Source organism: Oncorhynchus keta, chromosome 15 (genome assembly GCF_023373465.1).
Source record: "Oncorhynchus keta strain PuntledgeMale-10-30-2019 chromosome 15, Oket_V2, whole genome shotgun sequence".
NCBI classification, from domain to species: Eukaryota; Metazoa; Chordata; class Actinopteri; order Salmoniformes; family Salmonidae; genus Oncorhynchus; species Oncorhynchus keta.
Window position 1 is genome coordinate 11,100,534 of NC_068435.1, and position 144,179 is coordinate 11,244,712.

Below are 144,179 nucleotides of genomic sequence, written 5' to 3' on the forward strand. Positions count from 1 at the left end.
TGCACCTGACCATGACCGAAGGCTTTGCTGTGTGGACATCACACCTCTGTTCCTTTTGTTCCAAAAGGTTTACATCACCATCTTTAGCACCCATTGCACCTGTGATAATATCTTTTCAAATGTAACCCTGCGAGAGAATGCAAAATCATATTCAGTTTTGCAGTGCTATTTATCTTTATTCAAATGGTCCGAAATTATAACCAAACAATGTAATACATATTTAAGCATGTCTTTGATTTTGCTGTTTGTCGACTATGACTTTATAATCAGTAAAAATACATTTTTCATCTTGAAGGAATATTGCTATATGGAAATTGAATAATTACAGTAAGCCTAAAATATCCTAAGGTGTTTTATTTACGTATTTCAGCCATCAACTGAACCCCTTCCTTTGTTGATATGCATTTCCTTTGCTTTGGATCCTATCCTTATCCTGTTAGAACACTGTCTTACTACAGTCATCTGCTAGGAACAGGAAGTCTTTAGTTGACCTGTCTCTATGTGATCCGTCTTGAATGACACATGATGCATTTATGACAACGTTAGTCAATTAATAGCCTAGCAAAAGAGAACGTTTTGTCAGAAAGATATCAATATTTGATGAATGAGGATCAATAACATTGTCTCAAGTCTATGGTCCACATTACTCAACAGTAACATAGCACTGAAATGCAAAACCTATTAGCGGATAAATGTACCGCACATTTTATCAAAGGACCGTTTAAATGTGTGACCTTTCACCCCCTCTTGACCCCACTTCCCACCCTGAAAGAACATTAGTCTAATGTGTGTGCAGGGATCTCTTCCAGTGCACTGTACCGCAGTGTTTTTAAAAATATTTTCTTTACAATTCATCTTTTTCCTTTTACGTAATCCACATTCTCTGGTCTAATTGGTTGGATCTACCTTTCCGATCTCTGCCCACTACAGGCTCAACAACAAGACCAGCTCGGGATTCATTTAAAAAAAAAACATTTTTTTAAGGACTTCTGAAGTAGCCATACACATCAGCTATCCCTCAAGATCTTTATTTATTCAGTACATGTATTAAAACGAGTCACCACGTGAGGTATTACCTAACCGGCTCATTGATCAAAGTCTGAGAAACCACCTAGTCAGCTCTCTGTTAGGACACTAGGATAACAGATTGTGTTTCCTAATGGAATAAAAATAAGTTTATTTCCAGAATGCTGAAATAGATGGCCAAATCAAACTCAACAGGGCATCAGTCTTTGACTACAGACCCTTCATTTTATGTACACTGAACAAAAATATAAACGCATCATGTAAAGTGTTGGTCCCATGTTTCATGAGCTGAAATTTTAAAAAAATCCCTGAAATATTCCATACACACAAAAAGTTTATTTCTCTCAGATTATTTCTGTCAGTAATAAAACCCTGTTGAGGGGGGAAACTAATTCTGATTGGCTGGGCCTGGCCTCCCCATGGCTGCACCCCTGCCCATAGATTATGGCCTAATGTATTTAGTTCAAATGACTGATTTCCTTATATAAACTGTAAATCAGTAAAATCTTTTACATTGTTGTTCAGTCTGTATAAAATATACATACAAATATATTATTTGCATGAAAGAAATTGGTTTAGTATGTAGATTGGTCCAGAATAATGCAAAAAGAGCCTGATCCAAATCAAGAAAAGTTCAGGAAGATATGGATGAACAATGTCGTATGTTGTGAATAGGTCCAGGTTGGTGCATAGGATTCACATGACACACATAATGAACTACTAACACAGTCTGTTACTGGACATCATCACCCGTTACCATAGTAATGGACAAACGCTTGAAAAGGGTGGGGAGTTAGTGAACTAGTAGATGGAACACAGTTGTTCCGGATCTGCCTCCTGTGGTCATTGTCACGCCAAACAGACTGGCCTCAAGGCAAGGGACACACAGCCTTTATTGAACTTGGGTCTTGGGTGGGAGTTTCTGTCAGTATGGTGGTGGATGGGAGTGTCTGTCAGTCTGGTGGTGGGTGGGAGTGTCTGTCAGTATGGTGGTGGGTGGGAGTATCTGTCAGTATGGTGGTGGGTGGGAGTGTCTGTCAGTATGGTGGTGGGTGGGAGTGACTGTCAGTATGGTGGTGGGCGGTATTCTCCGGATTCCTGCTTACAAGCAAAAACTCAAACAGGAAGTACCGCTCAATACGGAAGTGGTCCGATGAAGCGGATGCTAAGCTACAGGACTGTTTCACTAGCACATACTGGAATATGTTCTGGGATTCCTTCCTGACGGGCTGCCCCGAGGTGGTAAGGGTAGGCAACAACACATCCGCCACACTAACCCTCAACACGGGGGCCCCTCAGGGGTGTGTGCTTAGTCCCCTTGGCCTCCTGGCCAAGCACAACTCCAACATAAGCTAAGGATCCTGGGACTAAACAACTCCCTCTGCAACTGGATCCTGGACTTCCTGACAGGCCTCCCCCAGGTGGTGAGAGTAGGTAGCAACACATCTGCCACACTGATCCTCAACACTGGAGCTCCCCAGGGGTGCGTGCTCAGTCCCCTCCTGTACTTCCTGTTCACCCACGCATGCATGCCAGGCACAACTCCAACATTATCATTAAGTTTGCCGACGACACGACGGTGGTAGGCCTGATCACCGACGATGACGATAAGACAGCCTATAGGGAGGAGGTCAGAGACCTGGCAGTGTGGTGCCAGGACAACAACCTCTCCATCAACGTGATCAAGACATCGCTGATCGTGAAATACAGGAAAAGGAGGGCCGAGCACGCCTCCATTCTCATCGACAGGGCTGTAGTGGAGCAGGTTGAGAGCTTCAAGTTCCTTGGTGTCCAAATCACTAAGGACCTATCATGGTCCAAACACACCAACACAGTCGTGAAGAGGACACGACAAAACCTTTTCCCACTCAGGAAACTAAAAGATCCTCAAAAGGTTCTACAACTGCACCATCGAGAGCATCCTGACTGGTTGCATCACCGCCTGGTATGGCAACTGCTCTGCCATCCGACCTCAAGGCACTACAGAGGGTAGTGTGTACGGTCCAGTACATCACTGGGGCCCAGCTTCCTGCCATCCAGGACCTCTATACCAGGCTGTGTCAGAGGAAGGCCCTAAACATTGTCAAAGACCCCAGCCAACCCAGCCATAGACTGTTCTCTCTACTACCGCATGGCAAGCGGTACCGGAGCTCCAAGTCTAGGACCTAAAGGCTTAGAGCCTGTAAGTAAGCATTTCACTGTAAGGTCTACTACACCTGTTGATTTCAGCATTTCACTGTAAGGTCTACCACACCTGTTGTATTCGGCATTTCACTGTAAGGTCTACCTACAGCTGTTGTATTTACATACTGTATATATACTTTTTTTCTACTGTATTATTGACTGTATGTTTGCTTATTCCATGTGTATCTCTGTGTTGTTGTATGTGTCGAACTGCTTTGCTTCATCTTGGCCAAGTTGTTGCAAATGATAACTTGTTCTCAACTAGCTGACCTGGTTAAATAAAGGTGAAATATATGTAATTTTTAAATAAAAGTACTCGACCATGTGACAAATAAAATTTGATTTGATACCCTCCCTGACCTTCAAACTAGCCACCGTCTGTACCCTTGTGGGGATTATTGGAATGTGAGGGAGAGAAAGAAGCTAGAGACAGAAGTGGTGGCAAGTTATATCCATCCATTCCAGACACACAGGCTGTGTTTATACAGGCAGACTATTTTTGATCTTTAGCCACTAAATTGGCCTTTTGACAAATCAGATATTTTTTCCAATAGTTGGGAAAAATAATAGAATTGGGTTACCTGTTTAAATGCAGCCACAGAGACACACCCAGACAAGACACTTCCTGTCACATGACTGATGCCATTGCCGGCCCTTATGCAGACAGAAGAGGACCCTGGTTGGCGTCTGTTCATGGCAGATCGATAAGAGGACCTGAAAGAAGACACCAGACCACTGCTGGGAAAAATGCACTGTATCGATCAGGGAGGAACCCAGAGTCCTCTACAGACTTTTCCACCACAGGGGGAGAGAGAGTGAAAGAGAGTGTGTGTGTGTCTGTTGTTGCAGTGCTGAAGGGTTGAGCAGACTTGTGCGGTATAGAAATGCAGTGCTTCTCAAACCTCTCCTCGGGGGGATGGTTCACAATTTTGTTGTAGCTCTGGACGAGCTCACCTGATTCACCTATTGAAGGGCTTGATGATTAGTTGCCAAGTTGAATCAGAATAGCTGTAGAATAGCTCAAATACATGGAATGGTCGGGGGTCCCTGAGGAGAGGTTTGAGAACCACTGCACTAATGTAATCATGCATGCTTAATAGAGTTTAACAGCCAACCCTAAACCACCAACAGCTTTTACCTAAGTCTACTTCTGGGGCCTCTCAAATATTTATGCCTCTCCCCTCTGTTCTTTTCTTCTTCTCCTTTCCATCTTGACTTCTCCACTTTCTGTCGTTTCTCCTCCCCTGTACCTTCTCTCCTCTTCCCTCACCATCTCACCTCTTTCCCTCTCCTCTCTTCAGACCTAGACCTGCAGAATATCATCTAACTTGGCAGCGTGTCCTTGGGGTTTACACTCTCTGGCAAAGTTAGACTCTTATCTCTCTCTACCTCTCGCTTTCTGTTTTTCATTTTCCTCTCTCATTGTCTCTGTCCTAAAGTATCTCACTTTCTCTTTTGTATCTGTCCGATTAGTTTCCAAACACAAACAATGTTCCAACATCAACTCCTCTCGTCTTTCTTTCCTGTGTCTTTCCCCCTCTCAATTGCCTCGTATGTTCTTGTTCTCTCCCTATTCTCTTTCCTGTCCACAACAAACTAATACTAAATGGGGCACATTAAAGGTTAGCAGAGTGAAAGGATGCAATGTACAGTTAGTTACAGTAGCAAGCTCTGAGCAAGTCAAGCATGTGATGTGCAAGTTGTGGGGCGGCACAATGGTGTGGGGCAGTTCCTTTTTTCAAAGACTGCAGTGCAGCTATTCTAGAGGTAAATTCCACCTTCTTTCGCCTACCTATTTCTAGGATCTTTGGCAAGCTTTGTGAAAACTTTGTGGAGTCTGTCCAGGTGGCAATAATCAAGCCCAGGGCGGTCGATACTCTTAACCTCGTCTCAGGCGAGACAACACTCCTCTCCTGGTGATCCTATGAATAAAGCCTATACACCCCCCCCCTCTCTTTCTCACATATCTTTGGTCCTCAGCCAGATGTTGCACAGTCGTTAGAACATTTCCCACTAGGGGGCAGTAAAATATTATAAATATTACTAACATGAGGTGGTAAGACAGTCTACTACTCTCAGTTCTGTTTTCCTATGTTTTGGGGGAAATGCACAACATTTCACATTTGCACATATCTGATTTCTACACGCATTAAATGAATTATACTGTAAAGTGTAGCTCTCTGTTCAAGATAGACCAACTTACTCAGCGCTGAATCCGAACGAAGATATTCTAGAATTCTAAGATAACCTACCCTTCTCCGCTACGGTCGAACGTAGGCTACACTGTGTCTGTAATCTCGGTAAGCATAGAATCTTTATCCCAACCCGGCAGTGACCGTTGTGCGACGTTCGGTTGGGGTCATAAACATGGCGTGGAGAGGATATTTTGTCAAATGGACCAAAACAGAATGTATAAATTCTGTCTCCACAGTTTCGAGAGGTAGCAGGTGAGCAATGGAGAGAGCCGGTTGCGCGATATATTCACGTTGGAACATTGTTGCGAACAACAACGAAGTTACGACATTGGTTGTTGCACTGGTTACCTAACCATCTTCTGACTGTAATTTTTAGACAACTTTACTGCATTAATTGCGGTAGTTAAGTGTGTAAATACTATTGCTACAATTTTAGCTTTGTTCAATATCAAAGCTGTATGGTTGTCTCGTCATTTATTTAGAATGACACTGGCCGTTTTCGAGAGCATGAAATCCATGTCGAATAATGGGTAAATGGTCACTGACTGACTGACCTACGGAGTAGTTATTTATAATGCATGGTGATTTGTAGACACTACACTGTCGGCTGTGATGTCGAACAAGCCCAATGACAGTCGCATTCAAATCTATTCAGCATAACGACACTTCACTGTATTTGGCATGGAAGGTTTGGCTATTGCTTTGCAAAATAGACCTAGTCCGTCACAACGCTATTATTATGTATCCACGCTTTTTGAGGAATACATGAATGAATGGTAAAAAGAAATATCTGCAACATAGGCCAGGGAAAGATCTCAATTGCATACACCTCCCTTCCCCTCTCCTTCTCAAAACCCATTGGATGAGAAAGCCAGAGATCCCGCCCCTCCGACTTTCTCCTCCAATGGGTTTTGAGAAGGAGAGAGAAACAAGGGGTTTGCAGTAGTGGTGAGGAGGAGTCTCTAGCTGTGTTGAATGCTTATACTAACCATACTATTTGTGACGTGAATTGTGTATATAGTATGCTTATTTATCATAGTATGGATATAGTTAGTATGCCAGAAGTTCCCAGATGTCGTACTAAGTTTGCCAAAATATGAAGTATACAATCAGAGGACACTATTTCCATACTTTAAAAGGCCCATAATGCAATTATTTAGCATTATGGGCGTGGCTTCACATCGTTTTCAGATTTGAAAAAAATGGCGGAAAATATTCAGCCGAACTACAATGAGAGCGATACAAAATCATTGCTTTAACTAATTAGGACAAATGTTGAGAAAATATTGAGCAATGTAATAAAGTAATGACTCCCGCCATCACAAAATCCTTCTGAGTCTGTGTGACCTGGGGACCTGATTAAGACAGAAAAGTAGGCTGATTTGAATTTTGTTATTGATAGTTTGAATTGATAAATTATATATATCATACAATTTGTCCACCACCTACTGTACAGGTGAGTAGTAATAAAGATCCCAAAAGGGAAAAATGCAGGGTAAAAAAATACAAAATATAATTAGAATAATAGTCAACTTTTTTTTTTAATCAATTCAAACTATCAATTACAAAATTCAAGTCAGGTGCCTACACAGGCTCAGAAGGATTTTGTGATGGCGGGACATTTCCTGGCGACAGTAGTAATTGTAGTGAAAACATGTAATAAAATAAGTCCTTGCAGTGCTTCTGCCTGTGAAGTCTTGGAGGCCCAAAAGCTTATCGGCTGCAGATATGTTGTTTATTCGACTCTAGTGCAGTACAATTAATAACTGTGGCTATAAATGCTACAAAATCTATCTTCTTCACAATAAGTGTCTCAGATCACTTGATTTTTGTTCCATTCTTGGACTTCACTGTTGTCCACTCATCTTTCTCGACAACTGTACTCGACATGCTTTCAGCTTCAAACGATACTTCTGCTTCCACCATTTCCACTTTTCCCTTACCTCACACTCGGACGGAGATGGATTGTAGTTTTTATGGCTTGATATCAGGAGATGGCGACGAAAAGTTTGATTAAACAATTCAGAGACTGAAACAAATAACTCAGAATAATTATTTAAGGTGAGCAAATCGATATACAATCCTGAAATCAGCTGTAACTGTCAATTGTAAAAAAAACAAAGCTTAAAACGATGCTTCAATTAATCTGAAACCAGAATATGAATGGTGAATTCGCTTCCAGACACGGAAGCTGTGTTCGAATACTAACATACTGTATTCTACATACTTAATAAGTATATACTACATACTATTAGTTGATTTTTGTATACCGTAAACAAACAGTATGCCTTCAGTTGAGCGTACTAGCTCTTTGCCTGTCTACTGGAAGTTGATGCTGTTATGCCTCTGGCTAGCTAGTTAGCATAACATAGTTGTTGGGAACACCGTTATACCAAAGAAGACTATCCATCTCCTGAATTAGCCCAGCTGGTGCACATGCGCAGTAGGCCTTAGCTCGTTTTCCCTGGCTAAACTATGCTAGTTTTTGTCCTCATTGCCAAACTTCAGAAATACTGCACCCTCAACTTCAAAACTCTTTTGTTAGTTATACAATCCTCCTCACCACTCCATATGATGTCCTTGTTTTAGCACTATCCACCCAGTTTTTAAACTTAAGAACATTGGTTTTTAATTTTTTTTCAAATTCTTTCAGTTTATTTTAGCAGGTAGGCCAGTTGAGAACAAGTTGTCATTTACAACTGCGACCTGGCCAAGATAAAGCAAAGCAGTGCAACACAAACAACACAGAGTTACACATAAACAAACGTACAGTCAATAACACAAAATAAAGATTTTTCTATTTATGTACAGTGTGTGCAAATGTAGAAGAGTGGGGAGGTAGGCAATAAATAGGCCCTAGAGGCAAAATATTTACAATTTAGCATTAATACTGGAGTGATAGATGTGCAGATGATAATGTGCAAGTAGAGATACTGGGGTGCAAAAGAGCAAGAGTGTAAGTAATAATATGGGGATGCATTAGTCGGGTGTGCTATTTACAGATTGGCTCTGTAAAGGTACAGTGATCAGTAAGCTGCTCAGACAGCTGATGCTTAAAGTTAGAGGGCGATATATAAGACTCCAGCTTCAGAGATTTTTGCAATTCGTTCCAGTCATTGGCAGCAGAGAACTGGAAGGAAAGGCGGCCAATGTAACTTTTGGCTTTGGGGATGACCAGTGCAATGTACCAGCTGGAGCGCGTGCTACGGGTGGGTGTTGCTATGATGACCAGTGAGCTGAGATAAGGTGGGGCTTTACCTAGCAAAGACTTATAGGTGAAATTATTGGTGTCTTGAAGATAAAATTGGCATCATGTATACTCTACTAATTAACATACACCTTTTTATTATTATTTTTTAACCTTTATTTAACTAGGCAAGTCAGTTATGAACAAATTTTTATTTTTAATGACTGCCTAGGAACAGTGGGTTAACTGCCAGTTCAGGGGCAGAACGACAGATTTTTACCTTGTCAGCTCGGGGATTTGAACTTGCAACCTTTCGGTTACTAGTCCAACACTCTAACCACTAGGCTACCCTAACGGAGAGAAATGCACAATACGGCAAACTTGGCAAAACTAGGAATTTGTGGTAAGTGCATGGAGGCCGCCATCTTTTTGCACCTCAGCTATAGAGCTCACAGCTGGTAGTTCCAAAACCCGGAAATGTGTTACCTCTGGTTCGTTCAGCTATCCGTATGGGGGAAAATGTTTTGGGATAAACGCTGAAGATGTTTTGTTGTATGAGATTTTGTTTTTAAAAAAAAAATCAAGTCAGTTAACCTTTTATGAATTATGAGGAATTTGTGCTTTGTGCTTGTTTTGATTACATAAATGCTTCAAAATTCACAAAAAGTAATATTAGCTGATGTCATAGAACAACATGTATAAGATCTCCTAAGCCTGTGTGTACCACAGACTTTACTCGTTTTACCATAAACATTATCCTCAGTGTTTATCCAAAAACCCTCCAAAAACTGCATTCATTTCCCCATAGGCTTTGTCCAACAAACCATGGCAGAGTTAGTGCCTACAAAAAGACGCCATTACTATTTCCCTAGGTCTTAACGTTCATCCGCATTGTGGCTGCCAGGAACTTACCAAACGGGGGCATTAGCAGTAGAGACCTGAGGTACAATGAGATATAGTATTCTTGCAAAACGCATTTCGTCAGCCCTCGATGAGCTGTGACCTATGACCTACTCATCTGGATGAAACCAAGGAAAAGATGAATGAAAACATCCACACATCCGCATAATCTGTAGATCTATGGATCATCTGTTCCCAACCAATGTGTGTTAACAAGTTGTCTTCCTGTGTACCCTTCTAAAGGTTCACCCTCCACCCCCAGCAGAGGTGTGGTTTCCGGAAAGAAGCAAGGAAACCAGAGACATGGAAGAGGGACCGGGTCATCCCAGAAGAAACGGGCCCCCCCCCCTCTGAGGCTGCCGATGCGGTGGTGTCTCGGAAAGCGGTGCCCCCTAAATCAGGACCCCCACCCCCTGGCGCGGCCCCCAGGCGTACTGGGAAGCTGTTCAAGCCCTTTATGTTCACAATAGGGGTAGGTTCTAGCCTTTTTTATTCCCCAAAAACGGTCATATGGGAAGTCACCGTTCTATAGTTTTCATGCATTTGATTCATATGTATTCATTGAGTATTCATATTTAACATACCGAATCATATACAGTTGAAGTCGGGAAGTTTACATTTCACTTAGGTTGGAGTCATTAAAACTAGTTTTTTAAACCACTCCACAAATTTCTTGTTAACAAACTATAGTTTTGGCAAGTCGGTTAGGACACCTACTTTGTGCATGACACAAGTAACTTTTCCAATAATTGTTTACACACTGATTATTTCACTTATAATTCACTGTATCACAAATCCAGTGGGTCAGAAGTTTACAATAACTAAGTTGACTGTGCCTTTAAACAGCTTGGAAAGTTCCCAAAAATGATGTCATGGCTTTAGAAGCTTCTGATAGGCTAATTTACATAATTTGAGTCAATTGGAGGTATACCTGTAGATGTATTTTGATTGACATCATGGGAAAATCCCAAAAAATTGTAGACCTCCAAAAGTCTGGTTCGTCCTTGGGAGCAATTTCCAAATGCCTCAAGGTACCACATTCATCTGTACAAACAATAGTACGCAAGTATAAACACCATGGGACCACGCAGCTGCCATACCGCTCAGGAAGGAGACTCATTCTGTCTCCTAGAGATGAACGTACTTTGGTGTGAAAAGTGCAAATCAATCCCAGAACAACAGCAAAGGACCTTGTGATGATGCTGGAGGAAACAGGTACAAAAGTATCCACAGTAAAACAAGTCCTATATCAACATAACCTGAAAGGCCGCTCAGCAAGGAAGAAGCCGCTGCTCCAAAATCACCATAAAAAAGCCAGATTACGATTTCCAACTGCACATGAGGACAAAGATCATACTTTTTGGAGAAATGTCCTCTGGTCTGATGAAACAAAAATAGAACTGTTTGGCCATAATGACCACCGTTATCTTTGGAGGAAAAAGGGGTAGGCTTGCAAGCCGAAGAACACCATCCCATTCGTGAAGCACGGGGTGGCAGCATCATGTTGTGGGGGTGCTTTGCTGCAGGGGGGACTGGTGCACTTCACAAAATAGATGGCATCACCAGGGGAAAAAATGATGTGGTTATATTGAAGAAACATCTCAAGACATCAGTCAGGAGGTTAAAGCTTGGTCGCAAATGGACAATTACCCCAAGCATACTTCCAAAGTTATGGCAAAATGGCTTAAGGACAACAAAGTCAAGGTATTGGAGTGGCCATCACAAAGCTCTGACCTCAATCCTATAGAAAATATGTGGTCAGAACTGAAGAAGTGTGTGCGAGCAAGGAGGCCTACAAAACTGACTCCGTTACACCAGCTCTGTCTGGAGGAATGGGCCAAAATTCACCCAACTTATTGCGGAAAGCTTGTGGAAGGCTACCCAAAACGTTTGACCCAAGTTAAACAATTTAAAGGCATTGCTACCAAATACTAATTGAGTGTATGTAAACTTCTGACCCACTGGGAATGTGATGAAATAAATAAAAGCTGAAATAAATCATTATCTCTACTGTTATTCTGACATTTCACATTCTTAAAATAAAGTGGTGATCCTAACTGACCTAAAACAGACCTAAAACTAGGATTAAATGTCAGGAATTGTGAAAAATGTATTTGGCTACAGGGTACGTAAACTTCCGACTTCAACTGTATAACATGTTTTAAATGTCTTTAAAACTTCTTACGGCTGAAATCCCGTTAATATATGACATATATATATATATATATGACAACAGCCAGTGAAAGCTTCAGGGCGCCAAATTCAAACAACCAAATACTCATAATTAAAATTCCTCAAACACACAAGTATTATACACCATTTTAAAGATTGTTGTTAATCCCACCACAGTGTCTGATTTCAAAAAGGCTTCACAACGAAAGTTTACCATGTGATTATGTTAGGTCGGCACCTAGTCACAGAAAAACACAGCAATTTTTCCAGCCAAAGAGAGGAGTCACAAAAAGCAGAAATAGAGAAAATTAATCACTAACCTTTGATGATCTTCATCAGATGACACGCATAGGACTTCATGCATGTTTTGTTGATAAAGTTCATATTTATATCCAAAAATCTCAGTTTACATTGGCACGTTATGTTCAGTAATGTTTTGCTTCCAAAACATCCGGTGATTTTTCAGAGAGCCACATCAATTTACAGAAATAGTCATAATAAACATTGATAAAAGATGCCTGGAATTATAGATAAACTTCTCCTTAATGCAACCGCTTTGTCAGATTTTTTTTTTTTTTAAAGCACTCCATGCAATAATCTGAGTACAGCGCTCAGATTGAAGCCATACAGATACCAGCCATGTTGTGGAGTCAACAGAAGTCAGAAATAGCATTATAAATATTCACTTACCTTTGATGATCATCATCGGAATGCACTCCCAGGAATCCCAGTTCCACAATAAATGTTTGTTTTGTTCGTTAAAGTCCATAATTTATGTCCAAATACCTCCTTTTTGTTTGCGCGTTTAGTTCACAAATCCAAATTCACACGGCGCAGGCACTTAGTTCAGTTGACAGTTCCATTACAGTTCGTAGAAACATGTCAAACAATGTATAGAATCCATCTTTATGATGTTTTTATCATAAATCTTCAATAATATTCCAACCGGACAATTCCTTTGTCTTTAGAAAGACAAAAACTCTTATGGGCGAGACTGAGCTCATGGCATTCTGCCAGACACCTGACTCAAACAGCTCTTATTCTCTCCCCCTTCACAGTGAAGCCTGACATCGAGTGGAAGCCTTAGGAAGTGCAATCGAACCAAATTTTACACTGTATATTGGATAGGCAAAGACTTGAAAACCTACAAACCTCAGATTTTTCACTTCCTGGTTGGATTTTGTCTCAGGTTTTTGCCTGCCATGTGAGTTCTGTTATACTCACAGACATCATTCAAACAGTTTTAGAAACTTCGGAGTGTTTTCTATCCAAATATACCAATAACATGCATATCGTAGCTTCTGGGCCTGAGTAGCAGGCAGTTTACTCTGGGAACTTTATTCATCCAAGCTACTCAATACTGCCCCCAGCCATAAGAAGTAACTTACAAGTAAATGTTCATCCAGTGAACAAAGCTGCACGGTGGGCAGTCCAAGAAAAAGGAAGGTAAGCTTGTCTGACTCCATGTTAGTTTACAGGGTGCTCCTTTGGTGCGGCCGCCATCTTGCAATACGAGTCCTTGAAGTCACGAGTGAAGACGGCCAAGGACGAGGCTGAGCAGGAGAAAAACGGAAAGGTAAGGGTGTGATGGAGATGTATTATTTGCGTGACAAAATGCAGGGTTTTGTACAGGATGCTTGAGGTGCTTGAATTTGGAACTTAAATACCTCAAATTTGACATTTTCTCAAGTTGGTACTTGAAAAGTACTTGAATTAAAAGAGGAGAACAGAAAATGGTCAAATGTTAATTTGGAAAATATTAGAACAATTTAGTGGTTTTGCTAATTAATTTCCAGGCAGACTACTGAGTTTTATTTCCTCATGTGTTTCGCACTCTGGTTGGGTTGCCAGGCGTGCTCATTCCCCCCACACTTCCACTCAACCAGGCAGGTACAGAACTGACTGATTAGGTGCCCCCAAAACGTCACATCGATAGCTAGAATGTTGGGCAAATGTAGATTCCAATATTTTTTTCTCGTCTTTAAAAAAAAAAACTTCTCCCCAAGTCCCGTGCAGACTCGGGAGAGGCGAAGGTCGAGAGCTATGCGTCCTCCGAAACACGATCCAGCCAAGCCGAACTGCTACTTGACACACTGTTCGTTTAACCCAGAAGCCAGCCGCACCAATGTGTCGGAGGAAACACCATACACCTGGTGACCGTGTCGGTGTGCATTGCGCCCAGCCCGCCACAAGAGTCGCTAGTGTGCGATGGGACAAGAACATCCCGGCCAAACCCTCCCCGAACCTGGACGATGCTGGGCCAATTGTGCACTGCCCCATGAGTCTCCTGGTCACGACAGAGCCTGGACCTCTAGTGGCACAACTAGCACTGCAATGCAGTGCCTTAGACCACTGTGCCACTCGCCAGGCCCCATAGATTCAAACCTGCCTGGCAGGATATTGATGTTTATGAATGGGTTTTGCCAGAACCAACCAGGGATGTAGTTGGAGGGTGAACGTCATTTACACACCTTTTTATTTGTGAAATAGCTTTTAATCACCTTTTCTTTTCTTTTGTTCATTATCGTTTATCCACTTATTATTATTGCTTTCCCAGTGTTGATCATCGCTCAGAAGGATTCTGGAGCTGAGTTCTAGTTGCATCCCCTACCTCTACGAATGATTCATGTATTCTCGCTATGTTCGCCTGCTCCCTCCGGATTTTCTTTATTTTGAGCAGCACCTTCATTCTCCACTCTGTCCAAAGGGAAACTCTGCCCGCGACATAGGTCAAGAGGTGAAATGAACTACCTCAGCCCAGACCTACAGTGGGCAAGTAGCAGAGAGACACCGCTGACAATGGGAATTATTTTAACATCCCTCGACTCCTGCCGTCTCAACAAACAACCCCTCCCCCTACAACTGGTAAATAGTTGCTGATATTTCAGTCAGACTTCTAGCTTGCTCAAGGGCTCTGTCTTTTAGCCAGCTAACTAGCTATAACTAGCTGGCTAGAAGGATGAAGTTGGAAGCTAACGGTGAACGGAGCCTGACCTCAGCAGGAACAGTTGACTGAAATTAAGATAGCTATAATTCGAAAGATGGGCTGCTAGAAGTTCTCATAACAAAATAGAGTAGTGAGACAAGACAGTGGTGAGTCAGGCTGCAATGAAGGAGGCAAAGGAGATACACAGAGAGGAAGCATTGAAGCCAGCAGGGAGACAGGTTAGTAGTACAGTGGTTCCCAAACTAGGGGGCCGGGACCCATGTGGGGTCCCCTAAAATTTAAATGGGGTCCCCTGAGAGAATCTTTAATCTTATCAAACACATTCACTTGTTTCTCTTCAAATGGGTATAGAACGAAACATTTCAGAGTCAACTAAGATACATTTTATACTGTCAGAATTCACTTTCATGTCATTATGTGTTGGGACAGCCTGTGGGACCTAAAATGTAGTGACATTTTAAGACTATTAAGACAATTTAATATGTACACTGAACAAAAATCTAAATGCAACATGCAACAATTTAAAAGATTTTACTGAGTTACAGTTCATATGAGGAAATCAGTCAACATCATCAGTCCTGACTTACCACTCTGGGGCGGCAGGGTAGCCTAGTGGTTAGAGCGTTGGACTAGTAACCGAAAGGTTCCAAGTTCCAATCCTTGAGCTGACAAGGTACAAATCTGTCGTTGAACAGGCAGTTAACCCACTGTTCCTAGGCCGTCATTGAAAATAAGAATTTGTTCTTAACTGACTTGCCTAGTAAAATAAAGGTAAAATACATTTTTAAAAAATGAAGTGAAACATGTATTATTGAGCAGTGGTGTAAAGTACAAATACTTTAAAGTAGTACATAAATAATTTTTTCAGACTATCTGTACTTTACTATTTATATTTTGGACAACTTTTACTTCACTACATTCCTTAAGAAAATCATGGACTTTTTACTCCATACATTTTCTCTGACACCCAGAAGTACTAGCTACACTTTGAACGCTTAGCAGGACAGGAAAATGGTCCAATTCACGCACTTATCAAGAGAACTTCCCTGCTGCCTCTGATCTGGTTGACTCACTAAACACACGCTTCATTTGTAAATTATGTCTGAGTTTTGGTGTGCCTCTGGCTCTCTGTAAATATAAAGAAAAGAAAAGTGTGCAGTCTGATTTGCATAATAAAGAATTTGAAATGATTTATACTTTTATTTTTCATACTTAAGTATATTTTAGCAAATACATTTTTGATACATAAGTATATCTAAAACCAAATACTTGTAGACTTTTACTCAAGTAGTATTTTACTGGGTGACTCTCACTTTCACTTGAGTCATTTTATGTTAAGGTACTTTTACTCAAGTATGACGCTTGGGGACCTTTTCCTGCTGGCTTTTTCCTGCGCTTGCTGACTTTTTTTACTGGGTGACTCTCACTTTTACTTGAGTCATTTTATGTTATCTTTACTTTTACTCAGGTATGAGGCTTGGGGACTTTTTCCACCACTGTTATTGAGTAGAACTTGTTAGGTAGTGATGAATAGTAAACTTCTTTTTTTTTTGTGGTGATATACTGCCATCTGTGGCCGACTAGAAACAATTGCATAATGGGAACATTTAATAAATTGATGGTCCTTGAAAATGTATTTGAAAGTCCTTGAATTTGACTTGCCACTGTCTGTACGAACCATGAAAATGACAAATGTGTGTCTCCTCTTGTATTTGGATCCTAAGGCATCACAAGACATGACATACTGGCACAACTGGTGGAACCAGCTAACATACTTCCAGAAACAGGTCATCCTGCTCATGTCCTTTGTAGACGATTTCTGGAGCAGCCTGACTGAGGGTCAGCAGATGGCCACTGGTAAGGATCCCTGAAAGGGTGATGGATAACGGGGAGGAATGGGCGACTACGGCCCAGGAGGATCACAGTGTGTGCTTCAGATGTCGTTCCAGCCCAGCTCTAACACTCCTAATTTAAAGTGGACTTATGGTTTAAATTTTAAAGGCCATGATTAGTTGATTTGTAGTGTGTTAGAGCAGGGATGGAGCAAAAGCTTGCACACACTGTGGCGGCTGGTGCTTACCCCTGAATTGAGGGTATTACGGTCAACAAGATAGAGAGGCTGCCTTAGGACCAGCAAAGACATAAATGTTCAAAGCATGAGTTGAAATTTAGTTGCATCATGACATAGAATCAAGGTAGTGTTCATTAGGACACAGCGTAGAACGAAAAATGATACGGAGCGTTTCTTATTGGACATGTTCAGATAGTAAACGTTTGACATCGTTTGCTTACATTTCGTTGCCTACCAAAACATGACCCTGTGCATTATACAGTCTGTGCCTATATCCATAAGTGTTCTCTCTGTCCAGATGTGACCCGTTCTCTGTTAGCTACCTTTTTAATACCCTCTAACCCTTTGTTCCCATCATCTCTCTGTGATAGGGATCATAGCGGTCAATGCTGTGGTGCTCTGCTGTTGGCGAATACCCTCCATGCAACGATTCATGGTCAAGTACTTTACTGCCAACCCAGCCTCCAGTAAGTACTGTTTCTGTGTGTGGTGGTGGCCCGTTGGGGTTGAGTCATTTCAATGCAGCTAAATAATGTTGTTATTTTTGGTCGATTTTTAGAAATCCCTCCCAACTCTACAGTGATTTGTAGTCACACTCTCTCCTCCCTATAGTTCTCCTGGACTTCAGTCTGAAAGCCTGCATTATCAACACACATCAGGGGATACATTATCCTGGAGAGAAAGAGCAGATCTGTGCAAAAAAATACTGTTAATAATAATAATATAATAATATATGCCATTTCGCAGACGCTTTTATCCAAAGCGACTTACAGTCCATGTGTGCATACATTCTACGTATGGGTGGTCCCGGGAATCGAACCCACTACCCTGGCGTTACAAGCGCCATGCTCTACCAACTGAGCTACAGAACCACCTGTTAGCCTCCATTTTAATTTTGCTCAGTGATAAGACTGACTCGCTTCTCCCTTCCTCTTCCTCCCAGAGACGCGGTGCCTTCCCATGCTCCTCTCCACCTTCAGCCATTACTCTATAATCCACATGGCGGCCAACATGTACGTCCTGTGGACCTTCTCCTCCAGCATCGTCTCTCTCCTGGGGAAGGAGCAGTTCCTCGCTGTCTATCTCTCTGCTGGTACCAGCCTACATAGTGTGTGTGTGTGTGTGTGTGTGTGTGTGTGTGTGTGTGTGTGTGTGTGTGTGTGTGTGTGTGTGTGTGTGTGTGTGTGTGTGATGTCTGTTCATTTGCGTGTGTTTGAGTGTATATGTTATTTTCAGAGACTGCTGTTGACTCTCGTCTCTCTACATTGTCAGGCGTGATCTCCACTATGGTGAGCTACTTGTGTAAGACCAGCACGGGACGCCTGCATCCCTCTCTTGGGGCGGTAAGAGTCCTCACATGTCCCCCATTTGTGGTACACTTTACTATACAATACTGTCCACTTGTTCATTACTGTAGGACCAAAGAATATCGTACTGTGATTTCTTTAAACCAGGAAACATACACACATTATTACATTGCTGTTATGATTAAAATGGGAGTTGGTGGTTTAGTGATAATCAACATTACTCACGTCTCCTCTGTTTATTACCGCGGTCGTTCCTGGCTCTGACGTCACTTCCTGTGATTTGACTTCCAGTCAGGGGCCATCATGACGGTCCTGGCCGCGGTCTGCACCAAGATGCCCGAGGCCAAACTGGGAATCATCCTCCTGCCCATGGTCAGCTTCACTGCAGGCAACGTGAGTGATGTCATGTGTTTGTGGCAGGGGTGCCTGTGTATGAACACGTCAAGCAAAAAGCAGTGGTAACGACATTCCACTCATCTTCACTGAGGGAAACAGGAGAGCAATAACAAGTGTCTGTGAATGAAAGACTGGGGGTCTGTGAAAGCAATGTATATAACATAGTTAATCTGCGCTCAACACGTCTATTCATTGTAATTCAAAGTGTGTATAACATATATGGTGTGTCATCTGTAGGGTCGTGGGAGGCAGAGTCTTACCGCGCGCATTGCTCTTTTTTTAGGCCTTGAAAGCGATCGTTGCCATGGATGCAGCGGGGCTCATTATGGGATGGAGGCTGTTTGATCATGCTGCTCACCTTGGAGGAGCCCTCTTCGGAGTGTGAGTAATTTGATCACTGCAGAAATGGGCGACTGGACTCACCAGAGCCCAAATGGCATATCTGTATCTGTAAAACTGATTTCATCATGCATAGCCGCATCCCCAAGCCAATATTAGTGAGGTGATTCATATCCACAAGTGAGAGATGGGGGAAAATGTTTGACTATGAAATTACATAAGTTTTGTATCCTTTTTCAATTATGACAACAATTTACACAAATAGTTGCACATTCAAAGACTGTTAAGACAGTGATTTCTGGACCTTTTAGGATGTAGATCTGGTCAAATTAGATAGAGCCTCATAATACCCCTATGACCCCGGACACCTTATAATACCCCTATGACACCAGACACCTTTATAATACCATAATACCCCTATGACACCAGACACCTTTATAATACCCCTATGACCCCGGACACCTTATAATACCCCTATGACACCAGACACCTTTATAATACCATAATACCCCTATGACACCAGACACCTTTATAATACCATAATTCCCCTATGACACCAGACATCTTATAATACCATAATTCCCCTATGACACCAGACACCTTATAATACCCCTATGACACCAGACACCTTTATAATACCATAATTCCCCTATGACACCAGACACCTTATAATACCATAATTCCCCTATGACACCAGACACCTTTATAATACCATAATTCCCCTATGACACCAGACACCTTATAATACCATAATTCCCCTATGACACCAGACACCTTTATAATACCATAATTCCCCTATGACACCAGACACCTTATAATACCATAATTCCCCTATGACACCAGACACCTTATAATACCATAATTCCCCTATGACACCAGACACCATATAATACCATAATTCCCCTATGACACCAGACACCTTATAATACCATAATTCCCCTATGACACCAGACACCTTATAATACCATAATACCATAATTCCCCTATGACACCAGACACCATATGACACCAGACACCTTATAATACCATAATACCATAATTCCCCTATGACACCAGACACCTTATAATACCATAATTCCCCTATGACACCAGACACCTTATAATAACCATAATACCATAATTCCCCTATGACACCAGACACCTTATAATACCATAATACCATAATTCCCCTATGACACCAGACACCTTATAATACCATAATTCCCCTATGACACCAGACACCATATAATACCATAATACCATAATTCCCCTATGACACCAGACACCATATAATACCATAATACCATAATTCCCCTATGACACCAGACACCATATAATACCATAATACCATAATTCCCCTATGACACCAGACACCTTATAATACCATAATTCCCCTATGACACCAGACACCATATAATACCATAATACCATAATTCCCCTATGACACCAGACACCATATAATACCATAATACCATAATTCCCCTATGACACCAGACACCATATAATACCATAATTCCCCTATGACACCAGACACCTTATAATACCATAATACCATAATTCCCCTATGACACCAGACACCTTATAATACCATAATACCATAATTCCCCTATGACACCAGACACCATATAATACCATAATTCCCCTATGACACCAGACACCATATAATACCATAATACCATAATTCCCCTATGACACCAGACACCATATAATACCATAATACCATAATTCCCCTATGACACCAGACACCATATAATACCATAATACCATAATTCCCCTATGACACCAGACACCTTATAATACCATAATTCCCCTATGACACCAGACACCATATAATACCATAATACCATAATTCCCCTATGACACCAGACACCTTATAATACCATAATTCCCCTATGACACCAGACACCATATAATACCATAATACCCCTATGACACCAGACACCATATAATACCATAATTCCCCTATGACACCAGACACCATATAATACCATAATACCCCTATGACACCAGACACCATATAATTCCCCTATGACACCAGACACCATATAATACCATAATACCATAATTCCCCTATGACACCAGACACCTTATAATACCATAATACCATAATTCCCCTATGACACCAGACACCATATAATACCATAATACCATAATTCCCCTATGACACCAGACACCATATAATACCATAATACCATAATTCCCCTATGACACCAGACACCATATAATACCATAATTCCCCTATGACACCAGACACCTTATAATACCATAATACCATAATTCCCCTATGACACCAGACACCATATAATACCATAATTCCCCTATGACACCAGACACCATATAATACCATAATACCCCTATGACACCAGACACCATATAATTCCCCTATGACACCAGACACCATATAATACCATAATACCATAATTCCCCTATGACACCAGACACCATATAATACCATAATACCATAATTCCCCTATGACACCAGACACCTTTATAATACCATAATTCCCCTATGACACCAGACACCTTATAATACCATAATTCCCCTATGACACCAGACACCTTTATAATACCATAATTCCCCTATGACACCAGACACCTTATAATACCATAATTCCCCTATGACACCAGACACCATATAATACCATAATACCATAATTCCCCTATGACACCAGACACCTTATAATACCATAATACCATAATTCCCCTATGACACCAGACACCATATAATACCATAATACCATAATTCCCCTATGACACCAGACACCATATAATACCATAATACCATAATTCCCCTATGACACCAGACACCTTTATAATACCATAATTCCCCTATGACACCAGACACCTTATAATACCATAATTCCCCTATGACACCAGACACCTTTATAATACCATAATTCCCCTATGACACCAGACACCTTATAATACCATAATTCCCCTATGACACCAGACACCATATAATACCATAATTCCCCTATGACACCAGACACCTTATAATACCATAATTCCCCTATGACACCAGACACCTTATAATACCATAATTCCCCTATGACACCAGACACCATATGACACCAGACACCTTATAATACCATAATACCCCTATGACACCAGACACCTTATAATACCATAATACCATAATTCCCCTATGACACCAAACACCTTATAATACCATAATACCATAATTCCCCTATGACACCAGACACCTTATAATACCATAATTCCCCTATGACACCAGACACCATATAATACCATAATACCATAATTCCCCTATGACACCAGACACCTTATAATACCATAATACCATAATTCCCCTATGACACCAGACACCTTATAATAACCATAATACCATAATTCCCCTATGACACCAAACACCTTATAATACCATAATACCATAATTCCCCTATGACACCAGACACCTTATAATAACCATAATACCATAATTCCCCTATGACACCAAACACCTTATAATACCATAATACCATAATTCCCCTATGACACCAGACACCATATAATACCATAATACCATAATTCCCCTATGACACCAAACACCTTATAATACCATAATACCATAATTCACCTATGACACCAGATACCATATAATACCATAATACCATAATTCCCCTATGACACCAGACACCATATAATACCATAATACCATAATTCCCCTATGACACCAGACACCTTATAATACCATAATACCATAATTCCCCTATGACACCAGACACCATATAATACCATAATACCCCTATGACACCAGACACCATATAATACCATAATTCCCCTATGACACCAGACACCATATAATACCATAATACCCCTATGACACCAGACACCATATAATACCATAATACCATAATTCCCCTATGACACCAGACACCATATAATACCATAATACCATAATTCCCCTATGACACCAGACACCATATAATACCATAATACCATAATTCCCCTATGACACCAGACACCTTATAATACCATAATACCATAATTCCCCTATGACACCAGACACCATATAATACCATAATTCCCCTATGACACCAGACACCATATAATACCATAATACCATAATTCCCCTATGACACCAGACACCTTATAATACCATAATACCATAATTCCCCTATGACACCAGACACCATATAATACCCCTATGACACCAGACACCATATAATACCATAATACCATAATTCCCCTATGACACCAGACACCATATAATAACCCTATGACACCAGACACCATATAATACCATAATACCATAATTCCCCTATGACACCAGACACCATATAATAACCCTATGACACCAGACACCATATAATACCATAATACCCCTATGACACCAGACACCTTATAATACCATAATACCATATAATACCATAATACCATAATTCCCCTATGACACCAGACACCATATAATACCATAATACCATAATTCCCCTATGACACCAGACACCATATAATACCATAATTCCCCTATGACACCAGACACCATATAATACCATAATACCATAATTCCCCTATGACACCAGACACCATATAATACCATAATACCATAATTCCCCTATGACACCAGACACCATATAATACCATAATTCCCCTATGACACCAGACACCATATAATACCATAATACCATAATTCCCCTATGACACCAGACACCATATAATACCATAATACCATAATTCCCCTATGACACCAGACACCATATAATACCATAATACCATAATTCCCCTATGACACCAGACACCATATAATACCATAATTCCCCTATGACACCAGACACCATATAATACCATAATACCATAATACCCCTATGACACCAGACACCATATAATACCATAATTCCCCTACGACACCAGACACCATATAATACCATAATACCATAATTCCCCTATGACACCAGACACCATATAATACCATAATACCATAATTCCCCTATGACACCAGACACCATATAATACCATAATTCCCCTATGACACTGGCCACCTCATTCATGATATTTCCATATTATCCTCATTGATTAGACTAGTTGTTTTGTGTTCATTTAAAGCCATCTTAATTAGACTTAATTTCACTGAATATAATACATTTCTAATAGTAATTAATCCAAATAAAATAGTGGTCGTATTTCAGTTTAGTCGTAAGTAATATAGATGTCCTGTATGGCTCAGTTGGAACTTGCAACGTCAAGATTATGGGTTCGATTCCCAGGGCAACCCATACATAAAACGCGTGACTATAAGTCGCTTTGACTAAAAGCATCCGTTATTATTATATTTTAAATAATATTGATGAATGAATATAATCCATACTGTCTTTCCTGCAGGTGGTATGTAGCATATGGCCACAAGCTGATGTGGAGGAAGAGGGAGCCACTGGTCAAGGCATGGCACAGCATGAGATCTCAGGCCCCTGGTGGACGGGGCAGGCCTGGGGGTTCGGGCGGCGACGGGGGCAGACCTGGACCCCCAACATAGCACTCTGGGAAGTTGGCCCATAACCACTGATCAGGTGTCAGATATTCCTCACCCCAATTGGTTAGGATTGGCTGTAGGGGGTATCAGAACCTAAATCTGTGGTTAGGGGCAATCTTCTACCTCAAGAAGCCTTTTTTTGGTACTTATGCCTGGTGATATCCAGCTGACAGCTGTGGAGGGCGGGACCCAGCACCCCAAACCTTTGTTTTTCTAATTTGGCGCGTTCCTCTGCCCAGGCGTTGCTGACGCATGCCTTATCTGATGTCTGGATAGGTATTTTAAGTATCAGCCAACCACATCATATGTTATAGCAATCTGGAGCCCGACGGCACAGTCAATGACGTGGCACGCAACCATTGGTTGATGCATGCAACATCTGAGCAGGGGAATGCAACCAATCTAATCAGAGAGAGTGGACATATTTGTGACTTAAGATGGCAGTCTTGTTTTAGGAGGATTTCAGACAGTACTCTATTGTAACTAATGGATGAATGATTCATTTGGTTTGATAACAGTGACTGTACTCTAGTACAGATGATGTTGGCTTTATCATTATGGGGTAGTTTCTATGAAGATGTGAGATGTTACCATAGAGATATTGTATTACATAATGTATTCATATTCTATGTCCATGGTTGATACAGAGACTGCTTCCTGTTCTCTAAACCTGACTTCCTGTTTGTAAGGAAGTGGTTAACGGAGAATGACCGTCCTGGACTAAAACAAAAAACTTCCTCATTGACCATAAGAACTTCAACTTCCTTGTAGTATGTAGGTGTGCTGGCGCTGCCAGAGGTTTCTGAAAGGTTGAGGTGCTTATCTTGGTAAAACATTTTGTAAATCCTGAGCCTTACAAAAAAAGGTACATAACACGCCAAAAATGTCCTCAACACTGCGGTACTCTTTTATTAAAAAGGTCACCATCTTCACTGGGGTAGTACATTTGGGTTTAAAGGGATACTTCAGGATTTTCCCAGAGTCAAGATGAACTCATGGATATCATGTTTATATCTGCATGCAGTAGAGGTAGTTTTGCTGCACGCAGCGCTGGCACAAGGCAGTTTTTCTGGACCCCTGTAAGGTCGGAGTTCGTTCCCCTCCTCCCTAAAATAAAAATCCATTCACAAAGTATAGACTACAGATTGCTGTCCGTGGTGCTGAAATTGCGACGTGTCTATGCAGCGGGCCGATCGAATCAACCTGGTCTCGGAGCATTTCGTATTGTTCTGTATGTAAATTCAAGACACACCATTTAGTATGATATGTTACGAATTTGCAGACGTACAATGTAAAAAAATGTGCAAAACGAGTTAAGAAGTCTAGCTAGGTGGCTAACAATTTGAGACTCCCCCGAGCTTCTGAGACATTGTACATTATATGTCCATTACGCTGCACACAATTTAAACTTAGTCTTGAATGATGTATGCCAAGATATACCAGAGATAAGATATTGCTACCACACAACTCAAACACAGGATCACCAGTATGAATAAAATCGCAAACCACCCCCCCCCCCAGAACTGTTGTCCAGTATCCTACACAGCTTCCTGTACAGTTACTCTTTCCGGAACGTTTTGAAGGTGGTAATTAAGGAGAATGAGAGGCTCAATTAAGGATGTTGCAGAACTGCTGTATTTAAATCACCACTCCCTGCTGATGCTATGGCAATCAAACTGTTTTTAACTTTCGCTTTTGCGGGGAGATCGTTTTATAAAAACTAAAACTCACAAAGAACTACTTAAGAATTAAACATTAGGGTCTCGGTCTGATATGCGTTTTTGAACACCTGCCCAGTGGGAACAACCTGGTTGAAAAGACGTCAGTATGACATATTTTTATGACTGCTCATTCTGGTTGGAAAAGGATGTTGTTTTTACGTATTTGTCTGACGACAATACGACCAGTTGGTCAGAATTGTGACCATTATATTATGTAGCCTACTGGTCATAGTTAATACCGTCATAACCTGGTAATGACCACATGACTACAGTTTATTACCTACTGTAAAAAAAAATATTGCAGAGAATAAAGTTGGAAATTGAAAACGGTGTTCATTACATTTCTGTGTTTCCATAGTCAACAATGGAAGTTTAGATCTGCAACATATTCTTACATTTTAAAATAGATCAAGCAATAGCAGAAACAAATCGACGTCACCATTTTTTGTACACCTGTATACATTAATTGTTTCATAATTCACCCACAGACAGGGACAAAGAGTATATAAAGACCCATTGTGTTTTATTATAAGAGTGGTGTGATTGGGTAGGTCCTCATCAAGGACCTCTGAGCACAGAAGTCGACCTGGGTCGTAGTGACCCTCCTGAAGAGTCGTGTGATGGGTCAGATCTGGAGCGTAGTGGCCCTCCTGAAGGGTCGTGTGATGGGTCAGATCTGGAGCGTAGTGGCCCTCCTGAAGAGTCGTGTGATTGGTCAGATCTGGAGCGTAGTGGCCCTCCTGAAGAGTCGTGTGATGGGTCAGATCTGGAGCATAGTGGCCCTCCTGAAGAGTCGTGTGATGGGTCAGATCTGGAGCATAGTGGCCCTCCTGAAGGGTCGTGTGATGGGTCAGATCTGGAGCGTAGTGGCCCTCCTGAAGAGTCGTGTGATGGGTCAGATCTGGAGCATAGTGGCCCTCCTGAAGGGTCGTGTGATGGGTCAGATCTGGAGCATAGTGGCCCTCCTGAAGGGTCATGTGATGGGTCAGATCTGGAGCATAGTGGCCCTCCTGAAGGGTCGTGTGATTGGTCAGATCTGGAGCATAGTGGCCCTCCTGAAGAGTCATGTGATGGGTCAGATCTGGAGCATAGTGGCCCTCCTGAAGGGTCGTGTGATTGGTCAGATCTGGAGTGTAGTGGCCCTCCTGAAGAGTCGTGTGATGGGTCAGATCTGGAGCATAGTGGCCCTCCTGAAGAGTCTGGAGTGAAGAGAATTAGTGCATTACAACCTTTATCAATTTGAGATTTTAAAAGAAAACAACTAGAAAAGGAGATTCCTGAAGAAACTTTGGACTCAGCTGGCTATGAATATTTCCATGTGACTAGTTGAAGACGTTTATGGCAACTTGCTCATGTACATGTAACCGATGTGAAATGATTAGTTAGTTACCGGTGGTGCGCGCTAATAGCGTTTCAAATTGGTGACGTCACTCGCTCTGAGACCTTAAAGTAGTGAAAACTGCACTCTTGCAACAGCTGCATAGTGCGGATCCCAGCCTATGGAAGAGTGCTGAAGAGTGCTGAAAAACAGTCTTTTGCACTCCCTGTCATTATCCTCTTCTCGCTGGCCCATTGTTGTTTCGACCACATGTTCTTTCAGATTACTACTCACTACGCTTTGCCGTTTGTTTGAAGTGGGGATGTCCGTGTGCTTGTATTTCTCCCATAACTCAAACTCGCGTAGCAGTTTTTCCACACAATTGGCCTTGGCCTCTGGAGCAGATTTCTCTCCCTCCCCGCCACTTTGATCTGATGCTGCCGGTGTGCCCTGGCCAATTTCTAATATCCATCATGCTGTCAGCTACTTACCTAACTGTTATCATTAGCAAAATTCTATCCAGCTGCACGTTGAAACTTTTTTTTTATATATTGTTTTTACGTAGTGCGCAACTTTGAAAAGTACACTTAAAAACGGTCAAATTGACCCCGCCCTTCTACTGTGAAGGCCAATCCCTTTTTTCAACTGGTAAAATGTGTATGACGTTCGTATGCTGCATGCAAGGCAGTTGCATGAATGAAGCATACACAACAAATCTGTTGGCATGACGGAGGGGGCAGGTTGTGGGACAGAATAGGGATACACAGAACTGAGGGGGCATTGCCCCCTTTTGCCCCTTCGTGGCGCCGGGCCTGGATGGGTGACCGGTAAGCCAGTGCACGCAGAGACATAAAAGTGATATCCACAAGTTCTTTAGGGAAGTAGCGAATTCTTTAGTGCTAGTAACCAAAAGGACGTTGGTTCGCATACCCAAGCCGACAAGGCGAATAATCTGTCTGTGTCATATTTTAGACTATCTGGTATTAGTACATAAACCTAAATGTAGGATACAAGTGCAAAATAGCCTACACATCCAAATAATGCTTTTGGCAGATAACATTAACATCAATCCACAGAGGTAAAAAGGACATTGTCGAAGTTGAATTCAATAAGATAAAAGCTGCAAAAGGAGAGTTGAAAATAAAGAGGGGGGGGGGGGGCAGAAAAGTAATGTTTGGGAAAGATTTGGTGAAGTGGTAAAAGAGGATGATAGCAGTGCCGGCGATGTCATGTGACGATTGTGAGTCGCTACACAAATTCAACAGTCAAAAGATGGAACTCCAAATGGCATATCAAGGCAGCTGTATGGAAACTGTATTTGCGGGTTAGGGTTGGGTGCCTTAGATTTTCACTTTATCACATGTCGGGTGTTGGCGGATGGGTTATAATCAATTGCTTGCTGGTGAGGGTGAAGGATGAAGAAAGAGCTGACCCAAGGACCACTTGTAGTGGACACCGGTACACAGTCTTCGCTCCCTGCCTGCCGAGCACTGTTTTCCCACAGTTCTGTTAACGTTACCACATATTGGAGTAACCACAGCAGGTAGTAGTAACCACAGCAGGTAGTAGTAGCCACAGCAGGTAGTAGTAACCACAGCATGTAGTAACAACTACAGCAGGTAGTAGTAACCACAGCAGGTAGTAGTAACCACAGCATGTAGTAGTAGCCACAGCATGTAGTAGTAGCCACAGCAGGTAGTAGTAACCACAGCATGTAGTAACAACTACAGCATGTAGTAACCACAGCAGGTAGTAGTAACCACAGCATGTAGTAGTAACCACAGCAGGTAGTAGTAACCACAGCAGGTAGTAGTAACCACAGCAGGTAGTAGTAACCACAGCATGTAGTAGTAACCACAGCATGTAGTAACCACAGCATGTCATAGTAACCACAGCAGGTAGTAACCACAGCATGTGATAGTAACGGCAGCATGTGGGAGTAACCACAGCATGTGATAGTAACCACAGCATGTGATAGTAACGGCAGCATGTGATAGTAACCACAACAGGTAGTAACCACAGCATGTGATAGTAATGGCAGCATGTGATAGTAACCACAGCATGTAGTAACCACAGCATGTAGTAGCCACAGCATGTAGAAGTAAACACAGCAGGTAGTAGTAACCACAGCAAGTAGTAGTAACCACAGCAGGTAGTAGTAACCACAGCAGGTAGTAGTAACCACAGCAGGCAGTAGTCACAGCATGTAGTAACCACAGCATGTAGTAGCCACAGCATGTAGTAGTAACCACAGCAGGTAGTAGTAACCACAGCAGGCAGTAGTCACAGCATGTAGTAGTAACCACAGCAGGTAGTAGTAACCACAGCAGGTAGTAGTAACCACAGCAGGTAGTAGTAACCACAGCAGGTAGTAGTAACCACAGCAGTTAGTAGTAACCACAGCATGTAGTAACCACAGCATGTCATAGTAACCACAGCATGTGATAGTAACCACAGCATGTGATAGTAACGGCAGCATGTGATAGTAACCACAGCATGTGATAGTAACGGCAGCATGTGATAGTAACCACAGCATGTGATAGTAATGGCAGCATGTGATAGTAATGGCAGCATGTGATAGTAACCACAGCATGTAGTAGCCACAGCAGGTAGTAGTAACCACAGCATGTAGTAGCCACAGCAGGTAGTAGTAACCACAGCAGGTAGTAGTAACCACATCAGGTAGTAGTAACCACATCAGGTAGTAGTAACCACAGCAGGTAGTAACCACAGCATGTAGTAGTAGCCACAGCATGTAGTAGTAACCACAGCATGTAGTAGCCACAGCATGTAGTAGTAACCACAGCAGGTAGTAGTAACCACAGCAGGTAGTAGTAACCACAGCATGTAGTAGTAACCACAGCATGTAGTAACCACAGCATGTCATAGTAACCACAGCAGGTAGTAACCACAGCATGTGATAGTAACGGCAGCATGTGATAGTAACCACAGCAGGTAGTAACCACAGCAGGTAGTAGTAACCACAGCAGGTAGTAGTAACCACATCAGGTAGTAGTAACCACCGCAGGTAGTAACCACAGCATGTAGTAGCCACAGCAGGTAGTAGTAACCACCGCAGGTAGTAACCACAGCATGTAGTAACCACAGCAGGTAGTAGTAACCACATCAGGTAGTAGAAACCACATCAGGTAGTAGTAACCACATCAGGTAGTAGTAGCCACAGCATGTAGTAGTAACCACAGCATGTAGTAGCCACATCATGTAGTAGTAACCACTGCAGGTAGTAGTAACCACAGCAGGTAGTAGTAACCACATCAGGTAGTAGAAACCACATCAGGTAGTAGTAACCACATCAGGTAGTAGTAACCACATCAGGTAGTAGTAACCACCGCAGGTAGTAACCACAGCATGTAGTAGCCACAGCAGGTAGTAGTAACCACCGCAGGTAGTAACCACAGCATGTAGTAACCACATCAGGTAGTAGTAACCACATCAGGTAGTAGTAACCACATCAGGTAGTAGTAGCCACAGCATGTAGTAGTAACCACAGCATGTAGTAGCCACATCATGTAGTAGTAACCACAGCAGGTAGTAGTAACCACAGCATGTGATAGTAACGGCACCATGTGATAGTAACCACAGAATGTAGTAACCACAGCAGGTAGTAGTAACCACCGCAGGTAGTAGTAACCACCGCAGGTAGTAGTAACCACATCAGGTAGTAGTAACCACATCAGGTAGTAGTAACCACAGCAGGTAGTAGTAACCACAGCAGGTAGTAGTAACCACAGCATGTAGTAGCCACAGCAGGTAGTAGTAACCACAGCAGGTAGTAGTAACCACAGCAGGTAGTAGTAACCACATCAGGTAGTAGTAACCACAGCAGGTAGTAGTAACCACATCAGGTAGTAGTAACCACATCAGGTAGTAGTAACCACATCAGGTAGTAGTAACCACCGCAGGTAGTAGTAACCACAGCATGTAGTAACCACAGCATGTCATAGTAACCACAGCAGGTAGTAACCACAGCATGTGATAGTAACGGCAGCAGGTAGTAACCACAGCAGGTAGTAGTAACCACAGCAGGTAGTAGTAACCACATCAGGTAGTAGTAACCACATCAGGTAGTAGTAACCACCGCAGGTAGTAACCACAGCATGTAGTAGCCACAGCAGGTAGTAGTAACCACCGCAGGTAGTAACCACAGCATGTAGTAACCACAGCAGGTAGTAGTAACCACATCAGGTAGTAGAAACCACATCAGGTAGTAGTAACCACATCAGGTAGTAGTAGCCACAGCATGTAGTAGTAACCACAGCATGTAGTAGCCACATCATGTAGTAGTAACCACTGCAGGTAGTAGTAACCACAGCAGGTAGTAGTAACCACATCAGGTAGTAGAAACCACATCAGGTAGTAGTAACCACATCAGGTAGTAGTAACCACATCAGGTAGTAGTAACCACCGCAGGTAGTAACCACAGCATGTAGTAGCCACAGCAGGTAGTAGTAACCACAGCAGGTAGTAACCACAGCATGTAGTAACCACATCAGGTAGTAGTAACCACATCAGGTAGTAGTAACCACATCAGGTAGTAACCAGTAGCCACAGCATGTAGTAGTAACCACAGCATGTAGTAGCCACATCATGTAGTAGTAACCACAGCAGGTAGTAGTAACCACAGCATGTGATAGTAACGGCACCATGTGATAGTAACCACAGAATGTAGTAACCACAGCAGGTAGTAGTAACCACCGCAGGTAGTAGTAACCACCGCAGGTAGTAGTAACCACATCAGGTAGTAGTAACCACATCAGGTAACCACAGTAGTAACCACAGCAGGTAGTAGTAACCACAGCAGGTAGTAGTAACCACAGCATGTAGTAGCCACAGCAGGTAGTAGTAACCACAGCAGGTAGTAGTAACCACAGCAGGTAGTAGTAACCACATCAGGTAGTAGTAACCACAGCAGGTAGTAGTAACCACAGCAGGTAGTAGTAACCACATCAGGTAGTAGTAACCACAGCAGGTAGTAGTAACCACAGCAGGTAGTAGTAACCACAGCAGGTAGTAGTAACCACAGCATGTAGTAGTAACCACAGCAGGTAGTAGTAACCACAGCATGTAGTAACCACTGCATGTGATAGTAACCACAGCAGGTAGTAACCACAGCATGTGATAGTAACCACAGCATGTGATAGTAACCACATCAGGTAGTAGTAACCACAGCAGGTAGTAGTAACCACAGCAGGTAGTAGTAACCACAGCATGTAGTAACCACAGCATGTCATAGTAACCACAGCATGTGATAGTAATGGCAGCATGTGATAGTAACGGCAGCATGTGATAGTAACCACAGCATGTAGTAACCACAGCATGTGATAGTAACGGCAGCATGTGATAGTAACCACAGCAGGTAGTAACCACAGCATGTGATAGTAATGGCAGCATGTGATAGTAACCACAGCATGTAGCAACCACAGCAGGTAGTAACCACAGCATGTAGTAGCCACAGCAGGTAGTAGTAACCACAGCAGGTAGTAGTAACCACAGCAGGTAGTAACCACAGCATGTAGTAGTAGCCACAGCATGTAGTAGTAACCACAGCATGTAGTAGTAACCACAGCATGTAGTAGTAACCACAGCATGTAGTAACCACAGCATGTCATAGTAACCACAGCAGGTAGTAACCACAGCATGTGATAGTAACGGCAGCATGTGATAGTAACCACAGCAGGTAGTAACCACAGCAGGTAGTAGTAACCACAGCAGGTAGTAGTAACCACAGCAGGTAGTAGTAACCACAGCAGGTAGTAGTAACCACATCAGGTAGTAGTAACCACATCAGGTAGTAGTAACCACCGCAGGTAGTAACCACAGCATGTAGTAGCCACAGCAGGTAGTAGTAACCACCGCAGGTAGTAACCACAGCATGTAGTAACCACAGCAGGTAGTAGTAACCACATCAGGTAGTAGAAACCACATCAGGTAGTAGTAACCACATCAGGTAGTAGTAACCACATCAGGTAGTAGTAGCCACAGCATGTAGTAGTAACCACAGCATGTAGTAGCCACATCATGTAGTAGTAACCACTGCAGGTAGTAGTAACCACAGCAGGTAGTAGTAACCACATCAGGTAGTAGAAACCACATCAGGTAGTAGTAACCACATCAGGTAGTAGTAACCACCGCAGGTAGTAACCACAGCATGTAGTAGCCACAGCAGGTAGTAGTAACCACCGCAGGTAGTAACCACAGCATGTAGTAACCACTGCATGTGGTATTAACCACAGCAGGTAGTAACCACAGCATGTGATAGTAACCACAGCAGGTAGTAGTAACCACAGCAGGTAGTAGTAACCACAGCAGGTAGTAGTAACCACAGCATGTCATAGTAACCACAGCATGTGATAGTAATGGCAGCATGTGATAGTAACCACAGCATGTGATAGTAACGGCAGCATGTGATAGTAACCACAGCATGTAGTAACCACAGCATGTGATAGTAACGGCAGCATGTGATAGTAACCACAGCATGTGATAGTAATGGCAGCGTGTGATAGTAATGGCAGCATGTGATAGTAACCACAGCATGTAGTAGCCACAGCAGGTAGTAGTAACCACAGCAGGTAGTAGTAACCACAGCAGGTAGTAGTAACCACATCAGGTAGTAGTAACCACAGCAGGTAGTAACCACAGCATGTAGTAGTAGCCACAGCATGTAGTAGCCACAGCATGTAGTAGTAACCACAGCAGGTAGTAGTAACCACAGCATGTAGTAACCACAGCATGTCATAGTAACCACAGCAGGTAGTAACCACAGCATGTGATAGTAACGGCAGCAGGTAGTAACCACAGCAGGTAGTAGTAACCACAGCAGGTAGTAGTAACCACATCAGGTAGTAGTAACCACATCAGGTAGTAGTAACCACCGCAGGTAGTAACCACAGCATGTAGTAGCCACAGCAGGTAGTAGTAACCACCGCAGGTAGTAACCACAGCATGTAGTAACCACAGCAGGTAGTAGTAACCACATCAGGTAGTAGAAACCACATCAGGTAGTAGTAACCACATCAGGTAGTAGTAACCACCGCAGGTAGTAACCACAGCATGTAGTAGCCACAGCAGGTAGTAGTAACCACCGCAGGTAGTAACCACAGCATGTAGTAGCCACAGCATGTAGTAGTAACCACATCAGGTAGTAGTAGCCACAGCATGTAGTAGTAACCACAGCATGTAGTAGCCACATCAGGTAGTAGTAACCACAGCAGGTAGTAGTAACCACATCAGGTAGTAGAAACCACATCAGGTAGTAGTAACCACATCAGGTAGTAGTAACCACCGCAGGTAGCAACCACAGCATGTAGTAGCCACAGCAGGTAGTAGTAACCACCGCAGGTAGTAGAAACCACATCAGGTAGTAGTAACCACATCAGGTAGGACTAACCACATCAGGTAGTAGTAACCACATCAGGTAGTAGTAACCACATCAGGTAGTAGTAGCCACAGCATGTAGTAGTAACCACAGCATGTAGTAGTAACCACAGCAGGTAGTAGTAACGGCAGCATGTGATAGTAACCACAGCATGTAGTAACCACAGCAGGTAGTAGTAACCACATCAGGTAGTAGTAATCACATCAGGTAGTAGTAACCACAGCAGGTAGTAGTAACCACAGCATGTGATGGTAACCACAGCATGTGATGGTAACCACAGCATGTAGTAACCACAGCAGGTAGTAACCACAGCATGTGATAGTAACGGCAGCATGTGATAGTAACCACAGCATGTAGTAACCACATCAGGTAGTAGTAACCACCGCAGGTAGTAGTAACCACATCAGGTAGTAGTAACCACATCAGGTAGTAGTAACCACATCAGGTAGTAGTAACCACATCAGGTAGTAGTAACCACATCAGGTAGTAGTAACCACAGCAGGTAGTAGTAACCACAGCATGTAGTAGTAACCACATCAGGTAGTAGTAACCACATCAGGTAGTAGTAACCACAGCAGGTAGTAGTAACCACAGCAGGTAGTAGTAACCACAGCAGGTAGTAGTAACCACAGCATGTAGTAGTAACCACAGCAGGTAGTAGTAACCACAGCATGTAGTAACCACTGCATGTGATAGTAACCACAGCAGGTAGTAACCACAGCATGTGATAGTAACGGCAGCATGTGATAGTAACCACAGCATGTAGTAACCACAGCATGTAGTAGCCACAGCAGGTAGTAGTAACCACATCAGGTAGTAGTAACCACATCAGGTAGTAGTAACCACAGCAGGTAGTAGTAACCACAGCATGTAGTAGTAACCACAGCATGTAGTAGCCACAGCATGTAGTAGTAACCACAGCATGTAGTAGTAGCCACAGAAGGTAGTAGTAACCACAGCAGGTAGTAGTAACCACAGCAGGTAGTAGTAACCACAGCATGTAGTAACCACAGCAGGTAGTAGTAACCACATCAGGTAGTAGTAACCACAGCAGGTAGTAACCACAGCATGTAGTAGTAGCCACAGCATGTAGTAGTAACCACAGCATGTAGTAGTAACCACATCAGGTAGTAGTAACCACAGCAGGTAGTAACCACAGCATGTAGTAGTAGCCACAGCATGTAGTAGTAACCACAGCATGTAGTAGTAGCCACAGCATGTAGTAGTAACCACAGCATGTAGTAGCCACAGCATGTAGTAGTAACCACAGCAAGTAGTAGTAACCACAGCAGGTAGTAGTAACCACAGCATGTAGTAGTAACCACAGCAGGTAGTAGTAACCACAGCATGTCATAGTAACCACAGCAGGTAGTAACCACAGCATGTGATAGTAACGGCAGCATGTGATAGTAACCACAGCAGGTAGTAACCACAGCAGGTAGTAGTAACCACATCAGGTAGTAGTAACCACCGCAGGTAGTAACCACAGCATGTAGTAGCCACAGCAGGTAGTAGTAACCACCGCAGGTAGTAACCACAGCATGTAGTAACCACAGCAGGTAGTAGTAACCACATCAGGTAGTAGAAACCACATCAGGTAGTAGTAACCACATCAGGTAGTAGTAGCCACAGCATGTAGTAGTAACCACAGCATGTAGTAGCCACATCATGTAGTAGTAACCACTGCAGGTAGTAGTAACCACAGCAGGTAGTAGTAACCACATCAGGTAGTAGAAAGCACATCAGGTAGTAGTAACCACATCAGGTAGTAGTAACCACCGCAGGTAGTAACCACAGCATGTAGTAGCCACAGCAGGTAGTAGTAACCACCGCAGGTAGTAACCACAGCATGTAGTAACCACATCAGGTAGTAGTAACCACATCAGGTAGTAGTAACCACATCAGGTAGTAGTAGCCACAGCATGTAGTAGTAACCACAGCATGTAGTAGCCACATCATGTAGTAGTAACCACAGCAGGTAGTAGTAACCACAGCATGTGATAGTAACGGCACCATGTGATAGTAACCACAGAATGTAGTAACCACAGCAGGTAGTAGTAACCACCGCAGGTAGTAGTAACCACCGCAGGTAGTAGTAACCACATCAGGTAGTAGTAACCACATCAGGTAGTAGTAACCACAGCAGGTAGTAGTAACCACAGCATGTAGTAACCACAGCAGGTAGTAGTAACCACAGCAGGTAGTAGTAACCACAGCAGGTAGTAGTAACCACAGCAGGTAGTAGTAACCACAGCAGGTAGTAGTAACCACAGCAGGTAGTAGTAACCACAGCAGGTAGTAGTAACCACAGCATGTAGTAGTAACCACAGCAGGTAGTAGTAACCACAGCATGTAGTAACCACTGCATGTGATAGTAACCACAGCAGGTAGTAACCACAGCAGGTAGTAACCACAGCATGTGATAGTAACCACAGCATGTGATAGTAACCACATCAGGTAGTAGTAACCACAGCAGGTAGTAGTAACCACAGCAGGTAGTAGTAACCACAGCAGGTAGTAGTAACCACAGCATGTAGTAACCACAGCATGTCATAGTAACCACAGCATGTGATAGTAATGGCAGCATGTGATAGTAACCACAGCATGTGATAGTAACGGCAGCATGTGATAGTAACCACAGCATGTAGTAACCACAGCATGTGATAGTAACGGCAGCATGTGATAGTAACCACAGCAGGTAGTAACCACAGCATGTGATAGTAATGGCAGCATGTGATAGTAATGGCAGCATGTGATAGTAACCACAGCATGTAGCAACCACAGCAGGTAGTAGTAACCACAGCAGGTAGTAGTAACCACATCAGGTAGTAGTAACCACAGCAGGTAGTAACCACAGCATGTAGTAGTAGCCACAGCATGTAGTAGTAACCACAGCATGTAGTAGTAACCACAGCATGTAGTAACCACAGCATGTCATAGTAACCACAGCAGGTAGTAACCACAGCATGTGATAGTAACGGCAGCATGTGATAGTAACCACAGCAGGTAGTAACCACAGCAGGTAGTAGTAACCACAGCAGGTAGTAGTAACCACATCAGGTAGTAGTAACCACCGCAGGTAGTAACCACAGCATGTAGTAGCCACAGCAGGTAGTAGTAACCACCGCAGGTAGTAACCACAGCATGTAGTAACCACAGCAGGTAGTAGTAACCACATCAGGTAGTAGAAACCACATCAGGTAGTAGTAACCACATCAGGTAGTAGTAGCCACAGCATGTAGTAGTAACCACAGCATGTAGTAGCCACATCATGTAGTAGTAACCACAGCAGGTAGTAGTAACCACAGCATGTGATAGTAACCGCAGCATGTAGTAACCACAGCAGGTAGTAGTAACCACATCAGGTAGTAGTAACCACATCAGGTAGTAGTAACCACAGCAGGTAGTAGTAACCACAGCAGGTAGTAGTAACCACAGCATGTAGTAGTAACCACAGCAGGTAGTAGTAACCACAGCATGTAGTAACCACTGCATGTGATAGTAACCACAGCAGGTAGTAACCACAGCAGGTAGTAACCACATCAGGTAGTAGTAACCACATCAGGTAGTAGTAACCACAGCAGGTAGTAGTAACCACAGCAGGTAGTAGTAACCACAGCAGGTAGTAGTAACCACAGCATGTAGTAACCACAGCATGTCATAGTAACCACAGCATGTGATAGTAATGGCAGCATGTGATAGTAACCACAGCATGTGATAGTAACGGCAGCATGTGATAGTAACCACAGCATGTGATAGTAATGGCAGCGTGTGATAGTAATGGCAGCATGTGATAGTAACCACAGCATGTAGCAACCACAGCATGTAGTAGCCACAGCAGGTAGTAGTAACCACAGCAGGTAGTAGTAACCACATCAGGTGGTAGTAACCACAGCATGTAGTAGTAGCCACAGCATGTAGTAGTAACCACAGCAGGTAGTAGTAACCACAGCATGTAGTAGTAACCACAGCAGGTAGTAGTAACCACAGCATGTAGTAACCACAGCATGTCATAGTAACCACAGCAGGTAGTAACCACAGCATGTGATAGTAACGGCAGCAGGTAGTAACCACAGCAGGTAGTAGTAACCACAGCAGGTAGTAGTAACCACATCAGGTAGTAGTAACCACATCAGGTAGTAGTAACCACCGCAGGTAGTAACCACAGCATGTAGTAGCCACAGCAGGTAGTAGTAACCACCGCAGGTAGTAACCACAGCAGGTAGTAGTAACCACATCAGGTAGTAGAAACCACATCAGGTAGTAGTAGCCACAGCATGTAGTAGTAACCACAGCATGTAGTAGCCACATCATGTAGTAGTAACCACAGCAGGTAGTAGTAACCGCAGCATGTGATAGTAACGGCAGCATGTGATAGTAACCACAGCATGTAGTAACCACATCAGGTAGTAGTAACCACAGCAGGTAGTAGTAACCACAGCAGGTAGTAGTAACCACAGCAGGTAGTAGCCACAGCATGTAGTAGCCACAGCAGGTAGTAGTAACCACAGCAGGTAGTAGTAACCACAGCAGGTAGTAGTAACCACAGCATGTAGTAGTAACCACTGCATGTGATAGTAACCACAGCAGGTAGTAACCACAGCAGGTAGTAACCACAGCATGTGATAGTAACGGCAGCATGTGATAGTAACCACAGCATGTAGTAACCACATCAGGTAGTAGTAACCACAGCAGGTAGTAGTAACCACAGCAGGTAGTAGTAACCACAGCAGGTAGTAGTAACCACAGCATGTGATAGTAATGGCAGCATGTGATAGTAACGGCAGCATGTGATAGTAACCACAGCATGTAGTAACCACAGCATGTGATAGTAACGGCAGCATGTGATAGTAACCACAGCAGGTAGTAACCACAGCATGTGATAGTAACCACAGCATGTAGCAACCACAGCAGGTAGTAACCACAGCATGTAGTAACCACAGCATGTCATAGTAACCACAGCAGGTAGTAACCACAGCATGTGATAGTAACGGCAGCATGTGATAGTAACCACAGCAGGTAGTAACCACAGCAGGTAGTAGTAACCACAGCAGGTAGTAGTAACCACCGCAGGTAGTAACCACAGCAGGTAGTAGTAACCACCACAGGTAGTAACCACAGCATGTAGTAGCCACAGCAGGTAGTAGTAGCCACAGCAGGTAGTAGTAACCACCGCAGGTAGTAACCACAGCAGGTAGTAGTAACCACATCAGGTAGTAGTAACCACATCAGGTAGTAGTAGCCACAGCATGTAGTAGTAACCACATCAGGTAGTAGTAGCCACAGCATGTAGTAGTAACCACAGCATATAGTAGCCACATCAGGTAGTAGTAACCACAGCAGGTAGTAGTAACCACATCAGGTAGTAGAAACCACATCAGGTAGTAGTAACCACATCAGGTAGTAGTAACCACCGCAGGTAGCAACCACAGCATGTAGTAGCCACAGCAGGTAGTAGTAACCACCGCAGGTAGTAGAAACCACATCAGGTAGTAGTAACCACATCAGGTAGTAGTAGCCACAGCATGTAGTAGTAACCACAGCATGTAGTAGTAACCACAGCAGGTAGTAGTAACCACATCATGTGATAGTAACGGCAGCATGTGATAGTAACCACAGCATGTAGTAACCACAGCAGGTAGTAGTAACCACCGCAGGTAGTAGTAACCACATCAGGTAGTAGTAACCACAGCAGGTAGTAGTAACCACAGCATGTAGTAGCCACAGCAGGTAGTAGTAACCACATCAGGTAGTAGTAATCACATCAGGTAGTAGTAACCACAGCATGTAGTAACCACAGCATGTGATGGTAACCACAGCATGTAGTAACCACAGCAGGTAGTAACCACAGCATGTGATAGTAACGGCAGCATGTGATAGTAACCACAGCATGTAGTAACCACATCAGGTAGTAGTAACCACCGCAGGTAGTAGTAACCACATCAGGTAGTAGTAACCACATCAGGTAGTAGTAACCACATCAGGTAGTAGTAACCACAGCAGGTAGTAGTAACCACAGCATGTAGTAACCACAGCAGGTAGTAGTAACCACATCAGGTAGTAGTAACCACATCAGGTAGTAGTAACCACAGCAGGTAGTAGTAACCACAGCAGGTAGTAGTAACCACAGCAGGTAGTAGTAACCACAGCATGTAGTAACCACTGCATGTGATAGTAACCACAGCAGGTAGTAGTAACCACAGCAGGTAGTAGTAACCACAGCAGGTAGTAGTAACCACAGCATGTAGTAACCACTGCATGTGATAGTAACCACAGCAGGTAGTAACCACAGCAGGTAGTAACCACAGCATGTAGTAGTAACCACAGCATGTAGTAACCACAGCAGGTAGTAGTAACCACAGCATGTAGTAACCACAGCATGTAGTAGTAACCACAGCATGTGATAGTAATGGCAGCATGTGATAGTAACGGCAGCATGTGATAGTAACGGCAGCATGTGATAGTAACGGCAGCTTGTGATAGTAACGGCAGGATGTGATAGTAACGGCAGCATGTGATAGTAACCACAGCATGTGATAGGTGGACCCTACTCGTCTTGTGAGGTGTTCTATAACACACTGGAATGTATCCTTAAATGATCCCTGCCATAGGAAATCATTATGTGAAATTTCTATTTCCCGCCCTATGTGGAAAATCCCACTCCTCAAACCAGTCCTTTTTACTTTCTGCAGGGAATTCATGGAGTTTACTTGAAAGAACTGGAGCTTGTCTCCAAATTAGACAACGCAACGCATAAACATGGGAAAACCCCAAATGTTCCGTGATACTTTGAATGTGCCAGAACGAAAGTGAAAGCTGCAAATGTAGGGCAGAGGGTGGGGGAATATGGTACAAACACATGTTTTACTAGTAGCCTGTAACCTTAAAATCATAGCCTTTTACATTGAAATAATACTTCTCCCACACTCTCCCTCTGTATATGTGTTGCACAAGGCTGCTACCAAGACATTAAAACCTTGGCATGTAGAAGAGCCCTCTATCTAAACAGTAGCTGTACAGGATAATACATTTCAATGAAATTATAACCTTCCTGGGGCCAATAACACTGCTGTATAGTAGCAAGATAGGACTGGCATGTGGAGTGTGACCCGGCTGTCGTCGTCGATGATGATGATAGATAAAGAGAGAACTTATCCATAGGACCTCAAATGACCAGTCTTCCTGATAGGTGACTCTGTGACCCCCCCGAGCTCATCTTCATCCCTGGATGACTGACATCAGTTCATTAACTAATATAAAGATGATATGTGGTTCCAAAACTAAAGGACGAGCCCCATATGAAAATGGGGTCGTGGGAGAATTTCCAAAATCCTGAACAAACAAAAAACTATTCTACAAAAAATATATATTATAATAGTGTCTTTGTATCTCAAAATCGTTGTAATATGGTTAACTTTAAAAATCTAAATGAAGATGATTCAAATTAAAACGAGAAAATACAACCGGAGTGCCCTTACATTATGGGAAAAGGCCGCTGTCACGCCCTGACCTATCAACCAACCTAAAGCTGTTAATGTAACGTTACCTAGTAAGCTAACGTATCTGAAGTCGGAAGTTTACATTCACCTTAGCCAAATACATTTAAACTCAGTTTTTCACAATTCCTGACATTTTATCCTAGTAAAAATTCACTGTCTTAGGTCAATTAGGATCACCACTTTATTTTAAGAATGTGAAATGTTAGAATAATAGAGAATTATTTATTTGAGCTTTTATTTCTTTAATCAAATTCCCAGTGGGTCAGAAGTTTACATACACTCAATTAGTATTTGGTAGTATTGCCTTTAAATTGTTTAATTAACATGGGTCAAATGTTTCGGGTAGCCTTCCACGAGCTTCCCACAGTAGGTTGGGTGAATTTTGGCCCATTCCTCCTGACAGAGCTAGTGTAACGGAGTCAGGTTTGTAGAACTCCTTGCTCACACACGCTTTTTCAGTTCTGCCCACAAATTTTCTACGGGCTTGAGGTCAGGGCTTTGTGATGGACACTCCCAATACCTTGACTTTGTTGTACTTAAGCCATTTTGCCACAACTTTGGAAGTATGTTTGGGGTCATTGTCCATTTGGAAGACCCATTTGCGACCAAGCTTTAACTCCCTGACTGATGTCTTGTGGTGTTGCTTCAATATATCCACATAATTTTCCTACCTCATGATGCAATCTATTTTGTGAAGTGCACCAGTCCCTCCTGCAGCAAAGCATCCCCCAGAACATGATGCTGCCACTCCCGTGCTTCACGGTTTGGATGGTGTTCTTCGGGTTGCAAGCCTCCCCCTTTTTTCTCCAAACGCAACGATGGTCATTATGGCTAAAGAGTTTTTTTGTTTCATCAGACCAGAGGACATTTCTCAAAAAAGTATGATATTTGACCCCTTGTGCAGTTGCAAACCGTAGTCTGGCTTTTTCTATGGAGGTTGTGGAGCTGTGGCTTCTTTCCTTGCTGAGCGGCCTTTCAGGTTATGTCAATATAGGACTCATTTTACTGTGGATATAGATACTTTTGTACCTGTTTCCTCCAGCATCTTCACAAGGTCCTTTGCTGTTGTTCTGGGTTTGATTTGCACTTTTCGCACAAAAGTATGTTCATCTCTAGGAGACAGAATGAGTCTCCTTCCTGAGGAGTATGACGGCTGCGTAGTCCCATGGTGTTTATACTTGCGTACTATTGTTTGTACAGATGAACGTGATACCTTCAGGCATTTGGAAATTTCTCCAAAGGATGAACCAGACTTGTGGAGGTCTTAACTGATTTATTTTGATTTTCCCATGATGTCAATCAGAGGCACTGAGTTTGAAGGTAGGCCTTGAAATACATCCACAGGTACACCTCCAATTGACTCAAATGATGTCAATTAGCCTATCAGAAGCGTCTAAAGCCATGACATCATTATCTGGAATTTTCCAAGTTGATAAAGGCACAGTCAACTAAGTGTATGTCAAATTCTGACCCACTGGAATTGTGTTAGTGAATTTATAAGTGAAATAATCTGTCTGTAAACAATTGTTGGAAAATTTACTTGTGTCATGCACAAAGTAGATGTCCTAACCCACTTGCCAAAACTATAGTTTGTTAACAAGACATTTGTGGAGTGGTGGAAAAACAAGTTTTAATGACTCCAACCTAAGTGTGTGTAAACTTCCGACTTCAACTGTAGCTAGCACTCCTGTCAGGTAGCTAGCAACAGTTACCCATAGCTGGCTAGCTAGTTTTATAGTTTGGTAAATTGTTCCAATAAATTTCAGTTGCAAAAAATATGTTAATGAATCTAGCAACGTTTTATAGGCTCCTCACCACGAGACGAAGCCAAATTGCCAATGCAAAAATCAATGTGTATGTATATATTTTTTTAAAGCAAGCTAGGTTCATACTTTTCTGACATGCTGAAAATGCAGCCTTTTAAAATTTAAAATGTACACTTCGCAGCCACCAGTTTGACATATAACTACAGTTTGCATTGAATTGTAGGTAATATCAACCCCGCAAGTGACCAAAATTGTTCACTCGCCGAGAGGAGAAAGTTAGTCAATTAGACCACTTAAGATGCCAATCAAACTGCATCCGTTTTCGATGGGGATTTTCGGAGGGAAAGTGGCTAGGGCAGGGGTTCTGGACTGCAGCCCAAGCCTATGAGACAAGGGCGCATGGAATAATGGGCTACAAAACTTCCAAGGGTAGTCTGCAACGGGAACCCCCCCCAATAAAATGACATGTATAAATATCAACATGGGCCAAGGACAGAAGGTTGTCTCTCAAGCTTTCTTCAAGAGAAGAACTCATTTAGCTGTAATTTCTCAAAACAGATCATGGCTGCGTTCGCTCTTTGGATAGTATTGCTGCCTACTGCAGGTAAGAACTGAAAATGTTTCCTAAAATGCTGCAGTTTTAAGTTTTCTATAAGGTCAAATATGTTTAATTTGGACAAATTATTATCTCTTTTAAAGCGTCGAAATTTGTCCTAAACCTCACACCGAAGCATCCCATGGCTCGAGTCGGCGACAGTCTGGTCCTGACGTGCAAAGCCAGTGGTTGCGCCGAAGCCGTCACGTTCACCTGGTCTTCATTGATTGACCGGTCACTCTACGGTAAAACGGAGACCAACGGGACAGTGTCCCTGCAAATATTTAACCCGTTGGAAATTCATCACGTCAACACGGTCGTCTGTAAGGCCACATGCAGAACCAAAGGAGAAGTTCCACAAAACGCGCAAACGTCTACTAAGGTGAACGTCTACGGTAAGTTTTGTGCGTCTTTGTTTATTGTAGGCTTTTATAGTAGAACGTCTTCATGAACAGTAGCTTTTTGTTTATTGTAGGCTTTTATAGTAGAACGTATTCATGAACAGTAGCTTTTTGTTTATTGTAGGCTTTTATAGTAGAACGTCTTCATGAACAGTAGCTTTTTGTTTATTGTAGGCTTTTATAGTAGAACGTCTTCATGAACAGTAGCTTGTTTATTGTAGGCTTTTATAGTAGAACGTCTTCATGAACAGTAGCTTTTTGTTTATTGTAGGCTTTTATAGTAGAACGTCTTCATGAACAGTAGCTTTTTGTTTATTGTAGGCTTTTATAGTAGAACGTCTTCATGAACAGTAGCTTTTTGTTTATTGTAGGCTTTTATAGTAGAACGTCTTCATGAACAGTAGCTTTTTGTTTATTGTAGGCTTTTATAGTAGAACGTCTTCATGAACAGTAGCTTTTTGTTTATTGTAGGCTTTTATAGTAGAACGTCTTCATGAACAGTAGCTTTTTGTTTATTGTAGGCTTTTATAGAACGTCTTCATTAGCAGTAGCTTATAACGTCTTCAGATCATGCGCAATTGCTTTGAAGTTTATAATATTAAATTAATCCACTAATATACACACTCTCTGGTTCCTCCCAAATAAAACAACATGCCAATGAATCTAAAGTGTTTCAAGCAGGGCTACTGTATATCGATAGGCATCCACACTACTGTATGTAGACACATTCCAATGAATCTAAAGTGTTTTAAGCAGGGCTACTGTATATCGATAGGCATCCACACTACTGTATGTAGACACATTCCAATGAATCTCCCTAATCTCTAGTCAGGTCGGCACCAAGCTCAAACAGTCTGTGTTTAAAATAGCATAAAGACATATTGTTTTACCCTAATCCTGACTAGGAATACACATTCATTGATTATGACTTCATACATTCTAATCAATTCCATTCAATTATATGTTTCAGGGCGGAATATTATAATCATTCAATTAACAGACAATTCTCACCTATCAAATTCTAAATCAATAGTTGTTTAGTGGTCCAGAAATGTCAGAAACATTGACTTGCTTCACCAGACAGATGTTGCTATCCGGTTTTGTGATAAAACAAAGGTGTGGTTGAATTTATTCTTCCACTGTGTCTTCTTATTGTCTCTTTACCCATGCAACGCTACTGATACCTATATGAAATAGGCATGACAGATCATGATGGACTTGATCATTTGATTAAAACATGTATGAATGAATTGATAAATAAATAGCTAAATTAATTGCTACAGTAGTGGGTTAAAATGCAACTTAAACACAAGTTAGTTTGTCTGTAGCTGTATAGATCTTCTCATTGGCTACTATCTGTAGGTCTTATTGCAAATTATTGCTACAAAACACATTGGGTCGTAGCATTCCAGAAGACAATGTGTTTTGATTAACCATTAATTGATTTGTCATTGACAGCCTTACCAAAGGATCCCACCATATCAAGAAGTGACCTTTTGACTGAGGGTCAGGAGAGTAACCTCACCTGTACAGTTCCAGATGTGTACCCAGCTGAACGTCTAATCATTGAGTGGCTACTGGGAGATGAAGTTCTCCTCAAACAAGATGAACATCTGGAAGTCCAGACTGTCACCTCAGTGTTGAAATACAGACCGACAGCCCAGAACAATGGACAGAATGTTACCTGCAGAGCCACGCTGGACATTGGGATTGACAAGATAACCAGAGAGACTGTCGCATCAATGACCATCCAATGTAAATATATATCTGTCTAGAGTTGTTCAATCATTCTCATCGGACAATGTTTCACAATACAGTTTGGGGTACAAGTTAAAGAAGCTATACAGAACGTATGCCTCTGGGGTGCTCTTGAGACAAAAGGGGTCCCCTAATATTGTATTTTTATTTAACCAGGCAAGACAGTTAAGAACAAATTCTTATTTACAATGACGGCCTAGGAACAGTGGGTTAACTGCCTTGTTCAGGGGCAGAACGACAGATTTGTACCTTGTCAGCTCGGGGATTTGATCTAGCAACCTTTTGGTTTCTGGCCCAATGCTCTAAACACTAGGCTACCTGCCGTCACCAGAACAGACAGAAATGGACAGAAATATTCTCCAGAAATTACCTCATTAGACAGAAAGGAGCATACCCATGAGCAAAATAATACACTCTTTGCATAAAACTAAGGGTTTGTTTAATATTATGTCATAGTATATCAACCATACAGCCATCATTTGACATGAGCAATTAGCAACTAATCATAATGTGTATCTAACAACCATTATTTTCCCCAATGTAGATTCCCCCAGAAAGATCACTATCTCAGAGAACACTCAGGTGAAAATCGGAGACGGTTTTACACTGACGTGTCGTGCTGAGGGGAACCCTGAACCTACAGTGTTGTGGAGAAAACTGGACCAAGATGGCCGCTCAGTCGTGGCAGGAGAGGGTGCGACCCTATTGGTGGAAGAAGCGTCATGGTCCCACGGTGGAGAGTATGAATGCGTGGCCCACAACGTCGTAGGAAACCTTACAGCTCACATGACTGTTAATGTTCAAGGTGAGTCAAATAAAAGCAAACTATATCAGCTTGTGGTTTGTAGTTATAAAAGGTATATCCCATTACGATCCCATTTCCAGTTGACAAATACTGACTGTAAGAAACAGAATAACCAAGTAAGATTATAATTCATAAGGACAAAAAAGCGTGCTTAATATTGTGTCAACGTTGGAACCATGTAGTTAATTTTACTTTGTTAAATACATTATTAACATAGTTTACCATCATTATTATTCCCCTTTTATGTTGACATTTTTGTATTCATATAACCTAATTGATATATGATTATGTTACTCATTTCCCCTGGCAGGTCCTCCAGAGAAGCCTGTTCTTTATCTGAGCCCATCTGGTGAGCTGAAAGCGGGGGACAGTGTGACCATTACCTGCCAATCAGAGAGTGGGCCGCAGGGGCGTGTGGCGTTACGTCAGTTGACCGGCAGTCAGGGGGCGGAGCTACAGTCCAACCAGGGCCACACCTCCATCACTGTCCAATCGCTGACAGCTAGAGACTCGGGACTGTACGAATGTCAGGCTACCAATCCCTATGGGAAACAGACATCTTCCATTAACATCACAGTCTTCAATGAGCTTTATACAGAGACCCAGAGAACCACAGCGACTGTCGCATCAATGACAGTTCAATGTAAGTACATTTCTGTCAAGAGTTGTTCAATCATTGTCATTAGACAATGTTTCAAATACAATTTGGGTACAAGTTAATGAGGCTATACATTACTTTTGCCTCTGGGGTGCTCGAGGTAAAAGGTGTCCCATAAATGGACAGAAATATTGTCCAGAAATGACCTCATTGGACAAAAAGGAGCACATTGTTTGCCTAAAACTAAAGGTTTGTTTCATATTATGTCATAGGTATATGAACTATACAGCAAACAAGCCAATATTTGATGTAAACAATTTGCAACTTAACTTCCATAATGTGTATCTAACAACCATTATTTTCCCCAATGTAGATTCCCCCAGAAAGATCACTATCTCAGAGAACACTCAGGTGAAAATCGGAGACGGTTTTACACTGACGTGTCGTGCTGAGGGGAACCCTGAACCTACAGTGTTGTGGAGAAAACTGGACCAAGATGGCCGCTCAGTCGTGGCAGGAGAGGGTGCGACCCTATTGGTGGAAGAAGCGTCATGGTCCCACGGTGGAGAGTATGAATGCGTGGCCCACAACGTCGTAGGAAACCTTACAGCTCACATGACTGTTAATGTTCAAGGTGAGTCAAATAAAAGCAAACTATATCAGCTTGTGGTTTGTAGTTATAAAAGGTATATCCCATTACGATCCCATTTCCAGTTGACAAATACTGACTGTAAGAAACAGAATAACCAAGTAAGATTATAATTCATAAGGACAAAAAAGCGTGCTTAATATTGTGCCAACTTTGGCACCAGCGACAGTTGCTTCAATGAGTTTACCATTGCTCATGTAAGTACACAAGGCATTCCTAGTGGGAAAAACTGGTTGCAATGTCACTGAAACACGATACCTTACCGTGAAATGCTTACTTACAAGCCCTCAACCAACAATGCAGTTCAAGAACTAGAGTTAAAGTATTTACTAAATAAACTAAAGCAAAAACAAATATGTAAAAAGTTTTAACTGGTTGTAAAAGGATGTTTTCGTCATTTTAGCTGCAAAGTGAAAAATATGTCTTAAATCAGTTTAATTTAGCAGACACACTTATCCAGAGTGACTTACAGTTAGTTAGTGCATTCTTCTGTCATAGTGAGGTGGGACAACCACATCTCTCAGTCATAGGGAGGTGGGACAACCACATCGCTCAGTCATAGGGAGGTGGGACAACCACATCTCTCAGTCATAGGGAGGTGGGACAACCACATCTCTCAGTCATAGTGAGGTGGGACAACCACATCGCTCAGTCATAGGGAGGTGGGACAACCACATCGCTCAGTCATAGTGAGGTGGGACAACCACATCTCTCAGTCATAGTGAGGTGGGACAACCACATCGCTCAGTCATAGTGAGGTGAGACAACCACATCTCTCAGTCATAGTGAGGTGGGACAACCACATCGCTCAGTCATAGTGAGGTGGGACAACCACATCTCTCAGTCATAGTGAGGTGGGACAACCACATCTCTCAGTCATAGTGAGGTGGGACAACCACATCTCTCAGTCATAGTGAGGTGAGACAACCACATCTCTCAGTCTTAGTGAGGTGAGACAACCACATCTCTCAGTCTTAGTGAGGTGGGACAACCACATCTCTCAGTCTTAGTGAGGTGGGACAACCACATCTCTCAGTCATAGTGAGGTGAGACAACCACATCTCTCAGTCATAGTGAGGTGGGACAACCACATCTCTCAGTCTTAGTGAGGTGGGACAACCACATCTCTCAGTCATAGTGAGGTGAGACAACCACATCTCTCTGTCATAGTGAGGTGGGACAACCACATCTCTCAGTCATAGTGAGGTGAGACAACCACATCTCTCAGTCATAGTGAGGTGGGACAACCACATCTCTCAGTCATAGTGAGGTGGGACAACCACATCGCTCAGTCATAGTGAGGTGGGACAACCACATCTCTCAGTCATAGTGAGGTGGGACAACCACATCTCTGTCATAGTGAGGTGAGACAACCACATCTCTCTGTCATAGTGAGGTGGGACAACCACATCGCTCAGTCATAGTGAGGTGGGACAACCACATCTCTCAGTCATAGTGAGGTGGGACAACCACATCTCTCAGTCATAGTGAGGTGGGACAACCACATCTCTCAGTCATAGTGAGGTGAGACAACCACATCTCTCAGTCTTAGTGAGGTGGGACAACCACATCTCTCAGTCTTAGTGAGGTGAGACAACCACATCTCTCAGTCTTAGTGAGGTGGGACAACCACATCTCTCAGTCATAGTGAGGTGAGACAACCACATCTCTCTGTCATAGTGAGGTGGGACAACCACATCGCTCAGTCATAGTGAGGTGGGACAACCACATCTCTCAGTCATAGTGAGGTGAGACAACCACATCTCTCAGTCATAGTGAGGTGGGACAACCACATCGCTCAGTCATAGTGAGGTGGGACAACCACATCTCTCAGTCATAGTGAGGTGGGACAACCACATCTCTGTCATAGTGAGGTGAGACAACCACATCTCTCTGTCATAGTGAGGTGGGACAACCACATCGCTCAGTCATAGTGAGGTGGGACAACCACATCTCTCTGTCATAGTGAGGTGAGACAACCACATCGCTCAGTCATAGTGAGGTGGGACAACCACATCGCTCAGTCATAGTGAGGTGGGACAACCACATCGCTCAGTCATAGTGAGGTGAGACAACCACATCGCTCAGTCATAGTGAGGTGGGACAACCACATCGCTCAGTCATAGTGAGGTGGGACAACCACATCTCTCAGTCATAGGGAGGTGGGACAACCACATCGCTCAGTCATAGTGAGGTGGGACAACCACATCTCAGTCATAGTGAGGTGAGACAACCACATCGCTCAGTCATAGTGAGGTGGGACAACCACATCTCAGTCATAGTGAGGTGAGACAACCACATCTCTCAGTCATAGTGAGGTGGGACAACCACATCTCTCAGTCATAGTGAGGTGGGACAACCACATCTCTCAGTCATAGTGAGGTGGGACAACCACATCTCTCAGTCATAGTGAGGTGGGACAACCACATCGCTCAGTCATAGTGAGGTGAGACAACCACAAAGAAGTTAGCAGCAAAGTCAGTGCTAGTAGTAAAATAGTTATATTCTGGTTATCACCAGTCTGACCAGATAACAACCAGAATGTTTCCATGACGTCTTGATGTCATGAAGTCTAAGTCTAACTGGTTGTAATGTGATATGACGTCTTGATGTCATGAAGTCTAACTAACTGGTTGTAATGTGATATGACGTCTTGATGTCATGAAGTCTAAGTCTAACTGGTTGTAATGTGATATGACGTCTTTTCAACCATATAATCAGTTTACAAATAGCATACGACGTCACGTGCCAAATATTTTCACGTCAACCTAGAGGCTGTGTGTATAGGAAACAAACAGCAATCCTTCATTTCAATTTGCTACCTTTCTTACCCCCCCCGAAGCGCCGCCCACAAACCTGTCCATGGAGGTGTTCCCGTCTGCTGAGTTTGAGAAGGGGCAGAACGTGACCATCTGGAGCTGGGCTGTGGGCGTTCCCGCCCCCTCCGCCACCCTGGTGAGGCTGCGGGATGGGGTGGAGCTGCACTCCTCTGACGGAACCTTCCACCTAGTCCACCTGGGCCCGGAGCACGCTGGGCTCTACCTGCTCAATGTCACCAATGTAGTGGGACACCAGAGCCTCAGCTTCAGCCTCAGCGTCAGCATCCAGGGTGAGACCACTGAGAGATACTCACACAAAAAAACATGCGGGCACACACACTCTCTCTCCGTCTCTCACACAAACTAATGGTTTAGATACATCATTGACACACACAAAAAAAAAACATGTTGTATTGACACATACACAGTGGAGTGAAATGTGTTGTTTTACAGGGTCAGCCATAGTAGTACAGTGCCCCTGGAGAAAGTTAGCGTTTAAGTGCCTTGCTCAAGGGACAAATCGATAGATTTTTCACATTATTGGCTTGGGTATTCGAACTAGCAACCTTTCCGTTACTGTCCTAACGCGTTAACCACTAGGCTATACACACACAAGGCATCTGAGTGTACACCAAGCCTCTGGCATTGCCACAAATCTCAAGCTCCTACACACGGACCTAAAATAGAAACGCAACATACAACAAAATCTGTCAATTGAAATAAATTCATTATGCCCTAATCTATGGATTTCACAGATATGCATCTGTTGATCATAGATACCGTAAAAAAACAAATGGGCATAACAATGTACCTCAGGATCTCATCGCGGTATCTCTGTGTATTCCAATTGCCATCGATAAAATTGAATTGTGTTCGTTGTCCGTAGCTTATGCCTGCCTGCCCATACCATAACCCCACCACCACAATGGGGCACTCTGTTGACATCAGCAAACCGCTCGCACCACATGATGCCATACATGTGGTCTGCGGTTGTGAGGTCAGTTGGACATACTGCTAAATACTCTAAAATGGCGTTGGAGGAGGCTTATGGTAGAGAAATGAACATTCCATTCTCTGGCTAAAGCACTGGTGGAAATCCCTACTGGAAATCCCATACTGGCAGTGCTCCTCCTTGCACAAAGGCGGAGGTAGCGGTCCTGCTGCTGGGTTGTTGCCTTCCTACGGCCTCCTCCAAGTCTCCTGATGTACTGGCCTGTCTCCTGGTAACGCCTCCATGCTCTGGACACTACGCTGACAGACACAGCAAACCTTCTTGCCACAGCTCGCATTGATGTACCATCCTGGATGAGCTGCACTACCTGAGCCACTTGCGTGGGTTGTAGACTCCGTCTCATGCTACCACTAGAGTGAAAGCACCGCCGGCATTCAAAAGTGACCAAAACATCAGCCAGGAAGCATAGGAACTGAGAAGTGGTCTGGTCTCCACCTGCAGAACCACTCCTTTATTGGGGGTGTCTTGCTAATTGCCTATAATTTCCACCTGCTGTCTATTCCATTTGCACAACAGCATGTGAAATGTATTGTCAATCAGTGTTGCTTCCTGAGAGGACAGTTTGATTTCACAGAAGTGTGATTGACTTGGAGTTACATTGTGTTGTTTAAGTGTTCCCTTTATTTTTTTGAGCAGTGTATGAAAAAAAAACAAATTAAAAAAAGTAAGAAAAAAATGGATATGGAGTCTGCTAACTTTAAATCTCATCCCTCCAGATAAATCCGTCAATCCACAGACCGTCATCATACCAGTGTGCTTCGTTTTCATGACCGCTGCTGCCGCGACTCTGATGCGATTCCTGAAGAGAGCAAAACAGGCAAGTTCATATGAACTTGCAAGGACAGTTTAGACTCCCCCCATGGAGGGAAGAGAGATGGACTCAACATCAGTCTGCAATTGAGCACTTTAAACAGTCCACTTCTAGCATCGAGGGGGTGTTTTCCTCAGAGGTGGACAGAGCTGTGCTTTCGGCATGTAAGAGACTGTGTGTTCTTCGTTGCTATTGGTCTGGTTTGGTTGGTATAATCTCAAAAACGCACTGTAATCATAGTCTCGATTCAATCCGTATCGTGGAAGTTGATTGAAATGTAAATGTTTTCCAGTTGAGCCGAGGGATGCAGCGGTTACCGTGGATGCAGCGGTTACCGTGGATGCAGCGGTTACCGTGGATGCAGCGGTTACCGTGGATTCAGTCTACGGGAACATTGCCTTTTAAAATTAAATTGCGCTACAGCGGTGAACCTTCCGCGATACAGATTGTATTGAGGCCTAATTGTTTGTTTATGCGTGTTCTCTACTGGTGGATGTACAAAGCCATGAATGTAACTGATGATTTGCACAGATATGACTTCTAGCATCTTGTAATACCTTTAGTCAACCACCAGCCCAGGACATTGCGTCACTGCAGCATCAGACCTTTTTTCACTGGAGTTTATATTATTGCTGTAAATAATTTATTTGTATTTTCATGTGAATTATGTTTTGTACAGACTTATTGTAATAAAGATGAAAAGGTGTACCCTGCCTCCTGTTTGAACAGACACACACGGTGATACAGGGTTTAGGTAAGAGTTGGAGGGTGCGGAAGAGACAAGGAAACAACAGGCATACCTCAAACACACAAAGACTAAATAGACTTGACTGAGGATATGGCACTCCGTATCAAGGAAACCATCTCAGAAACAAACACCCATGTTCCACAAACTCTTCTGGGAAGTGTGAGACTAATCTTCCATTTGAGACTGTGTTTGTTGAGAAAAAAAAAACATAAGTACAATACCATATTTGTCCCAAGGGCTCAGTCAATGGGAGGAGTTTGGAGTTCCCAAATGATCTCTGGTTGGCTTCCCCTTTAAAAGCTTTCAGCCAAATCTGTGAAAAGACACACAAAACTGAGGAAATCTTAGGGGGACAAACAGTGAAATCAAAATGATTGCGTTTTCTTTTTGTTCAGTATACATTAGATGCTTCTGTTATATGTTTGAGTTAGTCATTAAATTGACAAATAAATTAGGCCCTAATCTATGGATTTCACATGAATGGGCAGGGGCACACTCATGGATGGGCCTGGTAGGGCATAGGCCCAACCACTGAGGAGCCAGGCCCAGCCAGTCAGAATGAGTTTCTCCACAAAAGGGCTTTATTACAGACAGAAATACTCCTCAGTTTCATCAACTGTCCGGGTGGCTGGACTCAGACAATCCCACAGGTGAAGAAGTCAGATGTGAAGGTCCTGGGCTGGTGTGGTTACATGTGGTCTGCGTTTGAGGCAGGTTGGACGTACTGCCATATTCTCTAAAATGACATGGGAGGCAGCTTATGGTAGAGATTAACATTCAATTATCTGCCAACAGCTCTGGTGGACATCCCTGCAGTCAGCATGCCAATTTCACACTCCCTCAAAACTTGAGACATCTGTGACAAAACGGACCATTTTAGAGTGGCCTTTGTCTCCAACACAAGGTGCACCTGTGTAATAATCATGCTGTTTAATGAGCTTCTTGATATGCCACACCTGTAAAGTGGATGGATTATCTTGGTAAAGGAGAAATGCTCACTAACAGGGAGGTAAACAAATTTGTGCACAACATTTGAGAAGCTTTGTGTGTGTATGGAACATTTCTGGGATCTTTTATTTCAGCTCATAAAACCAACACTATACATGTTGTGTTTATATTGTTGCTCAGTGTAGTAGGGAAAATGTTGTGGGTAAATGATGATGTAGCGGGGACACCATGCATCCCACTATCAGTAACACTTCTCGTCCGGGTCTAGAGATTAATAGTCAGGTTGACCTCATCGCCATCCTCGGGTCATAGGTCACATATACAGATCAAAGTAGAGACATATTTCCACCTACATACAGCCTTAGACCAGATGCCTAATGTCCAAATACTTTTACACACGTTGAGTCATGGGATGTTCTTACGCACGTCTTCTCAGGGCACAAACAGGTTAAAAGGTGACAATGACAGTTTTTTTTTTTTTAAGGAAACAGCTAAGTAATGCTCTTTTTGTATTTTCTGAGTTCTCATCTAAGAAGCACTGTGCAGTCTGTGAAGGGGGTTGTTTGTTTACCATCTCCAGTGATGAACAAGTGTTGGTTAGCCCCTCTTCACAGTTAATAAGGTATGTCCTCCCGTCAGAAATAATCAGATGTCTTTGACCTGTAGATCTGTGTGTCAGGATGTTTGTGTGTCAGGATGTTTGTGTGTTAGGGTGATTGTGTGTCAGGATGTTTGTGTGTTAGGGTGATTGTGTGTTAGGGTGATTGTGTGTTAGGGTGATTGTGTGTTAGGGTGATTGTGTGTCAGGATGTTTGTGTGTCAGGATGTTTGTGTGTTAGGATGTTTGTGTGTTAGGGTGATTGTGTGTTAGGGTGATTGTGTGTTAGGATGATTGTGTGTTAGGGTGATTGTGTGTCAGGATGTTTGTGTGTCAGGATGTTTGTGTGTTAGGGTGATTGTGTGTTAGGGTGATTGTGTATAATACATGTGAAGAGGCATCAGTTTAGATAAAAAATTAATACTCATTTGCAAAACCTAACCCGTGTCTTTCGTGAGAGGAACATTTATTTTTTGGGGTCAAAACTGCGATGTTCATCACTTAGTCGTTCTGATATTATGATTACATATTTAAATACACAACTAACTTCATACAGTGGTTTAGAACTTCCTTCCTCTACTGGATAGAATTCAAATGGGTCATAAACCAACTGGATAGAGAGGTAGTCTAATCTAGTCTATTACAGGCACATTGTGTCTCTTCCTTTTTGTTCCCGGTAGCAATATGGGCGACAAAGATAACATAAAAAGCTGTTTTTCTAAGCGGCCCCCTACTGTTAGCAACCAAATGGTACATGTTCTCAAACCTAGGTAACATGAGGAAATAAGAGGGACGATACGGGCTGCATTGTGCAACAGTAATGCAAAGATGGATTCTGAAGTTGGTTGGTTGGTTTTCATTACGCACCAATCAATAAAAAACAGACTAGAACAGGAAGGGGCTAGTTGGACTTGTCTAATAAGAAAGGCTTATTTTAGTTTTCCATGACGTGTTTTTCCGTGTGCCCCAATGACCCTGGTCTATTGGAAGTTCCAGGGAGTGGGTTTGTTATGTTTCAATTTCCTCAGATGTGCCTCAACCCAGAGATTAAATGATGATTACAATCTTAAAAAAGGTCTGAACTAAAATTATGAATTTAGGCCTGGGAATTTCCAGAATGTGTTGAAGTATGGGGCAAAGAGAAAACAAAACGGAACCAGCATTTTGTTTGATTATTCAGCCTTGGATCCATTAGACCAGGTGTTCAACTTTTTCATCCTGGGACCCAAATGAGAAATTCTGTGTTTTCCTGGGACCCAAATGAGAAATTCTGTGTTTTCCTGGGACCTAAGCTTAGGAAAATATGCAACTATACATACATATCGGTACATTTCATTGCCCTTATGCCTAAAACAAATGTAATATAGGCCAAAACAAATAATGAAATTGAATATCCATAAAAATATCTATGAATGTTATTTTCCCCCATTAAAACACGTACATATCTGTATGTGTTGGAACTGTTACTGTTAAAATTCAATAAATTATTTTCATTCTGAACTGGAATAAACTGATTGATCACATCACACAGATGAATAACAGAACACACATGCTGTCCTTTTCTGGTCTATATCTGTGTGAAGTGATCAATCTATTTATTCCAGTTCAGAATAAAAAAAATATGCATTGTATTTTAACAGCAACATGTCTATGCTGGTCTCTGTTTTAACAGTGTAACACTGAGGTGATGCTCAGCCTTGAAACTGTTTCTGTACTTGTTTTTGAAGTATGTCAGAGTTGAGAACCCTGACTCACATAGGTATGTGGTGCCAAACTGGACCAGAACATCTACTGCTTTCTCAGTCAGGCAGGAGACCGCTTCCTGTTGTAGATGAACAACAGAGAACTGTGTGAGTGGGTTCTCAGTGAGGCAGGAGACCGCTTCCTGTTGTAGATGAACAACCCAGAACTATGTGAGTGGGTTCTCAGTCAGGCAGGAGACCACTTCCTGTTGTAGATGAACAACCCAGAACTGTGTAAGTGGGTTCTCAGTCAGGCAGGAGACCACTTCCTGTTGTAGATGAACAACCCAGAACTATGTGAGTGGGTTCTCAGTCAGGCAGGAGACCACTTCCTGTTGTAGATGAACAACCCAGAACTGTGTAAGTGGGTTCTCAGTCAGGCAGGAGACCGCTTCCTGTTGTAGATGAACAACCCAGAACTGTGTAAGTGGGTTCTCAGTCAGGCAGGAGACCGCTTCCTGTTGCAGATGAACAACCCAGAACTATGTGAGTGGGTTCTCAGTCAGGCAGGAGACCACTTCCTGTTGTAGATGAACAACCCAGAACTGTGTAAGTGGGTTCTCAGTCAGGCAGGAGACCGCTTCCTGTTGTAGATGAACAACCCAGAACTGTGTGAGTGGGTTCTCAGTCAGGCAGGAGACCGCTTCCTGTTGCAGATGAACAACCCAGAACTGTGTGAGTGGGTTCTCAGTGAGGCAGGAGACCGCTTCCTGTTGCAGATGAACAACCCAGAACTATGTGAGTGGGTTCTCAGTCAGACAGGAGACCGCTTCCTGTTGTAGATGAACAACCCAGAACTGTGTGAGTGGGTTCTCAGTCAGGCAGGAGACCACTTCCTGTTGTAGATGAACAACCCAGAACTATGTGAGTGGGTTCTCAGTCAGGCAGGAGACCACTTCCTGTTGTAGATGAACAACCCAGAACTATGTGAGTGGGTTCTCAGTCAGGCAGGAGACCACTTCCTGTTGTAGATGAACAACCCAGAACTATGTGAGTGGGTTCTCAGTCAGGCAGGAGACCGCTTCCTGTTGTAGATGAACAACCCAGAACTGTGTGAGTGGGTTCTCAGTCAGGCAGGAGACCGCTTCCTGTTGTAGATGAACAACCCAGAACTGTGTGAGTGGGTTCTCAGTCAGGCAGGAGACCGCTTCCTGTTGTAGATGAACAACCCAGAACTGTGTGAGTGGGTTCTCAGTCAGGCAGGTGACCGCTTCTTGTTGCAGATGAACAACCCAGAACTATGTGGGTTTGCCTCAAAAAGCATCTTGCTTCAATCAGTTTATTCCAGTTCAGAATAACAATTATTATTGTATCTTAACAGCAACAGTTCCAATCGAGACTAGTTTTCAACAATCATTTCTACAGTAAAATGTACAGTGGGCCTGATCATTGTTCACCTTCATCTGTACTGTTACTTAGGGTTGCACTATCAGTAGCTTGCTTGCTTTGACTAACGTTAGCTATTGGCTGTGTACAAAACCAGGGGATTGTTTGAAAGAGAAACGCACATCTACTATGAGAGTTTAGTACTCCCTTATTTCTGCTGATCATCACCTGTTATATAATGACAAAAATGTCTTGCTAGCGGATGTATTTTTCCACTGTCGAGGCACTGTTTCCTGACACATTCTGCCCTGTCCTGAAAGAACTTCCTGGGTTTACCATCATGCTGTGGGTTGTTTGGTCAGGACGTGTTGTTTTATTACATTTGTTCGTTTTGCGAGATTCATTACTAAGCACTTCCACACACATTGTGGGCGCTCCTCGTTATGAGTGTGTGTGAAACAGAGAAACTCATCGCTGTATATGTGTTTCATGACAACTGAGCTCAGTCAGATCTTGTCGCTAGCATTAGTCCAATTGATGACGGCGGTGAATGGTGGCGAGTGACAAGTCAGTGGCTGACAGCGCATCATCTACAAAGGGAAGCACAGCCGCGAGTTGCCGCAAGCTGCCCAGTGACATGAGCCTACCAGACGACCTAAATCACTTCTATGTTCGCTTCGAGGCAAGCAACACTGAGGCATGCACGAGAGCATCAGCTGTTCCGGACGACTGTGTGATCACGCTCTCCGTAGCCGACGTGAGTAAGACCTTTAAACAGGTCAACATACACAAGGCTATGGGGCCAGACGGATTACCAGGACGTGTGCTCCGGGCATGTGCTGACCAACTGGCAGGTATCTTCACTGACATTTTCAACATGTCCCTGATAGTATCTGTAATACCCACATGCTTCAAACAAACCACCATAGTCACTGTGCCCAAGAACACAAAGGCAACCTGCCTAAATGACTACAGACCCGTAGCACTCACTTTCGTAGCCATGAAGTGCTTTGAAAGGCTGGTCATGGCTCACATCAACACCATTATGCCAGAAACCCTAGACCCACTCCAATTTGCATACCGCCCAAACAGATCCACAGATGACGCCATCTCTATTGCACTCCACACTGCCCTTTCCCACCTGGACAAAAAGAACACCTATGTGAGAATACTGTTCATTGACGACAGCTCAGTGTTCAACACAATAGTATCTGTTACGTTCCCCAGTTTATGTGTTGTAGTTTGTGTTTGTGCATGTGTTTATTTCAGGAAATGGCTTCCTGAAATCCCTCAAGCAGCTGATTGGTTGACTCCATGGCTAATTGGAGAGCTGACCCCGCCAAAAGCCAGTGTTCTGTTCAGGAGTGAGAGAGATTTTCTGGAAGGTCATTGCAGAGATTTTGCTAGAGATTTTGCTGGGAGTTCATTGCTGAGAGTAGTTATGTTTTGTGAGTTTGCTCAGATAGAGCTTATTTGATGTCCTTTATTTCTTAGTTTGTTCGTGAAATTGTTTAATATTCTGTTTCATTTGTTCCCAGGGGAGAAGGGGAAGGCACCTAGGGAGTGCTTAGGCAAGAGGCCCGCGGGCATACATATACCCGTAGCATATTCGCTGTCTAGGCACACTAGGTAAGACCTGGGCGGACCACCCCTTGTATTTTGGTTAGGGCACCAGGTGGGGCTAAATTAGGTAAGTAGTGGGTAGGCAGGTAAGATAGAGGGGGGGCTTTGAGATTTACTTTATTTGCTTTGGTTCCATCCAGCCCCTTTTCCCCATATTACTGTGTAAAGGAATAAAGTCCTTGTAAACGGTACCACATTCTGCCTGTTGTCACTCTTACTTGCATCTACAGTCCATACCTTTCTCTTCACGGAGAGTTTAGTTGTAGCAGGGTGTTGCGTTCCCTCTTCATAGAGGCGTGCGTAACAGTATCCTCAAAACTCATCACCAAGCTAAGGATCCTGGGACTAAACACCTCCCTCTGCAACTGGATCCTGGACTTCCTGACAGACCACCCCCAGGTGGTGAGGGTAGGTAGCAACACATCTGCCACGCTGATCCTCAACACTGGAGCTCCCCAGGGGTGCATGCTCAGTCTGTACTCCCTGTTCACCCACAACTGCATGACCAGGCACGACTCCAACACCATTAAGTAATATATAATAATATAATAATAATATATGCCATTTAGCAGACGCTTTTATCCAAAGCGACTTACAGTCATGTGTGCATACATTCTACGTATGGGTGGTCCCGGGGATCGAACCCACTACCCTGGCGTTACAAGCGCCATGCTCTACCAACTGAGCTACAGAAGGACCACTAAGTTTGCTGACGACACAACAGTGGTAGGCCTGATCACCGACAACGACGAGACAGCCTATAGGGAGGAGGTCAGAGACATGGCCGGGTGGTGCCAGAATAACAACCTATCCCTCAACATAACCAAGACTATGGAGATGACTGTGGACTACAGGAAAAGGAGCACCGAGCAAGTCCCCATTCTCATCGACAGGGCTGTAGTGGAACAGGTTGAGAGGAGAGCTACAAATTCCTTGGTGTCTACATCAACAGCAAACTAGATTTATTTCACCTTTATTTAACCAGGTAGGCTAGTTGAGAACAAGTTCTCATTTGCAACTGCGACCTGGCCAAGATAAAGTGTAGCAATTCGACACATACAGAGTTACACATGGAATAAACAAAACATACAGTCAATAATACTGTAGAACAAAAGAAAACAAAAAGTCTATATACAGTGAGTGCAAATGAGGTACGTTAAAGAAATAAATAGGCCATGGTGGCGAAGTAATTACAATATAGATATTAAACATTGGAATGGTAGATCGGCAGAAGATGAATGTGCAGGTAGAGATACTGGGGTGCAAAATAAATAAATACTAGTATGGGGATGAGGTAGGTACAGGTGCAGTGATCTGTAAGCTGCTCTGACAGCTGGTGTTGGAGAGATGGAGATTGGAGATGCTTAATGTGAGTCTGGAAGGAGAATTTACAGTCTAACCAGACACCTAGGTATTTGTAGTTGTCCACGTATTCTAAGTCAGAGCCGTCCATAGTAGTGAAGCTGGACGGGCGAGCCGTGATCGATTGAATAGCATGCATTTAGTTTTACTTGCGTTTAAGAGCAGTTGTAGGCCATGGAAGGAGAGTTGTATGGCATTGAAGCTTGTCTGGAGGTTAGCTATAACACAGTGTCCAAGGAGGGGCCAGAAGTATACAGAATGGTGTCGTCTGCGTAGAGGTGGATCAGAGAATCACCAGCAGCATGAGCAACATCATTGATGTATACAGAAAAGGGAGTCGGCCCGAGAATTGAACCCTGTGGCACACCCATAGACTGTCAGAGGTCCGGACAACAGGACCTCCGATTTGACACACTGAACTCTGAACTTCTGTCTGAGAAGTAGTTGGTAAACCAGTCGAGGCAATCATTTGAGAAACCAAGGCTGTCGAGTCTGCCAATAAGAATGTTGTGATTGACAGAGTCGAAAGCCTTGGCCAGGTCGATGAATACGGCTGCACAGTAATGTCTCTTATCGATGGCGGTTATGAGGTCGTTTAGAACCTTGGGCGTGGCTGAGGTGCATCCATGATCAGCTCTGAAACTAGATTGCATAGCGGAGAAGGTACGGTGGGATTTGAAATGGTCAGTAATCTATCTAATCAGAATCATAGCCTGTTCAAAAGGAGTGCAATGTAAGAGAATGTTCAGATAGACAACCGGCCGGTTGTCTAACATAATAGTCCATATGCTGACATAAACACTTATTTTATGACATAAAAAAATAAATACAAAATGCATATTAAAACCTTTAATTGTTTGGGCTTAGTGTGCTGTGCAACAAAGCTCTACCAACAGCATATGCAAACAAAGCCAAAATCACAAACAAAACAACAAAAACAAATCAATGAGAGAATAAATGTTCCAGTGGTCTACATGTCATGTAGAAAAGAAACATTGTTTTTCAGTTTGAGATGCACAATAGATTATTTTGGCAGACAAACCATTTTAAGGGAGATAATATGAAATCTGATCGAAGGACAAACAGTTTGAAGGGAAAAGCCTTTTTTCAATGCATTCAGGCTCTTAATGCAACAGAAATGGTATAAGAGAGAGGATACTTGCTTACAAGTCCTGTAGATATTCACCCTGAAACAGTCATGTCAGGGAGGCGATCGCCAGAAACAGCACCAGTTCTCACCAGAACAAAGGCAGCGTAACGTTCACATAATTCCAGTAAGTACCGTTTAACACTGCAAAGTTTGAGCCGAGCAAGAGCAGAAAGCATCCATTATTCAAGTCATGACATCATAATAATGTTTAAACCAGTAGATTAAAAAAATAAAAAAATGTTCACTTGACCTTCCAATGCTATGCATCTCAGAATCAAAGGAATATTCTCAGTTGTCTTGTGATTGTATGAGGAGCACCTGTGTATGTGTCTCTCATCACATTTAATAATTTATCAAATCCACATCTGAATACCTGACAAGTTAAGTACAGGAGTGCAAGTACTGACGCAAAAGTACAATTGGACTTTTGAACAGTTACAGTACAATGTGCATTTTGCAATGCTGACATCAGCTGGCAGTACAAGCCATTGCATTAACTAAAGTCTATCTATCTACAGCCACGTAATATCCTATGATTTTGGCAACAGCAAAAGTCCTCTGGTTTAATACTGATATCTTGTCTGTCAGATTGTCAAGAACAGGATTAGCGTACAGAGTCCATCTTTAGTTAGGCTTGTTGGACCATCTGCCATGTTGTCAGTGTTTGGTCCTGGAGGTCACCGTTTGGTCCTGGAGGTCACCGTCTCAGAGATCTAGTCCCGATGAGGTCATAATAAGGAATCCCTTCACTCTCCTACAAAAAGACAACGGAATGAGAACCTTACTTTAGGGTATCCACAAAAACCGAACCATTACCCAAGCAAAATCCTACCATTTTACAGTAAGTGTTACTCCTCTTAACGTTTTGTGTTACACAATCCTGGGTACTTCAATTCAGCTTTACAATAGTAACTTCAGTATTAACCCCGCCATTCTATTCCATTAACCTTGGCATGCAATCTACTCTGTTTCCTCACCCAAAACACTGATCAAATCCTCATCCCCTTGCCCTATCACATCCCAACACCTGTACATTGACCTACCTGAATGCCTGCTGTGTTCGACATCTGTCAATGCCAGTCCGTGCCTCCCTGTGCCAGTCAGCCCCTGCCCTTGTGGTTGGCATAGCTTGGGAAGCCAAACTGGCACAGCATCATGTTAGAGTACCTCAGGGGCATTGCGCCGTAGATCTGTGCCAGCCGGTTCAGGCAGTAGGAGCGCTGGAGCAGGTGTTCGGGACGGTGCCACATGCCTAGGTACCCGCTGCTGGCGTCCCTCTCCAGATTGCGCATATCCACGGGCTTCACAAAGATGCCAGAGGGTCTACTTTTTATGGTCCCAGAACCTCGCCGTAGCTCCGCTGCCACGACGAAGTTCACGGCGATGTCGTCACAGTTCTGTGTGTCATCCACCAGGGCGTGCACTTCGGGCGGCTGCTCCTGGAAGAGCTGCAGGTAGCGGTGGTGGAAGAAGGCGGCGCCGATCAGGACCATGGAGTACCTGCAGTAGTTTTGGAAAGCAGGGCCCACATTCAGATTGTTAAAAAAAATGCATCAGGGCGCAAGACACAGATGAACATGATTTAGAGCAACAACGTCTACATCTAGGCCTTCAGTGTCTCGATATGGCAAATTTCTATAGTTATAGTTATGCAGTTATAGTGTCTTCAGAAAGTATTCACACCCCTTGACCCAGATTTAGTGTGTTACAGCCTGAATTCAACATGGATTACATAGATTTTCTCTCTCTCACCCATCTACACTCAATACCCCATAATGACAAAGTGAAAATATGTTTAGACATTTTTGCTAATTTATTGAAAAAAAGTATTCACACCCCTGAATCACCTTTGGCAGTGCTAACAACCGTGCTTATTTTCAGTCTAAGAACTTTGCACACCTGAATTGTACAGTATTTGCCCATTATTCTTTTCAAAATTCTTCAAGCTTTTTGAAATTGATTGTTGATCATTGCTAGACAACCGTTTAAGTCTTGCCATAGACTTTCAAGTAGATTTAAATCAAAACTAACTACAGTAGGCCACTCAGGAACATTCAATGTAGTTTTGGTAAGCAACTCCAGTGTATATTTGGCCTTGTGTTTTAGGTTATTGTCCTTACCAAAAGGTGAATTTGTCTCCCAGTGTCTGGTGGAAAGCAGACTGAACCAGGTTTTCCTCTAGGATTTTACCTGTGCTTAGCTCTATTCTGTTTCTTTTTATCATAAAACAACTCCCTAGTCCTTGCCGATGACAAGCATACCCATAACATGATGCAGCCACCACCATGCTTGCAAATATGGAGTGGTACTCAGTGATGTGTTGTGCTGGATTTGCCCCAACAAAACAATTTGTATTCAGGACAAAAAGTTAATTTCTTTTCCACATTTTTTGCAGTTTTACTTTAGTGCTTTATTGCAAACAGGATGCATGTTTTGGAATATGTGTATTCTGTACAGGTTTCATTCGGTCATTTCGGTTAGTATTGTGGAGTAACCACAATGTTTATCCATCCTCAGTTTTCCCCTACCACAGCTATTAAACTCTAACGGTTTTAAATTCACCACTGGTCTCATGGGGAAATCCCTGAGTGGTTTATTTCCTCTCCGGCAACTGAGTCAGGAAGGACACCTGTATATTTGTACTGACTGGGTGTATTGGTACACCATCCAAAGTGTAATTAAGAACTTCACCATGCTCAAAAGGGATATTCAATGTCTGCTTTTTATATCAATAGGTAGGTGCCATTCTTTGCAAGGAAGGGTCTTTGTGGTTGAATCTGTGTTTGAAATTCACTGCTCGACTGAGGAACCTTACAGATAATTGTATGTGTGGGGTATAGAGATGAGGTAGTCATTAAAAATTATGTTAAACACTATTATTGAACACAGAGTGAGTCACATTTTTACTCCTGAACTTATTTAGACTTGCCATAAAAGGGGTTGAATACTTATTGATGCAAAATATTTCAGCTTTTCGTTAATTAATTAGTAAAAATTTCTAAAAACATAATTCCATTTTGACAATATGGGCTATTGTGTGTAGGCCAGTGATACAACATCTCAATTTAATACATTTTAAATTCAGGCTGCAACACAAGAACATGTGGAAAAAGTCTAGGGGTGTGAATACTTTGAAGACACTGTACCTGTCACCTCCTCCCATCTCTGGGTCCTGGAGTTCAAAGCTGCCGTAGCTGTAGACCCCCGTCACCGTTGTAACGTGTTTACGGGGGACAAATCCAACTATCTGATCTGGGAATTGCTGTTGGAGGATGAGAGTAGGGGACAACATTGAGGAACATTCCAATAGTAATACAGTATAAGCTATTATGTAGAAGAGGGCACGACAAAACCTATTCCCCTCAGGAGTCTGAAAAGATTTGGCATGGGTCCTCAGATCCTCCAAAGGTTCTACAGCTGCACGATCGAGAGCATCCAGACTGGTTGTATCACTACCTGGTATGGCAACTGCTCGGCCTCCGACCACAAGGCACTACAGAGGGTAGTGCGTACAGCCCAGTACATCACAGGGGCCAAGCTTCCTGCCATCCAGGACCTCTTTACCAGGCGGTGTCAGAGGATGGCCTAAAAAATGTCAAAGACTCCAGCCACCCTAATCATAGACTGTTCTCTCTGCTATCGCATGGTAAGCGGTACCAGAGCGCCAAGTCTAGGTCCAAGAGGCTTCTAAAAAGCTTCTACCCCCAAGTCATAAGACTCCTGAACATTTAGTCAAATGGCTACAGACTATTTGCATTACCCCCCCCCCCATTTTACACCGCTGCTACTCTCTATTATCATCGATGCATATTCACTTTAATAACTCTACATTTACATATTACCTCAATTACCTCAACTAATCGGTGCCCCCGCACATTGACTCTGCACCGGTACCCTCCTGTATACAGTTACGCTATTGTTTTTACGGTTTCTCTTTAAATTACTTGTTACTTTTATTTCTATTCATATTTTTTTAAATGCATTGTTGGTTAGGGGCTTGTAAGTAAGCATTTCACTGTAAGGTTGTATTCGGCACGTGACTAATAACATTTGATTTGATTTCAATGTGTATTGTTGGAAGTACATACCTTCCACACAGAGAAGGCAAAACTGATATCTGGAACGCTGACCAACGTGTCATCATCCAGCATCAACACAGCTGAGGAGAGAAGTTGAACACAGAGTATTACCATTAAATTATGAAATACTTCCAATACACAGCGTTGTTGTGCCTGTATACTCGACTGGCCAATTTTGCGACGTAGCTGAGGAAATGAGACAAGGAAAGGAGACAAGGAGAGTGTCTGTCAGTCTGTGTCTCAGTGGAGGCTGCTGAAGGAAAGGACGGCCATAATAATGGCTGGAATGGAGTCAATGGAATGGTATCAACCACATGGAAACCACGTCCTCAATGTGTTTGATGTCATTATTATTAGTGGTCCTCCCCTAAGCAGCCTCCACTGGTCTGTCTGTGTCTCTCTTTCACACTCAACACCTCACAGTCAGTATCTATCTTCGGTTGAACGGCTAAGTGAGGTAGACACTTTGGAAAGCCACCTTAATGGCATCTCTGTCACACACACACACACACACACCTCACCGTCGGTATCGATCTCAGCAAATGGTTGCAGGCGGTTGCGCATGCGGTTGACGCTCTGCTCTTTGAACACCACGGGGATGGGATGGGGCCCCAGGGTGTCCCAGAGCTCTTGGGGGGTCCGCTCCCCAATGTTGTTCCACACGATGATGACCCGCCGCAGGTGTGGCACCGCCTGGTAATGGTTGAGCAGTTTCAGCAGGACGTCGGTGCGGTTATACGTCTGTATGACTATGGTAAATGCGGTGGCGTCCTCCTCTTCCGTGTGGCGCCCGGGAATGGCGTTGGCATTGCTGCCGGCGGTGGCTCTATGGCGAAGGGCTCCCATGGCCCCGACATGGCCCCGGTCCTCGATGGAAGGGAGGAGGGCAGTCAAGGCAGCACCGACCAAGAGAAGGAGTAGTATGGGAGCAACGAGATAGGACCGCCGAAGGCCTTTGCAGCCACGGAGAAGGACTCTGCACTCAGGAGAAAGACAACAATGGACATATATACTGATTCCCAAATCAACCCCAAGCCCAGACTCCCTTTGCACCCGTGGAGATCTGAGATGATTAGATAAGACATAAACAATATGGAAATAGGTCTACCTTGCCCTCTGTAATAGGTCAGGGGGAATTTTCGCCATATTGCTAATCCACACAGATCACAGACCTTCAGTGTTTAGGGTGCAGGAGCTAGGGGTCGATTGTAAAGGAGCCATATTTTACAGACTAGGTTTGGGTACTAAGAAACTATTTCACAGAATAGGCTTTTTAAAAAGATGGACTATTTGTCAAGCGCATACATTGTAAACCACGACATTCCAATCACAACACCCTCCATGATAATAATCGACGAGAACATGTTGCGCGCATGCATATGCACAATTAATTTGATTGGCCCTATTAGGCTATGGCATCATCAAAAAGTAAACTTGATTAAACTGTACTCTAACGGCATTAGTGACTTTTAAAGTAGCCTAATGAAAATGGGTTTACAAACCTCGGCCTACAATCGAGTAGGCCACTTAACAATACAACAGTGAGGAAAAACACTAAGCTACCTACCTCATTGTTGTATCCTTATAACGCACATTCCAAAACAATTAATGAATATACTTTAGTTGTTTTCTCCCTCTTTTCCTATTCTACCCAGAGTTCTGATGATTTACGCAGAACCAACGTAGACTTGCAGGAAAGTATTTGTAGGCAAATTCGGGAAAGTCAGGAAAACTACAATGACGCACAACTGTACTGCTTTATGGCGAGGGTTTTCGCCGCAATACTTTTAGTTTTACGACGTATTTGGAAAATTGGATACTAGCGGCACCCTGGAAACGTCCCATTGAATATAATAAAACGCATTAGTTGAACACACATGAATTCTATTGTAACGAAATGTCCAAAAGTTTCTCTTTCCAATGGCCTGCAAATTCCAATTCTTGGACTGGGTAAGATAAAAAACAAACAAATCGATGATAATGTTCAAAGCTTCCTTTATTTTACATAACGTGCCACCTTTTAACGAGAAATGTAAAAGTATTTGCATAAGGTGACGATTTTGCAACAATGTTTGACTCATCCTGAGCACAGTAGTAAACATTGTTGCAAAATCGTCACGTTATGCAAATACCTTTACATTTCTCTTTATATATATATATATATAAATATATATATATATATACACACACACCTTATGGAATTACTGGGATGAATGTCTGCTGAAACATCGCCACATTGTGTCAAACTAGCCTACATAGAGGACTGACTGTTCTAGCATGAATTCCATCAAGAGCACAACCTCTAACTTTTGAACTGAACATGAAAACACCACAGACCAGTGTGAAATTAGTGGGCTTCTCAATAGTGGCTAACCAAAAGGTTTTGTAGACCAGTCATCAGTGTGAATGAAGAGACACAGTATCAGTAGTCCACAGAGGCATCCTCTCTGATTCCCCTATAATTTTTCTACTCTGTGGATTGGTAGGCCAATCCTCCAAATTGCTTTCATTTTATGTTGTTATAGGAGTGCAGATGAAGGAGAAGATTCTAAGGAGAGTGAAACACCTCAGATTATTGAGATGGCCCCATTGAAAGGAAGAAGTTTGAAATTCATACCAGTAATTCTAAATCAGGGAAAGTTTGAAATTCATACCAGAAATTCTAAATCAGGGAAAGTGATGAATCTTTCTTTTCTTCCCAAGGAACATCGCATGACGGCGGGTATTCACATGACGCCGTGTTGTATGCACTCCTCGAGTGTGGCGTGCGGCACATCGACACAGCGAAGCGTTACGGCTGTGAGGAGCAGCTGAGTATAGCCGTGCAAGAGAGCGGAGTACCACGGCAAGACCTATGGCTTACAACCAAACTGTGGCCCGGAGAATACGGCTATACCGCTGCCAAAAAGGCCTGCCGCGACTCGTGTTCTCGCCTAGGGGTGGAATACCTTGGTAAGGCTCAAGACAATATGGTCTGAGTACTTTTTACTTATCTGATAGATAAAAAGTATTCAGTCCTTTTTGAAATAATAGATAAGGGAAACCTATTCAGACTTTATTGAACCTGGTCAATTGAAAACCGGTTCTCATTTCCAAGAGACAAAGTCCACAACAAGATGATATCCCCCTACTCATACCAAAGCTCTTCCACTATAGGTAATAAAAAAACAAATGCTTTCCTCTCTTTTTACTCTCACCCACCTTGGTGGAATGTCTACCGTCTCCTTGGTGTGGTGGAATGTCTACCGTCTCCTTGGTGTGGTGGAATGTCTACCGTCTCCTTGGTGTGGTGGAATGTCTACCGTCTCCTTGGTGTGGTGGAATGTCTACCGTCTCCTTGGTGTGGTGGAATGTCTACCGTCTCCTTGGTGTGGTGGAATGTCTACCGTCTCCTTGGTGTGGTGGAATGTCTACCGTCTCCTTGGTGTGGTGGAATGTCTACCGTCTCCTTGGTGTGGTGGAATGTCTACCGTCTCCTTGGTGTGGTGGAATGTCTACCGTCTCCTTGGTGTGGTGGAATGTCTACCGTCTCCTTGGTGTGGTGGAATGTCTACCGTCTCCTTGGTGTGGTGGAATGTCTACCGTCTCCTTGGTGTGGTGGAATGTCTACCGTCTCCTTGGTGTGGTGGAATGTCTACCGACTTCTTGGTGTGGTGGAATGTCTACCGTCTCCTTGGTGTGGTGGAATGTCTACCGTCTCCTTGGTGTGGTGGAATGTCTACCGTCTCCTTGGTGTGGTGGAATGTCTACCGTCTCCTTGCTCTCCCTCTAATTGTATCAATCCTCTTTTTTCCCTTTCCCTCCCCGCTCCTCTGTCTCTCTCCCTTTCCCACTCCCCCCCTCTCACAACCTCTCTCAGATTTGTACCTGATGCACTGGCCAGATGCCATGGTCCCAGGAAGGTCCAATAGGGAGGTCAGGGTGGAGACCTGGAGGGCCTTGGAGGAGCTGTATAATGAAGGTGACACAGAAAAGTATTTCTTATAGTCACACACCGTGCTATAAGCCTATAGGATTCTGCATAGGTCTCTTATCTAGAGCCCTCTGTTTCTGTCTCGGTGAACACGGGGCAGGCGTGTGTCGTGCCATCGGCGTGAGTAACTTCCTCGTCTCCCACCTGAAGGAGCTGAAGGAGGACTGTAGTGTGGTGCCTCACGTCAACCAGGTGAGTGATGCATTGGGCTGCGTTTCATTCCAGTCTTTCCTGGCCTAGTTCAGTCCCTGAAGGATCTGAAGGGACTGGATGGGTGATTGCATCATGGATAAAACGAGTTGTAGCTTCCTGTCCAGTGACCACCTAGTCATCTTAGATCCGTGATGGGGACTGAATGAGGGCAGAGGGTAGGCAATTGATATTTGGAATGGAAATGCGGCCATTGTGTCTGTGGGACATGACCTATTACCTACATTGGCTCTCCAGTTATAAGCGACAGGAAAGGACAGACCGAGTGATGTCCCTTTCCCACCTTTCAGGTGGAGTACCACCCGTTCCAGCAGCCAGAGGAGTTGATGGAGTACTGTCGCCAGGAGGGCATAGTGTTCGAGGGCTATTGCCCCCTGGCCAAGGGTCAAGCTCTCAGCCACCCCACCATCCTCCAGCTGGCACACAAGTACGCCCGCACGCCCTCTCAGATCTGCATCCGGTGGAGCGTACAGGTACCCCCATCTCTCCTGGTGCCTACCTACAGTGGGTTACAGCCTGAATTCAACATTTATTACATCAAATCAAATTTATTTATAAAGCCCTTCGTACATCAGCGGATATCTCAAAGTGCTGTACAGAAACCCAGCCTAAAACCCCAAACAGCAAGCAATGTAGGTGTAGAAGCACGGTGGCTAGGAAAAACTCCCTAGAAAGGCCAAAACCTAGGAAGAAACCTAGAGAGGAACAAGGCTATGTGGGGTGGCCAGTCCTCTTCTGGCTGTGCCGGGTGGAGATTATAACAGAACATGGTACATTAAGATTTGGTGTCACTGATCTACACACAATACCAATATGATATCAGGGGAATTCAGTGTCAGTTCGTGGGTAAAATCACTGGGAAAGCCATATTACAACTTGTGTGTTTTGATAATTGCGTCATTTGCTCCATTACCTGTTCGTTCGTATGCCTTGCGACCGTGATATATAGGCCTCAAGGCCGAGACAATAAGACAGTGGCAGAATAAATTCAACCACACCTTTTGTTTTATCCCAAAACCTGATAGCAACCTCTGTCCAGTGAAGTTCACGACGCGCATTGCATGTAACAGACAGTTGCATGATCTAGACGCAGTGTTTCACAAACCCTGGTCCTCCAGTAGCCCCAACAGCCCAACCCTGGTCCTCCAGTAGCCCCAACAGCCCAACCCTGGTCCTCCAGTAGCCCCAACAGCCCAACCCTGGTCCTCCAGTAGCCCCAACAGCCCAACCCTGGTCCTCCAGTAGCCCCAACAGCCCAACCCTGGTCCTCCAGTAGCCCCAACAGCCCAACCTGGTCCTCCAGTAGCCCCAACAGCCCAACCCTGGTCCTCCAGTAGCCCCAACAGCCCAACCCTGGTCCTCCAGTAGCCCCAACAGCCCAACCTTGGTCCTCCAGTAGCCCCAACAGCCCAACCCTGGTCCTCCAGTAGCCCCAACAGCCCAACCTTGGTCCTCCAGTAGCCCCAACAGCCCAACCCTGGTCCTCCAGTAGCCCCAACAGCCCAACCCTGGTCCTCCAGTAGCCCCAACAGCCCAACCCTGGTCCTCCAGTAGCCCCAACAGCCCAACCCTGGTCCTCCAGTAGCCCCAACAGCCCAACCCTGGTCCTCCAGTAGCCCCAACAGCCCATCCCTGGTCCTCCAGTAACCCCAACAGCCCAACCCTGGTCCTCCAGTAGCCCAACCCTAAGTTGAATCAAGTGTGCTCGTCTTTGGCCAACACTGAGAATTAAGTAAAACCACAAGGCCAAATTTCGATCTCCAATGGCTAATTTAGGAAAGGGACCATTTTAGCTAGCTAGACACCGGGGGACAACGATATATAACAAATCCTAATTGCTAAATTGTCCATAAATATTGCCAATAAAATAAAAATAGTAATTTAATATTGATTTATTGAAAGCGTAATATCAACTGGCTACATTATATCGTGGAACAGAATCTCAATAAAGGCAGTATCCTCAGCGGTGGCACTTGTTATGGTATAGTTTTGTTTATTTAACAGACAAGACGCTCTCATCCCTTATCACAGTCAAGACATACCTATTTTATAGTAAAAAATCATGATGTAATATAACAGAATAAAATGGAACAGAATATTTTCCCAATATATAAAAAGTTGCCTGTCTGAAGTGACACGCATCTCAGGTCTAAAACAGTTATTCTCAAAGAGAATACAGGGGGGCTCAATTTGGCGAGTTGAAATAAAACAAAAATGATTCTTCTTTTCAATATACAGATGTTTGATTTAGTTTCCTGCCTGTTCTTTCTAAATGGACAATTCCACATTTGAATACCGCATGGTGATGAATTACAGCCACAAAATCATCTGCTTGGTGAGTAGGCCCAGGCTTAATGATTCTGATGATAAGATGTATGTCTTTAGCAAACTGTTTTAGCATATTTTCAGTTTGGAACCTCTCTATGTTCAATCAACCAGTCCATTTGGAGGCCTCATTTGGCAAGGAATGTAGCTTGTGTATCCCATCAGTTACACTGAACAAAAACATAAACTCAATATGTAAAGTGTTGGTCCCATGTTCCACGAGCTGAAATAAAAGATCCCAGAAATGTTCCATATGCAGAAAAAAATTATTTCTCTTTGCCAAGATAACCCATTTACCTGACAGGTGTGGACATATCAATATGCTGATTAAACAGTATGATCATTACACAGGTACACCTTGTGCTGGGGACAATAAGGCCACTCTAAAATGTGAAGTTGTCATACAACACAATGCCACAGATGTCAAGTTTGAGGGAGTGTGCAAACTGCAGGAATGTCCACCAGCCAGAAGAGGACTGGCCACCCCTCATAGCCTGGTTTCTTCCTAGGTTGTGGCCTTTCTATGGAGTTTTTCCTAGCCACCGTGCTTCTACACCTGCATTGCTTGCTGTTTGGGGTTTTAGGCTGGGTTTCTGTACAGCACTTTGTGACATCAGCTGATGTAAGAAGGGCTTTATAAATACATTTGATTGATTGAGCTGTGTCCAGAGAATTGAGTGTTCATTTATTTACAGTAAGCTGCCTCCAATGTTTTTTTTATTTTTAATTTAGTAGTACATCCAACCGGCCTCACAACCGCAGACCCCGTTTATAGCGTTGTGTGGGCGAGCGGTTTGCTGATGTCAATGTTTTGAACAGAGTGCCCCATGGTTGCCTACCTTCGCCACCTGGGTGGCCCGTCAGGAAGTCTAGGACCCCAGTTGCATAGGGAGGAGTTCAGTCCCAGGGCTGTGAGTTTAGAGGGAACTATGGTATTGAAAGCAGAGCTGTCGCTGTAGTCGATGAACAGCATTCTCACATATGCATTCCTCTTCTACAGGTGGGCAAGGGCAGTGTGCAGTGTCGTCCGTGCACATATACTCATTCTTATGAAAAAGATATTCCTTATTACACTGTCATAGTTATACACTTACATTAAGACACTGAATATGCAAATCTTTATTTAACGGTGTGCTTTGTCCCCTTTCCCTCTCAGAATGGAGTTGTCACCATTCCCAAGTCCACCAAAAACGAGAGGATCCTGGAAAACTGTCAAGTGAGTTGGATTTTTTTTACAAGACAGAAGAAGGGAATTGTGTGCATGTTTCATTGGAGTTCTGTTTGAGCATGTGTTGAAGTAGATCTAGCTCAATCTAATATTAAAAAGACAGTTCACCCAAATCGACCAACTTTTAGTTGAAATAGGCTCTAAGAGAACGCCATTGTTTTGGGGGTAATCAATGCCAACTTGAGTCTGAAGGCTGAAAAGGGACATTTGGGTGTACTGTTACTTTAAGACTCAATAAATGTCAAATTATCATCACAAGCTCAAGAATGGATCCTGTCCAGAGTCCTGCCCCCAGCTAAAAGGACGTATCATCTCTATCAAACCACCATGTTTGCCCTCTCAACTTCCACCCCTCCCCCTCTGCTGGTCCTGGCTCCTCCCACTCCTAGGTCTTTGGGTTCCAACTGGAGGGGAAAGACATGGAGGCATTGGGCAAATTGCATGATGGGAGACACGTGAGCTGGGATTCCACACGTGTGGAGTGACAGGTGCAGCATGTGTTCACCATCACTGCTTCTCACAAGCATGCCTTGCCTCTATGGATAGCAGAGCTTCAGCTCTTTACTATTCTAACTTTATTTAGTAACTAAATCATTCTCAGCCACTCTTTCACACCCCCCCCCTCTCCCTTTCTGGTCTTTTTCCCTGGCTTGCAGTCTTCCACCCGACAAAATTCATCCCCGATCTTTGATTATCATGAATCATATTTGCATACAACGTATTCGCTTTTCTCCTTTTGTTTCACAAACCCTATCATCTGATTTCATGTGTATATTTGGCTGCCCCTATATCTTGGCTTGCTTTAAGTTGGTGTGTATGGACGTGAATGGCTGCTTAGTTAAGAGGTAACTAAGCAGAAAATGAATGGCCGTGCCTCAATTTAAAATACCATTGAGATCTGGGGAGGACTGTTTTCTCCGAGAGTGATGTCACTCATAAAAGTGTCTCCTCCTCAGGTCTTTGGGTTCTCCCTCTCAGTTGAGGACGTGGATCGCGTCAGGAGACTCCACAGTGACATGAAACTCATTCATCTCAGCTGGCCCCTGTGGAAAGGTTTATCATCTTAAATAAAATACAAAACGTTTAGAGATGAGATCTGTGTGTGTTTATGGCTGTGAATATAATATATGCCATTTAGCAGACGCTTTTATCCAAAGCGACTTACAGTCATATGGGTGGTCCCGGGAGTCGAACCCACTACCCTGGCGTTACAAGCGCCATGCTCTACCAACTGAGCTACAGAAGGACCACAATATGAATGGTGGGTGACTCCAGTGCTTCAACCAGAATTGTGAAACCATAGTTGCTGCTAGCCTCACCCAACTGCCTTACTTTGAGACATTAGTGCCTATCCTCCTAGTTGATGTGACTGGTAGGATACTTGTTAACATCATTGATTTATATAAAATCAGCCATTACTGTATGCCTAGACACAACATTGCCTTAATCCACTGGTCCTTAAAAGCATTTTAGGGAGGCTATGCTGCTTAGATCAATGCTATTTTTGTACTCAACTATTGCTAATGCTAAACTGGAGCAAAGTAAACTAAATAGTCTGGAACAGACTTCTTTCTGGGAATATCGAGGTTAAGATTTTTTAATTGTAAAAAAAGGATCCTTCCTCCAGGATATTAATTGTAATTAACAGATCATGTCATTGGTTAAATAAATTTAAAAAAGACAGGAACACTGAGTTCTGCTCAAATGCAGTTTTATTCATCTCAATTTCAGTTTGCTTTTATAATTTTATTCTCAAGGTACCGTAATATGTTCTGCAATGATTACATTTTTATTTGAATCTATACTCTTGAGAAACATTCAGAATTTGAACCAGAAGGGCATTATAAAATCATGAACACGGCATTGATTACATTGGGGTGTAAGTGAACAAAAACATCCTGAACTTAAAGAAAACTATATATTGGATGCTCATATGGGGTAAAAACTTTATAGCTAAACATAGCTGGGTATACCATGGTGCTCTTTGAATAAGAAGGGGGTAAACAACCGCCACCTGTAATAATTGCACCGTTTATTTTCAACATATATTTGCCACTTATAAAAGGATTTTCACAAATGGGCTTCTTAGTGGAAAAAAAATCCTGCATATTTGACTTTAACATGTACGTTCAAAAGGCTACAGTCTGGATTAGAACCTACACCGAGTTACATTTACATTTACATTTAAGTCATTTAGCAGACGCTCTTATCCAGAGCGACTTACAAGTTAGTAATGTGGAAGGTGAAGGCTACAGTCTGGATTAGAACCTACACCTAGTTACGAGTTAGTAATGTGGAGAATCGTGACAAATTTAAAAAAAATATATATATAACACTTAAAAACATGTACATCCTGGAAATCATAAAAAAGGGAGTCAAAGACAACTAAGAACATGAAGCTAACTGATGTTTTCTCAACAAAAGTTTCAGTTGAAAAGTCTTCCCACAAGCCAAACACTTATGAGGCCTCTCCCCTGTGTGAGTTAAAATGTGTACTTTTAGTTGCGACTTAATGCGACAGCGTACTTTACAGAGAGGGCACGCAAATGGACGTTCTCCTGTATGACTCTGTTGATGGGCCTTCAGATTACCCTTCGAAGAACATCTTTTGCCACAATCTGGGCAAGAGAACGGTCGTTCTCCCGTGTGTACACGTGTGTGTACTTTCAATGCATACTTAGTTCTGAAATCCTTACCACATGCATCACATAGATGAGGTCTGTCAATATGCGAACGAACATGGATGTATAATTTATATTGTTTAGCAAACATCTTGCCGCAAAACCTACATGTGAACCCTTCCCCTGTGTGACATAGCATGTGTGTCTCCAGTTTATTTTCACTCGTGAACCATTCCTGACAATGGGGGCAAGAGAAGACCGGTTTAACTTCGGTAGGAGCATTCTCATGTACAACGAGATTACGGTGCATTGACCCACAACCTGTTTTCCTGGCCTGATGTCTTGTCAAATCGAAAGCTCGTCCAAAGCTCCTTGAACATATGGCGCATGTGTGGGGTCCCTGACCCTGTGAGTGACGTCTCCGATGTTGAAGCAAGCTTGCTCTGTTAAAGAATGTCTTATAGCACACCAGACATGTTCTAGAATTTAAAATCACACCAGTGGGAGGAGCTTTGGAAGTTGTTGGGTTCTCGGGTGACGTGCGATGGCTGTGGAGAATCTCTGTCCCATCCTCCCTTGGAACCATACAACTGCTTCTGTGTGCTGGATCAACCTCCTCTGGATGCTGGTTTGGATCAACTGCCTCACTCCAGTCTTGCTGTCCTCTCTGAAAGTTAATCTCACACTCCTTTGGCTTGCATTGCTGCAAGTCATTTGAGTAGTCAACATCTGTGTTGCAGGACTGCGGGATCGCCATCTCGTTTTCTGCTGAAACTAGTGGCCTATCTGTCTGGTGTCTAAGGTTCACACCCTGACTTGTCTTTAACTGCTGCGGTGTGGATTGAGATGTCCTATTCCTACACCCCGGACACTTTCTGGAGTCTGGAATGTTTTGACCTGAACACTTGTGTATCCGCAGATCCGATATGCTTGGGAAACTTTCCCCACAATTGATGCATGGGTAAGGATGTACATCATGTTGACATTTTAGGTGTATTCTCAAGTTCGCTGCAGTATCAAAAGTTTCATTACACAGAAGACATGTTCTGTAATTACTGGAGGACTGTATCAGAGCACTGAAGGGCAGAGCACTGAAGGCTGTTGCATTCTGGGGTATCGCTGTACCATTTTCTACGAAATGCTGTTGGTTCCCCTCCGAACACTCATTTGGCTCAAAGGTCACACCGCACAGAGAGCAAGGGTGGCGTTTCTTCGTCTTCAAGCACTCTTTTACGTGTTTCTTCAAACTAGGATTATTCCCAAAACTTGCCTCACAGTTGTAGCACTTGTAGGGGAGCAGACCATGGACGGATTTCAGGTGCCTTCTCAGCATAAATACATTACAAAGAGTCTTGTGACACACATGGCATATTTGTCTGGCTTTGGAAGGCTGGAATGCTTTTGGAGTGTGATGAACATAGGGACCTCTTTTGTTCTGAAGTAAAGTGTCATGGGGGTGGGATATCTCTGTCCAATCATCCTCCACAGATGTCATAGACATGTTATCCTCCTTAAAAGATGCCGTAGACATGTTGTCCTCTTCAGGTTGAGCTGCCGCCTCACACACATTCTGCTGATGTTTCTGTAAGTCCTCATGGTGTTCAAAGTCTTGTCCACACTGGGTGCACTTGTAAGGGCTCTGCTCATTGTGACATCTCATGTGTGCCGTCAAATCCTTTGCTTCGCTGAAAGTCTTTCCACACAAGGAGCATATTTTGACACGCTTGCTTCTTTTAGGCTGCCCTGTGGTAAGGGATGGGTCAGGGGCCAGAGAATACTGAGGTTGACCATCAGACGGCTCTTCATTGATATTCCTCTCAGTCTTTTGTGATATGACCGGTCCTCTTCTCTGTCCTTGGGATCCCACTTTGTCAATCTGAAGCCTCTCTCTCCTCGGTGTTGAAGAGACCTCCGTCATAGGTAACAGCATATCACTAATGTCAAATCTGTGTAGCAGCACTTTGGGCTGACGGAGCCGACAGGAAGTAGATAAACTAGAAATGTCCTGCACTTCTTCTTGGCTGCTGTGGGCTTTTCCTTGGATTTTCAGCCCACTGTCAGTGTGAAGGTGGTGAAAAGATGTGTTGTTTTTCGCTGTTGTTTTCTTGTGTCTACACGCTACCTCCAAAAATGCAGGCTTCACCTCTTTATTCAAAGGCAACAGTTCACTCTCCATGTGCTCCAACAAAGAGGCCATCTTTGGCTCATTGTCAGATGAGACGGGGCTCATACATTCATGCTCAGGATCTGATTGGACCTCTGGGTCAGCTTGGTCATTGAAGGCTTCATCTATCACTAAGGAAGAGTGAGACATTGAAGCGAGGATCTGATTGTCACCGGAAGACAGAGCTAGAGACAGTTGAAGAAGAAAAGTCAATATTAAAACCAAACATGGAAATGTTATAGGCTTTCTGATAACATTATTTCCTGTCCAAAGTCTATTTCTCCTACCATTGGTGTCTACATGTCCACATGTGTTGTTGTGGTGCTGGAGAAGGGTCTTCAAAGGTTGAGGGTGGGATACACACTGCACACACTCCTCCAGGACAGAGGGGTCAGGTAGGAACCAAGATGCCGTCTAATGGGAAGAGAGAGAATGGCTTTTAAAAAGACCAATGTATCCATTTTGTATTATAACATATGCAATTGTTAAACAACATGTATGACAGTATGCTGATGAAGGTAATAAGATGTTAGCATGGTCCCTGATGAAGGTAATAAGATGTTAGCACGGTCCCCGATGAAGGTAACAAGATGTTACCATGGTCCCCGATGAAGGTAATAAGATGTTAGCATGGTCCCTGATGAAGGTAATAAGATGTTAGCATGGTCCCCGATAAGGTAATAAAATGTTAGCATGGTCCCCGGTAAGGTAATAAGATGTTAGCATGGTCCCTGATGAAGGTAATAAGATGTTAGCATGGTCCCTGATGAAGGTAATAAGATGTTAGCATGGTCCCCGATAAAGGTAATAAGATGTTAGCATGGTCCCTGATGAAGGTAATAAGATGTTAGCATGGTCCCTGATGAAGGTAATAAGATGTTAGCATGATCCCCGATAAAGGTAATAAGATGTTAGCATGGTCCTCGATGAAGGTAATAAGATGTTAGCATGGTCCCCGATAAGGTAATAAAATGTTAGCATGGTCCCCGATAAGGTAATAAGATGTTAGCATGGTCCCTGATGGAGGTAATAAGATGTTAGCATGGTCCCTGATGAAGGTAATAAGATGTTAGCACGGTCCCCGATGAAGGTAACAAGATGTTAGCATGGTCCCCGATGAAGGTAATAAGATGTTAGCATGGTCCCTGATGAAGGTAATAAGATGTTAGCATGGTCCCCGATAAAGGTAATAAGATGTTAGCATGGTCCCTGATGAAGGTAATAAGATGTTAGCATGGTCCCCGATAAAGGTAATAAGATGTTAGCATGGTCCTCGATGAAGGTAATAAGATGTTAGCATGGTCCCCGATAAGGTAATAAAATGTTAGCATGGTCCCCGGTAAGGTAATAAGATGTTAGCATGGTCCCTGATGAAGGTAATAAGATGTTAGCATGGTCCCCGATAAAGGTAATAAGATGTTAGCATGGTCCTCGATGAAGGTAATAAGATGTTAGCATGGTCCCCGATAAGGTAATAAAATGTTAGCATGGTCCCCGATAAGGTAATAAAATGTTAGCATGGTCCCTGATGAAGGTAATAAGATGTTAGCATGGTCCCTGATGAAGGTAATAAGATGTTAGCATGGTCCCTGATGAAGGTAATAAGATGTTAGCATGGTCCCTGATGAAGGTAATAAGATGTTAGCATGGTCCCTGATGAAGGTAATAAGATGTTAGCATGGACCCCGATGAAGGTAATAAGATGTTAGCATCGTCCCTGTTAAAGGTAATAAGATGTCAGTATGGTACCTGTTGAAGGGTTGGTGCTGGAAGCAGCTTCTCCAGCCTGGAGAGGAACTCCCACACCAGAGTCTGCAGTGCTGAGTTATACTTGGGGCCAAATTCCTCTGGAAAAATAGTCTAAGGAACAAGTAGAGGATATTCAGTACTTTCTGATTTACAGAATTATTTACACCTGCCTCATAAAATAAATCGCCCTTTAGTTATAAGCTGCTTTAAGTTACAACACTGACCTGAAAGAAGTGTTCTTTCTCAATTGGGTCTTCCAGCAGAGTTTGAATCAGCTTCCGGAAAGTTAATTCTGACGCTTCCACCTCTGGATCAGAAATCTACAGAAAGTATGGATAGCCCAGTCATAATAAACTCAACTAAGTAGCAGCGTTACAAGTCTTGATCTGTTACTGGGTAGTACTAACCTCCTTGCCCCTATGAGTGATGATACAGGTCTTCATCCTGTTCAGGTGTGGCTGGATGGTCTCGGGGTTGGCTAGGTGATCAGAGCGACACAACTCCAGAACCAGCTGATGAAGTAAAAGTTCAATTTGTTATGAATGCAATTAAAATTGGACTGGTGTGTGGGCCAACAAAAATAGAAACAGTATATTGACATCGGGAGTGTATTCACGAGGAAGCAAATGGGCTGAAACAGGGAGGGACCCATATGAATGTGTCCAATAAGAAAGTTGTTTTTGTTGCAAAAAACATTTTGCCAAAATAAGATAGTACTTTATTCATCCCATAGAAGGGAAATTTCATTGCACAAGCCAACACATCACCAGTAAATACACACTAAAAGCAGCACATCAATGATTATTATAAGGGTGTGTGTATATAGTCCTGTTCCACTGTACAATAGGGTAACCTGTACAAGTGTGACATGGAAATGTATTTTTTGCATATCCCACTGAGACACCCCCTTAGGGTTAATTGCCTTGCTGATTCGGTTACTGGCCCAATGCCCCTAACCCGCCAGGCTACCTGTTGCCCGTAAGGGTTTGTGTTTAAAAAGCCTCAATAGAATATGGTAAGGTACTATGGTGTACACACTAATGAATACACCTCAGGAGATGAGAGTTGAGGAACTCTGGCCACTCCCTCGTCTCCACCAATCAGCACCATCTCTCACCTGTGCTCGCAGCCCCATGATGAGTTGGACTCTCTCCCTGTAACTCATCATATCAGGAACTATCTCCAACACAGTGGTGACAAACTCCTCCACCAACCCGTAGTCCATTACGTCTCTCTGCTGAACAACTTGCCATAGAGCTGCAGACACCAGCCGCAGTGGAGGAACCAACAGACGCAGAGATGATAGTGGGAGAGGGAGACCTACAGCAGACACACATTCAGTTAGTTGGATAACAGAGATGATAGGGAGAGAGGGAGACCTACTGCAGACACAAATTCAGTTAGTTGGATAACAGATGAGAGGGAGACCTACTGCAGACACATTCAGTTAGCTGGATAACAGGGGGAGAGGGAGACCTACTGCAGACACAAATTCAGTTAGTTGGATAACAGATGATAGAGGGAGACCTACTGCAGACACATTCAGTTAGCTGGATAACAGGGGGAGAGGGAGACCTACTGCAGACACAAATTCAGTTAGTTGGATAACAGATGATAGAGGGAGACCTACTGCAGACACATTCAGTTAGCTGGATAACAGGGGGAGAGGGAGACCTACAGCAGACACAAATTCAGTTAGTTGGATAACAGATTATAGGGGGAGAGGGAGACCTACTGCAGACACAAATTCAGTTAGTTGGATAACACAGATGAGAGAGGGATACCTACTGCAGACAAATTCAGTTAGCTGGATAACAGGGGGAGAGGGAGACCTACAGCAGACACACATTCAGTTAGTTGGATAACAGAGATGATAGGGAGAGAGGGAGACCTACTGCAGACACAAATTCAGTTAGGGGGAGAGGGAGACCTACTGCAAACACATTCAGTTAGTTGGATAACAGAGATGATAGGGAGAGAGGGCCTACAGCAGACACACATTCAGTTAGTTGGATAACAGAGATGACAGGGGAAGAGGGAGACCTACAGCAGACACATTCAGTTCGTTGGATAACAGAGATGACAGGGAGAGAGGGAGACCTACAGCAGACACACATTCAGTTAGTTGGATAACAGAGATGACAGGGAGAGAGGGAGACCTACAGCAGACACACATTCAGTTAGTTGGATAACAGAGATGACAGGGAGAGAGGGAGACCTACAGCAGACACACATTCAGTTAGTTGGATAACAGAGATGACAGGGGGAGAGGGAGACCTACAGCAGACACACATTCAGTTAGTTGGATAACAGAGATGACAGAGGAAGAGGGAGACCTACAGCAGACACACATTCAGTTAGTTGGATAACAGAGATGATAGGGGGAGAGGGAGACCTACTGCAGACACATTCAGTTCGTTGGATAACAGAGATGATAGGGAGAGAGGGAGACCTACAGCAGACACACATTCAGTTAGTTGGATAACAGAGATGACAGGGAGAGAGGGCCTACAGCAGACACACATTCAGTTAGTTGGATAACAGAGATGACAGGGAGAGAGGGACCTACAGCAGACACACATTCAGTTAGTTGGATAACAGAGATGATAGGGAGAGAGGGAGACCTACAGCAGACACACATTCAGTTAGTTGGATAACAGAGATGACAGGGAGAGAGGGAGACCTACAGCAGACACACATTCAGTTAGTTGGATAACAGAGATGACAGGGAGAGAGGGAGACCTACAGCAGACACACATTCAGTTAGTTGGATAACAGAGATGACAGGGAGAGAGGGAGACCTACAGCAGACACACATTCAGTTAGTTGGATAACAGAGATGACAGGGAGAGAGGGAGACCTACAGCAGACACACATTCAGTTAGTTGGATGACAAAGGGGACCAACAACAGTCACAATTTCACTTATTTGGATAACATATATGATAGGGGCAGAGAGGGACTTATAGGCACACATTGTTATTTGGATAACAAAAGCCATGTCCTCTTTGATAACACTGACAAGTAATCCTTGTTATTCTATAGCTTCCAACGTTTTTTTTCTTCATATAATGTCATTCCTTGAAAACGAGCTACAATATTACATAGACAATCAAGTGCTATTTCCATGTGAAAATGCAGTTACTTCGTTCAGCTAACAAGCTACGTTTTTGTTTGTGGCACATCTTTTACAACGTGTGGCTAAACTGTCTAATAGCTTGCCTAGCTAGCTAGCTACAGTCCCTCACGTCTTTAATTCAATACACTAGCTAACTAGCCTAGACATTTTGAGAAGGCCACTGCAACCATACCTTCTTCAATCAGGATATGGTGTTTTCGCATTTCGAGCTTTCAGTGCCAGTATACTTGGATTCAAAATAAAATTTTAGTGTCTTAAAACTTAGTACGTATTTATTATTTATGTAATAAGAAAGACTCTGAATACAAGCAATTGAACTGGAGCTTCACATTTACTCAAACGAGTTAGTACCAGAATAACATAGAACAACACTGCGCATGACCAAGGGCGCTCCATCCTTAAAGGGGACATCAGTAATTAACAGAACATAACAAAAATAATGTGAGCTTTGTTCGTGGATGTGTTTCCTTCTGTCTTCCTTTCTAAAAACGTCACTTCCGGTATTCAAATAAGAAACCCTTTTATTTTAAGGTTACATTTGAATAAGGTTTCTAAACGTCTCTGGTTTGGTTTGCACAGTCATAAAACCCCAAAGAGGAACAAGAAAAAAACTGCAATTTCTAGTCACTGCCATTTTTAGAATAAATAAATGTAGTTAAGTATTGAACGTAGTTAATAATTAATTCATGAGGGAAAAATTATAATAAAGACCTCTTCAGACCAATAACCACAAAACATATTGTAAAGATTCTGCAGAGAAGTTACCTATCCCAATCACACACAGACATTCACACATTATCTTGTCTTTCGTAATTCCACGTGTACAAGTGTCAGACATAGAAGACAAAATAACAGTGTAAACAAGGTAACTAAAGAAATGTTATATTTCAGTTGCCTCAGGTCTGTAGTGTGATTTAAAAATACATTTTTAGTAATTTACAGGATAAATTAAGGTTAAGTGCCATGCTCAAGGGCACATTGACAGATTTTTCACCCAGTCGGCTCAGGGACTCAAACCAGCAACCGTTCAATTACTGGCTCAATGCTGTTAACCGCTAGGCTACCTGCCGGCGAAAGTACCTTGACACCACAATGACAATTGATTATGATACTGTGTGTTCATTCATACTCTGGGGCCTGTTCAGGAGGACACGTTTGGACAGTTCAGATATAAACATGTTATATAGAACAAACATGCCTCTCCGACATGGAACAAGAAATCATGTAGGCTCTATTCATGACATTTCTATCTGCAACGTTAGAGAACCTTTGAACGTGGCCCTGATCTGTCTACTGCAGTGTTTCTTGATCCTGGTCTTGGGGACACAAAGGGGAGCACATTTGAGTTTTTTTGCCCTAGCAAAATATGCCCTAGCAAAATATGCACCCCTTTGGGGTCTCGAGGACCAGGATTAAGAAACACTGCAGTAGACAGATCAGGGCCACGTTCAAAGGTTCTCTAACATTGCAGATACAATGAATAGGCCATATTCTCTTCACTGTTCTTTGATTTGAGTCAAAGGTGAAGTAAGATGTTAATCTCCAGCCCAAAAAGCTGTGGGCACGACAATACCGCGTTAAGCAGACCAAATGGGGATTTTTGATTTTGTATGGGAATCTATGAGTGTCGAATTTGGTCTACCAACAAAAATGTAATTGCTCATTTGCTATGTGAGGCTTATTTGATTGAACAGAAGTTTCGTAATGATTACATTTCTAACACCCTAATGATATAAGTGGACACACGTGGCATTCCGGCAACTTTGAGAAAAACGTTTTTATATCGAAGTTGTGTCAGTTGTTCACGCACTTATCTGCTATCTCTCATTGGCTAGAATGTTCCCACCTAATTTAGCCTTGTCCACCTTTGCAGACATGTATTTCCATTATTAGAACCCACTGGGCACACACCTGGTTGAATCAACATTGTTTGTGTAATTTGAACGAAATGACCTTGAACCAACGTGGAATAGACGTTGAATTGACGTCTGTGCACAGTGGGAAAGGTCAGTCAACTATCTTGTCAATATAATAGATCATCTTTGTTTGAGTGTATGGCGTACTCTGCCCTGAACCTTAGACACTGCCACTAGTGGGCTACCACCCGGTACTCTACCTACCCTTCACCATAGAGACTCCTGCCCTATGTACATACAGTCATTGAACAAATGGTCACTTTAATAATGTTTACATTCTGTTTTAGGTTCACTCCAACTCCAGTTGTAACTAACCTGATTCTTATCATCAACTAGCTAATTATTAGAAATCAAATCAAATTTTATTTGTCACATACACATGGTTAGCAGATGTTAATGCGAGCGTAGCGAAATGCTTGTGCTTCTAGTTCCGACAATGCAGTGATAACCAACAAGTAATCTAACTAACAATTCCAAAACTACTGTCTTATACACAGTGTAAGGGGATAAAGAATATGTACATAAGGATATATGAATGAGTGATGGTACAGGGCAGCATACAGTAGATGGTATCGAGTACAGTATATACATATGAGATGAGTATGTAGACAAAGTAAACAAAGTGGCATAGTTAAAGTGGCTAGTGATACATGTATTACATGAGGATGCAGTCGATGATAGAGTACAGTATATACGTATGCATATGAGATGAATAATGTAGGGTAAGTAACATTATATAAGGTAGCATTGTTTAAAGTGGCTAGTGATATATTTACATCATTTCCCATCAATTCCCATTATTAAAGTGGCTGGAGTTGGGTCAGTGTCAATGACAGTGTGTTGGCAGCAGCCACTCAATGTTAGTGGTGGCTGTTTAACAGTCTGATGGCCTTGAGATAGAAGCTGTTTTTCAGTCTCTCGGTCCCAGCTTTGATGCACCTGTACTGACCTCGCCTTCTGGATGATAGCGGGGTGAACAGGCAGTGGCTCGGGTGGTTGATGTCCTTGATGATATTTATGGCCTTCCTGTAACATCGGGTGGTGTAGGTGTCCTGGAGGGCAGGTAGTTTGCCCCCGGTGATGCGTTGTGCAGACCTCACTACCCTCTGGAGAGCCTTACGGTTGAGGGCGGAGCAGTTGCCGTACCAGGCGGTGATACAGCCCGCCAGGATGCTCTCGATTGTGCATCTGTAGAAGTTTGTGAGTGCTTTTGGTGACAAGCCAAATTTCTTCAGCCTCCTGAGGTTGAAGAGGCGCTGCTGCGCCTTCTTCACGACGCTGTCAGTGTGAGTGGACCAATTCAGTTTGTCTGTGATGTGTATGCCGAGGAACTTAAAACTTGCTACCCTCTCCACTACTGTTCCATCGATGTGGATAGGGGGTGTTCCCTCTGCTGTTTCCTGAAGTCCACAATCATCTCCTTAGTTTTGTTGACGTTGAGTGTGAGGTTATTTTCCTGACACCACACTCCGAGGGCCCTCACCTCCTCCCTGTAGGCCGTCTCGTCGTTGTTGGTAATCAAGCCTACCACTGTTGTGTCGTCCGCAAACTTGATGATTGAGTTGGAGGCGTGCGTGGCCACGCAGTCGTGGGTGAACAGGGAGTACAGGAGAGGGCTCAGAACGCACCCTTGTGGGGCCCCCGTGTTGAGGATCAGCGGGGAGGAGATGTTGTTGCCTACCCTCACCACCTGGGGGCGGCCCGTCAGGAAGTCCAGTACCCAGTTGCACAGGGCGGGGTCGAGACCCAGGGTCTCGAGCTTGATGACGAGCTTGGAGGGTACTATGGTGTTGAATGCCGAGCTGTAGTCGATGAACAGCATTCTCACATAGGTATTCCTCTTGTCCAGGTGGGTTAAGGCAGTGTGGTTGAGATTGCGTCGTCTTTGGACCTATTTGGGCGGTAAACAAATTGGAGTGGGTCTAGGGTGTCAGGTAGGGTGGAGGTGATATGGTCCTTGACTAGTCTCTCAAAGCACTTCATGATGACGGAAGTGAGTGCTACGGGGCGGTAGTCGTTTATCTCAGTTACCTTAGCTTTCTTGGGAACAGGAACAATGGTGGCCCTCTTGAAGCATGTGGGAACAGCAGACTGGTATAGGGATTGATTGAATATGTCCGTAAACACACCGGCCAGCTGGTCTGCGCATGCACTGAGGGCGCGGCTGGGGATGCCGTCTGGGCCTGCAGCCTTGCGAGGGTTAACACGTTTAAATGTCTTACTCACCTCGGCTGCAGTGAAGGAGAGACCGCATGTTTTCGTTGCAGGCCGTGTCAGTGGCACTGTATTGTCCTCAAAGCGGGCAAAAAAGTTATTTAGTCTGCCTGGGAGCAAGACATCCTAGTCCGTGACTTGGCTGGGTTTCTTCTTGTAGTCCGTGATTGACTGTAGACCCTGCCACATGCCTCTTGTGTCTGAGCCGTTGAATTGAGATTCTACTTTGTCTCTGTACTGACGCTTAGCTTGTTTAATAGCCTTGCGGAGGGAATAGCTGCATTGTTTATATTCGGTCATGTTACCAGACACCTTGCCCTGATTAAAAGCAGTGGTTCGCGCTTTCAGTTTCATGCGAATGCTGCCATCAATCCACGGTTTCTGGTTAGGGAATGTTTTTATCGTTGCTATGGGAACGACATCTTCAACGCACGTTCTAATGAACTCGCACACCGAATCAGCGTATTCGTCAATATTTTTATCTGACGCAATACGAAACATGTCCCAGTCCACGTGATGGAAGCAGTCTTGGAGTGTGGAGTCAGCTTGGTCGGACCAGCGTTGGACAGACCTCAGCGTGGGAGCCTCTTGTTTAGGTTTCTGTCTGTAGGCAGGGATCAACAAAATGGAGTCGTGGTCAGCTTTTCCGAAAGGGGGGCGGGGCAGGGCCTTATATGCGTCGCGGAAGTTAGAGTAACAATGATCCAAGGTTTTACCACCCCTGGTTGCGCAATCGATATGCTGATAAAATTTAGGTTGTCTTGTTTTCAGATTAGCTTTGTTAAAATCCCCAGCTACAATGAATGCAGCCTCCGGATAAATGGTTTCCAGTTTGCAAAGAGTTAAAAAAAGTTAGTTCAGAGCCATCCATGTGTCTGCTTGGGGGATATATACGGCTGTGATTATAATCGAAGAGAATTCTCTTGGTAGATAATGCGGTCTACATTTGATTGTGAGGAATTCTAAATCAGGTGAACAGAAGGATTTGAGTTCCTGTATGTTTCTTTCATCACACCATGTCTCGTTAGTCATGAGGCATACGCCCCGCCACTCTTCTTACTAGAAAGATGTTTGTTTCTGTCGGCGCGATGCGTGGAGAAACCCGTTGGCTGCACCGCCCCGGATAGCGTCTTCCCAGTGAGCCATGTTTCCGTGAAGCAGAGAACGTTACAGTCTCTGATGTCCCTCTGGAATGCTACCCTTGCTCGGATTTCATCAACCTTGTTGTCAAGAGACTGGACATTGGCAAGAAGAATGCTAGGTAGTGGTGCGCGATGTGCCCGTGTCCTGAGTCTGACCAGAAGACCGCTACGTTTCCCTCTTTTACGAAGTCGTTTTTTTTGGCGGTCGCTGCATGCGATCCATTCCGTTGACCTGTTTGTAAGGCAGAACACAGGATCCGCGTCGCGGAAAACATATTCTTGGTCGTACTGATGGTGAGTTGACGCTGATCTTATTAGTAGTTCTTAGTAGTTCTTCTCGACTGTATGTAATGAAACCTAAGATGACCTGGGGTACTAATGTAAGAAATAACACGTAAAAAAAACAACTGCATAGTTTCCTAGGAACGCGAAGCGAGGCGGCCATCTCTGTCGGAAGTACATTTTTTACTTTAGTTTATTTAGGGCTCGTAATTAAATTATTGTAATTAATCATTTCACTGTAAGGTATTTTCCGGTTGTATTCAGCGCATGTGACAAATATAATTTGATTAGAAAATGTGCCAACACAGCCACTAGGTGGCAGTAGAGCGTTACTTGTTAGGAAACAGATTGGAGTATGAATTAACATGTATTTGCAGAACTATCATGCCAACTATCAAACTGTCATGTACTTTCAGGTACATTCAAACAACACTTAAAACACTACATAGACTGAACTTCTTGTCTTCCTAAAAGGAAAAGAGGATTAGCAACCGTAGGAACTCCCAAGGAAGGATCCACAACCAGTCTTTTTTAAGAGAGGGTGACGGGGGAGTTTGTGAGAAAGAGGGAGGATAAAGTTAGAGAGAGAGAGAGCCACACAGCTTGCAATTCACACTAATGGGCAATTTCTCACAATATAGGCTAACTAATAAAATCTCTAATTAATAAACTAATATCTCTAATAAAAGGTTACACAGCCAGTCTCAGTTCTTGTATAGCAGGGAGACATAACGGCAGAACCCTGACCTGCTGTGCAGTCTACGGTTCCAGTCATTAGAGAGTTCCAGAAATAATAATTAGTTCAACGGCAGTGATGGCCATTAAGATTTGATTAATGAGTCACTGCTGACATATGCTTGTCACCGACACTTTAATGTCGTCCATAATGACGATTTATTTCTCTCTCGGTAGGGCAGCAGAGCGGACAAAGACAGGATGCCACAAAAAAAAAAAATAGACAAGGCTATCTGTTGGCTTGCTGCGGAAATCAGGATGCACTCGACTAAAAGTCGTATTTCGGGAGTGAGGCGAGAGCCTTCTCTTGGTTACGGGTAATTATCACTAATTGTTCTACCCTTTTAGTGTGTGTGTGTGTGTGTCTCATGCATGCAGGCCAGTGTGTCTGTATTATGACATACAGTGGGGAGAACAAGTATTTGATACACTGCTGATTTTGCAGGTTTTCCTACTTACAATGCATGTAGAGGTCTATAATTTGTATCATAGGTGCACTTCAACTATGAGAGACGGAATCTAAAACAAAAATCCAGAAAATCACATTGTATGATTTTTAAGTAGTTAATTTGCATTTTATTGCATTATGCACAGTACATGAACATATTTACAGTATCATGTCTTTTTTTAAAGAGCCTTATTAATCCTAATGGCAAGGAATACATGTTATGTGTATAACTTTCATCAAGAGGAAAAACAATTCATATTATACAAAAGCAATACATCTACTAAATGGTCCATTCCTTCTCTAGGTTTCAAGTCCAAAAGGTTGTCAAGCATTGTAATTGGCTCATGGTAAAAGGATGTGCATAAACTCAGCAAAAAAAGAACTGTCCTGTCACTGTCAACTGCATTTATTTTTCAGCAAACTTAAAATGTGTAAATATATTTGTATGAACATAACATTCAACAGACAAACTGAACAAGTTCCACAGACATGCGACTAACAGAAATGGAATAATGTGTCCCTGAACAAAGGAGGGGGGGTCAAAATCAAAAGTAAGTCTGTATCTGGTGTGGCCACCAGCTGCATTAAGTACTGCAGTGCATCTCCTCCTCAGACAGCACCAGATTTGCCAGTTCTTGCTGTGAGATGCTACCCCACTCTTCCACCAAGGCACCTGCAAGTTTCCGGACATTTCTGGGGGGAATGGCCCTTGCCCTAGCCCTCCGATCCAACAGGTCCCAGACGTGCTCAATGGGATTGAGATCCGGGCTCTTCGCTGGCCATGGTAGAACGCTGACATTCCTGTCCTGCAGGAATTCACGCACAGAACGAGCAGTATGGCTGGTGGCATTGTCATGCTGGAGGGTCATGTCAGGATGAGCCTGCAGGAAGGGTACCACATGAGGGAGGAGGATGTCTTCCCTGTAACGCACAGCATTAAGATTGCCTGCAATGACAACAAGCTCAGTCCGATGATGCTGTGACACACCGCCCCAGACCATGACGGACCCCCCGCTCCAGAGTACAGGCCTCGGTGTAACGCTCATTCCTTCGACGATAAAGGTGAATCCGACCATCACCCCTGGTGAGACAAAACCTCGCCTCGTCAGTGAAAAGCACTTTTTGCCAGATGGAGGGATTGTGCGTTCCTGGTGTAACTCAGGCATTTGTTGTTGCCATCCTGTACCTGTCCCGCAGGTGTGATGTTTGGATGTACCAATCCTGTGCAGGTGTTGTTACACGTGGTCTGCCACTGCGAGGACGATCAGCTGTCCGTCCTGTCTCCCTGTAGCGCTGTCTTAGGTGTCTCACAGTACGGACATTGCAATTTATTGCCCTGGCCACATTTGCAGTCCCCATGCCTCCTTGCAGCATGCCTAACACGAAACCCAACCGGCTGCGTGCGTGCGCCATCGTGCATACATTTATTTTGTCCCCCCACACCAAATGCGATCACTACACGCAGGTTAAAATATCAAAACAAACTCTGAACCAATTACATTCATTTGGGGACAGGTCGAAAAGCATTAAACATTTATGGCAATTTAGCTAGCTAGCTTTCACTTGCTACCTAATTTGTTCTATTTAGCTAGCTTGCTGCTGCTAGCTAATTTGTCCTGGGATATAAACATTGAGTTGTTCTTTTACCTGAAATTCACAAGATCCTCTGCTCCGCCAATTAATCCACAAATAAAACAGTCAACCAAATCTTTTCTCGTCATCTCTCCTCCTTCCAGGCTTTTTCTTCTTGACTTTATATTGCGATTGGCAACTTTCATAAATTAGGCATTACCGCCACCGACCTTGTTCGTCTTTCAGTTCACCCACGTGGGTATAACCAATGTGGAGATGGGCGAGGCAGGACTTGCAGCGCAATCTCCGTCACAAATAGAACTGACTTCTATTTTAGCCCATGGCAACGCAGATGCTCGTTGATGCTCGCGAGCAGTGTGGGTGCAATAATTGAAGATTACATTTACATCTACATTTATTTTGCAACGCTCGCGCACGTGACACGAGCGGTGTAGTCAGCCTGTTAGGCACGTTTACGCAGATGAGCAGGGACTCTGGGCATCTTTCTTTTGGTGTTTTTCCAGAGTCAGTAGAAAAGGCCTCTTTAGTGTCCTAAGTTTTCATAACTGTGACCTTAATTGCCTACCATCTGTAAGCTGTTAGTTAGTGTCTTAATGACCGTTCCACAGGTGCATGTTCATTAATTGTTTTTGGTTCATTGTTTAAACCCTTTACAATGAAGATCTGTGAAGTTATTTGGAATTATCTTTGAAAGACAGGGTCCTGAAAAAGGGACGTTTCTTTTTTTGCTGAGATTCGATTGCTTTTAATTAAGGTGTAAAACACGGCAGAGGTAAGTCGTTGATTAACAACATACAATTTGGCAGGTAGATTGTTAAGTCCCTTAATAATTTCATGAAAAATTATAGTAATTTTCACCCAAACGTTTCTGAAAATGATTTCTTTCTAATGGAGAACAGCTTTTAGGAATTTATACATTTTCTTTTCATTAGACATTTCAGTTTCTTTTACAGCTTTTCCTTTCCATTTCAGTTTCTTTTACAGCTTTTCCTATTCTCATCAGTAACAGTTTCTCCATTCACATTTCTTATGGCTTTAGTCCGTTATATTTTATGACATTCGGGAGACATGTATAATGGCAATCGGATTTGCTCCAAAACCTGAATGTTTAAAGGAGATTCGACATTAAAAGCAACTATTTAATTTTTCAATTCATATAATTAATCTTCTTCTAAATGAAGTTGCACATCTTAAATTTCAGATCAAGATATTGTTTACTTATCTATATATATATATATATTATATTATTATGTGCTTTATTTAACTCTTTGCACTTGAATTTAAATAATGTTATTCTGGGATTACAATTTCCCCACACCTCGACGTCAGATTTCTTTAATATCTTCAGTTGACATATTTCCATACTATGTCTCCACCTCTGTAGCCTGTTTGGTGTCTTCAGGCCCTTCCCGGCTGGCCCCACTAAGTCTGAGCACACTTGATTGGCGCAGTGCTGCTGGGTGTCCTCAGGCCCTTCCTGGCTGGCCCCACTGTGTCTTGAGTACACCTCCCAGGGACAGCGGCACACTTTGAACTGTCTTTCCTGATCGCTGCACTTAAAGTAAAGAGAGTGACAGCTCTTGGAATAGCTGGGGAAATCACCTGAAAAAAGAATGTCTGACACTTTCTCAGTAAGGCTTGTAGAAAACAAGCTAGTCAAACTTTATAGGTTTCTAGATATGTCTGAAAGAATGTCAAAGTTCTTTCCGTAAAGTAAAAGTATCAGTTTGGCTTTCATGATTAACTCTGCTACGGTGGTTAACTCATTAAAACAAATGGATTTAGAACCGGAGCTGGTCTCAAACCAGTTTTAAGTGTCAGGGCCTATCTGATGAAGTAAGATGAGGGGGTAAAACCATAGCTCTGGTGACGATGATGACAAGTGTAATTTCAGACAAAAGAGACGACCGTTAATAACTGTAGTCAGTGGAAGAAATAAATCACTTAGTTCCTACTGAAAGGCAGGCAGAATCATTAGCCTGTATATCATACGTAATTTAACTCATTAAGTTCATGAATAATAAACAAGGCAACATGCAGAGAATTTTTTATACTTCTCATCAAAGGTATGATGCTGTGTATGTTCAAGTAATGTGTGTGTATAGTGTATTTATTGGTGAATGTCTATATTATAAAACCGTAAGCCTCAGACTGGAGGTGTATTTGCATTCAACATTTTTGGGCAGATTTAAAAAATAAAATTTGCCCCCAAAAAAGTGAGCACCTGGGAGAGGCCAAAGATTCACCTGTGTTTTGTATCTTTGTTTATTTAACTGATTTTCTTTTTTGGTGGCCGGTAACCTTGGGGTGGCCGGTAACCTTGGGGTGGCCGGTAACCTTGGGGTGGCCGGTAACCTTGGGCTCTCTAAAGCTTGGGGTGGATGGTAACCTTGGGGTGGACGGTAACCTTGGGCTCTCTAAAGCTTGGGGTAGATGGTAACCTTGGGGTGGACGGTAACCTTGGGGTGGCCGGTAACCTTGGGCTCTCTAAAGCTTGGGGTGGATGGTAACCTTGGGCTCTAAAGCTTGGGGTGGATGGTAACCTTGGGCTCTAGACGGGGTAGACCTGGGCTAAAGCTTGGGGTAGATGGTAACCTTGGGGTAGATGGTAACCTTGGGGTGGCCGGTAACCTTGGGCTCTCTAAAGCTTGGGGTAGATGGTAACCTTGGGGTAGACTGTAACCTTGGGCTCTCTAAAGCTTGGGGTAGATGGTAACCTTGGGCTCTCTAAAGCTTGGGGTAGATGGTAACCTTGGGGTAGACTGTAACCTTGGGCTCTCTAAAGCTTGGGGTAGATGGTAACCTTGGGCTCTCTAAAGCTTGGGGTGGATGGTAACCTTGGGGTAGACTGTAACCTTGGGCTCTCTAAAGCTTGGGGTAGATGGTAACCTTGGGCTCTCTAAAGCTTGGGGTGGATGGTAACCTTGGGGTAGACGGTAACCTTGGGCTCTCTAAAGCTTGGGGTAGACGGTAACCTTGGGGTAGACGGTAACCTTGGGGTAGATGGTAACCTTGGGGTGGATGGTAACCTTGGGCTCTCTAAAGCTTGGGGTAGATGGTAACCTTGGGGTCTCCAAAGCTTGGGGTAGATGGTAACCTTGGGCTCTCTAAAGCTTGGGGTAGATGGTAACCTTGGGGTAGACGGTAACCTTGGGCTCTCCAAAGCTTGGGGTGGCCGGCAGTAGCGGACTGGTCACCGGGAGAAACCCCCCCTTTCCCTCAGGCCCGTTGGTCTATTCCAAAGGAATGTCTATGCCACCCTTTGTCCTGCCCCCTTTGTCTCGCTCACACTCGCAGTCAAAAGTCTTCGCTCAAATTTTTTACCTTTTTATTTAACCAGGCAAGTCAGTTAAGAACATATTCTTATTTTCAATGACGGCCTGGGAACAGTGGGTTAACTGCCTGTTCAGGGGCAGAACGACAGATTTGTACCTTGTCAGCTCGGGGGTTTGAACTCGTAACCTTCCGGTTACTAGTCCAACGCTCTAACCACTACGCTGCCGCCCCTGAAATGCAAGTAAATGTAAAAAAATATATATAAAAAATATTCTGTAGTAGTAGTACCAGGGCCACCGATGCTGACATCGAAGTGCTAGACTGGTAAGAGGAAGATGCCACAACCTGGTTCGCGGGTTAAAGAGTAGACGGAGAGGACAGCGAAGCCAAAGATTGTGCAGCCGAAGCAGTAGTGTGTGTGCCTAAATGTGCCTAAATGTGTTACAAATACATGTTATATCAGAATTTACGAGTGAAATGCAAATACTATTGGTCAAACATTTTAATTAGCACATTTTATTTCATGTCTATACAGCCATTGGTGGCAAATAGTATACATATTGTAAAACCAATCAAGCCCTTTCCCTCAAAATTCCTATTTTGTGCGGGAGAATATGGCTACAGTGATCTGCTAGCTATGATCCTCATCGCCAAGGTTCCTACCACTTTGCCTCTTACTAGACAATGCATTGAAACTCATCACCATGCCAACAGTCCTGTGTGAACGGTGAGTAAAGCCACACACAAAAAAACGTGTTGTGTTGTCATTCATTCACTTGATATGAAATAGTGGGGCTGCTGCTGTGTTTTTGTCGTTTTCCAGAATTGGGCCTTTATTAGTTATTTGATATATATATATATTTTCATATCCAGGTTGATGATCGGTCCAGTCCTGTTTCAGTGGAAGAGAGTCAGGGAAGGCCAGGATGCCAGACCAACTTTTGATTATTTCAAGAGACTCAAGTCAATTTGTATGGCATTTGTGAAGCCTACTGACAGCAGTATGGAATGGCGGATTGGAAACATGTTCACCAAAGGGTAGAAGAGCACGAGAAGAGCAACATGCACAGAAGTAGTGCTGAGACATATTTTTTAAGGTCCTCCCAAGCAGACATTCAAAGTCTGCTCAGTGGCAGTCAAGTGTCTGCCCACAGAGAGCAGGCACGCAGGAGAAGGCAGGGGCCTGCCCACAGAGAGCAGGTAGGTACGCAGGATAAGGCAGGGGCCTGCCCACAGAGAGCAGGTACGCAGGAGAAGGCAGGGGCCTGCCCACAGAGAGCAGGTACGCAGGAGAAGGCAGGGGCCTGCCCACAGAGAGCAGGTACGCAGGAGAAGGCAGGTGCTGGAACGTGTCTGAGACTTAGTGAAAGTCATTGGGCTCACTTACAGGGGGATACAGTCTGCGGCAGCGTATACATTAGAGGACACCAGTATCCATCAGTCATTTCTTGGAGATGATAATACTGCTGGGAAAGTATGACATCTGCTTGCGTATTGAGAAAAGCAAGAACCTACATCAGTCCGGGGCAAGAGGCAGAGGTTCTCTAATCACACTCCTCTCAAAAAATACTGTCAACACAGTCATTCACACAATTCAGAGCGTTATCCAAGAGACCATGTCAAGTGAAATGAAGCTGGAATGTTCCCTGTCCAGATCGACACAACTCAGGACACAACTTCCCAAGACCAGTGCTCTGTCATTGAGATATGTGACATATGTGTTATGTGACATATGAGATATGTGACAGATGTTGTACTAGAGAAGCTTGTGGCTGTTGTGAAGTGTAAGGCATCCACTGGACAGTACTTTGTCCAGTTGTTGACAGATGGAGTGGATAAATTAGACATGAGCAAATGCATTGGCAATGCTACGGATGGAGCATCCAATATGCAGGACAAATATAATGGCTTCTCTACTCTGTTAACCTCAAAGTCCCCCAATCAAATGCATGTATGGTGGTATACATGTGTCCATAATCTGGTTTGTCTGACAACTTAAATTGTCTTAGCAAGTGGGTCACTGTTTGCTCTCCTTAACAACATTGCTGTGTTACTCTGTGAATCCTACCAAAGGATGGATGTGTGGGAGAAGAAGAGCCAGGACTTGCGCCACAGACACCTCTCACTATGGGACGCCGTTTGGGTCTTAAAGCACGTGGTCAAAACACAATATTTTTAATGCTGTGTTTGTAAAGTAAGCAGGTGCAGGTGATAAATTAACACCTATACGAGTTAAATGTGCTAAATAAACGGCTGAAAGCAGTCCTGCACACGTCAAATGAACTCCTACAGCTGCTAAATATACACCTACACACTAACTTAACTCATACTTTAATATTGTTGTGTCTTTACTATCATTAAACTGAAGACTTCGTCTTTAAAGATTCTCTGTAATTAGTTACTCGATTAAACTAAATAATCATGTAACTGTAATTAAACTAGGAAGTTGGGGCACCAAGGAAAGTATTCAGATTAAAGTTAGAATTTCCCGATATTTTCATATCTGATCAATAGTCTTCTGATTAATGATTTATTTATCTTACCTCACATTAGTCTCATTCCAAACGCCGTAAATTGTTGGTTATCTGCACGAACCCAGTCTTCACTATGAGTCATCCATACATCAATTGTCCGGCTGAACCGGGTATGGCGGCTTGTTAGACAAAGGGGAAATAGGGGGGTCGACCAAGAAGTCACTACAGAGTTAATTATAACAATTAGAATGCTAATCCTTTACACATGAACGCTTACTCATTCGGGAACAATTGCAATCAATATATATATTTACGCTCAGTGTAGTGTGTCGTCTTGATCGCTGGTGAAAAGTCTTTCTTTTGTAGAAATGTCCATCTCTCCCCCTCTCTCTCTTGGTCCTTCTGTAGCACAGTTGGTAGAGCATGGCGCTTGTAACGCCAGGGTAGTGGGTTCGATCCCCGGGGACCACCCATACGTAGAATGTATGCACACATGACTGTAAGTTGCTTTGGATAAAAGCGTCTGCTAAATGGCATATATTATTATATATTATTATTATTATTATTATTAGGGGATAGTTCATAGTGACATTCGTTATAGAATGGATGTTTCGGTGGTTGTCGTTCTTCGCGTTCAATGATACCGAATTCCTAGCTGCATACTAATAATTCATATCAAAGACTTGTTCTTATTCTGTCGGTATCGAGAGATTAACCACTTGGTATGGTTAAAAGATTCTACAACCTTTAGCCATCTTGTAATTGAGGTAAGCTTGGTCTACAACCTTTGTCCTCAACCTAATGGAGAAAAACATGGTCTGGTGATAATTTCTCAAAGTTGGGTTTTATTCGAATGGCAGTAAAGGGCTGTCCCAGGATGTCTGACCCTAACTGGGCTCAGGGGCAGTCCTCTGATTTAGTTCAAATCTAAATTGGGAATAGTTTTTTTCTTCAGTCCACAATCATATTACACCATTATACAAACAGTATCATACTCACTCATTCATCTTATACAACAATTAGATGTAAACCTCACATCTGAGGCTATTATATAAACAGCGTTATGGTAATGTGGCCACACCGTCTCTTGAGCTTCCCAAGTTGTGACAAACACACCAGTTCGTAGCTGGATTCTTCACCGATCTTTTTACTCTTTCTCTGGAACATGAAACTTGTTCGTTCCTCAAGTTCTGTGAGGTGGAAGGATTTCCTTTGTCTCCATGAAAAAACTACTCTATAACTGTGTCCATGAGGTCTTCTCAGGAATATACGACCTCCTGACCACAGCAGCCTAGTTGAAGGAGGGAGGCAGAGGGGATAGTTGCTATACTCAAAGAGGCCAAAGTCATGACAATATGCTAATTTTACCAGCCAATTTCCGTACCTCCTTCACTAAATCAGTGTGTAGTCATGTTTGAGGCAACAACACCACAATTGAAGATGGATATGAAGTTTCTTCTTGCCGCTGCAAACAGACCCTAAATCTCTGCACTCGGCTTCTGCTCTCCGATAATCCTGGACTTAATGCCCTTCAGTCCACGTGAACAAGGTTGAATATTTATAAATACTTAAATCATAAAGTTGATCTGCTAGCTAACACAGAGGACGGATGTTGGAGGCTCAGACACTGAGGAGTTAGCAGTGTAAGTAACTTAGGCCTATGTGTGTCGCTAATATTGTCTGATTAGGCCAAGGGAGTATTTACTACTTAGTATTGTAGAATATATATATTTTGTTGTAATGAATGCTGGTATTTAAATGGCTGGACTGCTAAAATGAGTTACTAGTTCACTTGATAACGTTCCTTAGCCGCACACCCCGGCCATAGCCACAGTGAACGGCGCCATCTTGTCATATTTTTAAAGCCCTGCTAGTTACATAAAAGGTGACTTATTATCGAGGAGTACTGACGTCAAACATGTTTTTGTATGTTTTTGGTAAAGCAACAACTGAAGGTCTAAAACTTCAGACAGGCTGGCTGGCTATAATTTCAATGCTACCTAGCCTTTGTCATGCTAGCATGAAAACATTTATAAAGCGCACAAAGCTCATTTGACCTAGGACAACCCTGTAAAAACTTTGCTAATATCTACAACATATCAGCTTTCCAACAGCACAGATATTCATTTTGAAAACCCTATGAATACTTCATCTAAGCCTGTTACGTTCCCCAGTTTGTTGTAGTTTGTGTTTGTGAATGTGTTTATTTCAGGAAATGGCTTCCCTGAAATCCCTCAAGCCGCTGATTGGTCGACTCCAGGGCTAATTGGAGAGCTGACCCGCCCCTCGTCAAGACACAGCTGTCTCCAATTACCCATTCCTTCAGAAGCTATATAAAAGCCAGTGTTCTGTTCAGGAGGTAGAGATTTGCTGGGCGGTCATTGCAAGAGAGATCATTGCAAGAGAGATCATTGCAAGAGAGATCATTGCAAGAGAGATCATTGCAAGAGAGATCATTGCTAGAGAGATCATTGCTAGAGAGATCATTGCAAGAGAGATCATTGCAAGAGAGATCATTGCTAGAGAGATCATTGCTAGAGAGATCATTGCTAGAGAGATCATTGCTAGAGAGATCATTGCTAGGGTTGATTTTGCTAGGGGTTGATTTTGCTAGGGGTTGATTTTGCTAGGGGTTGATTTTGCTAGGGGTTGATTTTGCTAGGGTTGATTTTGCTAGGGTTGATTTTGATGGGAGTTCATTGCTGGAAAGTTGGTATGCTTTGTGAGTTTGTTGCTCAGATCGAGCTTATTTGATGTCCTTTGTTTCTTAGTTTGTTTGTGAAAATTGTTTATTCTGTTTTTGTTCCCAGGGGGAAGGGGAAGGCACCTAGGAGTGCTTAGGCAAGAGGCCCGCGGGCATACATATACCCGTAGCATATTCGCTGTCTAGGCACACTAGGTAAGACCTGGGCGGACCACCCCTGTATTTTGGTTAGGGCACCAGGTGGTGCTAAATTAGGTAAGTAGTGGGTAGGCAGGTAAGATAGAGAGGGGGCTTTGAGATTTACTTTCTTTGCTTTGGTTCCGTCCAGCCCCTTTTCCCCATATTACCGTGTAAAGGAATAAAGTCCTTGTAAACGGTACCACATTCTGCCTGTTGTCATTCTTACTTGCATCTACAGTCCATACCTTTTTTCTCTTCACGGAGAGTTTAATTGTAGCAGGGTGTTGCGTTCCCTGTTCATAGAGGCGTGCGTAACAGCCTATGATGTAGAAATTAACTTCAGACAAACCAGGAATGTTAACGTTAGTACTCTGGCACTGTTTGAACAGGAATCGCAGTCCCATCCATGGTCTCTATTTTCACAAAACTGTCGTCTTGCAGAATGGAAACCATGCTGAGGAACCTTGAGGGCTAGGGGAGGCTGATAAATGTTGGGTGTGGTTGGGTTTACTGTAGGGGGAGGCTGATAAATGTTGGGTGTGGTTGGGTTTACTGTAGGGGGAGGCTGATAAATGTTGGGTGTGGTTGGGTTTACTGTAGGGGGAGGCTGATAAATGTTGGGTGTGGTTGGGTTTACTGCTTGTTTTGTTGTTTTCACTCTTCGTTCTCCTGCTGCCTATTCTATTAGTTCTTGATCAACATTCCTATTTATGTCTTGACTTTAAAATCCAATATTCTAAAACATTACTTGGCCACAATTTGTGACAGTTACTATAATTTAAAAGTGTTTTTGGAATGAGGGGGTGGGCTGTGTCACAGTACATTAAGTAGCCTAAACACAGTGTATTGTTGTTACAGCCAGTTCCCCGGGCTCGTCGGACTTGGAGCCAGAGGTGCACCTTGTTATGCCATCACTCAAGAGCAACTGAGGTTTCTGATGTCCTGTGCTTTCAGTGTGTCTCAGATGGCAGATATTCTACATGTGTCCCGATCAACAGTCAAATGTTGTCTATGGTCAGTTGGCCTTGGGAGTAAATGGTATAAACTACAGACTTTAGATGCATGGTTTTCAGTTTCTTACCAATCAAACAATTTAGAATGACTACCATCAAGACAGGATATTAAAATGATTATGAGGATATGCATTACCTCATCCCTGTCCATTGAAGTGTCTGTAAAAATGTACAATCTGTCACCTGCAACGTTATATTCTGACATGTCAGACTTGGCTCTGGATGAAAACATTAAGGACTTGGTGGCTGGGAACGACAAACGTGGATCGGAGGCTGTTTCGATCACAATTCAGGGCTCTGGGTGCAGAGACTCAGAGCGAGGGACAGCATGCTTCGTGTTAACCCTAGGGCGGCTGCCTCAGAGCCATGTCGCAGAGGCTGCATAGAAGGTCGTACCATGTTGCTGGACTAAACTCGTTATGGTAACTTGATGGGAAACCACAAACTGATAGACACAAGTATCTATATCACTGGTGAGAAGTTGTACATTGTAACATCTCAAAATTGTTCATCAACAACTAACAGTTCAGTAAGCAATGGCCCTTGATATGTCACTCACTCATGTGGGTAAGAATTGGTTTGTGTTTCTGCAACTTCTGTGATTGTTAATTTCACGATGCAGATATTCTATCAAACACTTATATTGAGGACATACGGAGGCAAAACAGTTTGGAGCAAAGTATTTGTGCCGAAGTGTGAAGAACAGGAGAGTCTGTCCTCTTGACTCATCAAGAGAAACGTGGTTATTTGTCCTATTTAAGTAGATAATGTAATCGTGCGGCAGCGTAGCCTAGTGGTTAGAGTGGAGGGGTGGCAGGGTAGCCTAGTGGTTAGAGTGGAGGGGCGGCAGGGTAGCCTAGTGGTTAGAGTGGAGGGGCGGCAGGGTAGCCTAGTGGTTAGAGCATTGGACTTGTAACCGGGAAGGTTTGCAAGTTCAAACCCCGAGCTGTCGTTCTGCCCCTGAACAGGCAGTTAACCCACTGTTCCTAGGCCGTCATTGAAAATAAGAATTTGTTCTTAACTGACTTGCCTAGTTAAATAAAGGTAAACTTAATTTTTTTGTTTTTAAATCCCACATCATCCGCTGCAGGAAACAGTCTAGAACAAACCCTTGTTGTAGCCTTTAGAGGGCTCACGGAAGGACTTATAGTTGTGATCCGCGGTAGACTGTTCATTAACATTGTTCCACATTTTGGATGTTAATTTAATAATTTGGTCTGCTGCTTTGTTATATACCTGATGCAGCAGCTAAGTGGTAAAGGAGGTGATGTTTGTATATTTAATGTGTCTTCAGCTTTTGTATCAACCAGTGCTGTTTTCTGACTTAGGTGGAGGATAGTCATACATGGTGTCATTGATGGGTACAGCCGTCTCGTTGTTTCTCCGTGCTTCCAGCAACAAATCGCAGCAGTACTGTAATGGATTGCTTCATGAATGCTGTCTCCAGAAATGGCGTTCCTCCAGAGTTAGGACGGACCGTGGAGGAGAAAACCACCCAGTCTGCTTGTTGAATGTAATACATATTGAAAATATTATTTAAAAAAAATAGAGCTACATTATAGTGAGTGATACATGCGGCTACATTTTTTCCCCTGTAAATCATTTTCAGAACGCAATCACAGCTTTATTGCTTTCTCCAAGTTTTTGAAATGTATAAGCCTTTAAATAACCTTTACAGACTACTTCTACAAAGGCTACACTTGTGGCAGCACCTATTCCTGTGGCCCCCTCCACCACTTCCTTTGGCCCCACTCCACCACTTCCCGTGGCCTCCCCTCCACCACTTCCCGTGGCCTCCCCTCCACCACTTCCCGTGGCCTCCCCTCCACCACTTCCCGTGGCCTCCCTTCCACCATTCCCTGAGGCTTATCATCCACCTCCACCACACTCACCTGTTGTTGTTGGTGATGACAATAAGGTAGTCATCCCTGTAAATAATTAAATGTCTTGTTATTACAGATGAATTGTGGGAAGTATCTGAGCTTTGTTATTCTGAATGTCTCTTAGTCTTGACCTCCAAAACTGCTGAAGTTAATGAGATGCCAACCAAATTAATGTGATGAGGGACAACGATTATGATTGTGCAATGAGAGGCTTTAAGAGAGCCCACTTTTATTCCGGAGGCAAAAATAGACATGCTTTTAGGGATGCTGAAGGAAAAGGAGCAGCTGATGAGGGCAGTCCCTCAAGAGAATTTCTCCGTCTGCTAATGAGTGCAATATTTGAGGGACGACCTGACTGGCAAAAATGCCTTTCTTGCAACTCTGAAGTTGAGTTACACATTTACACCAACAAAGACACGTTTGTTTATGGGAATATACAGTGCCTTGCAAAAGTATTCGGCCCCCTTGAACTTTGCGACCTTTTGCCACATTTCAGGCTTCAAACAAAGATGTAACTGTATTTTTTGTGAAGAATCAACAACAAGTGGGACACAATGATGAAGTGGAACAACATTTATTGGATATTTCAAACTTTTTAACAAATCAAAAACTGAAAATTGGGCGTGCAAAATTATTCAGCCCCTTTACTTTCAGTGCAGCAAACTCTCTCCAGAAGTTCAGTGAGGATCTCTGAATGATCCAATGTTGACCTAAATGACTAATGATGATAAATACAATCCACCTGTGTGTAATCAAGTCACCGTATAAATGCACCTGCACTGTGATAGTCTCAGAGGTCCGTTAAAAGCGCAGAGAGCATCATGAAGAACAAGGAACACACCAGGCAGGTCCGAGATACTGTTGTGAAGAAGTTTAAAGCCGGATTTGGATACAAAAAGATTTCCCAAGCTTTAAACATCAAGGAGCACTGTGCAAGCGATAATATTAAAATGGAAGGAGTATCAGACCACTGCAAATCTACCAGGACCTGGCCGTCCCTCTAAACTTTCAGCTCATACAAGGAGAAGACTGATCAGAGATGCAGCCAAGAGGCCCATGATCACTCTGGATGAACTGCAGAGATCTACAGCTGAGGTGTGACACTCTGTCCATAGGACAACAATCAGTCGTATATTGCACAAATCTGGCCTTTATGGAAGAGTGGCAAGAAGAAAGCCATTTCTTAAAGATATCCGTAAAAAGTGTTGTTTAAAGTTTGCCACAAGCCACCTGGGAGACACACCAAACATGTGGAAGAAGGTGCTCTGGTCAGATGAAACCAAAATTGAACTTTTTGGCAACAATGCAAAACGTTATGTTTGGCGTAAAAGCAACACAGCTCATCACCTGAACACACCATCCCCACTGTCAAACATGGTGGTGGCAGCATCATGGTTTGGGCCTGCTTTTCTTCAGCAGGGACAGGGAAGATGGTTAAAATTGATGGGAAGATGGATGGAGCCAAATACAGGACCATTCTGGAAGAAAACCTGATGGAGTCTGCAAAAGACCTGAGACTGGGATGGAGATTTGTCTTCAAACAAGATAATGATCCAAAACATAAAGCAAAATCTACAATGGAATGGTTCAAAAATAAACATATCCAGGTTAGAATGGCCAAGTCAAAGTCCAGACCTGAATCCAATCAAGAATCTGTGGAAAGAACTGAAAACTGCTGTTCAAATGCTCTCCATCCAACCTCACTGAGCTCGAGCTGTTTTGCAAGGAGGAATGGGAAAGAATTTCAGTCTCTCGATGTGAAAAACTGATAGAGACATACTCCAAGCGACTTGCAGCAAAAGGTGGCGCTACAAAGTATTAACTTAAGGGGGCTAAATACTTTTGCACGCCCAATTTTTCAGTTTTTGATTTGTTAACCTGTTAGTCCTATAGGGGCAGTATTTCATTTTTGGATAAAAAGACGTGCCCGTTTTAAGCGCAATATTTTGTCACGAAAAGATGCTTGACTATGCTGGGAATTGATAGTTTTGGAAAGAAGACACTCTTACGTTTCCAGAACTGCAAAGATTTTCACTGTGAGTGCCCTAGAACAAATGCTTCAGGCAAAACCAAGATGTTTGACCGACCAGGAAATGAACAGGATTTCTGAGGCTACGTTTTCCATGATTGCCTTATATGGCTGTGAATGCGACAGGAATGAACGGACACTTTCTCTTGTTTCCCCAAGGTGTCTGCAGCATTGTGACGTATTTGTAGGCATATCATTGGAAGATTGACCATAAGAGACTACAATTGCCAAGTGTCCCGCACGGTGTCTGCGTGGAAATTGGTGCGCAAAAGTCAGCTACCAGTATTTTTCCATCCGAATCAGAGAAGAATGCAGGCTTCCAGGGACGGCATTTCAATGAAGAGATATGACAAAACACCTTGAGGATTGATTCAAACAACGTTTTCCATGTTTCAGTCGATATTATGGAGTTAATTCGGAAAAAAGTTTGACGTGTAGGTGACTGAATTTTCGGTTAGTTTCGGTAGCCAAATGCATAGTAACAAAACGGAACGTTGTGTCCTACACAAGAATCTTTCAGGAAAAACTGGACATCTGCTATGTAACTGAGAGTCTCCTCATTGAAACATCTGAAGTTCTTCAAAGGTAAATTATTTTATTTGATCCCTTTGCTGGTTTTTGTGAATATGTTGCGTGCTAAATGCTAACGCTAAATGGTAAGCTAGCTATCACCACTCTTACACAAATTATTGATTTTCTCTGGTTCTAAAGCATATTTTGAAAATCTGAGACGACAGGATTGTTAAGAAAAGGATAAGCTTGAGAGCAGACATTTAATTTCATTTGCGATTTTTAGAAATCGCTAACGTTGCGTTATGGTAATGAGCTTGAGGCTGTAGTAACGCGACCGCATGCGGGATGGGGCGGAACTATGAGGTTAAAAGTTTGAAATATCCAATAAATGTCATTCCATTTCATGATTGTGTCCCACTTGTTGATTCTTCACAAAAAAGTTTTTTATATGTTTGAAGCCTGAAATGTGGCAAAAGGTCGCCGAATACTTTCGCAAGGCACTGTATATGACCTGAGTAAGACATTTGATTTTTGTATGTAATGTGTCCTTTATTTACTGTTTGTCTTCTGTGTGACAGCACTCTGATGGCGTATACAAGCAGGTGGGCCGCATGATTGCTGTCTGTCTGGTATATGGGGGTGTTGAGCCACATTTTTTCAAAGAGGCTATCCAGGCAAGTGTGTGGCCTACAACCTCTTGTTCCAGAACTGAAAGATTGCAGAATATGACTTCAGAGAGAAGTTGGAGAAGGTAAGTACTTTATACTGTGATGGATATGAAGCTACTGTTCATTTGCATTAATTACATTTGAAAAATTTGGGTTGAAGTTCTCATGAACTTTTCCACATGGATTTGGTTTATTTTTGTTGGCAGTCAATCTTCAAGGGTATTGATAATCAGTTTGTTTTGCTAATTTGTCCCAAAACACAGTTCAATATAAGATCCAGTTAGCACAAACTGTTGACGAGGCACAGGAAGTGGTCATGTTAGGTCCAGTGCGATACATTCGTACATTGGAGAGGGATGCCCTGGTGAAGTCAGCCACAAAGTTATATTTAGAAAGCAGGATATGGGAGGCTCTTGAGTGGTGAGTTTCCTTATATCTAAGGAATCTCAAGTTTAGTTCATCTTTCTTGGAAAATGTATAGACTTTTTTACTTTATAGATTCAAAGAGAGTCTGGGTCTCCTGCCTTACATGAATAGGCACTCAAGCCTCTTCAGAGAGGTTTTCATCTACGCTGAGAAACCTCTTTTGGCCAAAGACATAGCTTCTAATATAATAATAATAATAATAATAATAAGCCATTTAGCAGACGCTTTTATCCAAAGCGACTTACAGTCATGTGTGCATACATTCTACGTATGGGTGGTCCCGGGAATCGAACCCACTACCCTGGCGTTACAAGCGCCATGCTCTACCAACTGAGCTACAGGACCAAAGCAGAGTGCTCCCCACCTGGTACCAATAAAAGAGCAATAGAGAGAAGAGTCATATGTTTCTGGAGGGACTGACTTCTAAAACCATGATCATTGAAGTAACACGGCCCACATCAGCAAAACATCACCTAATCACTCACCTGTGGGACAGCATTTTGTAACCTTATTCTTCCATGGGCCCCCTAAGAATGTAAGAATGAAAAGTATTGTGTTCTCCAAAAAGTGTTACTTTAATATCCCCCCTTTCCTTTTTCAGGGGGGCACATACCCTTTAACCATGGAGAAGGTTTTCATTTTCACTTCGGGGGCGTCAGCATTCCTAAACTGGGATTGCCTGTGGAGCCACAGCTACAGTTCTCTCTGCTACCGCACGGCAAGCGGTACCGGAGCGTCAAGTCGAGGTCCCAAGAAGCTTCTAAACAGATTCTACCCCCAAGCCATAAGACTATTGAACATCCAATCAAATGGTTACCCAGACTATTTGCTGCTACTCTTATCTATGCATAGTCACTTTAGTATCTCTTCCTACATGTATATATATACACATGTATATATATATATATATTAACTCGACTAACCAGTGCTCTCGCACATTCTCTGTACCGGTATCACCTGTATATAGCCTCGCTATTGTATTGTTATTTTGGTGATGCTCCATTTAACTTTTTTGTCTTTTTTTTTTACTGCATTGATTTATAAGGGCTTGTAAGGTTGTATTTGGCATATATGACAAATACAATTTGATTTCAATAATTAATTTAAGGGGAATTATCCTAAATGTTTATTGCATGACCACCTAGTAAGTTCGGGAATACTGCAGCCAATGTTAATTGATGTGTCCCAAAAGTATTGATATTATGAAAGTTTCAGACAGGATTGTCCATCAGCAAAACACAGCTGTGTAGTGAAAGTTTTCAAAAACATTACAACCTACCAGAATCGAAAATTGTACACAGTAATACATAATGCAGCTTTAATATTTAAATAAATGTATGATTTCTTAGTGGGTAAACTGAGCACTATGCAAAGTAGTTAAGTCATGTACAGTTGAAGTCGGAAGTTTACATACACTTAGGTTGGAGTCATCAACTCTTTTTCAATCACTCCACAAATTTCTTGTTAACAAACTACTGTTTTGGCAAGTCAGTTAGGACATCTTTGTGCATGACACAAGTCATTTTTCCAACAACTGTTTACAGCCAGATTATTTCATCGTATCACAATTCCAGTGGTTCAGAAGTTCAAACTAAATTGACTGTGCCTTTAAACAGCTTGGAAAATTCCAGAAAATTATGTCATGGATTTAGAAGCTTCTGATAGGATAATTGACATCATTTGTGTCAATTGGCAGTGTACCTGCAGATATATTTCAAGGCCTACCCTCAAACTCAGTGCCTCTTTGCTTGACATCATGGAAAAATCAAAAGAAATCAGCCAATACCTCAGGAAAAAAAATTGTAGACCCCCAAAAGTCTTGTTCATCCTGGGAGCATTTCCAAATGCCTGAAGGTACCTCGTTCATCTGAACAAACAATAGTACGCAAGTATAAACACCATGGGACAGAGCAGCAGTCATACCGCTCAGGAAGGAGACGCGTTCTGTCTCCTAGAGAAGAACGCACTTGTGTGAAAAGCGTAAATCAATCTCAGAACAATAGCAAATGACCTTGTGAAGATGCTGGAGGAAACAGGTACAAAAGCATCTATATCCACAGTAAAACAAGTCCTATATCGACATAACCTGAAAGCAAGGAAGAAGCCACTGCTCCAAAACCACCATAAAAAGCCAGACTACGGTTTGCAACTGCACATGGGGACAAAGATCGTACTTTGAGAAATTTCCTCTGGTCTGATGAAACAAAACTATAACTGTTTGGCCATAATGACCATCGTTATGTTTGGAGGAAAAAGGGGATGCTTGCAAGCCGAAGAACACCATCCCAACCGTGAAGCACGCTTCACAAAATAGATTGCATCATGAGGAAAGAAAATTGTGGATATATTGAAGCAACATCAAGACATCAGTCAGGAACTTAAAGCTTGGTCATAAATGGGTCTTCCAAATGGACAATGACCCCAAGCATACTTCCAAAGTTGTGGCAAAATGGATTAAGGACAACAAAGTCAAGGTATTGGAGTGGCCGTCACGAAGCCCTGACCACAATCATATAGAAAATGTGTACAGAACTGAAAGCGTGTGCGAGCAAGGAGGCCTACAAACCTCACTTAGTTACACCAGCTCTGCCAGGAGGAATGGGCCACAATTCACCCAACTTATTGTGGGAAGCTTGTGGAAGGCTACCCGAAACGTTTGACACAAGTGAAACAATTTAAAGGCAATGCTACCAAATACTAATTGAGTGTATGTAAACATATGACCCACTGGGAATGTGATGAAAGAAATAAAAGCTGAAATAAATCTTTCGCTCTACTATTATTCTGACATTTCATTCTAACTGACCTTAGAGGGAATTTTCGCTAGGATTAAATGTCAGGTATTGTGAAAATGTTTGTTTAAATGTATTTGGCTAAGGTGTACGTAAACTTCCACCATAATTTGCAAATAAATTCATTAAATCCTACAATGTGATTTTCTGGATTTTTCTCTTCTGATTTTGTCTGTCATAGTTGAAGTGATAAAAATGACAGGCCTCTCATCTTTTTAAGTGGGAGAACTTGCACAATCGGTGGCTGACTAAATACTCCACTGTATAATATGGCCGGGTTCAAGGCTACTGACGTTAGCTAAATTAGCTAGCAAAATATCTGACTTAGCTTATGCTAAGCACTGCTGATCCTGGTGCTAGATTGTTAGCTGAATTTTATAGCCATGATGAAACAGATCCTTCCACTGTAAACTAGCTGATAAACTTTACGATTCAGTAACAACAAATTTAAAAGATAAAACCGTTACCTTGTAAAGGTTCAAACTCTTCTTGCAGTAGAAAAGGAAGTTCCTTCAAACTGTGAAATCTGGTTGAAAGGGAGGAGCGAGGGAGATTGGCTAGTAAAATTAGTATATTAAGGAACGCGTTAAGTTAGCGTGTGTAGGCGTATATTTAGTAGCTTTAGGCGTTAACTTGACGTGTGCTTATTTGACACGTGTTTATTTAAAGCGTGCACGTGTTAATTTAGCGTCTGCACCTGTTTACACACGTGGCATTATAAATATTGCATTTTCACCATGTGCTTTAAGATCCAAACTGCGTTCCATATCTCTCCAATCGGTGAAACACGCTGGTGGGCTAAGGATAGTGCTTTGAAGGTCTTTGGATCCTTTGGAAAACCAGACCAGGGTCTCTATGTTGAAGTACTCCTCACACTATCAGCCATACAAGGACAGGCCAACCTGAAGACAACTGTTCGGGTAAAGGCAAGAAGATTTACTGAGGCTCTTCTCCGGTATGAGACGATACTGACAGCTCAAATATTTCTTCAGATATTTGCAAACACGTCACCACTGTCCAAATACCTGCAGACAAGTGGGATGGACATCCGTCTGCCCATCGAATGGTTGTGGCTACACAGGATACCCTGAAAGGCATGTCAAGAGATTGACACCATTAAGGCAGCTACAGACACATTTGTTCAGTTTGCAAATAAGAAGATCAAAGAACAGGATGAGGACACAGAACTGGAGGTGGAAGCCACTCTCCACAGAAAAGGGAAAGAAATAAGAAAATCATGTCTGGAGAGATGGCTGAAGATAAAGCTTTGACAGAGGCAGAGTGTGTGTCTATAAAGTTCAAGTTCACAATCAAATTATGGATACAGTGTCATGTATTGTCATATTATGTCTTGTACCTGTTCTTTCTCTTCACTCAGTCTCCCTCTGCTGGTCGTATTAGGTTACCTGCTCTTCCTTTCCTTCCCCAGCTGTCCCTCATCTTCTCTAACTACCTCGTTCACCCTTTTTCCCTCTGATTAGGTCTCTATTTTTCTCTCTGTTCCTGCTTCTGTCTTTGTCAGATTCTCGTTTGAGTTTCTCATGCCAGAACCAAACTATCGTCTTGTTTGCTTCACCCTTGTCCTGTCGGAATCTACCTGTTCTTCTGATGCTACATGTGATCAGGTACCTCTGTCCTCTACGACCCGCGCCTACCCAGAGAGACCAGCAGTCTGTCGCCGCTCACCCAGCTATTATCCTCGGCTGCTAAGGGGACTCTAACCCAGCTACTGTCCTCTGCTGCAAGAAGGGGACTCTTCTGTAATATTCAGAGGGACTATTATTCTTTTTGTCGCCCTCTCTGCGGGTTGTCTATTTTGCCATTTTTATACATCCGAAGAGGATCTATGTCTTCCTGTGATTTGACATTAAAAGACTATGTATCTGTTAAACCGCTTTTGGGTCCTCACTCACGTGCATAACAGAAGAATCTGACCAAGAATGGACCCAGCGACTTCGGATCCTCTCCACTCGGCCGTCGAGATCCAGGGAGCGATGCTAGGCAGACACGAGCCGGAATTGTCTGTTGCTCGACATGCCGTTGAGTCCCTGGCCGCCCAAGTCTCCGACCTCACTAAACAGATTCACCAGCTCGGCCTCGATCCACCGGCCACTTCCAGGGCTTCCGAATCTCCGGAGCCCAGAATCAATAACCTGCCGTGTTACTCTGGGGAGCCCACTGAATGCCGCTCGTTCCTCACCCAGTGTGATATTGTGTTCTCTCCAGCCCAACACGTACTCCAGGAGCACAGCTCGTATCGCCTACGTCATATCTCTCCTTACAGAACGGGCTCGTGAGTGGGGCACGGCAATCTGGGAGGCGAGGGCTGAGTGTACTAACCAGTATCAGGACTTTAAGGAGGAGATGATACGGGTTTTTGATCGTTCTGTTTTTGGGGAGGAAGCTTCGAGGGTCCTGTCTTCCCTATGTCAAGGTAATCGGTCCATAACAGATTACTCTATTGAGTTTCGCACTCTTGCCGCCTACAGTGATTGGAACGAGCCGGCTTTGCTCGCTCGTTTTCTGGAGGGTCTCCGCGCAGAGGTAAAGGATGAGATTCTCTCCCGGGAGGTTCCTTCCAGCGTGGATTCCTTGATTGAACTCGCTATTCGCATAGAGCGAGCGACGGGTAGAGCCGTCGCCGAGCTCGTGGAAAGGAGCTTGCGTTTTCCGTTGCCCCCCTCTCCGCATCACTACCATCTTCCTCCGCCGGTTCGGGTGCTGAGCCTATGCAGCTGGGGAGCTGCAGCTGGGGGTATCCGCATCTCGGCTAAGGAGAGGGAACGGAGAATCACCAACCGCCTCTGTCTCTATTGCGGTTCCGCTGGTCATTTTGTCACTTCATGTCCAGTAAAAGCCAGAGCTCATCAGTAAGCGGAGGGCTACTGGTGAGCGCTACTACTCTGGTCTCTCCTTCAAGATCCTGCTAGTCGGTCCATCTACACTGGACCGGTTCGTCTGCTTCCTGCAGTGCCTTGATAGACTCTGGGGCGGAGGGCTGTTTTATGGACGAGACCTGGGCTCGGGAACATGACATTCCTCTCAGACAGTTAAGGGAGCCCACGGCCTTGTTCGCTTTGGATGGTAGTTCTCTCCCCAGGATTCAGCGTGAAACGCTACCTTTAACCCTCACTGTCTCTGGTAATCATAGCGAGACCATTTCTTTTCTAATTTTTCGTTCACCTTTTACACCTGTTGTTTTGGGCCATCCCTGGCTAGTCTGTCATAATCCTTCTATTGATTGGTCTAGTAATTCTATCCTCTCCTGGAACGTCTCTTGTCATGTGAAATGTTTAATGTCTGCTATCCCTCCTGTTTCCTCTGTTCCTTCTTCACAGGAGGAGCCTGGTGATTTGACGGGGTGCCGGAGGAATATCACGATCTGCGCACGGTGTTCAGTCGGTCCAGGGCCACCTCTCTTCCTCCGCACCGGTCGTATGATTGTAGTATTGATCTCCTTCCGGGAACCACTCCCCCGGGGTAGACTATACTCTCTGTCGGCTTCCGAACGCAAGGCTCTCGAAGATTATTTGTCTGTAGCTCTCGACGCCGGTACCGTAGTCCCCTCCTCCTCTCCCGCCGGAGCAGGGTTTTTTTTTGTTAAGAAAAAGGACTGGACCCTGCGCGGATTATCGAGGGCTGAATGACATAACAGTTAAGAATCGTTATCCGCTCCCTCTTATGTCTTCAGCCTTAGATCCTGCAGGGAGCCAGGTTTTTCACTAAGTTGGACCTTCGTAACGCTTACCATCTCGTGCGCATCAGGGAGGGGGACGAGTGGAAAACGGCGTTTAACACTCCGTTAGGGTTCTTCCTTTCGGCCTCGCTAACGCTCCAGCTGTCTTTCAGGCATTAGTCAATGACGTCCTGAGAGACATGCTGAACATCTTTGTTTTCGTTTACCTTGACGATATCCTTATTTTTTCACCGTCACTCCAGATTCATGTTCAGCATGTTCGACGTGTCCTCCAGCGCCTTTTAGAGAATTGTCTTTATGTGAAGGCTGAGAAGTGCACTTTTCATGCCTCCGTCACATTTCTTGGTTCCGTTATTTCCGCTGAAGGCATTAAAGATGGATCCCGCTAAGGTTCAAGCTGTCATTGATTGGCCCGTTCCTAAGTCACGTGTCGAGCTGCAGCGCTTTCTCGGCTTCGCGAATTTCTATCGTCGTTTCATCCGTAATTTCGGTCAGGTGGCAGCTCCTCTCACAGCCCTTACTTCTGTCAAGACGTGCTTTAAGTGGTCCGTTTCCGCCCAGGGAGCTTTTGATCTTCTCAAGAATCATTTTACATCCGCACCTATCCTTGTTACACCTGACGTCTCTAGACAGTTCGTTGTCGAGGTTGACGCATCAGAGGTGGGCGCGGGAGCCATTCTCTCTCAGCGCTCCATCTCTGACGACAAGGTCCATCCTTGCGCGTATTTTTCTCATCGCCTTTCGCCGTCGGAACGTAACTATGATGTGGGAAACCGCGAACTGCTCGCCATCCGATTAGCCCTAGGCGAATGGCGACAGTGGTTGGAGGGGCGACCGTTCCTTTGTCGTTTGGACTGACCATAAGAACCTTGAATACATCCGTTCTGCCAAACGACTTAATGCGCGTCAGGCTCGTTGGGCGCTGTTTTTCGCTCGTTTCGAGTTCGTTATTTCTTATCGTCCGGGCTCTAAGAACACCAAGCCTGATGCTTTATCTCGTCTCTTCAGTTCGTCAGTAGTCTCCACCGACCCAGAGGGGATTCTCCCTGAGGGGCGTGTTGTCGGGTTGACCGTCTGGGGAATTGAGAGGCAGGTAAAGCAAGCACTCACAACTCCGTCACCGCGCGTGTCCTGGGAACCTTCTTTTCGTTCCCGTTCCTACTCGTCCGGCCGTTCTTCAGTGGGCTCACTCTGCCAAGTTAGCCGGCCACCCCAGCGTTCGGGGTACGCTTGCTTCCATTCGCCAGCGTTTTTGGTGGCCCACTCGGGATCGTGACACGCGTCGTTTCGTGGCTGCTTGTTCGGTCTGCGCGCAGACTAAGTCCGGTAACTCCCCTCCTGCCGGCCGTCTCAGACCGCTTCCCATTCCCTCTCGACCGTGGTCTCACGTCGCCTTAGATTTTATCACCGGACTGCCTTCATCAGCGGGGAAGACTGTTATTCTTACGGTTGTCGATAGGTTCTCTAAGGCGGCTCATTTTATTCCCTCGCTAAGCTTCCTTCTGCTAAAGAAACGGCACAAATCATCGAATGTTTTCAGAATTCATGGCCTTCTGTCAGACGTCGTTTCGGACAGAGGTCCGCAATTCACGTCTCAATTTTGGAGGGAGTTTTGCCGTTTTGATTGGGGCTTCCGTCAGTCTCTCTTCCGGTTTTCACCCCCAGTCTAACGGTCAAGCAGAACGGGCCAATCAGACTATTGGTCGCATCTTACGCAGTCTTTCTTTTCGTAACCCTGCGTCTTGGGCAGAATTGGGCAGAATACGCCCACAACTCGCTTCCTTCATCTGCGACCGGGCTATCTCCTTTTCAGAGTAGCCTCGGGTACCAGCCTCCGCTGTTCTCGTCTCAGCTCGCAGAGTCCAGCGTCCCCTCCGCTCAGGCTTTTGTCCAACGTTGTGAGCGCACCTGGAAGAGGGTCAGGTCTGCACTTTGCCGTTATAGGGGGCAGACTGTGAGAGCCGCTAATAAGCGTAGAACTAAGAGTCCTAGATATTGTCGCGGTCAGAGAGTATGGCTCTCCACTCAAAACCTTCCCCTTAAGACAGCTTCTCGCAAGTTGACCCCGCGTTTCATTGGTCCGTTCCGTATTTCTCAGATCATTAATCCTGTCGCAGTGCGACTTCTTCTCCCGCGATATCTTTGTCGTGTCCACCCGGTCTTCCATGTCTCCTGTGTTAAGCCCGTTCTTCGCGCCCCCGCTCGTCTTCCCCCCCCCCCCCATCCTTGTCGGGCCGTGGTCATCAGTACTTAGTGGATTGGGAGGGGTACGGTCCTGAGGAAAGGAGTTGGGTTCCCTCTCGGGACGTGCTGGACCGTTCGCTGATCGATGATTTCCTCCGTTGCCGCCAGGTTTCCTCCTCGAGTGCGCCAGGAGGCGCTCGGTGAGTGGGGGGTACTGTCATGTATTGTCATTATGTCTTGTTCCTGTTCTCTCTTCACTCAGTCTCCCTCTGCTGGTCGTATTAGGTTACCTTCTCTTCCTTTCCTTTCCTTCCCCCAGCTGTCCCTCATCTTCTCTAACTACCTCGTTCACCCTTTTCCCACCTGTTCCCTTTTTCCCTCTGATTAGGTCTCTATTTCTCTCTCTGTTCCTGCTTCTGTCTTTGTCAGATTCTCGTTTGAGTTTCTCATGCCAGAACCAAACTATAGTCTTGTTTGCTTCACCCTTGTCCTGTCGGAATCTACCTGTTCTTCTGATGCTACATGTGATCAGGTACCTCTGTCCTCTACGACCCGCGCCTACCCAGAGAGACCAGCAGTCTGTCGCCGCTCACCCAGCTATTATCCTCGGCTGCTAAGAAGGGGACTCTTCTGTAATATTCAGAGGGACTTTATTATTCTTTTGTCGCCCTCTCTGCGGGTTGTCTATTTTGCCATTTTTATACATCTGAAGAGGATCTATGTCTTCCCTGTGATTTGACATTAAAAGACTATCTGTTAAACCGCTTTTGGGTCCTCACTCACGTGCATAACATACAGTCACAGATAGTATATACAGGCGATTTCTGTCTCATGACATTCTATATTCTGACCTAGTTTCTGGACCCAAGAAACTTCTCCCAAATAACATCCAATGGTCTTCCAGAGACAGCCCTTCAAGAGCTCAAACGTTTGTTTCGATTTGATAGCCGAGCAACTGTTGGCAATGTGCAGTGAGCTGAGGAGCCTCGCTGTACAGTGGAAAGGACTGAAAAGTTCAGGATTGGAGGAATACATGACCAGGACAGTAGAGCATGGCCCTGATAGAAATTAAGAATAAATGCTGCTCATTCTGCAAAAATGTCCACTGTGTTGTTACCAGACGCTGAGACGGTACAACCTGCTGACTAATGCATACCATATCCTTGGATACACATTCCTACTCAGCCTCTCAGTTACCCAGCTAGCTTGTGAGCGAAGTTTCTCTACCTTAAAGTACATCAAGAGCACCTAGAGGCCTTCATGCTGATGGCCACCGAGAAGGACATCCTAATGGTCCTGGATACTGACATGGTGATCCATAGTGTTGCAGAGAAAAGTGAATGTTGAGAAAATTGCTCCTCCAATAAGGTAGTTGGGGCATATTTCGTCTAACTTGCTTACTTAATTAACATTATTTTACTCCTACATTTCTAATGTATTTTTTCCCTGTCTGTAATATTGCTGTCCAGTACTTTGACAGAGTGAAGCCAGCCAGCTGGCCCTGAGCAGCAGTTAGACAGTTCTGTTTCAGTGAGTATTGTGGATATTATAGCATCTTTTTTTACTCTAGGCTTCAGGTGATGTACAGTTAAAGTTGGAAGTCGTTATGTTCCCCAGTTTCTGTGTTGTGGTTTTGTTTGTATGTGTGGGTTTCAGGATGGCTTCCTGAAATTCCCCCAAGCAGCTGATTAGTCAGCCCCATTGCCAATTGGAGCTGACCCCGCCCTCTCGTCAGGGGATACAGCTGTATCCCTTTAGACTCCTTCTCCAGCTAATAAAAGCCAGTGTTCCTTTGGTTATGCTCTGTGTTGGTTGTTTTTGCTGAGAGAGAGAGCGAGAGAGAGATGATTAGTATGTCAAGAGGATGCAGTTTTTAAATTCACATTGTATTATTCTGTTTTTGTTCCAAGGGAGGAAGGGGAAGGAACCTAGGGAGTGCTTAGCCTGTTAGTCCTATAGGGGCAGTATTTCATTTTGGATAAAAACACGTGCCCGTTTTAAGCGCAATATTTTGTCACGAAAAGATGCTCGACTATAGCTTTGGAAAGAAGACACTCTGACGTTTCCAGAACTGCAAAGATTTTCACTGTGAGTGCCTTAGAACAAAAGCTTCAGGCAAAACCAAGATGTTTGAGCGACCAGGAAATGAACAGGATTTCTGAAGGTACGTTTTCCATGATCGCCTTATATGGCTGTGAATGCGACAGGAATGAACGGACACTTTCTAGCGTTTCCCCAAGGTGTCTGCAGCATTGTGACGTATTTGTAGGCATATCATTGGAAGATTGACCATAAGAGACTACAATTGCCAAGTGTCCCGCACGGTGTCTGCGTGGAAATTGGTGCGCAAAAGTCAGCTACCAGTATTTTCCATCCGAATCAGAGAACAAAGGCTTCTAGGACTGCCATTTCAATGAAGAGATATATGACAAAACACCTTGAGGATTGATTCAAACAACGTTTTCCATGTTTCAGTCGATATTATGGAGTTAATTCGGAAAAAGTTTGATGTGTAGGTGACTGAATTTTTGGTTAGTTTCGGTAGCCAAATGCATAGTAACAAAACGGAACGATGTGTCCTACACAAGAATCTTTCAGGAAAAACTGGACATCTGCTATGTAACTGAGAGTCTCCTCATTGAAACATCTGAAGTTCTTCAAAGGTAAATTATTTTATTTGATCCCTTTGCTGGTTTTTGTGAATATGTTGCGTGCTAAATGCTAACGCTAAATGCTAAGCTAGCTATCACCACTCTTTACACAAATTATTGATTTTCTCTGGTTCTAAAGCATTTTGAAAATCTGAGACGACAGGATTGTTAAGAAAAGGATAAGCTTGAGAGCAGGCATATTTATTTCATTTCATTTGCGATTTTTAGAAATCGCTAACGTTGCGTTATGGTAATGAGCTTGAGGCTGTAGTCACGATCCCGCATGCGGGATGAGGCGTACTATGAGGTTAGGCAAGAGGCCTGCGGGCCTACATAATCTGTATTATTTACTGTCTATACACTAGGTAAGAAAGACCTGGGTGGACCGGACCACCCCCTGTATTTTGGTTAGCGCACCAGGTGGGGCTAAAAGGTTAGGTAAGTAGTGGGTAGGTAGGAAAGCCATTTACTTTATTTGGTTCCGTTCAGATACTTTTCCCTAAATTTACCGTGTGAAGGAAAATAAATTCCCAGTAAACTGTAAATCCTCTGCTTTAGTCATCCTTACTCGCACATACAATCCCATACCTCTTTCACTCCACGGGGAGTTGAGTTGTAGCAGGGCATTGCGTACCTCTTCCGAGAGACGTACGTAACAAATGGGGGCTCATCCAGGATAATCCATTACACTCACCGGACCCTGTTGCACTGAACGCTGATGTGTGATGGCTGCCTCAGCCATCTCCACGTTTATTGAAGCGCCCTCTGTTGATTGTTGGTGGGGTTGCGGAAAGTAGACCTTTTAACTGACCATTATGGAAAGCCCTAAAGGCTGAGCTTGTGGTGCTAGTCAGGGAGGGTTTAACGAGAAAACAAATTCTCGTTGAAAGATGAGGGAAGCTTCAGGAGAGGAGCTGGGTAGACCTTCCTATGCCAAGTCGGAGGACGGTGAGGAGGAAGGGGTTGCTCGTACCCCCTTTACATTGCCCCTTTATCTTCTGCGTCGGGTCGTTCAGACGGGACCGCGAGGCTGAAGGTGAGGCTGGCCCTTTTAGAAATGGAGCAAAAAGAAAGAGATTAAGTTTGATCTAGAAATGAGGAGAATGGAAATCGACAAGGTGAGGATCTGACAACTGGAGCGAGATGCTGGCTTCAGTGAGACTCCACAACCTGCTCATCATCAAGCCCACTTCGATTTGAGTAAAAATATAGCTTTAGTCCCTCCATTCCGGGAGTCAGACGTTGATTCCTATTTTTTTGTATTTGAGCGTGTGGCCGCTGCGCTGCATTGGCCACTCCTGTTACAATGTAAATTGTCTGGGAAAGCTCAGGAAGTAGTAGCTGCTCTCTCCCTGGAAGACAATTTACACTGATACAGTTAACTACTGTGGGCTTATGAGTTGGTGCCTGAAGCTTATAGGCAGCGCTTCAGGAATCACAAAACGAAAGGTGAGTTTTTAAAAAGTTTATAAGGGACAAAGAGTCTGTTTAATTGATGTTGTTCAGCCATCAAAACTAACACCTTTGCTGATATTTGGGAGTTGATGCTGTTGGAGGATTGTAAAAGCAACCTCCCTGATAGAATTGTAGTTCATTTAAGTGAACAGAAAGTGGCTCAGGCAGCAGTTTTGGCAGATAAGTATGCTTTGACACAAGACTGTCTTTGGTGCGCCTCGTTTTGAAGGCCAACTGATTACTTCATCAGTGCCTCGTTTGGTCGCTTTTCCTCCAACGACCCTAAGCCTTCGCACGAAATCCGTGAATGTTTTTACCGTCACCAAAAGGGTCACGTGATTGGACTGTTCCATTTTGAAAATAAACAACAAAAAAAGTCCCCAAAAATGAAAGTGTGGGTTTAGTCAAGTCTTTGGCACGTCCGTTGGACCCGAGTTATTGATTCAGCATTTGGGAAACCTGATTCTATCTCTGCCGGTTGTGTTTCCTTAACTGGAGAACAAGCTGATCAAAAGCCTATATAAATCTTACGAGAGACACGTGCGGCGCAGTCAGTAACCGTTACTGATGCTTTACCCTGGTCTCCTGAAATGTATTGTGGCTCACATCATTTTACAGGGGATAGAGACAAAAACAATACCTGTACCGTCAGACTTGGTATCAGGACGTTTCCGTGTTAGTGTAGTGTCTACACTACCAGTAAAAGGAGTCACATTGCTACTAGGGAATGATGTCACTGGTGGTAACTCACACTCCTGTGTTAGAGGTAGTGGACAACCCAGAAATCAAAGCTACAGATAAATTGGTTCAAGTTTTTCCTGCTTGATGTTAACGAGGGTTGCAAGCTAGGAGATGGTGGATTTGGCTAGTTCCATTTGAGAATGATGAGGTAGACAATGCACTGAGTATTCCTTCTGCAAGGCTGACAGTTTTTACCTCCGTAAAAACTAAGAAAAGGGAAAGTGAAATCGTGCCCCTATTACATGACTGGAGTGAAGTGTGTCATCGTAACATGCTGAAAGCATATTGTAATGGCTTTGACTTGAGGTTATTATTTATATAGGGGTGCCAGGTATGCCTACTTACTTACCAGAGAAAACAACATTGGTTTCTCCTTTTGGTTTGGGAGGGAATGAGTCCCATCGGGTCCGTCAAGTCTACACCAATACAAAGGACTTGTGTAAAAGTCAGGATGGAAATACACTTTTTTTTTATAAACCTTTAACATTGGAAAGAACTTCAAAAAAACGTTTATTTTGCGTGGGTTTGTGTTACCAACATAAATGATTACACACATAATATAACACAATGAGTTCTGGTTCCTCCAGAAATGTCCTGTACCTCGTGCGTAAAGAGTCCGGTCCGGTAAAGAAGTTCAGGGAACTCAAGTGACCTTAGTTACGCAATGTTTGCCCGTTCATACAAGTGTAGCGTACACCCAGTATCATCAAATCATACAATCAATATAACAATTATTTTACCACACAACTATAAAGAGTATCAACTCTTACTACATACATCACAGTATACATCACATCAAAACAAATGAAATACCGTACACAAAAATGTTGTGGTCAGTCAGACAATCCGATCCCCAACAGATCTCCAGCTGAGAAAAGCCATGAACAGAGAGGTGTAGTCCATGGATGATGCAAAGAGTGGATCCGATCCTGGGTAAACTCTATTAGGCTACAAAACAAACGGAATAGAGAAGCTTCGGAACTGAAGTTTGAACACATCCTCATTCAAGTCTCCATCACAACCCCACTTTGGCGCAGATGATGCTGGCTATTTAATTGGGAATTAAAGAGAAAGCGCCCTATTGGAAGGAGAAGGACTGAGACGGTTCAGAAAAATTCAGGGCCGTCACAATGTGAGTGATTCTCCAAACTGTTCCTCAGGTAAGCCGGTCCAGTCCGCCGTCTCCAGTGTGGCTGCGGTGGTGCTGAACCTTGGCTGGGACCTAGAGGAGGATTAAGGAGGACGGGTTGGAGTTACGCCATATGTTACAGCAGTGTGCACGCTTATGTAATTCAGAGATGCTGAAAAAGTTACCCTCTCAAATAGAACATTTGGATAACGATCAAACTAATGATCTTACCCTATTGATAAGTAGTTCCATGTGTTTCGGGACGTTCCAAGTCACACGTCCATCTTGGAACACGACGTGGATGTGGGGAATGCTGCTCCCATACGTCAGCATTTGTACCGAGGTAGCTTATTTATTACAGAATGAGTTCCGTGTATTCTCGTTCCCAAGGCAGACAGCACGTTCCGCTTATGTACAGACTATCATGTAAATGCTGTTACAAAGTCTGATTATTTTTCTCTACCTCGCTGAGATGACTGCATTGATAGAATTGGCTCTGCTGCTTACGTTAGTAAGTTAGATTTGCTAAAAGGATATTGGCAGGTGCCTCGGACATCCCGACTTTTGTTACGCCTGATAATTTCGTACACTGATGACCTTTGGAATGTGTAATACACCTGCTACTTTTCAGCGTCTAGTAAACATGGTGTTCGGATGTGCCAAATTGTACTGCTTACCTTGACACTTTGAAAAGTGTTTCAGCGGTTGGAGAATGCTTATTTAACCCTCAATTTGGCCAAGTGTGAGTTTGGGAAGGCTACTGTAACTTACCTAGGGAAACCGGTGGGACGAGGTCAAGTGCGCCCAATAACTGGCAAAGTGGAAGCAATTGTTGCTTTTCCTGCTCCCACGACTCGCTGCCAATTGCGCAGATTCCTAGGGATGGTAGAGTACATTCTGTAAGAATTTCCTGACCGTAGTAGCTCCACTTACATCGCTCCTAAGGTACCATTTATTAAGTAGTCCCAGGACTAACTCAGCTTTTGAGTCTGCCAAAGCGCTACTTTGTAGTGCCCCAGTGCTTGCCTCCCCAACTTTGACCAACCGTTTAATTTGGGAGGTTGACTCTAGTATAGTGGGGATGGGTAAAATCTAAAATCTTTGTGTTAGTTACATTGCACATTACATTGTACACTTTGCCTGTTCGTACAGATGAACGTGGTACCTTCAGGCATTTGGAAATTGCTCCCAAGGACGAACCATACTTGAAGATAATTTTTTTGGGCTGATTTCTTCATGATGTCAAGCAAAGAAACACTGAGTTAAGGTAGGCCTTGAAATACATCCACAACTCCAATTATGTCAATTTACATAATTTTCTGGAATTTTCCAAGTTGTTTAAGGGCACAGTCAACTTAGTGTATGCATACTTCTGACCGACTGGAATTAATCTGTCTGAACAATTGTTGGAAAAATGAGTTGTGTCATGCAAAGTAGATGTCCTAACAGACTTGCCAAAACTATGTGGAGTGGTTGCAAAATTATTTTTAATAACTAAGTGTATGTAAAATTCCGACTTTAACTGTAGGTCCTGGATGGCAGGAAGCTTGGCCCCAGTGATATACACTGCTCAAAAAAAGAGAACTAAAATAACACATCCTAGATCTGAATGAATTAAATATTCTTAAATACTTTTTTCTTTACATAGTTGAATGTGCTGACAACAAAATCAAATTATCAGTGGAAATCAAATTTATCAACCCATGGAGGTCTGGATTTGGAGTCACACTCAAAATTAAAGTGGAAAACCACACTACAGGCTGATCCAACTTTGATGTAATGTCCTTAAAACAAGTCAAAGAGGCTCAAGTAGTGTGTGTGGCCTCCACGTGCCTGTATGACCTCCCTACAACGCCTGGGCATGCTCCTGATGAGACGATGGATGGTCTCCTGAGGGATCTCCTCCCATGCATGGACTAAAGCATCCGCCAACTCCTGGACAGTCTGTGGTGCAACATGGCGTTGGTGGATGGAGCGAGACATGATGTGCTCAATTGGATTCAGGTCTGGGGAACGGGCGGGCCAGTACATAGCATCAATGCCTTCCTCTTGCAGGAACTGCTGACACACTCCAGCCACATGAGGTCTAGCATTAGGAGGAATCCAGTGCCAACCGCACCTGTGGACGTCGGGCCCTCATGGAGTCTGTTTCGGACCGTTTGAGCAGACATGCACATTTGTGGCCTGCTGGAGGTCATTTTGCAGGGCTCTGGCAGTGCTCCTCCTGCTCCTCCTTGCACAAAGGCGGAGGTAGCGGTCCTGCTGCTGGGTTGTTGCACTCCTACGGCCTCCTCCATGTCTCCTGATGTACTGGCCTGTCTCCTGGTAGCGCGTTTCCATGCTCTGGACACTACGCTGACAGGCACAGCAAACCTTCTTGCCACAGCTCGCATTGATGTGCCATCCTGGATGAGCTGCACTACCTGAGCCACTTGTGTGGGTTGTAGAGTCAGTCTAATGCTACCACTAGAGTGAAAGCACCGCCAGCATTCAGAAGTGACCAAAACATCAGCCAGGAAGCATAGGAACTGAGAAGTGGTCTGTGGTTACCACCTGCAGAACCACTCCTTTATTGAGGGTGTCTTGCTAATGGCCTATAATTTCCACCTGTTGTCTATTCCCTTTGCACAACAGCATGGTTATTTTTGTGTGGTGTCTGGACTGAGCAGTTGTCTTGGGGGGCACATCCGTGGCTTGGGGGAATCTGCCAGCGGGCTACAGTGCGCAATTACCCCACCGCAAATCCGCACGAAGACTAGGGTTGAGTTACTGTAGGTTTTGGGGAAACTCCATATACATCTCATCTCTTCTGTGGTGCCCAGTGTGATTGTAATTTCTGGGTGTGCTCAGCAGAGGGGAAGAACAAGATTTTTTTTGTGTGACTATGGCGTCTCACGTAGATGAGTTCATTCACTTTCCAGAGGAACTGTTAGAATTATGTACTAAAGAATGGTTGCTGAACACTACAAGGTTGATATTGAAGGCACCACTGGGGCAGCGCAGTCTTCCCTTAAAGTTACATTGACCGCTCCATTGGTTAGTCCTAGTAGTCTTTTTGAACAGCAGAAAGAACTGCTTCTGTTACAGCTAGAGCATGCTCGTGTAAAATATGAAAAGGAATTGGAATTTAAACAGGGTTTGGAGAGTGCTGATCGGTTAAAATATGAAAAAGAATTGGAGCGTGCAACAAGAGCGGCTAGGGAATGAAAGCTCTCAGGGGAGAGTTCTCTGGGAAGGTGACCCAGATTTACCTAGGTGTCATGCCACGGACACATTTGATATTGTTGGAAACTTACGGTTGTTGTTTGAGCGTGTTTGACGCTAGAAGTTGGCCTGATTCTGACCGGTAAAAGCGCAGGAAGCATATTCTGCTCTGTGTAGCCGACAGTTAATGTTAAAATGGCTGTTACAGATTTATGAATTGGTTCCTGATGCTTACCGCCATAGATTTAGAACTTTAAAAAGAGATAAGCAGACTCATGTTGAGTTTGCGTGAGAATTATCTTCAGTTTAATCGCTGGCGTTCTGCCTCTGCAGTTATGACTTTCCAAGGACTGTGTGACTTGATTGTTAGAGCAATTGAACCTCTGGGATATGTGGGACGCTAGCCCACCTGGCCAAACGCCAGTGAAAATGCAGAGCGCAAAAATCAAAAGTAAGATACCAAATTAAAGTTACACTTGTTGTGAATCCAGCAAACATTGCTATTATCTGAGGATAGCACCTCCGTAAACAAAGAGAGAAAAGCATATTTCAACTCTGCAGGCGCGACACAAAACGCAGAAATAAAAATATAATTTTTGACGAGCTTCTTTTGTTGGCACTCCAAGATGTCCCATAAACATCACAAATGGTCCTTTTGTTCGATTAATTCCATCGATATCCAGAAACACCGGTTCCAACTTGCGCAACGTGACTACAAAATATCTCAAGTTACCTGTAAACATTTCAAAATACTTTTGTAATACAACTTTAGGTATTTAACGTAAATAAATCAATAAAATTGAAGACGGGATGATCTGTGTTCAATACAGGAGGAAAACAAACTGTAGCTTTCTGGTCACGTGCCTCTATCTAACAGTACACTTCAAGATGGCCGTACTTCATTACACAAAGGAAAAACCTCAACCAATTTCTAAAGACTGTTGACATCCAGTGGAAGCGATAACTGCAAGAAGGTCCCTTAGAAATCTGGATTCCCAATGAAAACCCATTGAAAAGAGAGTGACCTCAATTTAACCTGAATGGTTTTGCCTGCTAAATAAGTTCTGTTATACTCGGACATAACTCAGTGTTTTCTATGCATATCTTCTGGGGATGAGTAGCAGGCAGTTGAATTTGGGCATGCATTTCATCCGGGCGTGAAAATACTGCCCCGTCACCAAGAAGTTAAGGACACAATCCCTGATCGTATAGCCATGTACATTAATGAACGAAAAGTAAAGACTGTCGCTGCGGTTTTGCGGACGAGTATGTTTTGACTCACAAACGTGTCTTTGCAGAGCCCCGTTTTCAGAGTGAGTGGGGGCGTTCGGAGAGATTTTTGCCTCGCTCCCGGAGATTCTTTGGTTCATGGGCAGAGTTTCATTCAACTAGGGTTGAGCCTGACTCCTGTGGTAAAGCTTACTTTGGTCAAGAGTGTCACTGTCAAGGTTCAGGACATAGGAAAAACGAATGTCCGGTTCTCAGGGCTAGGGTTAAATTCAGTACATGTGCTTACGATAAATCTAAGCCTACGGTGTTAGCTGCGCCTGTTCCACCTCAGTTCACTGCTGACATTGTCTCCATATTGACCCAGACTATTTACCTTTCATTACAGAGGGTTGTGTTTCTATATTAGGAAGTAAGAACCTAGTGCCAGTGAAGAGCCTGAGAGACAGGTGCCTCTGAATCATTTGTGTTGTAATCTGTGTTCCCCTTCTCTGCCCGAGACTGATTTGGGGAATAGGTTTGAACACTGTTGGATTGTGGACTGGTGAAAGGTGAGGTTGTTGTGGGAGTGCGTCCTTCGTTGCCTATTGAGGGTATCAACGTTATCCTTGGGAATAACTTGGCTGGTCAGCGTGTATGACCTGTCGTGGTTACCACTAAGCCATCATTTGTAGGGATTCCTGATGAGTGCGCAGAGATTCCCAGGTGTTCTCAGACTTGAACTGCACAAACAATTGGGAAGTGCTTGGGGAATTTTGTCCGGGTCAGAAATGTTCCAAAAATTATTTAAATTGTCCGCAAAAGTAAAAATGAAATGTGTCACGCCCTGACCATAGATAGTAAGCTGTTTATTCTGTGTTGGTTGGGGCGTGATATGGACTTGGGTGGGTTATCTAGGTGGAGTGTATTTCTATAGTGGCCTGATATGGTTCCCAATCAGAGGCAGCTGTTTATCGTGGTCTCTGAATTGGGGATCTTGTCTACATTTAGTTGCCTGAGTGCACACCAGTAGCTTCACGTTTCGTTTGTGTTTTATTGTTTTGTTGAGTTTCAGTTTATTTAAATATGTGGAACTCTACTCACGCTGCGCTTTGGTCTACTCCTTTCAATGATCGTGACAGAATGAGGTGGAACACACCTAAATTCAATCTGTTAGAAAATCTTTTGAAATTGAAAACAGGCCAAATTCCTTGGTTTGAGGGCAGCACAGATTCAATTGACCTGTTAAAGGTCTATTGGCAGGTGCCACTGAGTAGGGCATGTAAAATCCCTCGTCTTTATTACACCGTCTGGTCTGTACTCTTATTCAGTTAATTATGAGTTTCGGCCTGCATAATGCACCTGCAACTTTTCAGCGACTTATGAACAGGGTTGTCGCCGGTCTGACCGGGTGCGCTGTTTATCTGGACGATGTAGTGATATATGCAGATACTTGGGAGGAACATCTATCCTGTATTCAAGCCTTGTTCGACCGCCTAGCTGCGGGTCGCCTCACGATCTGGCTAAATGTGAGTTTGCTCAGGCGACCGTTACATACCTTGGAAAGGTGGTTGGGGGCAGGGTGAAGTGCGTCCTGTTCAGGCTAAAGTGATAGCTATTGATGATTTTCCAAAAAAACAAATGTTGCTTTTGAATATGCAAAGTGGTTGCTTACTGTTACGGGTACCAGTATCCTGTGTTCTTTTCTCTCCTTCTCCCCTCACAGGTGAAAATCACTCCCCAATCAGTCACCAATCCAATCATCAATCAGAAGACACCTCCTCCTGTTTCCTACCCTATCACAGTTCCTTTCCCTTGGTTTAAAAACCCTGTCAGTTATTTGCTCTAGAGCTCAAATCGCTCTGTAAATGCCATGTCTGTAGGTCTGTTTCACTCTTGTTTGAGCACCTCCATAGCACTTTGTCGTCACCTGTGAATATTGTTTTGGTTATGGTGTTTGTTTGTTTGCTGGTGGGAAAAGGGGAAACCAAGACAAGTCGCCCATGGGCATACACTACCCGTAGGTAGACTTTGTTAAATACACTAGTTAGAACTGGGCAGACCACCCACTGTGGAGTTCCAGGTCTCCGGTAGCCTCTGGAACTGCCGATCTGCGGCCAACAAGGCAGAGTTCATCTCAGCCTATGCCTCCCTCCAGTCCCTCAACTTCTTGGCACTGACGGAAACATGGATCACCACAGATAACACTGCTACTCCTACTGCTCTCTCTTCGTCCGCCCACGTGTTCTCGCACACCCCGAGAGCTTCTGGTCAGCGGGGTGGTGGCACCGGGATCCTCATCTCTCCCAAGTGGTCATTCTCTCTTTCTCCCCTTACCCATCTGTCTATCGCCTCCTTTGAATTCCATGCTGTCACAGTTACCAGCCCTTTCAAGCTTAACATCCTTATCATTTATCGCCCTCCAGGTTCCCTCGGAGAGTTCATCAATGAGCTTGATGCCTTGATAAGCTCCTTTCCTGAGGACGGCTCACCTCTCACAGTTCTGGGCGACTTTAACCTCCCCACGTCTACCTTTGACTCATTCCTCTCTGCCTCCTTCTTTCCACTCCTCTCCTCTTTTGACCTCACCCTCTCACCTTCCCCCCTACTCTCAAGGCAGGCAATACGCTCGACCTCATCTTTACTAGATGCTGTTCTTCCACTAACCTCATTGCAACTCCCCTCCAAGTCTCCGACCACTACCTTGTATCCTTTTCCCTCTCGCTCTCATCCAACACTTCCCACACTGCCCCTACTCGGATGGTATCGCGCCGTCCCAACCTTCGCTCTCTCTCCCCCGCTACTCTCTCCTCTTCCATCCTATCATCTCTTCCCTCTGCTCAAACCTTCTCCAACCTATCTCCTGATTCTGCCTCCTCAACCCTCCTCTCCTCCCTTTCTGCATCCTTTGACTCTCTATGTCCCCTATCCTCCAGGCTGGCTCGGTCCTCCCCTCCCGCTCCGTGGCTCGACGACTCATTGAGAGCTCACAGGAACAGGGCTCCGGGCAGCCGAGCGGAAATGGAGGAAAACTCGCCTCCTGCGGACCTGGCATCCTTTCACTCCCTCCTCTCTACATTTTCCTCCTGTCTCTGCTGCTAAAGCCACTTTCTACCACTCTAAATTCCAAGCATCTGCCTCTAACCCTAGGAAGCTCTTTGCCACCTTCTCCTCCCTCCTGAATCCTCCTCCTCCCTCTCTGCAGATGACTTCGTCAACCATTTTGAAAAGGTCGACGACATAAGTCAAACGACACCGCTGGTTCTGCTCACACTGCCCTACCCTGTGCTCTGACCTCTTTCTCCCCTCTCTCTCCAGATGAAATCTCGCGTCTTGTGACGGCCGGCCGCCCAACAACCTGCACGCTTGACCCTATCCCCTCCTCTCTTCTCCAGACCATTTCCGGAGACCTTCTCCCTTACCTCACCTCGCTCATCAACTCATCCCTGACCGCTGGCTACGTCCCTTCCGTCTTCAAGAGAGCGAGAGTTGCACCCCTTCTGAAAAAACCTACACTCGATCCCTCCGATGTCAACAACTACAGACCAGTATCCCTTCTTTCTTTTTCTCCAAAACTCTTGAACGTGCCGTCCTTGGCCAGCTCTCCCGCTCTCTCTCTCAGAATTACCTTTTTGATCCAAATCAGTCAGGTTTCAAGACTAGTCATTCAACTGAGACTGCTCTTCTCTGTATCACGGAGGCGCTCCGCACTGCTAAAGCTAACTCTCTCTCCTCTGCTCTCATCCTTCTAGACCTATCGGTTGCCTTCGATACTGTGAACCATCAGATCAGATCCTCCTCTCCACCCTCTCCGAGTTGGGCATCTCCGGCGCGGCCCACGCTTGGATTGCGTCCTACCTGACAGGTCGCTCCTACCAGGTGGCGTGGCGAGAATCTGTCTCCTCACCACGCGCTCTCACCACTGGTGTCCCCCAGGGCTCTGTTCTAGGCCCTCTCCTATTCTCGCTATACACCAAGTCACTTGGCTCTGTCATAACCTCACATGGTCTCTCCTATCATTGCTATGCAGACGACACACAATTAATCTTCTCCTTTCCCCCTTCTGATGACCAGGTGGCGAATCGCATCTCTGCATGTCTGGCAGACATATCAGTGTGGATGACGGATCACCACCTCAAGCTGAACCTCGGCAAGACGGAACTGCTCTTCCTCCCGGGGAAGGACTGCCCGTTCCATGATCTCGCCATCACGTTTGACAACTCCATTGTGTCCTCCTCCCAGAGCGCTAAGAACCATGGACAACACCCTGTCGTTCTCAACTAACATCAAGGCGGTGGCCCGTTCCTGTAGGTTCATGCTCTACAACATCCGCAGAGTACGACCAAGCCTCACACAGGAAGCGGTGCAGGTCCTAATCCAGGCACTTGTCATCTCCCGTCTGGATTACTGCAACTCTGTTGGCTGGGCTCCCTGCCTGTGCCATTAAACCCCTACAACTCATCCAGAACGCCGCAGCCCGTCTGGTGTTCAACCTTCCCAAGTTCTCTCACGTCACCCCGCTCCTCCGCTCTCTCCACTGGCTTCCAGTTGAAGCTCGCATCCGCTACAAGACCATGGTGCTTGCCTACGGAGCTGTGAGGGGAACGGCACCTCAGTACCTCCAGGCTCTGATCAGGCCCTACACCCAAACAAGGGCACTGCGTTCATCCACCTCTGGCCTGCTCGCCTCCCTACCACTGAGAAAGTACAGTTCCCGCTCAGCCCAGTCAAAACTGTTCGCTGCTCTGGCTCCCCAATGGTGGAACACACTCCCTCACGACGCCAGGACAGCGGAGTCAATCACCACCTTCCGGAGACACCTGAAACCCCACCTCTTTAAGGAATACCTAGGATAGGATAAAGTAATCCTTCTCACCCCCCTTAAAAGATTTAGATGCACTATTGTAAAGTGGCTGTTCCAATGGATGTCATAAGGTGAATGCACCAATTTGTAAGTCGCTCTGGATAAGAGCGTCTGCTAAATGACTTAAATGTAAATGTAATTGAACATTGAACGTGTAAATAGTTACCCATGTTATTACATTTTTTTTGGAAATGTTCATTTTTTTCTTCAATTTTCCAAAATATATTTTTCTGGGTATGTTTGAATATTTTTTGTGTATAGTTATTTTCAGCAATGTACCAATTCGGCCACTTGGGTACATTTGGGAAACTTGTGAGGGACACCTGGGTGACTTCATACCCAATGGCATGTACCTCACTCATTCCTAGAGGTATCCGTCTGAAACTTTGGGCAAATACTGTTGTCTGCTTATTCCCTCATTTGAAAGTATCCACAGTAGCATAACTGAATATTTTGATGTTCTAGTTGATTTTAAAGATGCTACAACAATAAAAGAACTGAAAAACACCTGTTTATTTCCTTGTATTTTCTTCTACCAGAGCTATTGTGTTATATTCTCCTACATTCAATTCACATTTACACAAACTACAGAGTGTTTATCAAATGGTAACAAGAATATGCATAACCTTGCTTCTGGGCCTGAGCTACAGGCTGTTAGAATAGGGTATGTCTTCAGGCGGAAATTGCACAAAGTGTGGGGGGGGGGGTAGCCTTAACAGGATTTATGTTAAGAGTTTTGTACAGGAGACGAGCATGTGTTGGACTACATTAGTCGCTTTCTTGAGCGCCTACACCAAGCTTGTGCTCTCGCAAAGGAAGCTCTGTCTTCCTCACAGAGGAGCATGAAAAGACACTATGATAAAAAGGCTGTTTCTCATCCACTACAGCCAGGTGACCAAGTACCGGTGTTATTACCTGTTCCAGGATCTTCACTGTCAGCTCGTATCTCTGGTCCTTATTTAATTGAAAATAAAATAAGTGAAACTGACTGTGCTTCAAACTCCTGATAGACAATGCCAATCTCGTGTGTGTCACATTAACATGTTGAAAGCTTACCACACCCGAACCATCACACAGTTAGAACGGACGGTACTGCTGTCTCTGCTACTACTGCTATGATAGTGGACTGTCATATTGATGATGTTGATGAGTTGCGCAATACTCAGCAGCAGTGTGTTAGATTGCTCAACTCAGAAATGCTGCTGTCTATCCAGTCAGGTCTGGTTAATTTAACGGATGGACAGGCCAATGATATTGTGAGGCTACTACAGTTTTCCATGTCTCTTTAATGACGTTCCTACTCGCACAAACGTGTTGGAACATGACATTAATGTTGGAAATGCAACACCCATATCGTATCAATGCTTCCAAGAGGAAGATAACGAGGGATGAGGTGAAATATTTGTTGGAGAATGACCTGGCTACGCCAAGTTCCAGCCCTTGGAGTTCTCCTTGCATTCTGGTTCCTAAACCTGATGGTACATCCAGGTTATGTACGGATTATCGAAAGCTAAATTCTGTCACAATGCCAGATTCGTACCCGTTACCCAGACTGGACTACTGTATCAACACTATTGGTGCTGCTAAGTATGTGACTAAGTTGGACCTCTTAAAAGGTTACTGGCAGGTTCCGTTAACTTCACGTGCTTCTGAGATTTCTGCCTTTGTGACCCCAGACAACTTTCTACAGTACTCAGTCATGGCTTTTGGGATGCGAAATGCACCAGCCACTTTCCAACGACTGGTTAACTCCGTATTAGCTGGCGTTCCTAATTGTAGTGCATACCTTGATGACCTAGTGATTTATTCGTCTGAGTGGTCAGATCATGTTGACTCTAAGGGTAGTATGTGAACGGTTGGCAGCTGCTTCTCTAACCCTGAACTTGGCAAAGTGTGAGTTTGGGAAGGCTACTGTTACCTATCTCGGCTAAGGAGGTTGGCCATGGACAGGTGCGCCCTGTTGATGCCAAGGTCTTGTCTATAACTGCATTCCCTGCACCTACCACCAGACGAGAGCTACATCACTTTTTAGGGATGGTTGGCTAGGTAGTTGCTCCATTGACCGATTTTGCTCAGTCCGGCTAAATAATTTGTGGTCCCCTGATTGTAAGAGAGCTTTTGAATCAGCGAAAGCACTCTTATGTAGTACCCCTGTACTTGCTGCTCCGGATTTTGAACAACCGTTCAAGCTTGAGGTAGATGCTAGTGCCAGAGGGGCTGGTGCTGTTCTACTGCAGCAGGACAAGAGTGGAGTGGATCATCCTGTTTGTTATTTTTCCTGTAAATGTAATAAATGTCAAACTATGCAACAATAGAACAAGAAGCTCTTGCTTTGTTGTTGGCTCTGCAATACTTTGAAGTATATATTGGTTCCAGTGCCCTACCAGTGATTGTATATACTGACCATAACCCCTTAGTTTTTCTCCACCGGATGTACAACCAGACCCAGCGCCTTCTGCGTTGGGCGCTGATTGTACAAAATTATAATTTGGAGATCCGCCACAAAAAGGGTTCTGATAATGTATTGGCAGATGCTTTGTCTCGTGTGTGTAAAAATGCTTTTTGTATGTTTTGTGAGGTTGACTTTGTTGTTGATCTTGTGGGTTATTCATTAATAAGCATATTTCAGTGTTCCCTTTATTTTTTTGAGCAGTGTATTTTGTTATTCCTGGTCTCCCTTTTGTTGTTTCGAACATTGAGCTGGGGCCTGTTGCACAAAAGTAGAATTAAGACATCCGGGATAAATGACTCAGCTGAGCTCAATGAAGCCAAAACATGTGCGTCCAGGCTTAATTGGTTGCACAAAGACCAAGCCAGGATGAGCAGACACGGATTCATTAAGCCAGGTGAAACCAATCCTGGATAGGTGCGCGCTCACGGCTCACTCAAATAGACCCCGCCACAGATCACAGATTAACTGATTTACCATGGCAACTAGAGCCGCGTACTTTTCCCCGTCGGAAGCACAAATCCTCATGGAGGCATACGAGGAGGTAAAATATATAATTAAGAAGAAAGGCAACACCGCCACAGTGATAAAGCAAAGAGAAAAAGCATGGCAAAGTATTGCAGACCGCCTGAATGCGTAAGTAGTGCACAATTACACACTCACCGCTCCGCTGAAACATCACAATTACAATTCAAATATTTAATTCACATCTCCAAAAACGCAGTTGTACTGTAATTATGAAACGGTTAAATTTTTAATTGAAATGCACTGCAGATATGAGTGAAATTGTGTAAAGTAAGTCCATCACACTGTATAAAGCTATGATAAATTATTATTTAAGCCTTACATTATTATTTAACGTTACTACGCTCAGTACGGTTTAATCTTAGCCGTTGTACTCTGCTTCTTATGTTGTCCACCGTTTTTTGTGTTTCTCCTGCTTTCATTAATGTAAAGCTGCTTTGACAGAATGAAACAATTGTGAAAAGTGCTATATAAATAACATTTAATTGAATAAATAGATGAGCTATAATAATAATCACTTTAATTTATATAGCGCCTTTCAAAGGACCCAAGGTCGGTTGCTCACTGCAAAAATGTCTTTCTTAGTATTTTTGTCTTGTTTTCAGTAAAAAAAAAATATCTAAAAAACATCTTGAATATTTTCTTGAGCAAAATTACCTAGGAAAATAAGCAAAAAAATCTGCCAGTGAAACGAGAACTTTTCTAAAATTAAGTGTTTATGGAAAAAGTAAACTTATTTCAAGAGAATTTTTATTATATTGACAGATTTTTTATTTGCTTGTTTTAAGCACACATATACTTAAAGTTTATACTTATTTTGCTAGGTCATTTAGCAAATCAAGAAAATACATCTTTATTTAAGTTTTTTTTTTTTGATATTTTTACTGAAAACAAGACAAAAATACCAAGTAATTTTTTGCAGTGTGACTCCATTAAATGTGTGTGTGTAGATTAAACATGAACGGGCCAAAACGGACATGGCAGCAGGTCAAAATCAAATACAAGAACATTCTGCAGAATGGTATGGTCCCTGACTAATATTTAACAAAGCACAAGCATATATTGTACCCAGAAGGTGCCTGCTCACACATTGTCTGTACTGTTTTAGCAGTGAAAAAGAATACCCACAGACAAGGCACGGGTGGTGGGTCACCAAAGGCTGACCTTACCCCAGCAGAGGACATGGCCTTGGAGCTAAATAAAGGCAGGCCCGTCTTAGAGGGGATCCCAGGGAGGAAAGAGACGAGCATAGGTTCCTCCCAAGATGCCACCCGCTTCATTCAAGGTATGTCCTTCCATCTCTACATGGGATACAACCACATTCATATTGAATCAATTTGGACTGTCTGACTTTGGTTTACCTATTGCCTTGCAGTGTCTGGCAGCACTGTGTTCCTGTTAGAGCCACCAGCACAAGCACCAGACGATGCTGATCCAGTGAGTACTCCATCAAAGGCATACTGTAGGCCTGGCATGTCTTGTCTACTAGCTTCAATATGAATCCGATTAAATGTGATAGGGTGAAGGCCCCAGTGCAGCAGCAACAGCACATGATGGAGACGATGATGATGAGGAGGAGACCATCTCTGGATTCCAGAAGGCATGAGGTATCATGGTAAGACTGTGAAAGTACTATTTACTCTACAATGGTGAGGAGTCCTCATCAAAATCAAAAAATCTAATTTCTTTTACAGGACCCAGATGCTATACAGTGGGAAAACCAGCCTGGCAACATAGTGCGTATTAATAAAAGGACACCACATCCTGCCAAATTCCAGCTGCGGTAATTGTATTGTGTTCAGAGCTCACAAGCTATCAGAAAGTTGTATGGCAACCACCTCCGGCGCCAAATAGAACTGGCAGACATAGACATTCAGTACAAGAAGAAAAATCTTGCACTGGAGTCCGAAATAAAAAAGAGGACAATTAGGAAACTGGACCTTGAAATAAAAAAACTTGAGAGGGAGGTGAGATATGCCTTCAATGTACACTGTATGCTAACTGTAACACAAATGTATTAATCATTATTTGTATTTCCTCCCCCAGCTCCAAGAAGATGACACAGCTCAAAATAAAAATTAGGTATATTCTCGTAAAGTCAAGTGAGCCATGACATATGAGCTCTTATTGTGAGCACACAGGACGGTGGCATCTTTAAGGTTTTTTTTATTTTCCCAGCAATCAGTACAACCAAGTCATCATTATAAGGCATCGCCCTCTTTTGCCCACCCCCCCAGCACCAGGTGTGGCCACTAGCCTATATGAAGGCCCAAAATTGTGTGTTCCTTTCTGCTCTGACAATGGCATGCCCATTCGTGCGAGATGTGGTGGATGAAGAAGCACTTGTGCTGAGGAGAGCCTTCAGGCGAGAAAGGGTCTTCAGGGACCGGTTGGACCCACTGGCCTTCCCTGACGACCATCTATATGAAAGATACAGGTTTTCTGCAGATGGCATCAGGTATCTATGCAGACTACTGGGTCCCAGGATTAAGCACCGCACTGCACGGAGCCATGTACTGAGTGTGGAGCAAATGGTTTGTGTGGCCTTGCGCTTTTTTGCTAGTGGAGCCTTCCTGTACTCAGTGGGGGATGCAGAACAGCTGAACAAGGCCACAATTTGCCGCACAATAAGGAGTGTGTGTCTGGCTATCAAAGCATTAGCAGATGTCTTCATCTCCTTCCCTGGCCACAGAAGACTCTGACATCAAAGAGGAGTTCTATAGGATTGCAGGTAAGAGGATCTACAAACTACAGGACAACTGTTAACACATAGTAGGATACTCATTACTTTGTGTGACAGGTTTCCCCAATGTCATTGGTGCAGTGGACTGCACACACATAAGGATAAAAGCCCCCTCAGGTGCCCATGAGGCCGATTTTGTGAATAGGAAATCCTTTCACAGCATTAATGTTCAGGTGAACATAACTTTTTGATATTGTCCATTGACGAACACTCTGCATTGCCAGTGATGTGCATTGATTGGTGTAATATTCCTCGTCTTATGATTTCAGATGGTCTGCAATGCTGACTGTGTGATCAGCAATGTTGTGGCAAAATGGCCTGGCTCAGTCCATGACTCCAGAATCTTTCGGGCCTCTGAAATCTATCAGTGCCTATCACAAGGTAAGCCACACAACCCCTATTTATAACCATCATGGCTGTGTCAAGAATATCACTGTGTTTATGAGGTAGTAATGATGAGATTGTGTTGACAGGTGAATTCTCTGGTGTGTTGCTGGGAGACAGGGGGTATGGCTGCCAGCCTTTCTCCTGACACCTTTCACAGACCCCCAGGAAGCACAGCAGGCCTACAACCATGCCCATGCCAGGACCAGGGCCAGAGTTGAAATGACCTTTGGCCTCCTGAAGGCACGCTTTCACTGCCTTCACAAATTAAGGGTCAGCCCTGTTAGGGCATGTGATATTACTGTGGCTTGTGCTGTCCTCCACAATGTGGCCTGCCTGAGGAAGGAGAGGGCCCCCAGAGTGCCACCAGCCATGGACTGGGACAATCCGGCAATCTTCCCTGATGACGACAGTGGTCGGCTGCTGAGGGACCAATATGTGTTGAATTATTTTAGTTAGTATGTGTGCTTTCAATTTTGGTTAAGTATGTCCTGCGGTGGCAGAGGAATTTGGGTTTTTTTTGGGTTCGTTTTTTACGAATTTGGCCTCTTATGATGTTTGTGCGGTATACTGTGTGTAATACAAGGCTGCAGGAGGCTACTGCATCCATTCATTTGTCTGTTCAGTTGATGTGTATGGATTTGTCCTGCATTTATTTTAGTGTGCAGACATGCAGGGTGTGTTATATACAGACCTTTGAATGTGTATGTATCATTTTGTATAATATGCTTGGATTCTGTGCTTTCCATCTTGTAGAGTCACTGTGACTTCAGTTTCCTGATGGTTTACCTGCTTTGTTTTGTCCTTATTCAATAAAGGAACATAATGTTACACATTGTGTTTTTATATTCATATGGAATGTGTATTTGTTTATATGACAGAGTACTAGGGCCACACTGAAGAAAAAGGATAAAGTCATAAATTTATGAGGCTGGTTCTTTCTGCAGAAAAGCTACATATTGTTTTTACAGTTTTAATACTTACGACAATGTGATACTTAATATTCTGGCACATCAGCATGTCTTTGTTTATGAAACCATACTGAAGTACAATTTCACGAAATGCCCCGCATCTGTCATTTTAACAACTGTCCTCCTTTAAAACAACTGGTTACAATATTATGACTTGTCTTTTTTTTTCCTCTGTGGCCCTAATATTCTATCATTTTATATATAGTCTATGGGAAACTGTAAATTATCTAATGATAGCAACATCTAAAAATCATTTTTTATCCAAAATCATTGAAATGAATGATCACAAACGTTTAAATAATGACAGTGGGTCTAGTTATATGTGATAACAATGTATAGTGAGCAGTGAAATAACTATTGGTTTCCATTTGTGGTGACTGCTGACTGACATTAGGGATGAGATTAAATAGATCCTGGAATTTAGCCTGGTCTGGAGCAGGCTAGCTCCACAGAATAAATCTCCATGGTAATTTATACCATAACATATCCTCCTGCCCCCTATCCATCTTTAGTGCAACCGGATTACGGATCAATTGAGCCAGGATCACCAAGATATCCTGGCTTAATCCCTTATCCTAGTTTTGTGCAACAGGCCCCTGGTTCGAGATACAGGAGGGGACTAAATACACACCCGAGGGGCCCCAGTGCTGTTTCCCCCTCTTACCACCTGGGGGCGGCCCGTCAGGAAGTCCAGGATCCAGTTGCAGAGGGATGTGTTTAGTCCCAGAGTCCTTAGATTAGTTATGAGCTTCATGGGCACTATGGTGTTGTACACTGAGCTGTAATCAATGAACAGCATTTTCGTCCAGGTGGGAATGGGCAGTGTGGAGTGCGTCTAGAGTGTCCAGGAGGATGCTGTTGACGTGAGCCGTGACCAGCCTTTCAAAGCACTTCATGAGTTCCACGGCGCGGTAATCATTTATGCAGGTTACCTTCGCTTCCTTGGGCACAGGGACTATGGTGGTCTGCTTGCTAAAATGGTTATATCTGGGAAGACCAGCTATTGCACGAAATTCGAGCGTAACACAGCCATTCGCCATTGAAATTTCTACCTGCAGAAGCCACGTTGTTTGCACTTAGCAGTATTGAGTCAATCATTTTCCACTATTTTAAATCGCAAGTATTATGGCGAGTAAATCTGGAAAATCAAAGGCAAAGTCCAGGTATGCAGATGTACACGATATTATTGACGAAAGTGACACTGAGTTACTTGAAGATGAGTCAGATTGTGAGGCAAGTTTGGACTCCCAATTTGAGGAAATGATTTTGCACGGAGAGGATGCAATTTTGGACTGGTAAGTACCTCATGCCGTTGTTTGAGATATTTGTTTTATTTGACAAAAATATAATCAGTAATGAAATGTGTGAAGTACACATGGCTCTACATTGTGGGTTGGTGTCTGTATATATATATATTAGATATTTTTTACATGAATTTCATCTAAACATGGAATTGAACAGCACCTCACCAGTGATTGAGGTTCCCTACTCTATATATAATCTTTATTTCACTGTCACATCCTGACCTTAGTTCCTTTATGTCTCTATTTTAGTTTGGTCAGGGCGTGAGTTGGGGTGGGCATTCGGTTTTGTTCTGTGTGTTATATTTCTAGGTGTTTGGCCTGGTATGGTTCCCAATCAGAGGCAGTTGTCAATCGTTGTCTCTGATTGCAAACCATACTTAGGCAGCCTGTTTTCCAACTATGGGTTGTGGGTAGTTTTCTGTTGTGTGTCTTCACCTTACAGAACTGTTTCGTTAACTCTGTTGTTTTCGTTATTGCAGTGTTCAGTTTATTTATTAAAATTAAACATGGAGACTTACCACGCTACGTTTGTCTGATCCTTCCTATTCCTCACCCGAGGAGAACAATCGTTACATTCACAGTCCCTCCGATTCTGATTGGGAGCCCCCACTGCCAAGGTGCCCATCCCCCACGGGAGCTGGTTCATCTAGCCGGACCCCTACCGTCTCCGTCTCCACACCTATCCCCGTCCCTTGCAGACCTGGGGGAACTGTAACGGGAAACAACCTCCTCCCATCCGTCCAACTCGTCTGCTCATTCCAGTCACCCTTTCCCGGGACAACCACAAGCTTCACCTTCAAGACTTGGTAGACTCTGGAGCCGCAGGTAACTTCATGGATGGTGTCTGGGCGAAGGATAATGGTGTTCCCTCTGACCCTCTAAGTGACCTCATGAGGGTTACTACATTGGATGGAAGCCCTTTGGGATCTGGACTTGTTACTCGTGTCACTACCCCCTTGCGACTTTCAGTTTCCTAACACCAGGAAGTGAGGAACTTTCATCTCATCTGACCTGCCCCATCGACCTGTTTCTAGGCACCTGTCCCCCCAGGGGTCGGATCTTTTCCCTATCTCCCGAACGAGCTGCTATGGATACCTACATCAAGGATGCTCTGGCAGCCGGCCTCATGCGTCCATCCACCTCTCCGGCGGGGGCAGAGTTTCTTTGTGGCCAAAGACGGTGGATTACGTCCTTGCATCGACTACCGGGGACTCAATGCCATAACCGTCCGTAATCGCTACCCGCTACCCCTTATGGCCACAGCCTTAGAGCTGCTCCAGGAAGCAGTTGTCTTCACTAAGCTTGACCTGCGGAACGCATACCATCTTGTGCAGATCAGACCCGGTGACGAGTGGAAGACTGCTTTCAACACGCCTACTGGTCACTACGAATACTTGGTGATGCCCTTCGGCCTTGACCAACGGCTGTGTTCCAAGCGCTCATAAACGATGTGCTTAGGGATATGCTTAACATATGTTTACTTGGATGACATCCTCATCTTTTCGAGCTCCCTTCAAGAACACACAAAGCATGTCAGACAAGTACTCAAACGGTTAAGCCGGAAAAATGTGAATTCCATTCATCCAGAGTACAATTCCTGGGATTTGTAGTGGAACCCGGTCAAGTCCAAATGGACTCCAGGAAGGTAGGGGCGTTAGCGGATTGGCCCACCCCCAAGTCCGTTAAGTTCAGCATTTCCTGAGCTTCAAACTTTTACCGCAAGTTCATCAAGAACTTCAGCTTGGTGGCAGCCCCTCTCTCAGCTTTAACCAAGGGTGGCAACGCAAGGTTTTTGTGGGGAAAAGAAGCTGAGACTGCCTTCCAAGGACTCAAACAGCGCATCCTCTCCGCTCCCATCCTGACACGACCGACTGCGGATGAACCTTTTGTGGTGGAGGTAGACGCATCAGAGGCTGGTGTTGGAGCTGTCCTGTCTCAGAGGGGTGAAGACAAGAAGCTCCACCCTTGCGCCTTCACACACCGGCTTACCCCGGCCAAGAGGAACTACGATGTGGGGGGGATCGTGAACTCCTAGCGGTTAAGATGGCATTGAAGGAATGGAGACACCGGCTCGAGGGGGCTTCTCTCCCGTTTCAAGTGCTTACGGACCACAAAAATCTGGAGTATATCCAGCAGGCGAAGCGGTTGAACTCCAGACAAGCTCAATGGTCTCTTTTCTTCAATCGATTCTAGTTTATCCTCACCTATCGGCCCGGGTCGAAGAATCTCAAACCGGATGGGATGCCTTGGCCAGAATCTACGCACCTGCCATTCTAGACACCGACATGCCTGCCCTTCCTGCTGCTAAGATCGTGGCCCCGATCTCGTGGCAAGTTGAGAATATTGTGAGATGAGCTCCAGCTATCGAACTGGGTCCTAAACGAGGTCCTGCCAATTGGTTGTTTGTTCCCAAGGCAGTGAGGACTCAGGTCTTTCTGTGGGGGCACTCCTCTCGCCTCACCCGGGCGTAGGTTGCACCTTGGGAGTTCATCCAGCGAAAGTTCTGGTGGCCCACCATAAAAGACGTTGCGTTGCCACTTGTGTCAAGGCCTGCCCCGCCCGTGTGCTGCCAGGATTTGGCCAGGGTTGTTCTACATCGTGGAGCTCTGCCCCATAGGGGAGCTCTGCTCCTAGTGGTTTACCCCGCTGCCTAGGCAGCGAATAGCCTGAGAAAAAAATTATGCACACACGTACAGCCAATAGGAGTACAGGTGTCCCTATATGGGGACGCTTCCCCTCAGCCTCCCATTATCTTCAGCGACAGGACTGGACTGAAGAAGCCTAGAAGAGAAGAATCTCAGGACGAACCCGTCGTCGATATCCTGTTGTCGACGTAGTCCTTCAATGAGCACTTTTCCACCCCCAAAAGCTCTTTTAAGAGCTCAGTGTCGCTGCTCCACTATGGCAGCTTTGGACCAGCACAAACTTTGTTTTGTGTGCTTAGGTTCAAAGCACGCTAGGGGCGGCCTCACAGATCCCCCGGAATGCGCTAGCTGTTCACTCCTTTCTTTAAAGGAGAGGAAACAGCGATGGGCATTTTTCAATGAGGATTTCCCTCTCGAGGACGCGATTTCTATGATAGCCTCAGACTCTGAGGCGTCATATGATGACAGCGCCTTTAGAGAGGATGAGGATGTTGGGAAGTGTCTGGATTATTCTCCGATAAAATCCAGTCTACCGACCGAGGCTGAAGAGAACCCCCTCCCCAGGGAGAGTGAGGTGATTTTCTCATCCTTAGGCGAGGACGAGACGGGCTCTGAATTTTCAGCAGCCCCCTCCTACGTAGTAGCCTCTCTGCGCTCTGATTTTACAGGGCTCATTGAGCGGGCTGCGAGCAGGCTGGAAATTACACTGCCCCCCATTCCCTCCGTTTCGGAAGTGGATTTAATGGTGGGCGGCCCCTATTCCAGACCAAGACGGGCAGCGGTACTTTTGGCACCGACCATGCCCTCGCTCGCCAAATATGTGGAGGGTGCATGGGAAACGCCTTTGACGGCCAGAGCGCCGGTGAAGGCGTATATTCCATTCACTAACGTTGCCAGACAACGACCTCACATTACCAACGACTAAGGACCGTCTCACAGCACAGCTGGCTGAGAAGTCCTTTGTTCTTAGTACACAGGCTGTAGCAGCAGCGAATAATATTGCCCTCTTGGCAGCCTCTCTATCCCGTCTGACCACGGGTAGAGAGGGGCTGTCGGGAGGAGATGGAGGAAGCGTCGAAGATTTACGGCGGTCTCTTTGGAGCCGCCGTCACTGATGCGACGGCGCATTTTGGGAAGCTTGAGGAGGAGAGAAAGCAGCTGGCGAGACACCTGCCTTTGGCAGGAGGGTCTAGAACAGCTACGAAAGATCCCCATCGCGCCACCGTCTCCAGTAGACCAGGGTCTACGGTCAGACGGAGAGGAGAGCCCGTCGAGCAGCCGCAGCTGGAGTACCTAGAGCGGGCCCTGCCCCTCCGGCAGCACCAGAGAAGGCGGCGGTGAAACCGACGAGAGAGACCCCGTTTATTTCGTCGCCCTGGCAGCCGAGAGGCAGTCAGAAGAGGCGACAGCCATGACGGGACGAGGGGGAGAGGACGG

General features: G+C 43.9%; 5 protein-coding genes, 1 long non-coding RNA gene and 1 pseudogene across 25 annotated transcripts; 5 read left to right on the forward strand and 2 right to left on the reverse strand.

The window, feature by feature from the left end:
* The first annotated feature begins 5,485 nt into the window (after positions 1-5,485).
* Positions 5,486-25,102, forward strand: LOC118373357 (presenilins-associated rhomboid-like protein, mitochondrial). Its single transcript, XM_035759466.2, has 10 exons — positions 5,486-5,657; positions 9,736-9,964; positions 13,136-13,240; positions 16,336-16,468; positions 17,054-17,149; positions 17,626-17,775; positions 17,955-18,025; positions 18,281-18,382; positions 18,669-18,766; positions 24,023-25,102. Exons 1-10 carry the CDS (start codon positions 5,578-5,580, stop codon positions 24,171-24,173), a joined length of 1,215 nt encoding a protein of 404 aa, XP_035615359.1. The 5' UTR covers positions 5,486-5,577; the 3' UTR covers positions 24,174-25,102.
* Positions 25,103-44,219: 19,117 nt separating this feature from the next.
* On the forward strand, positions 44,220-54,024 carry LOC118395168 (vascular cell adhesion protein 1). The gene is made up of 8 exons (XM_052463367.1): positions 44,220-44,474; positions 44,570-44,860; positions 46,325-46,621; positions 47,169-47,429; positions 47,740-48,072; positions 48,401-48,661; positions 51,519-51,785; positions 53,224-54,024. The coding sequence occupies exons 1-8, from the start codon at positions 44,336-44,338 to the stop codon at positions 53,355-53,357; spliced, it is 1,983 nt and encodes a 660-aa protein (XP_052319327.1). The 5' UTR covers positions 44,220-44,335; the 3' UTR covers positions 53,358-54,024.
* LOC127907573 (uncharacterized) lies at positions 48,672-51,509 on the forward strand. 11 transcript variants are annotated; one of them, XR_008064960.1, is made up of 5 exons: positions 48,672-50,264; positions 50,297-50,582; positions 50,615-50,646; positions 50,679-50,932; positions 51,059-51,509. It is a non-coding gene; the product is annotated as an uncharacterized LOC127907573 (long non-coding RNA). The 11 variants fall into 11 exon arrangements; XR_008064962.1 differs by having other exon boundaries at positions 50,679-50,742; XR_008064966.1 differs by having other exon boundaries at positions 50,775-50,932.
* An 8,475-nt stretch (positions 54,025-62,499) lies between the features above and the next one.
* On the reverse strand, positions 62,500-68,623 carry extl2 (exostosin-like glycosyltransferase 2). Its single transcript, XM_035787589.2, has 6 exons — positions 68,462-68,623; positions 67,416-67,870; positions 66,904-66,974; positions 65,962-66,077; positions 63,859-64,315; positions 62,500-63,569 (listed from the first exon to the last, which is right to left on the reverse strand). The coding sequence occupies exons 1-5, from the start codon at positions 68,464-68,466 to the stop codon at positions 63,916-63,918; spliced, it is 1,047 nt and encodes a 348-aa protein (XP_035643482.1). The 5' UTR covers positions 68,467-68,623; the 3' UTR covers positions 62,500-63,569; positions 63,859-63,915.
* A 9-nt stretch (positions 68,624-68,632) lies between these two features.
* On the forward strand, positions 68,633-75,714 carry zgc:110366 (uncharacterized protein LOC550476 homolog). Of its 3 annotated transcripts, none has more exons than XM_035787590.2 (8): positions 68,633-68,844; positions 69,598-69,846; positions 70,754-70,855; positions 70,968-71,059; positions 71,368-71,550; positions 74,559-74,618; positions 74,890-75,118; positions 75,587-75,714. In XM_035787590.2, the coding sequence occupies exons 1-7, from the start codon at positions 68,772-68,774 to the stop codon at positions 75,073-75,075; spliced, it is 945 nt and encodes a 314-aa protein (XP_035643483.1). In that variant the 5' UTR covers positions 68,633-68,771; the 3' UTR covers positions 75,076-75,118; positions 75,587-75,714. The 3 variants fall into 3 exon arrangements, with proteins under 3 accessions (XP_035643483.1, XP_035643485.1, XP_035643484.1); XM_035787592.2 differs by having other exon boundaries at positions 75,020-75,118; XM_035787591.2 differs by lacking the exon at positions 74,890-75,118.
* Positions 75,715-76,622: 908 nt separating this feature from the next.
* On the reverse strand, positions 76,623-84,855 carry LOC118394409 (gastrula zinc finger protein xFG20-1-like). 8 transcript variants are annotated; one of them, XM_052463371.1, is made up of 9 exons: positions 83,848-84,045; positions 83,501-83,559; positions 83,208-83,441; positions 82,282-82,484; positions 81,572-81,676; positions 81,389-81,484; positions 81,165-81,275; positions 79,703-79,829; positions 76,623-79,600 (listed from the first exon to the last, which is right to left on the reverse strand). In XM_052463371.1, the coding sequence occupies exons 3-9, from the start codon at positions 83,338-83,340 to the stop codon at positions 77,016-77,018; spliced, it is 3,360 nt and encodes a 1,119-aa protein (XP_052319331.1). In that variant the 5' UTR covers positions 83,341-83,441; positions 83,501-83,559; positions 83,848-84,045; the 3' UTR covers positions 76,623-77,015. The 8 variants fall into 8 exon arrangements, with proteins under 8 accessions (XP_052319331.1, XP_052319329.1, XP_052319333.1 ...); XM_052463369.1 differs by having other exon boundaries at positions 83,789-84,045; XM_052463373.1 differs by having other exon boundaries at positions 83,907-84,009.
* A 51,430-nt stretch (positions 84,856-136,285) lies between these two features.
* On the forward strand, positions 136,286-138,296 carry LOC127907574 (putative nuclease HARBI1; annotated as a pseudogene).
* The last annotated feature ends 5,883 nt before the right edge of the window (positions 138,297-144,179 follow it).

What these genes read in the sequence shown, in the direction of transcription:
- LOC118395168 (XM_052463367.1), top strand. Translation starts at nt 44,336, where the DNA reads ATGTATAAATATCAACATGGGCCAAGGACAGAAGGTTGTCTCTCAAGC. An exon ending in TACTAAGGTGAACGTCTACG is followed by an intron (nt 44,861 to 46,324) that starts GTAAGTTTTGTG and finishes TGTCATTGACAG; the next exon opens with CCTTACCAAAGGATCCCACC. An exon ending in CGCATCAATGACAGTTCAAT is followed by an intron (nt 48,073 to 48,400) that starts GTAAGTACATTT and finishes TCCCCAATGTAG; the next exon opens with ATTCCCCCAGAAAGATCACT.
- extl2 (XM_035787589.2), bottom strand. An exon ending in TTGCCTTCTCTGTGTGGAAG is followed by an intron (nt 66,078 to 66,903) that starts GTATGTACTTCC and finishes ATCCTCCAACAG; the next exon opens with CAATTCCCAGATCAGATAGT. An exon ending in GAGATGGGAGGAGGTGACAG is followed by an intron (nt 64,316 to 65,961) that starts GTACAGTGTCTT and finishes AAACTACTGCAG; the next exon opens with GTACTCCATGGTCCTGATCG.
- LOC118394409 (XM_052463371.1), bottom strand. Translation starts at nt 83,340, where the DNA reads ATGTGTGTCTGCTGTAGGTCTCCCTCTCTCCCTGTCATCTCTGTTATC. An exon ending in ACTGAATGTGTCTGCTGTAG is followed by an intron (nt 82,485 to 83,207) that starts GTCTCCCTCTTC and finishes TGTCTGCTGTAG; the next exon opens with GTCTCCCTCTCCCACTATCA. An exon ending in TCACTCATAGGGGCAAGGAG is followed by an intron (nt 81,485 to 81,571) that starts GTTAGTACTACC and finishes TACTTTCTGTAG; the next exon opens with ATTTCTGATCCAGAGGTGGA.
- zgc:110366 (XM_035787590.2), top strand. Translation starts at nt 68,772, where the DNA reads ATGAATTCTATTGTAACGAAATGTCCAAAAGTTTCTCTTTCCAATGGC. An exon ending in TGGTGCCTCACGTCAACCAG is followed by an intron (nt 71,060 to 71,367) that starts GTGAGTGATGCA and finishes CCCACCTTTCAG; the next exon opens with GTGGAGTACCACCCGTTCCA. An exon ending in GGATCCTGGAAAACTGTCAA is followed by an intron (nt 74,619 to 74,889) that starts GTGAGTTGGATT and finishes TATCATCACAAG; the next exon opens with CTCAAGAATGGATCCTGTCC.
- LOC118373357 (XM_035759466.2), top strand. Translation starts at nt 5,578, where the DNA reads ATGGCGTGGAGAGGATATTTTGTCAAATGGACCAAAACAGAATGTATA. An exon ending in AGCAGGAGAAAAACGGAAAG is followed by an intron (nt 13,241 to 16,335) that starts GTAAGGGTGTGA and finishes TTGGATCCTAAG; the next exon opens with GCATCACAAGACATGACATA. An exon ending in GGGTCAGCAGATGGCCACTG is followed by an intron (nt 16,469 to 17,053) that starts GTAAGGATCCCT and finishes TCTCTGTGATAG; the next exon opens with GGATCATAGCGGTCAATGCT.